Source organism: Adiantum capillus-veneris, chromosome 17 (assembly GCF_014529385.1).
Source record: "Adiantum capillus-veneris isolate H3 chromosome 17, ASM1452938v2, whole genome shotgun sequence".
In the NCBI taxonomy this organism is placed as follows: Eukaryota; Viridiplantae; Streptophyta; class Polypodiopsida; order Polypodiales; family Pteridaceae; genus Adiantum; species Adiantum capillus-veneris.
Genome location: NC_140947.1, coordinates 146415100 through 146559278, shown reverse-complemented (window position 1 = coordinate 146559278; position 144179 = coordinate 146415100). Strand labels below are relative to the sequence as shown.

Below are 144179 nucleotides of genomic sequence, written 5' to 3'. Positions count from 1 at the left end.
CTTTCTGCATCCCTACATGGGAGGGGGCGAGCCCCAAAGCTAGGGGATGAGAGAGAAAACCACACACACACACACACAGGCTCCCTTTACACAAAGGGAATGAGGGACACATGTCAGCTCCCTAGGCCAGATGCCCACAAGGTGTGCCCAATTCCTATTGGAAGACCCTTGAAGTGGACCAATGAGAATTAAGCTAGAGTAAATCTAGTTTAATTAATTTAAAAACATTTAATAAAAGAAACCAATAAGAATTAAGTGTCCTAGAAGACTATTGGGCAGTCTCCCAAGGGGTCCAATGAGCATTCAGGAGCCCCATGGCTTGCCTGATTCCTATTGGCCAGGAGGCAAAGGGGTCCAATGAGAGTTTAGTTTAATTATTTAATTACCTAAAGCTCTCACAAAAGGGGAAAGGGGGACACATGTCAGAAGGCTATCACTTATGCTGCTTAATCCCTATTGGCTTGACCTGGGGAGGTCCAATGAGGCAAAAGCCAGCCTAACTTAGCAGCTAGGGCTCGCCCAAGAGAGAGAGGGGGCTGATTTTTGCTTGGCATTGACACACACACTCTCACACTTGACCATGTGTGAAGGGAAAATACTCTATCTCCTCCCAAGCTTTAATGGAGAACTCATCACCTACTCCAAGCTTGTGAGATAGAAGCCTACATCAACACTCTCTTGGCATGTGGATGCAAATCCAACCAAGAGCCAAGCTTCAATGCATGCTCATCTTCTCTACCAAGCTAATTACTAAGCTAAGCTATGCTAATATGAGTGATTATGTGAGGAGATGTACTTCTTTCTCGTAAGATACTTCTTTTTCCTCTCAATCTACTCTCATACCCTGCTAGCTCTCACCATCTTCGAAGGTGTGTGAGGTCTTGGGTCTGAGAACGGGGATAATTCAAGTTGTGTTTGATTAAGTGTTTTGCTTGGTGTATGAAGCTTCCATCTTCATTGCACTAGCTAGTCTTGAAGGAACACAAAGAATTGTATTGTACAATGTCTCTCTTGATGGGAGAAACCATAATACAAAGCCTTTTGGAGGGGGGACCGGCTCCATGCAAATCCGGTCCTCAACTGTTGTCAATAGCTTAATTGCTCTCTCTTTTGAAAGTATTGTCGATGCTATCTAACTAGGTGTTATGCTTTTTGTTGCTCTCTCCACCCAAGCACTCTTGTAATTCTCATTAGGAATCAACTCTAATGAAATGCCCACTATGTTCATGCTAAATTCCGCTACACAAAAGATTTTAGGCGATTAAATGTTACATTGGTATCAGAGCTCAAGGTTTCTCTTTTCTTACTCAAGAAGGGAGGTCCTCAAGCTAGCTACAAATGGTTGGTATTATTAATTGCCTGTGAGTAAGTAGAATAGGGATTTTTCAGCCTTGCAGTGCGCCTGCCTTTGTGCAGTTAACGGGGCATCACCGTCGAGAGCTATGGTCTTAATAGTGGAGTCCTACGGGGCTTGCCTATGGCTTAACCACTATTGAGCTATTAGAAGCTTGACAGGAGCCGGTGCTGTTTTGGTGTCGAAAGACCCTCTCTTCTATTCCTTGCAATTAATGGTATTCGAGCCGCGGGTACAGTAGCTTGAGTGCTTTTTCTAAAGGGGTAAAGAGGAGTAGCAACTAGGGCTTGAAGTGCCAAAGTACACCTAAAAAGTTTACACCTAAAAGTTGTTAGAATGGCTGACAATATTAAAGAGAGTGAAATTAATGTTGATAACTTTGATTTTGCTCATGAGCAAGCTACTAATGATGCTTCAATGCTTGTTAATTATCTTGTTTCTAGGCTTCAACAAGCCATGGGCAATCCATCTCTCCAAAGTGAAGTGCAACGGCAGCTCCGTGCTCACGGGATTCTCCAAGCTCATCACCATGACGAGAGAACACCTAGGAAGCCTCCTTGTGAGACTACCAAAAGAGGTCTCTCTCCGATTCGGGAAGAAGAAGAGAATCCATATGAAGGGCTCAAGAACTTACTTCTTGATGATGCATCTCCTTCCCAAAGGAGAACTCAAGAGCCCCCACCGAAGGAAAGAGAAAGAAGCGAGTCTCCCGCCACCTCGGCGGAGATGGCTCCACGAAGACGGCGGGCTAAACGCTCTCCATCACCACCAAAGCGGAGAAGACCATCACACTCTTCTCCACGCCATAATTCAAAGAGGGATGATAAAAAGGCAAGAGAAGAAAAAGGCGAGAAAGAGGACACCCTCTTCTCCATCTTCTTCATCCTCTTCCTCTTATGAAAGCTATGGTGAAGACGACAAAGATCAAGACAAGAAAAAGGCGAGAAAGAGGTCACCCTCTTCTCCACCTTCTTCAAATTCTTCATCTTCTGAAGAAAGTGATGGTGGAACTTTTGAACCATCAAAAAGAAGAGGCCATAGGAAATCCTATGCCGCATGGAAGAGGTCGTCCAAGCTGAAGAAATTCAAAGAGGGAGGGAAGAGCATCTCTTTCCTTACCTATGATGGCACCTTCGGTGCTACAGACAAAGTTTTGGCCTTTATCCAGCAATTCGATGCGGCGTTTGGAGATGAGGGCTTCACGGAGTCCTCTAAGCTACGCCATGTAGCTATGCACTTTCAAAAGTCCGCCAGACAATGGTGGTCTAGCCTACGAGCCAACGGTGAAGCTCCACGAACATGGAAGGCTTTAAGAGCTTCCATTATGAAGCAGTTTTTGGCCACCGATGCCAAAGACAAAGTACTCACCGAATGGCGAAGCTTAAAGCTCTCTCCCAATGAATCCATCCACAAATATGTAGACAAGTTTTGGGACCTACAACTCAAAGCCACTGTCTTCAAAAAGTTGGATTTTGGAGAGCAAAAGCAACAATTTTGTGCGGGCTTAACCGAAGAAATGGCGGAGTATGTCAACTCCCAAAGGCCACGTACCATATCGGCGGTAATACACCATACTATGGTGGCCTCGCGAATCAATTTCCAAACGGGGGGTAAAAGAAATAATAAACCCCCGGAAAACAAAGGTTCCAATGAGCCTAAGGGGAAGGACAATGTCCAAAAGTCTCCTAAAGGCAATTCCAACAAAGCTAAAGAGAAGGGAGTTTACAAAGGAAAGAATAAACTCTCTCCTGAAGAGCTTGAGCGTTATCGTAAAGATAACCGGTGTTTCAAGTGCGGCGAACAAGGGCATGCGTACCGCGCTTGTCCCCAAAAGAACAACCGCCAAGATCCTCCTAGAGCTTCTTTGGTTGAAATCCAAGAGGAGGAGATTCCCCAAACTCACCACAAAGGATCTCCTCTATGCCATGCTTGGGGAAAGGTAAGAGAACATGATGCTTTTATTCTCTTTGACCCTGGTTCTACTCACAATTTTATATCTATGGAGTTAGCCACCAAACTAGGCATACAATCCTACGAGATGGGAGATATCCTACCCGCAGATAGTGCCTTCAAGGGGCAAGAAGCTTCAGTCACTCCCTTAATCGGGAAATTGAGGCTTCATGTCCAAGGCTATGTGGACAAAGAGGATTTCTTTATCTCTCCTCTCAAGCATGAGGATGTAATCCTAGGGGCACCATGGTTTGACCGTCTGGCTGCCCATGTTAAATTTCCTGAAAGGAGAATCTCCTTTAAGTTCAGGGAAAAGGACATGTATATAGATGCTAGGGAGATGGGTAACACCATCCCCATTGTACATACACCAGCTTTCAACAAGTCAATAAAGAGCTCTATTTCCGTGTACATGATTTTTGTTAAAGATTCTCAAAATGAACCTAATGCTTTAGCAAAAGAAAATAAAAGCAACCAAAAGGAATTAGAGTTATCCAATTTTCTCAAGGGGTTTCAAGATGTCTTTATTGACGACATCCCTTCTGAGATACCTCCTAAACGAGGTAATGACGACCATGCAATTGAACTTCTTCCAGGAAGTTCACCGCCTAACAAACCTCCTTATAGAGTTTCTCAAGCTCAACAAGAGGAGATTATGCGGCAAGTGCATGAGTTAATTGAGAAGGGCATGGTTAGGCCTAGCTCATCTCCATTTTGCTCACCTGTGCTATTAGTGCAAAAGAAAGACGGCACATATCGTATGTGTGTCGACTATAGAGCACTAAATAGGATCACTATCAAGAATAGGTTTCCCGTTCCACGGGTAGAAGACCTATTTGATAAGCTACAAGGATCGACCTACTTCAGTAGGATTGACCTAAAAAGTGGCTATCATCAAATAAGGATAGTTGATCAAGACATTGTAAAGACCGCATTTCGTACTACATTTGGTCTTTACGAATACATTGTCATGCCTTTTGGCTTGACTAATGCACCAGCCACATTTAACCGCTTGATGGAGAAGCTGTTCAGACCTCATCGAACCTTCACTGGAGTGTTCTTTGATGATATTATCATCTACTCTAATTCATTAGAGGAACATAAGCAACACCTCCAGGTAATATTTCAAGTTTTAAGAGAGAATAAACTTTATGTTAATCGAAAGAAAAGTGAATTTTTCTTGCAAGAGATTCAATATTTAGGTCACATTATCTCTCAAGATGGAATCCAAATGGATCCATCCAAGTTAGAGGTAATAAAAGGATGGCCTAAACCAAGGAATCTTCATGAACTAAGAAGCTTTATAGGTATGTGTGCATACTATAGACGCTTCATAGAAAAGTTCTCACAAATTGCGGGACCATTACATGACCTAACAAAGAAAAATGTTAGGTATACGTGGTCTGCTAAGGAGAACAATGCTTTCGAAAAGCTTAAAGAAAAGCTTATCTCTCAACCTGTGCTTACACTACCGGATCTCTCAAAACCATTTGAGGTCCAATGTGATGCTTGTGGTGATTGCCTTGGGGCTGTTTTGCTCCAAGAAGGGCACGCCATAGGCTATGAGAGTCGAAGGCTCGACTCTGTTGAGCAAGCTCTAGGCATATACGAAAAAGAACTCCTTGCAGTTCTACATGCCTTAGACTCATGGAAGCACTATTTATTGGGGACTCCTTTCATTCTGCGAACGGATCACCAAAGTCTTAAGTACTTCATGACGCAGACCAAGCTCTCCGACAAACAAATGAGGTGGGCAAATTTCCTTTCGCAATTTCATTTTCATATTGCTCACATTGCTGGCAAGCATAATCAAGTAGCCGATGCACTCTCAAGACGACCAAGAGTGAATGCGGTTTCCATAGCAACTCACAATGATCTATCTTCAATGATAGATGAGTATGCTATTGATCTCGATTTTAGAGATGTGATTTCAGCCCTTGCATTAGGGAAGAAAGAAGAACCATTTACTTTACAAGATGGTTATCTTCTCTATGGCAATAGACTATGCGTTACTAACTCACTACGTGAGAAAGTAATGTATGAATCTCATGCTCCCCCATATGCGGGGCATAGAGGGATTCAGTCTACCCTAAAGGGAATTGAAACATATTTCTATTGGCCTACCATGAAAGTGAACATACATGAGTATGTTTCCAAATGTGTGGTATGTCAAAAGAAAAAATTTGATAGAGGGAAGCAACTTGGATTGCTTCAACCCTTGCCAATCCCTAATTCACCATGGGAGAGCATATCCATGGATTTTATCTTTGGATTGCCTAAGTCTATCCATGGGAATACGGGAATATGGACGATAGTAGACAGGTTCAGTAAACAAGCTCATTTTATACCTGTCAAAAAGACTATCAAAGCCCATCAAATGGCAACCCTCTTCATTTCACAAATTTTCAAGTACCATGGCTTGCCAATGTCCATAGTGTCGGATAGAGATCCTAGAATGACCAGTAATTTCTGGAAGGGTCTCTTTGAGAATTTAGGAACAAGGCTAAACTTCTCTTCGGCCTATCATCCACAAACTGATGGCCAAAGTGAAATAGCTAACCTAACTATTCTCGATCTACTAAAAGCCTATGTAACGGAAGTAGATCAAAGATCCCAATGGGAGAAGTACTTACCCTTAGTAGAGTATGCTTACAATAACACTGTACATACTTCTACAGGAAAAGCACCTTTCGAGGTAATGGAGGGAAGATCAAAAAGTCCCTTGCTACTTAAGGTACATGGGAAGATCTTCGCTGCAGATGAGTATAGCCGAGACCTACAAGAATCTTTCCAAAAGATTAAGGATGCTATCTCTATCTCACAGCAAAGGCAAAAGGCTGCTGCTGACAAGCACAGAAGAGCCCAAGCCTTTAAAGAAAACGATTGGGTCTTGTTAAAGTTTCCCAAGGCTCGATTAAGGCACACGACGGGCAAGAATCCTACGGGCCACCAAAAGTACTATGCTAAACTAGCAAAAAGGTACTATGGTCCCTTCCAGATTCTTAGGCCAATCAATGAGATGGCCTATCAACTTAAGTTGCCCAATCATTGGCTCATACACAATGCTTTTCATGTGAGCCTTTTAAAGCCTTACAAAGGAGAGCCACCTCAAGAACCAACTATTGAAGACCCACCGGAGATCGAAGACCACGAGGAGGTGCTGCAGCCCGAGTCCATTCTCCGACATGAAGACAAGGTATTAAGAGGCGGTAAGACTATCAGACAATATCTTATTAAGTTTAAGAATTATCCTTTTGAAGATGCTAGATGGATGCAAGGCATACAATTAAAGGATAACCTAAACCTTGTCAATGCTTACAATGCTTCCCAAGAGTAAGCAAATGTACAAAATGTTAAAAATGAACAAAAATTTTTGTCTTATAAGACTCTCTTTTTCTTAATTTGTGCACAAAAATGAAGTAGTATGCATGCTTAGATCAAGTTTGTGGAGACGACGTCTCCCAAACACCAAGTAGAGCTTGTCACTCTACTATGGAAGACTGATAGGACTAATGTGCAGACATGCTTGCGGCAGCCTCACGCTCTCAAGCGCCAAATGGACTAGTCATCCATTATGGAATGATGTCGTAGGGTAACATAGGGATCCTCTACCCGCTAAGAAAAGGACTCATGCATATGCTTTATCTTCTCTACACCATAGTCGAGGACGACTATGATTTCAAGAGAGAGGTAATGTCATAATAATCAATATCTAATTCTCCTAAATGATTTTCTCATATTAAACTGATCATTTAATGTGGGGAAGTGCCAAGGGAGAAAAAGCTAGAATATTGGTTAAGTTAGCAGACCGGCCACAGTAGGGATCCAAAGGAGGGAAAATAGGGATCCAAAGGGGGGGCCATCTGCAAAAGATCCATGTGAAACAATGGGCCAAAAAGACCCTAAGGTTCAGTCCATTAAGACTTCCAAAATGCTAAGGTTCCAAAATTCAAAGGTTGTGTCCAAAGGTTGACCCTAGGGAAAATTGGATGCTTAGTGTGAGCTCAAAAAGTCTTTGCATATCCCTACATAGGAGGGGGCGAGCCCCAAAGCTAGGGGATGAGAGAGAAAGCTACACACACACACAGGCTCCCTTTACACAAAGGGAATGAGGGACACATGTCAGCTCCCTAGGCCAGATGCCCACAAGGTGTGCCCAATTCCTATTGGAAGACCCTTGAAGTGGACCAATGAGAATTAAGCTAGAGTAAATCTAGTTTAATTAATTTAAAAACATTTAATAAAAGAAACCAATAAGAATTAAGTGTCCTAGAAGACTATTGGGCAGTCTCCCAAGGGGTCCGATGAGCATTCAGGAGCCCCATGGCTTGCCTGATTCCTATTGGCCAGGAGGCAAAGGGGTCCAATGAGAGTTTAGTTTAATTATTTAATTACCTAAAGCTCTCACAAAAGGGGAAAGGGGGACACATGTCAGAAGGCTATCACTTATGCTGCTTAATCCCTATTGGCTTGACCTGGGGAGGTCCAATGAGGCAAAAGCCAGCCTAACTTAGCAGCTAGGGCTCGCCCAAGAGAGAGAGGGGGCTGATTTTTGCTTGGCATTGACACACACACTCTCACACTTGACCATGTGTGAAGGGAAAATACTCTATCTCCTCCCAAGCTTTAATGGAGAGCTCATCACCTACTCCAAGCTTGTGAGATAGAAGCCTACATCAACACTCTCTTGGCATGTGGATGCAAATCCAACCAAGAGCCAAGCTTCAATGCATGCTCATCTTCTCTACCAAGCTAATTACTAAGCTAAGCTATGCTAATATGAGTGATTATGTGAGGAGATGTACTTCTTTCTCGTAAGATACTTCTTTTTCCTCTCAATCTACTCTCATACCCTGCTAGCTCTCACCATCTTCGAAGGTGTGTGAGGTCTTGGGTCTGAGAACGGGGATAATTCAAGTTGTGTTTGATTAAGTGTTTTGCTTGGTGTATGAAGCTTCCATCTTCATTGCACTAGCTAGTCTTGAAGGAACACAAAGAATTGTATTGTACAATGTCTCTCTTGATGGGAGAAACCATAATACAAAGCCTTTTGGAGGGGGGACCGGCTCCATGCAAATCCGGTCCTCAACTGTTGTCAATAGCTTAATTGCTCTCTCTTTTGAAAGTATTGTCGATGCTATCTAACTAGGTGTTATGCTTTTTGTTGCTCTCTCCACCCAAGCACTCTTGTAATTCTCATTAGGAATCAACTCTAATGAAATGCCCACTATGTTCATGCTAAATTCCGCTACACAAAAGATTTTAGGCCATTAAATGTTACATGGGAAGATTCAAATACTCCTTTTGGCCACTGAAAGAAACCTTCTTGGGGTCAAATCATCACGTATTTTTCTTATATTGTCTCTTAAAAAATTTCATTTTAGACATTCAAAATCAATTTTTAAAATGAAGGTGTTGACCCATGGGTCAACAGTACGACATAACTTATGGTTAAAAACATTATTTGTAATGAGTAGCTACTCTAGTTGCAGAAGATGGGATGAAATGGCACTTCCAGATTGTAAATACAAAGCCCCTTGACCCCTTGAACTCTATTTTAGGTTTAACGTATGGTAGCCTTAGTATATAAGGTACCTAGGTCATTCTGTAAGAGAACTTTATCATAATCAAGGTTTTGAGTTTCCGTCGACTGTGTGAGAGAGAAAGAGAGAGAGCGTGAGCTTCATCCTGATGCAACTCCCTACTCGCTCCTCACATTGGAGATTCAATTGCACCATCGCAATAGGCTCGAAGAGAGCTATGCACAATGCCAAGCATTCCTCGCAAAATGGAGCACGTGTGTTGATGCATCTATAAGCTATTTGTGGTCGTAAGTGTATCAAACGATGTCTGTTTTTTGCATGCAAGTAGTACTTAGATGTTAGGAAATAAGACGTAGCTAAATAGATAATTGAGTAGATTACTTAATGGAGAGAGACAGATTTACATACACGAGATTATAGAGTAGAGAGAGAGAGAGAGTACACACGATATACGTGGTTCACCCAATGTGGGCTACGTCCACGGGAAAGCAGCCACTCAATGGCTTTAGTACTTCAAAACAAGAAGTAGTTTACAAAGGGATTATACCCTTAATGGAGCTCCCGCCTTGCTTCACTCTCACCACCTCACACTCACCTTGTTGCATCAACTTCACACTATGAAATGTGTGTAGAAATGGCCTCCTTTTATAGGCCAAAAGGGTTGGCCTCTCTTATGAGAGACACCCATGTGTAGCCGCCCTTGTGCGAATAAGTCCAAATCGGACCCTCCAATCCGCCCATGTGTGGCCGCCCTTGAGAAGACAAGTCCGCTTTTGAATTCGGCCACCGGCCACCGGCCATTGACTTCCGACCACCGGCCATAGGCCATTGACTACCGGCCACCGGCCAACCGACCGGTTGTTTTCCAACCACTTTCCGGCCGCCGTCCGGCCATAATATTCCAGCGAAAAGGAATATTCCGGCAAAAAAAAAAGTCTCGGGGGCCTTCGCCCCTGAGGCCTCTAAAGTTGCCCCTGATTCTTGTCCGTGAAAATTTTGGTTTTCGGTGAGTGATTTTCCTTCACGCACAATGGCTTCTCCTCATAATGGGGGCCTTACAAATGTGCGCTTTTACCACAGAAAATTACAAGGGTAAATCAGGCTCCATACTTAACAATCTCCCACTTGGAGACTGATCTCCAAACCAAACCTGTGACTGCTTTCAATTCTGGCTTCTTATCCTTGAATGCCGATTGAAGATGAGCAAAAGCTCAACTTTTCCTTGTTGACCACCTTTGTAAACATGTCTGCAGGATTTTCACTTGTATGCACCTTTCCTAGCTTGAGCTATCCCTCTTCCAAAAGAGTGCGTATGAAGTGATATCTCACCTCAATGTGCTTTGTCCTTGAATGAAAGGCTGAGTTCTTCGCAAGATGGATAGTGCTTTGGCTATAACTGTACAAGACACAATTGTCTTGTTTGAATCCAAGCTCTTCTAAGAATCTGTGAAGCCACAGAATTTCTTTGCTTGCCTCTGTCATTGCTACATGCTCTGCTTCCGTGGTAGAAAGTGAAACCACTTTCTGCAGCTTTGAAGCCCAGCTTATTGTTGTGCCTCCAACCGTGAACACATAGCCAGTAGTGCTCCTTCAAGTATCTTTGTCACCTGCCATATCTACATCAGCATACCCTTCTAGAAAAATATCAGTTCCTCCAAAATACAAAGCATTTGTTGTTGTCCCTTTTAGATACCTAAGTATCCACTTCACAGCTTGCCAATGCTCTTTACCTGGGTTGTCCATGAACCTACTCACAACTCCCACTGTATGTGCAATGTCTGGCCTTGTCTAGACATAGCATACATTAGAGAACCTACCACTGCAGCATATGGAACTTTAGACATATAGGCTATCTCCTCTTGTGTCTTTGGACACATATCCTTCGTTATTTTAAAATGACCAGCCAAAGGTGTAGAAACTAGTTTTGCATTTTGCATTGCAAACCTTTCTAGTACCTTCTTGATGTAATCTTCTTGAGATAGCTTTATTGTCTTCTTCGTCCTGTCCCTTGATATTTTCATACCAAGTATCCTCTTTGCAGCACCTAAATCTTTCATTAAAAAAGATTTGGACAGCTCCTCTTTTAGGTCTTTGATGTCCTGCATGTTAGCACTTCCAATCAACATGTCATCAGCATAAAACATTAGGATGATGAATTTCCCATCTCCCAAATTCTTCGTGTAGATGCAGTGATCCGAGTTGCATCTTGTGAATCCATGATCCAACATCCATCGATCAAACTTCAAATACCATTGTCTTGATGCTTGCTTTAAACCATACAAGCTCTTCTTTAATCTGCAAACCATTTTCTCCTTACCTTTTACTTCATACCCCTTTGGTTGAAGCATGTAGATTTCCTCCTCTAAGTCACCGTGAGGGAATGCCGTATTTACATCCATTTGCTCAAGATTTAGATCATGAGCAGACACAAGGCTTAAGACAAGCCTAATTGAGTTCATTTTTACAACAGGAAAAAATATTTTATTGAAGTCAATACCTTTCTTTTGAGAAAACCCTTTTACCACAAGCCTAGACTTGTACCTTTTCTTCCCACCTTCTTCTTCCTTCATCTTGTACACCCATTTGTTTTGAAGTGCCCGCTTACCTTTAGGCAACTAAACCAACTCCCATGTTTGGTTGCGATGTAGTGAGTCCATCTCCACTTGCATGCTCTTCGTCCATTCTTCTTTGGATTCATGTTGCATAGCTTCTTCGTATGATTCCGGCTCTCCAGAATCTGAGATCAAGAGATGGTTGAAGGAAGGAACAAACCTTTCTGGAGGTCTACTTGCTCTTGTAGATCTTCGGGGAATAGGTTGAGGCTCCTCATTTGGTGGACGTTTTTGCACATTGTCACCGTTTGCAGTCCTTGAGTCTTCACCGTCCTCAAGCTCCATGTACTCATCACCTGTTTCTTTTGTTTGTTTTCTTTCCAAGTAATCTTTGTACATATTTTGTTCGTTAAAAATTACATCCCTACTCCTTAAGATTTTACCATCTTCAGGATTCCATAGGCAATACCCAAAGTCTCCTTCTCCATAGCCAATGAAGAAACACTTTTTGGACTTTGCATCGAGCTTTGATCTTAGGCTTCTATCTATGTGCATGAAAGCCTCACACCCAAACACTTTGAGAAATTCATAATTCACCGGTTTACCTGTCCGCCTCTTCTGGAACTCCTCCATCCAAAGCCGTTGAGGGTGACCGATTGATTAAGTACACAGACGTACTTACAGCTTCCGCCCAAAGCTCAAGCGGTAGGCCTGCATGTAGCCGCATGCTTCGTGCTCGTTCCATGATTGTCATGTTCATCCTTTCCGAAATCCCATTTTGTTGAGGTGTCCTTGGGGTTTTCCTTTGCCTCCGAATACCATTGCTAGCACAAAAGCTTTCAAAAGCTTGGCTGCAATATTCGCCTCCATTGTCGGATCTGAGGCATTTAACCTTGGTACCTGTTTCATTCTCCACAAAGGCTTTCCACCTTTGAAATATGGAAAATACATCGGATTTATTCTTCATGACATAAACCCATGTTTTTCTAGTCGCATCGTCTATGAATGTTACATAGTACAATGAGCCACCAAGTGATGGTGTACTTGCAGGACCCTAAACATCAGAATGAACCAACTCAAGTTTTTTTATTTTTTCTTTCATTTCCTGATTTTTGAAATTTTACCCTCTTTTGTTTACCATAAACACAATCTTCACAGAACTCTAAGTCCACTTCTTTCAAACCTGGTAGAAGCTTCTTTGTTTGAAGGATTTGCATTCCTTTGGCACTCATATGCCCAAGTCGATAGTGCCACATGTTGGGGTATAAAGCCCAATGTGGTCGCCCAGGTAAGTGGGCGGGCTGCCAGGTATGTACACATATTCTTTTGTAAAAACCTAATAAGAACTCACAATGCTCTACACATTACAGTAGAGCGAGTTCACCATATCGTCGTGCTCTTCTTCTCGCACTCTCTCTCGCGTCGCACTTCCGCTCGTACTCCTTCAACTGGTATCAGAGCTTAGATCGAGGCTTGGGGCAGCACTGTAGGAGGCTAGAGTCACTAGCTCAGATTGGAGTGAAATTCAACAGGCGAAGACACGGCCCATCTCGGCCACCATTCGGCTTTGACAAAGGTCTGCGCAGGCCATTTTTGACTAGGTGGTCTCGGCGGGTGCAGATCCGACTGTGCAAATTTGGGGTTTTCGGCCTACGACTGTAGGTGCTAAGGATATCGACACTCCCAGAGTGTTGATTTGTAGCTGTCTACACATCGAAGGACGGCTCACAGTTCTTGGAGGCGTGTCACATACGACACGGGCGCATCTACACAGTCTGTAGGCGACATCCACTAGTTCATTAGGTAGCTTGTGTTTGCTGCTTGATATTCCAGATTTCATCCTGGCATTGCAGGTACTTCCACATGGGATGTATTTTCAGAGATTATGTATGTCTGTTGAGGGTTTGCTGGCTGTGAGTCACGTAGCAAACAACCGCCGCATCGGTTACAGCATACAGTGGGAAATTTGTGGATGTATGACTTTGTGGGAAGTCTACGTACTGTCAGATTTACTGCAACCTTTGTTGAGGGTCGAGTGAGGTTTTATTGAGCTAGGGGATTCTCGAATGTTGAGATCCTTTCGGTGATACAGGTCTTGGAGCGATCCCTCGAGCACCCTTAGATAGGCAGCTAGGATGTATTGACTGTGAGTTAGACAGTTGGGATTGCATCTTTGCTTTACTGCCGTTGAGACATTGTCGCAGTCTATGCTTACAGGACAGTGACAGGACAGTCAGAGACAATACAGGTGCATGACAGGTTTACCCGCAGCTTATAGTGTCAGAGAGACAGTGTTTTTGAGCTGTTTTTTGGTCTGTTTTTTGAGTACACCAGAGCCATTTTACAAAGGAGACTCTGCCGAAATTTATGCAGAATCTAAAGCCTTTTTGGTTCATTTGACAGGTTGATATTGGTTCAGAGGTCAGTTTACAAGGGAAACTCTGACGAATTTTTCCCAGGAAAGTAAACCACTATGAAGCGTAGCTATGGCTGGATCACAGGACACTGCTCTTTACAATATCAAGAAGCTCGATGGAACCAATTTCCCATTGTGGAAGAAGCAGATTTGGCACGTGTTGGTACAAAAGAAGCAGATAAAACCTATTAAGCTCAAAGGGATAAAACCAGAAGATATGGACGAAGATGAATGGAGCGAAATGGATGAATTGGCACTTTCTACCATTATGCTGACTTTGGCAGAAATCGTTTACTTCAATGTAGCAGACGAGATGTCGGCTTATCAAGCATGGTTAAAGCTGAGTGATCTTTATGAGAAGCAGAGTGCAGCTTCACATGTATACTGGCTTAAGAAGCTTGTTGACTTGAAGATGAAAGAAGGGACACCTATGTCCAATCATCTGAATGAATTCAACACAATCTATAGTCAGTTGTCAGCTCAAGGTGTCAAGTTTGATGAACCTGTTAGAGCTATGTTCCTGTTGATCACATTGCCGAAACGTTGGGACACTTTTCGCACAGCTTTAAGTAATTCTGCACCTCTAGATGGTTTGAACATAGCAGGTGTAGAAGGAAGTCTGCTTACTGAAGAAACCAATAGAAAGACAATGGACAAAGGCAAAGGAACAGCCTTAGTTGTCAGGGGAAGGACCAAAGAAAAGTACAAAGGTGGAAAGAGGAATCAGTCTCGTAGCAAGTCCCGCAGTGCTAAAGGCAAGAGTGACATAGAATGCTACCATTGTGGCAAGAAGGGTCACATGAAAAGAGACTGCAGAGAATGGAAAGCAGAAAAAGGCAAAGAGAAAGCTGAAGACCATGGTGAGAAGAACAAGTCCTCAGTGAAGATTCAAGAAATAAATGTGACAAACACTGTTGCAAAGGATGACAGTCTAGTGTCAGGAGACATCTACTTCTTGAAGAATACAATGGACTCAGCTCTTCTTACAGCATCTGATGGAAATGCACTGAGTAACTGGATTATAGACTCAGGAGCATCACTTCATGTGTCTCCAAACAAGGAGTGGTTTACTTCTTATGTGACCACTAAAGATCATGTTCGGCTAGGCAATGGGCAGACATGTGAGATCTTAGGTGTTGGAGATGTTCAATTGAAGTTTCAGAATGGCTCTTCTTTCACGCTGAAGAATGTGAGACATGTTCCCGCAATTACAAAGAGCTTGATCAGCACAGGTTTACTTGATGATGCTGGCTACGGCACCACTTTTGGACAGAACATGTGGAAGATATCCAAGGGTTCTATGACAGTAGCACATGGAGTAAAGTCTGGAGGACTTTACATGATTTATGTATCAAATGTCTCTAAAAATGTAATCAATGTAACCGAGCAGCCGAACGTTTCTTTGTGGCATAGCCGGTTAGGACATATGTCCAAGAAGGGAATGGAAATCTTGTCTCGTTCTGGTTATTTGCCTGGCTTTTCATTTAATGATTTTGAATTCTGTGAACATTGTCTGTATGGTAAGCAAACACAGCAGCCACATAAGCATAGAAGCAGTAGAAGAGACACACAGTTGGCACTTGTTCATAGTGATTTGTGTGGACCTATGCCTAACCTATCTCTAGGAGGAGCTTCTTACTTTATGACATTTATAGATGATTACTCGAGGAAAGTATGGGTTTACTTTCTCAAGCACAAGGATGAAGCGTTTAGTGTTTTCAAAATGTTTGTGACACTTGTGGAGAATCAGAGTGGCAAGAAGCTTAAATGCTTACGCACTGACAATGGTGGAGAGTATGTTTCAAAGGCCTTTCAGGACTTTTGTGAGTCAAAAGGTATAAAACGTGAACTTACTGCTCCTTACAATCCTCCTCAAAATGGTGTTGCTGAGAGGATTAATAGGACCATACAAGAGAAGGTCAGAAGTATGTTGTCTAATGCACAGCTGCCAAATGGGTTTTGGGTTGAAGCTGTATCAACAGTTGTTCATCTTGTAAATAGATCTCCTAGCAAGGTTTTGCAGAAGGATTCAGTGCCAGAGATGGTATGGTCAGGCAAAATGCCCTCATACAAGCATCTCAGAGTCTTTGGTTGTGAGGCATATACTCACGTTCCAAAGTAATTTAGGAACAAACTTGAGCCAAAGAGTAGAAAGTGCATCTTTCTAGGCTATGGTAATTCTGGTGAGATGGGGTACAGACTTTCGGATCCCGAATCCAGAAAGGTTGTTCGCAGCAATGATGTTCACTTTAATGAATCCAAATATCATTCTAAACCAGAGAGGGTTGAGGAAATTAGAAGAGTTGTCTTCCAAGAAGATGGACCTGCACGTGCAAGACAAAATGTCGGGGCTCAAGAGGAGCAAGGACAGGATAGAGTGGAACCACAGGTTGTGGCTGAGCCTGAGCCACCTATTGTGCGTAGATCTGGACGTTTCACGCGACCTCCTGATAGGTTTGTTCCATCTATGAACTATGTCATGTTGACTGATTGCAATGAGCCTTCATGTTACAAGGAAGCAGTGCAAATGAAGGACTCCGGGAATTGGCAATTGGCCATGCAGTCAGAGATGACAGCTCTACATAAAAACTAGACATGGAAACTAGTTAAATTACCACGGGGCAAAAAGGCTCTACCTTGTAAATGGGTTTACAGGTATAAGATCACCGCTCATGATAGTCAGCCAAAGTACAAAGCAAGGCTTGTTGCCAAGGGCTTTAAGCAAGAACAAGGCATTGACTTTGATGAAGTCTTCTCTCCAGTGGTCAAGATGACTACATTGAGATGCTTTCTTGCATTGGTTGCCATATTAGATTTGGTGTTGCACCAAATGGATGTCAAGACAGCGTTCTTGCATGGTGATTTAGATGTGGAAATTTACATGCAGCAGCCAGAAAGGTTTGTTGAGAAAGGCAAGGAAGATTGGGTATGCCAGTTGTTAAAGAGTCTTTATGGCTTAAAACAATCACCGAGGGCATGGTACCATAAATTCCACAAGTTTATGCTTTCTCAAGGCTACAAACGTAGTGAGTTCGATCACTGTCTATATACAAAGAAGGCTAAGGATGGCAGTTGGCTGATCCTTATTTTGTATGTGGATGACATGTTGAATGTTGGCAAGCAATTGGAAGAAATTTCAGCTTTGAAGTCAAAGATGGCAAAATCGTTTGACATGAAAGACATGGGTGAGGCAAGTCATATACTTGGTATGCGTATTGAGAGAGACAGATCAAAGAAGTTGATTTGGTTATCTCAAACAGAGTATATTGACAAGGTTTTGCAACATTTCAATATGGAGAAGGGAAAGGCACTGAGTGTTCCATTGCCACCATATGTGAAACTTAGCAAACAAGATTGTCCTATGTCTGAGGAAGAACAGGCTGAAATGGATAAGATTCCATATGCGTCTGCAGTGGGTAGTTTGATGTATGCAATGATTGCTACTCGTCCAGACATTGCATTTGCAGTGGGAGTAGTAAGTCGATACATGTCAAACCCAGGCAAGAAACATTGGGAGGCAGTGAAAGGAATATTGAGATACCTGAAAGCTACAAAGAGTATGCGTATATGCTATGGGAGTCAGGAGCTAAGTGTAAAGGGTTTTACAGACTCAGATTATGCAGGTGACTTAGACAACCGAAGGTCTACGTCAGGGTATGTCTTTACATTGGCTGGTGGAGCAGTATCATGGCGTTCTAGATTACAAGATTGTGTTACTCAGTCTACTACAGAGGCTGAATATGTTGCAGCATTAGAGGCATGCAAAGAATCAATTTGGCTTAATCGACTAGTAACAGATTTGGGAATCAAAGAAGAGATGCCTGTGTTATATTGTGATAGTCAAAGTGCTATACAATTGGCTCGCAATCCAGTTTATCACTCAAAGACAAAGCATGTGGATGTGAAGTATCATTTCATCAGGGAAATGGTCGAGGATAAGCAACTTCAGCTTGTCAAAGTTCACACCACAGAAAATCCTGCTGATCTACTTACAAAAGGACTTCCCTCATAGAGCTTTGCGCATTTTCGCAAGCAGATAGGTGTAGGGTAGTACATCATTTCTCTACATCTCTTGTATATTAGCTTGTATAGTAGCTTCTCTCACACTTAAAGTACCACATTGGACTTTAAGTGGGAGGTTGTTGGGGTATAAAGCCCAATGTGGTCGCCCAGGTAAGTGGGCGGGCCGCCAGGTATGTACACATATTCTTTTGTAAAAACCTAATAAGAACTCACTATGCTCTACACATTACAGTAGAGCGAGTTCACCATATCGTCGTGCTCTTCTTCTCGCACTCTCTCTCGCGTCACACTTCCGCTCGTACTCCTTCACCACACTGCACTATCAACTTCTGTAGTTGCTGCACAAGCTGAAGGTTGCGTGCTAACAGTACACAAGTAAAGTGTACCGACCTTTTCTCCCTTGGCAACCACCAAAGATCCCTTTGAGATCTTCCACCGTTTATTTCCGAATGCAATGTTGTGACCTTCATCGTCCAATTGTCCTGTAGAGATCAAATTTTTGCGAAGAGAAGGAACATGCCTAACATCTTTAAGCTTCCATTCATTTCCGTTAGCAGTTTTGAAAAAAACTGTACCTTTGCCGACAATCTCACAAGCTTCATCATCTCCCAAGTATACATACCCAAAATTACCTTTGGTGTAGTCTTGGAAATGTTGCTTGTGTGGTGTCGCATGGAATGAATCCCTGGAATCTACTATCCAGGAATTAGACACATTGTCTAATGAGAGAATTAGAGCATATTGCTCTACTTTACCTGCCACATTGGCCTCCGATGTTGGCTTGTTGTCTTGAGACTCTGTCTCCTTCTTCTTCTTGGACCAGCAATCCTTCTTGACGTGGCCCTTCTTGCCGCAGTTCCAACATTCAAGAATTGACTTTGTGCGTGACTTGCTCCATCTTGAGCGATCACGACCCTTTTGGTTTTTGAACCTCTCCTTAGGCCTTCCTCTTGTTTCCACTGACAATGCAGCACTTGATGATTCTCCTGTGCTTCTCCTTCGTATTTCCTCGCTTAGGAGAACACCCACAACATCATCAAACTTAAGAGTATTTATACCAGAGATAGAACTACTTACAGCCATCACAAGGCTGTCCCAACTATCCGGTAGAGATGATAATATAAGGAGAGCTCGCACTTCGTGATCGAAATTGATTTTCACCGATCGAAGTTGACTTATGTTTGCGTTAAAGTCATTTAGGTGTTCTAACTCTCTCTCTCTCTCTCTCTCTCTCTCTCTCTCTCTCTCTCTCTCTCTCTCTCTCTCTCTCTCTCTCTCTCTCTCTCTCTCTCTCTGTACATGGCGGCGTTGTTGCACCATCCCCCTCTTGAAGACGGGCCTACCTTACGGCTGTGAACAAAGGTGGCTACCTACTCCAAACCCTATAAAAAGGTGAGCTTTACATGCTCACTTAGCATTGGGTGTGTGTGTGTGTGTGTACTTGTGAGTGGTTGTCCATACAATAGGACTATGAGAGTTTTTCTTGCAAAGGGGCCGTGTTAAGTGTCGGATCTATGGCAAAGGGCAAGGATATGTTAGGAAATAAGACGTAGCTAAATAGATAATTGAGTAGATTACTTAATGGAGAGAGACAGATTTATATACATGAGATTATAGAGTAGAGAGAGAGAGAGAGAGAGAGAGAGAGAGTACACACGATATACGTGGTTCACCCAATGTGGGCTACGTCCACGGGAAAGCAGCCACTCAATGGCTTTAGTACTTCAAAACAAGAAGTAGTTTACAAAGGGATTATACCCTTAATGGAGCTCCCGCCTTGCTTCACTCTCACCACCTCACACTCACCTTGTTGCATCAACTTCACACTATGAAATGTGTGTAGAAATGGCCTCCTTTTATAGGCCAAAAGGGCTGGCCTCTCTTATGAGAGACACCCATGTGTAGCCGCCCTTGTGCGAATAAGTCCAAATCGGACCCTCCAATCCGCCCATGTGTGGCCTCCCTTGAGAAGACAAGTCCGCTTTTGAATTCGGCCACCGGCCACCGGCCATTGACTTCCGGCCACCAGCCACCAACCATTGACTTCCGACCACCGGCCATAGGCCATTGACTACCGGCCAACCGACCGGTTGTTTTTAAACCACTTTCCGGCCGCCGTCCGGCCATAATATTCCGGCGAAAAGGAATATTCCGGCAAAAAAAAGTCTCGGGGGCCTTCGCCCCTGAGGCCTCTAAAGTTGCCCCTGATTCTTGTCCGTGAAAATTTTGGTTTTCGGTGAGTGATTTTCCTTCACGCACAATGGCTTCTCCTCATAATGGGGGCCTTACAAATGTGCGCTTTTACCACAGAAAATTACAAGGGTAAATCAGGCTCCATACTTAACATTAGAATCATGGGCGACATAAGCTACACATAGGTACTCATAGATTTCAGTTTTGAGCACTTCCAAAATTTTGCTCTTGTCTTCATATGCGTTTTCCGCATATGGGTTTGGAGTGAGGATTTTGAGTGTAGAGGATTTGGAACAGGTGTATCCTAGTGAGGGGATGGTGTTCCTTAAGTTTCATACAATTCTTGTATGATTTGGTGGGTTTCCTTGCGTTTGTGTGTATGTGGGTTGGATGTTGTAGTTGAGAGCGGTGAAATTCTTGATTGTGTTTTAGTTAGCCTTCTAGAGTGCTACATGTGTGGGATGGTCTCAGCCTAACAAGCTACAAAGATTTCCTATGTGCACCTATCGTATCATATGTGTCCTTGATTGACATTATGTCGATCTAGGTAGAGTTGCATGCACTTTATAGGTGGTGTGATTTGCTCTCGTAATAGAAGGCTTCATAATGAGATCCCTCCCCTCATTGGTGTAGATTATTCTCTCTCTAGAGGGTTTCCCCAGAGTGTCCACTCGTAGGTGGTATTCCTTTTTCTATACAAAGTGATATCATGGGCCAACCCCAATGTATGGTATGGCCTTCTTGTAGCATTGAATATGAAAAAACATTTGCTATTGTTGATTTTGGCAAGAAGAACAACTATGACATCATTCTAGGAAGACCATTCATGAGGTAATTGAAAATGGTCCAAGATTCGGGTTATGACCATATCTACCTAAGACATATGAAAACCGCGACAAGAATAAATCTGAAGGACCATAGTTACAAGGATGTGACGAGAAACCCTGTAGAAGAATTTGATTTCACTACAATAACAAGATCAAAATTCCCAGCATGGTTGGGTAAGCCTAAAGTATTGTGGATGTGTGGAGCTTCGCGATACGGAATCGTAAAGTAAGAGGATGTATTTTGGAAAGGTTGATCAAAGATAAGGATTATATCCCAGAACCCTTTCTCAAGCAAGCTATAGAGCCACTTAAATGGGAATAAATCTTGGCACTTTGGATGTGTGCGGTATTCAAGATGGTCTCACAACGAAGTTTTGTGAATGCAAATGGCTATGATGTCGTCCCTTACTTTTCAGTGAGTGTGATCCAAGAAAACAAAGACAAAGAAGAAGACAAGTTCTATGACGCCGTAGAACACTTGGAGCTTCAAGAAGATGCGATGGAAATCCTGACAACCCAGTAGGTGACATGAATGACACTTTAACTAATGCATGGTTTTATCATTGTCCATATCAAAGACCTAGAAACCAATGTCACCGCTACAAGAATAAAGTGCATTAGAAGTGGGTTCCAAAATCCTCGATGGTGATGCAACCACAACAAGCATCCTCATATATGGCTCCTATACATGAAGAAAAAAACTCAACCAAGAAGAAGACGACCATGACAACGGGCTAGCAACGTTCTAATTAATTGTATTGAAAAGTCCTCCAAGAAACAGCAATCCAAGAGCGAACAAATAGTAACTTTCCATAACCAGCCAAAGGGAAAGTGCCAGAATTCAACCTTGATGAGGATAGTATCGACAATGATGATTTGTATGACATCCCCTACCAAGAACTCAAGTCAGCTTTCGTGACAACCATGGAAGACCAAAAGCAAAGAACCACAAGTTAGAGCCAAAAAGTTTGACAAATTTGGATACCAAAGAACCAATTAGGCCAAGAGCAGGTATGGATCAAGAAGATGAATATCTCTGATGAAAAATCACAAGGTGCAACACGAAAAGGAAAACATTCAAAGTCTGCAACAACGGCTAAGCAAATCACAATGTCACCTCATACAATGACAATACAGTTAGAAGAGAGCTCACTTCAAGCCAGAACCCACTCTGAGAAACAATGCCAAATACGACAACCAACAACAAGGCTAAAATGGATCCCAAAGAACCATCAAACGTATAAGTAACTTTCAAAAAATCTTTACAACCTTCAATCAAGCAAACGGCACAGCAGCCTCAAAGACCATCACATTGCTTAGAATAGGAAGCCTCGCCACAGCAAATGCCAATAAGAAAATTCCTTATACCCACATCTTACACAGTATAAATTTTTTCCATGCATTGACTATGTATGCATAATATGGCTACATTACAAGGCCTGCATAGGCACAATTTTTAAATTTCCAAGCAGATCACATACCCTTGACGATACCTTGTCATCAGGGAGGACTCCAAATAGAAGGGAGAAAGGCATTCTAGATGCGGACCTAATGTTATGAATATTAGAGGGCAATGCTTTGTGAGTTGTATTGAACTTTTGCATTTGATTGTGATGATTTTTTGACAAAATTCAGAGTATATGTCCTCGTAATAGCGTTACATAAGGAGTACGGGGACAAAATCCATATATGAGCCCCTAGGGACGTGTGTAGTGTGTACATAGCATTTAGAATTCTATTTGAATGGTTTTTCTTTTTGCTTTTATTTAGTTATTTTTTGCGATTTTCTTTTTTTTTAAGGGAAAAAATCCATAATCCAATTGAAGAAAAGACTAAAGAGATGTCTAAGCAGTACAAAGAGAAGAAGTTACAGGAAAATGGCAAAACTTCACGAGGCATCTCAAAAGCCATATGCACAAGGCTAGAATGTCAGAGGTAAGAAAAGAATGATGATCAGTCTTCAACAACAGTATGAGGCCAAAAATGACATAGAATGGTCATAAAACTCCAAGATGGCCTACAAGGACAAAGAAAGTTGGTGATGCATTTCAACAAAAGCATCCATCAAGTGTAAAGTTTCCTATTAGACACTTCACACGACTACAAGGCCGTATACAGGAAGTAGATCTTTATAATGGAAATTTCCTATTTTGTATGTGACTTGATGAAGCCTAACAAACAAAAGGGACTTAAAGTTTCCTAATAGACACTTCACTACAAGGCCGTATACATGAAGTAGATCTTTATAATGTAAATGTTTTATTTTGTATGTGACTTAATGAATCCTAACAAACAAAAGGGACTAACAGTACTAAAAAGAACAAAAGGGACAAAAATGACAATTCTGTTATCTATCGTGAAAGATTTATGTAGGAGCAACTAGGGGCCAAGCCAAATTCTGGTCATCATCATTGGTTCTACATGTGATGGGCAGCCGTAAGGTGCCAGAGATGTCCATCGGTCATTCTCAAGACTGAAATCAAAAAAGTTAGCTTGTAAAGCCAAATACAAGTGCAAATCAAGCCAAACTTTGTCAGGAGGCTGTGAGTAGAGAATACAAGCTAAGGGTGTTTTTTTTTTAAAGGATAGAATTTTTTCAAATCTAAAGCCATGATAGCCATCTCCATACCTTGTACATCATGTATATGAGTTTTAGGAACAAATGGACAATGATAGCTCATTAATGATCATATATCGCAAATAATGTCGGATAAGGTCCTTTTGCAGCAAGTTACTAACTTGGGAAATTAACTGGGGATAGTCGGCTTTAATTAAGTCATGTATCATGTAGAAGTAGTATGATGATTTACACAGCACACAAAAGCTAACGGTGGCAAATGCGACTTTGATCACCTTGTGCAGGAACAAAGAAGTCCCCAATGAAGAAGAGCAGACACAAAAGTAATCAGAGGATCTCTTATGTTCTTGGAGGTATCCTTAGAGATGGTTTCAAAGAACCAACATCAATCCAAGCACATGGCTGGCCAATGGCTTGGAAAGGAAGGGACCTTATTGGGCTTGCAGTGACTAGATCGGGGAAAACACTTGCCTACCTATTACCAGCCATTGTTCATGCCAATGCCTAGGTGATGGCCAGATTGTTCTCATCTTAGGACTCACTAGAGAGCTGGCTGTCCAAATACAACAACAGGCAACAAAGTTTGGAGCTTCATCGAAGATAAAGAGTACATGTGTTTATGGAGGTGCACCAAAGGGACCGCAGATAAAGGATCTTCAAAACGGTGTGGAGATAGTCATTGCCACACCCGGCCCCTTGATTGATATGCTCAATGGTAAACAAACTAACCTTTGCAGGGTTACATATATTGTCCTTGATGAGATGGATCGAATGATGGACATGGGTTTGGAACCTAAAATCAAAAAAATTATCTCCTAGAGTCGGCTCGACAGATAGACTTTGTATTGGAGTGCAATTTGTCCTAAAGGAAGTCAAAGGTTTAGCCGGACAATTTCTACGGAATCCTTACTAAGTTTTCATCGGTTCACAAGATCATTCAATTCTACAAATTGTAGAAAATGTTTCTGAGAATGAGAAATACTCAAAATTGGCGGATTTACTGGACTGAGTGATGGATGGAGCTTTATCTATCCATGGTGATAAGATTCAAGTTGAACGATATTGGGTTCTTTCTGAATTTAGATGTCTCTTTTTTGCGTGCAAGTACTCCTTGGAATCGTGGTGACATAAGCTACACATAAGTACTCGTAGATTTCAATTTCGGGCACTTCCAAAATTCTGCTCTGTCTTCATACACGTTTTTTTGCAAATGGGTTTGGAGTGAGGATTTTGAGTCTAGAGGCTTTGGGACAGGTGTATCCTAGTGAGGGGATGGTGTTCCTTAAGTTTCGTACGATTCTGGTATGATTTGGTGAGTTTCCTTCCGTTTGTGTGTATGTGGGTTTGGTGGTATAGTTGAGATCAGTGAGATTCTTGATTGTGGTTTAGTTAGCCTTCCAAAGTTTTGTATGTGTGGGATGGTCTCAGTCTGACAAGCTACAAAGATTGCCGCTGTACACCTATCGTGTCATTTGTGTCCTCGATTGACGTGATGTTGATCTAGGCATCGTTGCATGCAGTTTATAGGTGGTGTGATTCACTCCCGCAACAGAAGGCTTCATAATGAATCCCTCCCCTCATTGGTGTAGATTATCTCTCTCTAGACGGTTTTCCCAGAGTGTCCACTCGTAGGTGGTATTCCCTTTTCTTTACAAAGTGAATCCCCGGGGCCAACCCCATTGTATGGTATGGCCCTTCACATTCTATTGTATCTAGTTGTGGTACTTTGATGGAGTCCACCGATGTCTCTTACCTTGTTCATAAACATGGTAGCATCTAACGAGGTGGGTTTCCATTGATGAAAGTAGCTTATTTCTCAAGGGAATTTTTTTGAGAACTTAAGACATCACTATGGGCACACATTTAGGTTATGAAATTATAAATCTAGTGATGCCTTTTAAAAACCAGGCTTCTACCATAACAAAGGTCATATTTAGTAAAAATTTAGAGTTTTTGTTGAGTCCTAAATCACCAATGTCATGAAAAATATATTGGTAAACAATGTTGTAATTCTATTCTCATTTTATAAGGTTGTCTGGTTAATGAGACATGTAACTGTGTGATGGTATAAAATGACTTATGTGAACAAAATGCTTGGACCATTAATAACATCTTACTTGGTTTATGTAAGGATAATACGCAAAGAGCATGTAATTTTCTGCAATGGTAGTAATTACAGTATAAACAAATTTGTTATGGGAAGCCACTACATGAAAAGTGGTCATAAACTATTCTCTTGGATTACATGTTTTATTTCCCACTCATGCCAAAACAACCCACGAGTTGATTACAAAAGCATTGTTGCCTGACATGTATAGTGAAAAGAGTCTAAGGCTTACATGAAGCTTATAGATGATAGAAATAATCATTATCATTTTTCAAATGTGCACTAAATTTTATATCCAAGAGCTTATTTCTTATCAAGTTTATCATAGCAAGATATTTTAGAAGCACAAATTTATGGATTGAAATACGGGAAGTGTCAAATATTAGACATGCATATATGCTCTATGAAGTAAATGTTGCTTAGTGACTTTTCTCGATGGGATAGTCATAGTCAAGCATCACAAGCAACCAATGATCTATATATATATATATATTATATATATATATATATATATATATATATATATATATATATATATATATATATATATATATATATATATATATATATATATATATATATATATATATATATATATATATATATATATATATATATATATAGAGAGAGAGAGAGAGAGAGAGAGAGAGAGAGAGAGAGAGAGAGAATGAGTTATGTCCTTTGAATGACTATAACAGCATGACATCCTAAAGCTACAAATCAGTAACGGTGCTCACTTAGATTAACATTTATAGATTAACATTTCAAGAAGCTATGGACCATATTCTACGTATGTTCCAAAGTGGGATCAATAGGAGCACCACGGCCATTATTTATTATGAGCACATCAATAGTGCTTGATCATTTCATTGTATTTGCAAAAGAATGAATCAAAAATTGTGGGGATATGTGGATGACTTGAATGAGGCCCAAGACTTGGAAGACTTGCGGTATTTCTTGGGCATTAGAATTGTTCGCATAAAAGAGAGTGTGCGGTTGTCACAAAGACAAAATGCTTTGGAGATGCTGAAAAATATAGTATGGTTGATTGATATCCAATTGTGATGCCCTTATATCAGAATTTGAAGTTTAAAAATGATGCAAGGCAAGTATCAAGTACAGGAAGATGGTTGATACCTTGATCTACTTGACTATCTCACATCTAGACTTGAAATACACAGTTGGATTGGTGAGTCAATTTATGCAGTCTCCCAAGAAACCACACTTGGATGCAGAGAGGTGCACATTGCACTGTATGAGTGCTACCACCCAACAGATTCATCTCTTCAGTTGGGAGTGCTGCTATCACATGGAGTAGCAATAAGCAGTCTACGATTTCTTTACTGAGTACAAAGGCAGCATATACGGATGCTACAGTAGCGAAATCTGAGATAGCATGGTTAGCATTGCTACTTCATGACTTTATAGGTACATATGTCTTTTTTATCTACTCTGACAACCTTAGCAACATACAATTAGCTTGGAGCCCAGTGTTTCAAGTGAGGCAAAAGCACATTGAGGTGCATTACCACTTCATCATAGAGAGGGTCTCGGTAGGCGATATCGACCTTGAGCACGTGATGACGGATGAGCACGTTGTTGATATCTTCACGAAGACCCTTAGAGCGGCAAATTCGGTCATGGTTTCAAACAATGCTTGGCATATGAGGGATGACGTTGAGCTTGAGGGGGAGTGTTGAGATGTCAAGCTCAACATGTACTACTCTTGGATGACTATCATCGAAAGTCATCATCACTGACACGCCCGTGGATATGCACATCTTCGCCAATGATACTATAGCTGGACTACACCGACTTGGTCTACCTAATGGAGTGATGGGACACTTATCCATCCAACTCATTCACTAACAAATCACACAAAACCGTTGTACTAGTTTCCCCTTATATTGTACTTTTCCTTTCATGATTTGTAGACTTCTTATCTTGTGTAAGTGAAGAAGAAGAAATGTAAGTTTTGCCTCTATCTCTATGTATGTGTGTGTGCTTGCAAGAGCTCAAGCTCTCTCCTTCTCTATCTCTTAACACACATGATGTCACCATGTGTAGGAAAATGATGAGATGGAGTTTTTGGTATGGATCATATATTTATAGGTCATGGGGCTAGTTTGCACTTTGCAAATGACTCCATTCATTGTTTTTTGGAGCCAACTTTCATCTCAAACTCTAGAACATCTCAATGTGTCTAAACACTTAGCCAACATCATTGTTTTAAATACTTTCACATCTACCTTCGCAATAAAATTCCACAAATACAATGATGGGCATAAAAATTGATACTCTTACTCTGTTTTCTTGCAATGTTAGCCTTTTTTAAAAAATTATACTTTATGAAAGATCTTGCACATGTAGCTTTCACTTATTGTCAAGCTTGGTGGTGATCACTTCAAAACTCAAGCAATGTAGCTTTCACTTATTGTCAAGCTTGGTGGTGATCACTTCAAAAAATTATACTTTATGAAAGATCTTGCACATGTAGCTTTCACTTATTGTCAAGCTTGGTGGTGATCACTCTCCACTTCAAAACTCAAGCAATGCAAACTTGGAGGCACTTTCTCATTCTTGCATGGATTTGGTGGAGCATGGAAATGATTATGAAAGAATACTCCCTTGTTTGCAAGAGACCCATGAGTTCTCCTTTTGTCAAGCTACTCCCCAATGGAGCCATGCCAAACATCCAAAATATCAATTGACACAGTCCATTGGCTATTATTCCTCTATGCTCGAGGGATACAAGTCTGTTAGGAGCATAATAGCACAAAAAAATACAACAATCCTAGGAGCATAGCACCACAAATAAGCAAAGGCAAAGAGGAAAGAACAATCAATTATCTAGTGCAAACAAATGAATTACTTATAGTTAATGATGTACAAAGGAAGATTAGAGCTACAAGGATGGAGGTCAGGCTCCTTGTGCATAAAAACATGTTGCACTAAAAACTCCTCTACTTTCTTTTAACTCCAAAATTCCTAGAATATTCACTCTCCCTTTTCAGCATGACAAGGACCGATTTTTTGATGAGGCTTTTCTTCTCCTACTCTGTTGCATGATTATTCAGATGCCCTTGGTTAGGGATATTGGGATTCACTTGTGTGTTCATTTAGTGTGCCATAGGTGATGGTGATTTCAATAGATATGCTTGGGTGTTTTGATCAAGTGCTTTCCATTGCTTGAAGAAAATGATAAACAGAAGAAAGAGAAAAAGAGGATAGCAAGAAGAGGAGGGAGAAGAAGGTGGTGGAAAGAGGAGGAAGGTGGGAATAGGAGGGGAAAGAAGGCGGTGGGAAGATTCAAAAACTCCTTTTGGCCAATGAAAGAAACTGAAAAAGTAGATTATGTTCATTGTTCTAGAGTGTCACAATCAAAAAAGAACAAGAAATCACTATGGGCACACATATAGGTCATGAAATTATGAATCTAGTGATGCGAGGCTTATGACAGAAGTGAGTGAGACATCATATTTCAATCTCTCTTTGACATAAGCTTTGGAAGGAACTTCATTAGATTTAAAGTCTTGTTTGGTAACGCCTATGCAAAATTTTCATTTCAACTAATGGTCAACTGACAGATGTCTTCCCTTTAAGGAGATCTATCAAGAAGGGATATCCCATTGCCCCCTTGTTGTATGCCATATGCTCACTCTTTGGGCTAAGTAGTACAAGATGCAATGCCAAAGGGTAACATCAAAGGCATCCATATCCCTAGGTCTCATAAGGATTTGGTTCTACAATAGTTTGTTGATAATACTAACTCTATAATGTCTAATGACCCTTTATCAGGTGAGCATTTTTGAAACCGTCTTACCACATTCTGCTTGGCTAGTGGATCAATAAAGAATATGCCATATGCTCACTCTTTGGGCTCAAAAGGGTATACATAAGATGCAATCCTAAAGGGTAACATCAAAGGCATCCATATCCCTAGGTCTCATAAGGATTTGGTTCTACAATAGTTTGTTGATAATACTAACTCTATAATGTCTAATGACCCTTTATCAGGTGAGCATTTTTGAAACCGTCTTACCACATTCTGCTTGGCTAGTGGATCAATAAAGAATCACTCCAAGACCGGCTAAAAGGTATCTAATGGAGCAATATCCTAAATCATCTCAAATGCAGGTAGTATGCCGATGGCAAATGGACAGTTGTTCACGTTGTTAGAGATACCTACGGGCTTCAAAGTGACCTTTGGACAGAGGTGGGAATGGGTTGTCACTATATTCAGAAATAAGATTATCATCTGACAATCTTATCACTCATCAATTTCAACTAGAGTTATTCTTAATCATTACTTGCTACATTCTCTAATTTTCTTTCTTTCTTACTGGAAACCGGCCAAATACCAACTTCAGCAAATATTGTCTCTCGCAAGGAATTTCCTTTGGGGAGGTGAGATAGACCAGGCTAAAATTCCTAAGGTTGCATGGGAAACCTATTGTTTTCCTAAAGAAAAGGGTGGTCTTGGTCTGCTCAACTTGGAACTCATCAGCACTAGGATGAGTGTCAAATGGATTCTTAGAGTTGTTGGTTCAAATGACTATTGGGTATCGCTTCTTAAAAATGACATTCCTAGATATAAATTACTCAACTACAAATCTTGGTCCAACTTGCAAATTAGAGATATTCTTCTCTTTCTTGCCTCTTTCCAACCAGTGGGTTCTAAACTTGTCTGCAAGATGTGGAAGGCTTGGAAGGACGTCAAAAGCCCTTAGACACCCTCTAAGGATTTCATGTCTAATCATTTAACTTCTCTTCTCGACTCCTTTTGGTTTGGGCTTTTTTGTAGATAAATTTAAGAAGGGTTTATGCAAGAAGCGCACAAGTGCTTCAAAGCAGGGGTCAAATCATGGGGTTATCTTATTGTCCATGGAAAGATGAAGTTAGCAATCTCTCTCCAAACAAAATTCTCACACTTTCAAATGCCAACTGGTGTTTGGAAAACGCTCGATAGTGCATTGCCAAGATCAGGGTTCCAACAAGAGTTGCACACAATACTTGTCAAATTTCTTATATGGCTAGTCAAATATATATGCACTTTAAGCCTAAGGCGGGAGTTGAAGAACAGATGAAGAAGCAACTTAACAAAAAGTAGAAAGTATGTTGGAGTTCCAAACAGTGGTCTTACAAGTTTAAATGCTTGTGGGCATACCCCATTGTCAACAAGCATGGTACTCTTCTATGGTTACTGATACCCCAGGGCATATGGTGTGGAAATAAAGCTACAAGAGTTGGTAACATTGATAGGTTTTGTTTCAGATGTAAAATTCAAATACAGGTGCTCACTTATGGTTCAACTGCCAAACCAATCAGCCCATCACCAAGTTCCTTCAAGTTTTACTTTTTCAAGTTAGAGCCAGAGCTTTGGATTTTCAAGACCTTCTTCTTGGCAATTGTAAGGCTTGGATGTTCCACTTTGGAATATCTGAAGAGGAATTATTATATGGTTCATTTGGCTACAGAGGAATACTATTGTTTTCAATCAAGTCTCCTCTTTCCACTCTAGTTTCTTAAATATGACCTGCAAAAAGAAGCTCATAAGCTTTGTAATCATATATTTGAAGCACCTATGGAAGGTTTATCTATTTCCTCTATTCAAGAGGCTAATAAATGGCAACAACGGAGGAATGATGTTCCTAAATTCAACCATTCTCCCATAATATACACAGTCATCGATTGAGGTATATTTTCCAGAGCGGTAAACTCGAGTGTCATATCCCTGCACAGCCCCTTCGACGGAGGTCAAGCGAACATTCGTCTAAACTTTCTAGAACAAAAATACGTAAGTCCAAGTTCTAAAAAGAGTATGATCCATGTGTAGAGACCATGCGTGAATGGAATTTGAATGTTACCTAACGCATCATCACGCTACACATCTAAGCTGGAAGAATCCAATACAAAATCCAGTAAAAACCAAGAAATTCACACAAAAATGAGCCTTTTTTGTACCTTTTGGTCGCAAAGAGTTGATTTATGAGGTGCTCTACGCATCAACGTGAGCGTCTGAAAGCAAGCAAGCGATGCCGAAAGCACGGAAGCACGAGCAAGTGGAAAAGAGAAACGTTAGGAGAGAAGCAGAGAACTTGAAAGTGAATTCCCTACAAAAAACTCTTTGCAAGTGCTTTTAATAACCTACAAGTTTCATACCATACTTATAAAAAAACCCGAAGTGTCCATTCCGTAACAAAGCCAGCTCTAATACGAACCCACGGAGTGATCTCTCGACTACACGGACCGCCTACAGACACGCATCGAACGAACCACCCGACCATAGCCACCATCCGACAACTCCCCGTGCTAAGACCAACATCCGAGGACGTAGACGCGCACCTATACCGAGCATCCCATACCACTCGACATCATCCCCTCGACGTGACCCCGTGCACTCCTAGCCTCAGGGCTAACCACTAGGGTCGATAACTACAAATGAGACCTTGGCCTCCGTTTCACAATAATGGCCGGCCACACTGGCCAGGTTCACACTACGTCCTCCCGGACACTGGACACCCATCCCAACGGCGTCTAGGTTAGATCTCCTCTCTTGTAAGCAGGACATAACATGGTAGTCAACTACACATCTCATCAAAACAAAAGCAATGCGCTGCCGTTTTTGTTAAGGTAAGAAGCTACATGATTAGCATAAATTTAGGGGTGGACTCTCAGATAAGCATGAAAAAAGCTATGAACAGATTCGCTCAAAAGATAAACCAGAAACAATACAACAACAATGCACCAAGATCTCATCAAGCACTAGTCGCTCCCTTAGTGCGGCTGTTCAAAAACAAACCAAACTTTGGAGGACTGATAGTGGCAACTTAGTATACATTAGCAAAGAAAAAACTTCATTACAACACATGATCCTGCCAGTTAAGCAAGAAGTTGGTGGTGTTAAGGCTATTACTTGGTACGGACATACAAGAAACAATGAATTTTACCTTTGGTGGGCTCTTGCCAAGCCCATTCGCTTGGTAGGCAGTGCTCCTACAACACCTCACACCCTTTACAGAAGCAGACAATTTCCGATGTAAAAAATGCTGCTCTCGGAAGCTGCTATTAACAAAACTGTGGAAGCAATGCTTTGTTTTCGAAGGAATGCCTTCTTACAAAGCTGAAAAACAAGCCACTCTACCTCAGAAGACACATCCCCTGAAACCTCTGTAGAGGTTCCTCAATCAACGTGTAAGCCTATGAGCTTGGCATCTTGGTACAGTCTCCAGCTGATCTTTATCAAGCAGTGCCTCGGCTTTAAAAAAATGGGTGAGCTACAATAGAGCCAAGATATTAAAATACATGTCGACCAGCATAGTGTTACCATCCTTGACACCACTCGAACTCTGTCAGACGCAGCTTTGTGAAGGTATCAGTGGCGTGTATGTATAGTGGTGGAATATTTCAAAGAACATGGGATTCTGATTCTCTCATTCTGGTCCCTTGGCGAGGCAGTACAAGCTGCATTCCTGCTTTACCAGCATATTAAGTACCATACTGCTCACACCAGGTCAGCCCTTGAAAAATTAGAGATCAAGGGCACAAGAACTTGCATCAAAAGACCATTGTGATGAGAGCTACCGAAGCACCACTTGAAAAAGTGTCCTAAGCACAATGTGCCGTTGCAGGCTCCAAATGTGTAAGCACTCTTGATTCTCAAATGTTGTCTACTCGGTCAATCACATCCAGAGCTTTCGTTCTATCAGTTTCAAAATCAATGGGAGCTATGGATGCATGCCGCCTAGAGGACGCAAGGTCAACTTCTGTAGAAGTGCAGGGAGAATGACTATTGCTCTTACTCAGCCTGTTTGTGCGGTATGCAGCTTTGACTTTTGATGTGTTGAACTCCTGACTTTTGCTGATGCCTGGGGTGAACTTTTTGTGCTTCACACCTTGAAGCATAACCTGGTCTTCCGGTGACAATTCTGGGAGATCTGCAATTTGCCCATTTCCTGTCATAGCTTTTTCATTGCCTGCTGGAACTACTCTGGCTTGTTGTCCAGGAGAACGGATTGGTGACTTGATGGGCGACTTACAGCCTGGAATGTTGCTCTTAGCTAGCATTACAAGGTGATTAAGCCAAACAACAAGCTCCAAGATGTAATTCTCCGTTACTTTTTGTTCTGCATGGTGGAGTGTTTGAAGAAGTGTCAGCTCCATGTGTCCCGGCAGCCGTTGGTCCAGCGAAGACCTTCAAAACCAGAGGGCAAAGACATCAAGCAATATCAGCACAATGTGTAATACTTAATTGCCATAAGATGAGTTTATAGAATATTTTACCCGGTGTTTGCCCATTCTCCTACCCAGCCAAACCCATGATGAGCCCTGGTTTGTGCCAAAATTGAAGGTGGATGAGAACTTAAACAAGCTAAAAAAAAGTCTTGATGAAAGTATGTCTACTCACTTTGTCGTATTGGCTGCCACCGGTACTAACCAGGCTAGGGTCCTTTCCATCTCTTCCTTTATTTGAGGTATTGTTAACTGCCAAGAACCACTCTTTTCAATGCCTATTTCATAGCTTTTTAACAAACCTTACAAGCAAGCACTCAGAACCTACACTGCAATAAATAGTTCAAGTTGGTACCTCTTCACGTGTGGGGAAATTCAGCTTGCTGCGCAAAGATAACTTTATACTTGGTGGAAGCCCTTGGTAGAGGTTGTCCCTCGTGTTTGGAGGAATTGAGCTTGGTCTTGAAACCTAAAATATTTCATGACAAGATCATTGAATTCCACCGTCATAAGAAATGGTCAGTACGACAAACAGACAAGATTGTTCCTGCCTTTCAGTGTTGTGAAATTCAGTCAGCAAACCTAATCAATTAGGTGCTACAGGTTTCCAAAAAGTCAACACAGTTCTCACCAAGCTATCTATTTGGTTGATAAGATTTGCATAATGAAGAGAAAGGCCAGCAGGGCCTAAACGCTTCACACATCCACCTGAAGAAATCCCTTGTAGTGCTTGTGCCCTCTCACCTGCAAGATTCTCTCTCTCTCTCTCTCTCTCTCTCTCTCTCTCTCTCTCTCTCTCTCTCTCTCTCTCTCTCTCTCTTCAAAAGTGCAAAGAAGAAATGACCGAAACCATTTACAAGATCAACCGCAACCTCTTGGGCACAATAAAGATGCTCGAAGAACACATGTTGGTGCAAGATAACTACACTCGAAGATCGTGTGACAGCCCAAGATGAAGAAATTGCGTCACTCAAGAAGGATCTCGCCGAGGTACGATCAACTTGAAGAGGGAGAACTGCAACCCACAGTAATAGAAGAACTCAACACGATTAAAGAGCAAGTCCAGGCCATCAAAGAGGGGGAAGAGCAGCACAAAGAAGATGACAACTTCTTGGGTGGATGTTATTACAAAGACTCAACGAAGGTGGATGAGGCCGAGAAATGGATCGAGGTTGCCAAGAAAGGAAAAGGCAAGGAAACAACGTTCACACCCACCATTATTAATCTTACAGTAGAAGAGGAGCAAAGAAGGCGTGTGCGCGCTTTACATGTGAGGATTTGCGGCCTTAAAGACAAAGATAATCTTGACGAAGAGGTAAAAGAACTCATGGCTTTAATGGGGGTTAATGAGCCAATGCACACAAAAGCTTGGCGAGTAGGCAATAAAGAAGCAATCGGGAAACCTCGAAAGAAAGGGCACTCATCCTTCGTTTTCCCTCCATGAAAGAGAAGGACTTTTTGAAGAAGAAACCAACTCTTAAGAAGACGGGCATCTTTCTCGGGGATGACCTTACCCTCTCGCAGATCGCTCATATGCAGGAGGTAATGTCGGAGATTAAAGCGGCAAGGGAAAAAGGTAAGATTGCCTTTTATCGAGATGGAAGAGTGGTGATATTGGAGCGACGCTCCACATGACAGTGTGAGATCTATGGGACCACACTCAAAGTTGCTACCTGGAATTGTAATGGATCTATGTGCCTTGGTGTGGGTGCTTTTGAGGATAGTTTTACTGGGAGAGACATCATCTTCTACTCTGAGACGCATCAGGCCCCTGGGCAATCTATGCCTCACATCAGTGGATACAGATGGGAAATAGACTCAAGACAGGAGACACGATCAGAGCACAGAGGGCGGGGCTCCAAGGGAGTGCCATTATTATTCAGGGAGGAGTTGCAGCCGTTGATACATATAGTCCGCAAGGATGAGCAAGCTAGGTACATGTGGGTGAGATTGAGAGCAGAGACATGAAGGTATCTTTACATTGCTATTTGCTACTTTCCCCCGAGTACGTCAGTATATGCACCACCCAAAGGACAATCCCCCTTTTCTATTTTGGATGATGACATGTGGGAGTTCTCTAGAGATGGTGACATTATCATCCTAGGGGACTTCAATGCTAGGACTGCACATTACCATACAGTTTTTTATGATACTTCAAAGGAGATGCTGAGAGAGTTGGATGTTACATAGACAGGCCTGCCTAGACTATCACAAGATGTGGAACATCCCGAGTATGGACGACACTTGATAGACATGGGGACTGCACATGAACCGGCCATCTTGAATGGCCTACAGTGATTTCCCACTGCGGGAGGTTTTACATGCTTTCCACAAAGACATGGAGCCAGCACAGTGGATTATGTCATGGCATAGCCGAGCTTCGTCTCTAGTATCCAGGATCTCACAGTTGGACCGAGACATGTTGATGTGGCAGTGGATCATGCCCTTGTGTCGATGACCATCTCTTTCCACTTTAGTGTAGCACACAAGCCATGTGTAGCAGCCCCTACTCGCTACACCTTCACGAAGGAGACGGACTCTGTATACATAGATGGGATCTACAGACGCCTGTGCACTGAGGAGCCAATGCGACCTCTGGAGGAGCTTACTACTATATTGACACAGACAATACATGATGCAGCAGCAAAGGCATATCCACACACCCAGTCTAAGCAGAGACTGCGTTCTGGGAGCATAACCCAGAATAGCTGGTATGATGAGGAATGCCAAGAGCCAGACTCCAGAGCGAGGTGCTTTTGGGGGACATTACTCACGGACAGTCACAGATTGACTTCCGACGCCTTGTGCGGCGAAAGAAGAGGATGTTTTTGGCTCGACTAGAGCAGGATCTATACCAGCTATTCATGAGTCAAGACTCACATAAGGCATGGTGACTCTTTCATGAGCAACCCACCCCCCCACCCCCCCCCCCCCCCCGCCCCGCGGATCCATGCCCACACAAGTGCTTTTTTCCCAATGAGATGGTGAAGAAGGCCATTGACAGGATGAGGACTGGGAGAGCGGCATATGATCATGATGGCTTAATGGCTGAGCATTTCTTGCATGCCAGAGATCTACTGGCAGAGCTTCTAGCGGTTACGTTCGACTATGCCATGTCTGAGGGCTTGCCTAATACTTGGAGCTTATCTAGTATTGTACATACCTTCAAGTCAAGAGACCCTATGGAGTCTAGGAATTATTGCACTATCATGATTGGATACACATTGGCACGGTTGTACACATCCATTCTTGAGCAGCAGCTGAGTAGATGGGCAGAGAGGGAGGGGATACGCACAACCGGGCAGGTAGGGTTTAGGAGAGGTTTTTCTACTCTTGACCGTATCACGACACTCAGAGCCATTATTGAGAAGGGCACATCACATGGGAGACGGATCTATTGTAGCTCTGTGGACTTCTGCAAAGCATTTGACACAGCACCCACAGCTAGATTGATGCATAGACTATAGGAGATGGGAGTACCCACAGAGCTCATTTGGGGGATCATGGCATTATACAGGTCAGTAGTGGGTCATGTACGCACCTTAGAGGGTCTATCTACACTGGTTCACTCCACTATTGGGGTGAAGCAGGGCTGCCCGCTCTCTCCTACTCTATTTGGAATTTATGTGGATGAGGTTTCTGACTATATTGAGAGAGATGGTGATAGAGGTGCACAACTGGCAGGGACATGGATTTCACTATTGTTATATGCTGATGATATTGTGTTGATCTCCGACTCTCCGGAGGGGATGCAACGTCACTTGGATGCTTTGCATAGGTTTGCCCATGAAAGTGGTTTGTCTGTCAACCTTGGTAAAACCAAGGTTAGGGTGTTTAATACCACCCCACAGTGGATCAGGAGGTCAGCACCCGTATTCACATACGGCTAGGAGACAGTGGAGTATATAGATGCTTACACTTACCTTGGGGTGGTCTTTAGTGGACCTGCATTTTCATTGAGGAGAGCAGCAGAGACTAGAGTGACCAAAGCCCATGCACCATTGGGTAGATTGGAGAGGATGTGTTCATAGGTTCGGTTTCAAGAGCCTCGAGCGAAGCTCTGGCTCTTTGACACTTTGGTGGCTTCCGCATTGCTCTATGGAGCTGAGATTTGGGGACCCTCATTGGATCATCATGGGAGGTCGGGTCGCACTGATGGATGGGGGGACATGGAGAAGCCTCCAGTCTCTATGATCTCGCGGCTTATTAGAGCCAAGGCTTCACTACCACGTGACATTATCCGAGCAGAGCTAGCTGCCCCCCACATTAATGGTTGAGGTGCTCACCAGATCAGTCTCCTTCATACAACTTCCCAGAGACAGATATGCCCGCCTAGCACTTGAGTCCTCTCGACAGTTAGCCATGCAAGGAGATATAGCATGCTAGTATGGGGAGATGACATCATGGTTTCAGGCGCATGGGTTCAGATTGCCCCCCTTCTAGTACTCATTGGATGCACCCTCTCTGACTCTTACACAATCCGAGATCACCAGGCTCATTCGCCAAGACCTAACTTGGCTAGCTACCAAGAGGACATGGATATTGCCAGCACACGAGTTGGGCACAAAGATGGCTTTCTACAGAGAGCATCTTCTCCACCTTACGGAGGACGGCTTTGTGACGAGACCCAGATACATCGACACCCACTTGTCTCATGGGATACGATGTGCTATTGGCCAAATACGCACATCTTCACACCAGCTTCAGGTCGAGACTGGGAGATACAACGGAGTACCAACAGAGGCCAGGACATGCCCTCTGTGTCACACGGAGCCTGAGACAGAGTTGCACTACACATGCCACTGCCGAGTCTACTCTGAGATACGAGGCCGCTTCCACTACTTGTTCAGAGGGGCTTTGGACCACTCTCCGGAGTCATGGGATACGAGAACCAGAGATGCCTGCGTTTGTTTTTGCTCGAGCTGTGCAGACACAGAGAGTGCCTAATGAGAGGAGAGGCTAGCGAGTGTCAGAGATGGATCACAAATTTCATTAGAGCAGATACTAGACGATCGGAGGAGCTACTACCACAGCAGAGCCCACATTCTCCTCGCACCAGAGGCACACTGATCGACCAAGCGACCGAGCTGAGGAGATCCAAATGCCCACGACTACGGAGGACTACAGAGTATCGACAAAGGCGGCATCAGAGGATTCGAATCCCTTTGGCCCGACATGCACGACGCCTGGTCAGACTATTGGCCATGGAGGAGATTGATGAGATTCGCCAGCGACCGATGTTGGATCGACCGTGTGTGTGTGTGTGTGTGTGTGTGTGTGTGTGTGTGTGTGTGTGTGTGTGTGTGTGTGTGTGGATAGGAAATCTCTCTCTCTGTGGATAGTTTCCTACGACGTTAAAATATTCTTCTTTTCGGGTGTGTGTGCGTGTGTGCTAATAAAAGGAGGAAAATGGTATACCCTTTCTATCACCCAAGTGTGGTAGATTGGTTATGCCATTTCCCTCTTGAGTAACACGTCTTGAGTTCAACTCTCCTCGTCGGATAGATCTTTAAGGTCTCTTGGGATAGTTTCCTACGACGATAAAATACGCTCCTCCTCTCTCTCTCTCTCTCTCTCTCTCTCTCTCTCTCTCTCTCTCTCTCTCTCTCTCTCTCTCTCTCTCTCTCTCTCTCTCAAAAAGAAAGAGTTACTAGAAAAATCCCTCAAAACACCCAAATGGTACCAATTCTGAGGGCAAGTACATCACTGATTACACAGGCCCGAAGCGACAATCTGGAAATTGTAAAAACTAGATACAACTAGTCACATGGCAAACTATAGAAAACTGAAAGCCACGGTTAAAAACCTCTCCTAAGGAGAATAAAGGTGCCCTGGCAAGCTAAGTGGAGAGAGGATGACAACAGCCTCTGAGAGATGGGCAGTTCCACCGAAAGCATACTCTGCTATTGTATACTGAAAGCGCACTTCCACCGAAAGATGGGCACTTCCACTCTGCTACTGTATATCAAAAATCTGAAACACCAAAAAAGCCACCAACAGTGAGAAGGACAAGGAACATTTGCAATGGCAAGAGCTTTATAGTCGGGCGTTGCCCGCCAACTGGTATGATCTGACAGCAAAAGGCAATGGATAAACAGAAGGGAGAGAGCAGTCGATGACAAAGACGAGGGAGAAGAGGCAATTGACATCACCAAGAAACTGAAGGAGGATGCCGCAAGATGACCAACAAAGCACTGCACTAGGGCTGACAAGAAGCTATCAGCCACGATAGAAACCAATCCATTTGGTCAAGGTGGCTCCTTAGGATCAGAGCTAGGGAGGTTAACTCCAAGAAGACAGTGAAGGAGGCTTTGATGATAGTAACCTTTTGGCACCTCAGGCAAAAACTTGGTAGAGTGAGTAGAGAGCAGAGCAACAAGCCGACTGCAACAAATAACCCAATGCAGAGAACCAAAGGAAGACAAGGAACACAACGAAGAAAACAAGAAAAATCATGAAAACAATAAAATTGAACAAAAATATGCTCTTAAAACAAGCTTCACCCACACCGGGGCATCCACCCACCCACCCCCACACACACACACTCACCCCCCCGAAAGTCAATTTTAAGAGCACAAGGAAAACAAAGCATGCAAAAACCAAATCCTATACACACACACACACACACACACACACACACACACACACATACATGTGCGCACACACATAAATTAGAGCACGGAATAGAAACCAAAAACAAAGCAAGCAAAACAAAAAGACAAACAAAAAAAACAGACCCTCCCATCAGCCTTTACCGGAGATTTTCCAGGTTAAGCAACTTTTACACCGTCACAAAGACCAGCAAACACGACTCGATGTAGGGCCCTTAGCTTGCAAGGTTTGATAAGGTGGTTGGGATCGGACATGCAATGTCGTCCCCTCTCTCTCTCTCTCTCTCTCTCTCTCTCTCTCTCTCTCTCTCTCTCTCTCTCTCTCTCTCTCTCTCTCACACATTGTGTTCAATTCAATTTCTCTCAAGTGAAGTAAAGCAACCTCGTGTTTGTGCGACGTACTAGGTCCGAGTTAAAATCCTTAGTTTCTTCCACTTGCACCTGACACGCTTCACTTTCCTCTTAAATCTTGATTGTTTTGAATGGAAGAAAAAAATTCTCTACAAATTTTGTTCATCTTCATTGTAACAAACAGATTAGATCGTACTTCAAGTTATAGAGGGCAAGAAAAGTGACGTATGTTGAGTTTTGGCATCTCAAGTAAACTGCCCAAAGTGATCCCATTATTTATTTTGGCTTTTAGGTATTTATTTCACTTATTTGTCAAAGTCTGGGTAGGGCAATTTATTGAGGTGGGTATATATGTAACCCTTGCCCCCATTGTACATTGTATCAATTATTCACTGCCAAGGTTGATTGGTTCAAGAGACTCTCTCTCTCTCTCTCTCTCTCTCTCTCTCTCTCTCTCCCCCCCACCCCCCCCTTGGTCTTTAATCGACTTTGACAACATGCTCCAAACGTTTTGTGGTTTCGACCATTTCAAGGTTTTGAAATGTTTTGTTTTAGGGGATAGAAAAACTGAAACATGTTTTGTGATATATTTCAGTATAAATCTAAAAACAAATGTGTGTGTGTGTGTGTGTGTGTGTGTGTGTGTGTGTGTGTGTGTGTGTGTACACAATGCACACACATACATACATTATATATATGGCTAATAACTTGAAATGAAGGGACGCAAACCAAGTCTCCCCAAATATTTTACGGTAAGCAAATGTTTGTGTGCGCACACGTGCACGTGCGAATGCATTTTTATATATTATAACTTATAAGCAGAAATGTAGTTTTGTGTGTGCATATGTGAATAACATACACGACTCTAGACTCCCTACAAAGCGAGGTTTTTTATTCTCAAGGAGGTTGCACATTTCGTAGGTATTGCCGAAACGTTTTGCAGGTTTCGAGGTTTCAGGGTTTCATGCCCATGAAAATTTGAAATGGGTTTTTAGATAATTGAGTACATATTAGAGAGAGAGAAATCTGCTAGGAGAGAGAAAATTGTTTTAGAGAGAAAATTGAATTTAGAGAAGCAAAGAGGAGAGAAACTAGAGAGAAATTCAATGCACGGCATAGGAGGGTTTTGGCTCTACCTTGGAGTTTGGCATGGACCACCCTTATAGAGAAAAAGTAAATGTGACCCGCAAGATGGACCCAATGGCTAATTGCATCTTTGACCTAGATGCAAGGAAGGAAAACCCTGAGCGTGAAAACCCTTCAGACTGAGCAGAATCCCAAGTGAAAGAATCTCTTTGTGTTTAAAAGGAAACTAAAGATCCTACTAAGCAAGAAGAAGATCCAAAATACGGCCACCTGTCGACAATACCCTAGTAGTCGTAAAATGGACACAGAGGGACATGAAGAGTGGTCTCAGAGAGCAATCCCAAGCATCCACCATGCCATTTGATCAACAAAAGATCAACCAAGGCACTCTATGAGGTAGCCACCTTGTCAGTGGACGTCCATGAAAAATTATGAGTACTAAGAACTTGTGAGAATGAGGGTGCGTGCCATTGATCTGAACCACACAAAGAAAACAAAATTTGGTCCCTTGCATCCTGAAAGGAACGTTATAGGTGGCAACGCCTCAGCTCTTACATCTACATATATATACATGCTCCATCATGCATGCGAAGGTTACATGTGGCGCCTCCTCGACTGGACGGAGGTTAGGTATGCCAACACCTCAGCTCTCCCTTCATCCGTAGACTGAATATATGAGTCCCCTCCAATAAACCAAGCATCCATATGAGGCAACTGAAGCCACAATATTATAAATCATGATCCCTCATCTAGACATGGAGACATAAAACCCAGTAGGTCCTGAATACGCGAAAAGCAACTAGGCCCCACAGTAGTATCTATACCCTGCACTATGGCATAAAAATAGAAGTCTCGAGAAACGTGCAAGACTTTCCTGTTTCCAAAGCAAAGGTAAGCTGCACAGGATAAGAGCAGCAGGGAGAAGCAATGCAGTGTACACCCACCCAGACAGCAGCAAGGAGCACAGCTGCCAAAGGTAGCTCGAAGGGAAGGGCAGGACTTTGGAGATTCTGCACTTCTGTTAGCAAAAAACATTAGTCTCGACCAGCCATAAGAAGACTTGAGAGTGGCCAGATAAGTATCCATTGAAGACGTGTAAAGTGAGGCAATTGGTATAGGCAGGCCCACACGTGGATTTACTACAGCTTCTGAAAACTTCTCAGGATACAGCTTCACAAGTCTGAAGAGTGGCCACCAACATAAAAATGGGAAGACCTGCGATCTGGACAGCACAAGTCTCTCGTTTTTAGAGGTTTCCCTTAGGATGGTGCTAATTGCATTTCTTAAGTTCACATACTTATCTGAACACCTCTTCAGTTTGTATCAAGAAATCTGCACAGGGATTATATTGGCTTTGAAGAAAAAGGGATGGTGCATACCTGCATCATGAAAGGCATTTTGGATTTCGTGATGAAGATAATACACAATATCTACCAGCTTTTCCATGACCTGAATAGTATGTTGAACTAGATATGTCACAAAAGATACAGCAATGAGATCACAAGATTCATACTTCAAATGAGAAATACCTCTTCCAGTATTTTTGACCACAATGACTTTTTTTTCAAATTTTTTACATGTTTCTTCTGGCTCTTCAGTTCACTTCTCAAAATGGCAAGACTGTCACCTGACATACAGACCCATATAAAATTCACAAACATGAATGGCAAACAGACCTATATGTCGGTAAATTCTCATAAAGCCTCACCTCTTTGAGAGTTGTTGAACAACTCCTCCTCCTGCAGCTTTCGACGATACTCAGTTTCAAATCTGTCTAGAGCATGCAGCTCATGATATAATTCCTGGAGCATTCACATGTGAAACAGATTAGCTATACAGTCACTCTTTGTGGTCTGCAGCCAATGAAATTTTATGTTACAACTATGAGGCTATAATCAACTGAACTATTGGAACAGGATTTGAAAAGAGGGCTCCTTTGATGAAAAGATAAGCATTAATGTCTCCGTGAGGAAATCTAACGGCACCCAGTGAGGAGTAGTAGAAAGCAGCTATACAAGACAACATGAGGCAGTCTTCAAGAATAAATAAGCCTAGAAGAGAGTAATGCCACTCTAAACGCCTTGTAATAATTCTGAAGACTATAGACATCCTCCCATGATGATCTGAGCAACTGAATCTGTCATCCTCCAACAGCCACTGGAACAACCAGCAGAACAGTCCCAAAGGTGTGCAAAGTAGTGCCCATATCATCTCCTACGTGTCAACAGTAGAGGAAATTTGGCAGACCAGGTCACCATCAACGTGTCGGTTTACTTCAAGATGTTTTGGGTTCATCCTTCCATGAGCCATGCTTCTTAAATTCTTCAGCTGCTTCCTTGTCTATCCTGGCAACACGCCAGTGATCAACTTCTTGAATCGACCTCCTAGCTTGTAAGGATTTCTGATGGTATTTCTGATTAGACACATCCATGTGATCCATACATGACCCATTCGAATGATTATCCTTATGCACGATTGAGTGTCAGGAAAACAGAAGATTATTTTGAAATGATCAAGCCCCCTATCAATGACCTTACTTGGTCGGTGTCTAGGTTATTTTTTATGACTTCAGGCAAGTCACCATCAAACTTGCTTACATATGGCACTTCTTGAGAGTCGATGCTAACTTCGTCTTCAGTTTTACCAGTGTGAAAGATCTTTCACACATCAATGACCACCTTTTTGGTGTCATGTCGCAGCTACCTTCTACCCTACTAAGCACAGATCATATAAAGAGAAGGTATCAGCCATAAGCTCCGCAGTAATGCAAGTTCCACTACTTGTCCAAGCTAAGATCCACTAAAGCATTGAGAGCCACAAGGTGATGAACCAGTTAATAAAAGGTTTGAAGCACTCTCAAAAGAAGAGGAAGTCGGTGGAAGTCGACTTTCGAGGCGGCAAGCAAATCCAAGAAGCGTGTTTGTTTCGAGGATGACTCAGATTTCTCTTCGTCTTCAAAGAGTTCCAACAGTTCGTCGTCCTCTAGTTCCAGAGAGGATGAGAAAAGGCGCAAGAAGCAGAGAAAAAGCAAGAAAAGCAGATTATTGAAAAAAGTCTAGAAGGCATGGGAGGCCATCTAGCAACTCAGAGGAGAGCTCGTCCTCTTCTGACAATGAAAAGATGGGTAAGAAGACCAAGGAGTTCAAAGATGGGGGTCAAGTAGTCAGGTTTGACACGTTTTCAGGCTACCAGGATGCCCATCGAGCCCTTGAGTTCATACAACAGTTTGATGTCGCCTTCTCAGGAGGTCGTTTCGGAACGCTCCAAGGTGCGAAAGGGGGCCTCTTACTTGAAAGGAAACGCATAGACATGGTAGTCTACTCTATTGTTACGCAGAGAAGCACCTACAAAGTGGGTAAAATTCAAGAGAACTTTCGCGTCAACTTGGATATCATAAGAATATGAAGATGTCATCACAGCTTGGCATCATTTGAGAATAACTAAGAAATACATGTTGGATGACTACTACCATAGGTTTTGGGATACCTTTTTGCCAATGTCCTCGTTTCGGAGGATCAGTTTGAGGGACCAGATTGAGTGGTTTTGTTGTGGTTTGCCAAAAGAGATTCGACAACTTCTCTGCAACAGAAGTCCGACTCTATTCAGAGACTTATGCAACATGACAAGCAAGGTTTTGGAATGCATGCCAGCTCATTGACTTATCCTACGGACACGCTAGTGTCCACCTCAACAAGGCAATAGTCTTTCAGTGAAGAGAATGAATCAAAGGTACTGGATGAAAGTTCATCAAAGGATTCCATAGAAGTAAGGGAATCAGATGATAGTGCGTCCGAGGGTTCCAATGAACTAAGGAAACCAAATGCAAGTTCATCAGAGGATTTCGGAGAAGAAAGGGAATCAGATGATAGTGCATCTGAAGGTTCCGACGAAGTAGGGAAATCAGCTTATAGTTCATCGAAGAATCCGACGATTGAAATTGAAATGCCATAGACAGGGAAGGCCAGCGAGGCTAGCAACAGGTCCAAGGGACAAGAAAACTTAATAGAACATAAAGGGAATCAGCTAGTAGATCAGAGAATTCCAAAGATCTGGATTAAAGTGCCAAACAAGGGAGGCCAGTAGGGCTACCAACAAGTCACAGGGCACAAGAACAAAACAGAAAGAGAAGCTAGGTCCATCGGATAATTTGGTCAAGGGTACTTTTTCGCCATCAGGGCCTCGATGCAAAGTGGATGGAGGAGGAGAACATCTCAAATTCTCCTCAGAGAGAGTTGTACTTCGAAGCTTTTGGATCATAAGCAATGTATATGCCAAAAGTTATCGTTGAATCAGCAGGTTGAATCTGGTGTGGTGCAGACTGCACAAGAGGGGAGCCACTCCACTTCTTTGTCACAAATTGCCTACATTGAATAAAGTCACTAATTTCTCGTTGACATTTTAGGGAAATTGACGAACTGACAATATTTTGCGGAATGACTTTATGAACAGATGTGCACTGCATTGGGAATTTCCTTAATTGAACTGAAAACATGTACCCTTTCATGTGTGTATTGTTAGGGACATGTAGAGAAAGATTAAATGTCTGCAGCATTTTGTCTAATGAATGATTTGAACTTAGTATATATAGACATCTGTTAGAGATTAGGGAGATCTCGATGTGATGGGTAAGTGAATGAGAACTGAATGTGAATTGACTGAGATTCTAGTGCATCAGTATGTCTAGTTGGATGAGATGACTTAATACAGCTATGAGTGCATCAAGAGTTCCAGAAGGATGAGATGGTTGTACAATGATCTAGATGCATCAAGACTTTTCGACGGAATAAGATAGCTAGATTGGATGATTGAAATACCGTGTTCAATGGGAACTAAGTGTGATTTTGTGAATTGCATGCTATGTGGATGTACTGTCTTGTGGAATGGTCATGGGCATAGTTTGCTTGATTGAAATGTGAAAAGAAAGGATTTGCATCTGTTAGTAACAAGATTTAGTAGATCAAGATATCCGTGGAAAGATCAACGCGGTCTCAATCTGATTGCTAAATGGTTACCATGATCATGATTTGTATCTGAGACCCTCAACGAAAACATGATTGATCAGTTGACTGATGTCTTTGTACAAGTGTTGGATTGGTGGAGTCTGGTGTATAAGTATATAGAATCAGTGTCTACTGAAGAGAGTTTCTCGCCTTTGGCTGTTTTAATAAATGTAATTGAGGGCGATTAAAATTCTTTCAAGAAGGGGAAATGTCACCAAGTGATGACATGGTGTGCCCAATTGGAAAGGAATGGCAGAGAAGACAAGAGATACTAAACCAAGAAGATGGCCGATGGGGCCTAAGGGGTTAGGGTTTTAAATACCTAACCCCCTCTTAACTTAAAAGAACTTATGGAGCATCGGCTGAGGCGCATAAACCCAAAATATCAAAAGCTTGACGTCTAGACCTGATTTTTGTAAATCGCACTAACATGCTGATGTGGCAGACCATACGGATTCTTGGAAATTGTGATGTGCTGCTGACGTCATAGTTACCCGGAACGCGGAACGGGAACGGCAACGGGATCCCCGCGGAACGGGGGAACGGCTAGGGGTCCGGAACGGGAACGTCGCGGAACGGGAGGTATAAAAAACACCCAAATAGTGCAATTTTTAGCTCCTTGTGTTTAAATACAAGGAGTATTAGAGTGCTTTGACTCTAATACTCACAAAAAACTCGTTTTGAAGACCATTCAACCTTGCTATGACTAGATGATGAGAGAGAGAGAGAGAGAGAGAGAGAGAGAGAGAGAGAGATGGAGAGGGAGAGATTTGAGAGAGTGGGAGGGAGAGGAAGAGAGCTTGAAGGCTTGAAGCCTTGAGCCTTGAGAGAGTGAGTCTTGAGAGGGAGAGATCTTGAGAGTGAGAGGGGAGAGCTTGAGCCTTGAGGATTAGCTTGTGAAGAGAAAGGGGGAGGGGGGTGCATTTTATGAGTCCTTGAGGCCTTGCACACTTTCAAAAGAAGCCCAAACATTTACTTCAATTTTTTCAATTTTTGCCAAATTTGTTTGTGGCCGTTGGCCGTTCCAGGGGTATTCCGGAACGGTCCGGGGGCGTTTCGGAACGTTCCGGAACGGCCGTTCCGGTTTGCATTGGCCACCCGGAATGTCAAACATTCCGGGACGTTCCGGAACGTTCGGGAAGGGAACTGTCCCCCGGAACGCCGGAACAGGGGCTAGGGAGCGTTCCCCGGTAACTATGGCTGACGTGGCAAGTTGTTCGGAATTTTGTGATTTGTGCTAACAGTGCCATGTAGCAAGCTGGTTGTGGACAGTTTTACGTAGTGATTTTGGTCCAGATGCTTTTTGTGGTGAAATGCCTATAGATTGAATGCTTTTGGGACTGTACTTTTTGGCATCCCTTAAACTGTTTGAAAGCGCCCTTTGGGCTACTCCTCTGCAAAGCATATGGACACAATCTTAGAGAGAGTTGTACTTTGCAAGCATAATAATAAAGAAATGCCGGAAGGGCCGCCAATCTTTAGGGCTAGTGCATCTTGGCTCGAAACTCCGCCGTGCCGTGTCAATTCTCTCTGTCTACTACGAGATACGAGGCCGCTTCCACTGCTTGTTCAGAGAGGGCTTTGGACCACTGTCCAGAGTCATGAGCTACGAGGATCAAAGATGCATGGGTTTGTTCCTGCTCGAGTTGCGCAGACACAGAGAGAGTCTGATGAGAGGAGAGGCTAGCCAGTCTCAAGAGACACATCACAGACTTCTTTAGAGCAGACACTGGACACCTAGAGGAGCTATTACCACAGCAGATCTTGTCGCCTCACACCAGAGGCACATTGATCGATCGAGCGACTGAGCTGGGGAGATCCAGACGCCCGCGACTACGGAGGACTACACAGCATAGACGGAGGCTACATCAGAGGATTCAGATAACTTTGGCCCGACATGCACGACGCCCCGTCAGACTACTATCCATGCAGGAGATTGATGAGATCCGCCAGCAACCGATGCTGGATTTCTTGTGACTTGTGATATAGCTATCCCAGCTAGCTGCTTAGTTCACACCTACCAGTTTAGGATCCCACGGTACTTTTATTTTATCATTTTGTTACTCTGACTTTGTATCAGATTCACCACATTGTAACGCTTTGGTTTATAGGTCATTTTGGCCTTTTGAAGACGTTAATATAACATTTCATTTCATTTCATCTCTCTCTCTCTCTCTCTCTCTCTCTCTCTCTCTCTCTCTCTCTCTCTCTCTCTCTCTCTCTCTCTCTCTCTCTCTCTCTCTCTCTCTCTCTCTAAGTTCAGTGATTTTGCAGTTTATGTTCTTCTGTTGCTACTGATGTCTCGCTTGGGAGTGTCCAAGCATGTAACATGGAGAACTTGTGATCGAGCTAGCCACGGGGTAATAAAGTTGTACCACTCATTGGTGTTCTTTCAGTCAACATCCAAGCGTACAATGGCAAGGCAGACTTTCACATGAACTTTGGGCATTGCAACGCTCTTTTGGGCATGCCATGGCACAACAAGAACGATGCTACCATTCATATCTAAATTTGAACCATTTCTTTGGTATAGAACGACAAGGCAATCGTACTTCAAGTTCGACTAGCAGAGACAAACCCAGAATGATTATAAGTTTGCTTTGTATTTAGATACTTTTGAACTTTGTGTGAGAATAATGTTTGCAAAATTGTTTGAAATAGAATTTATCTATTTTGAACTTGGCTTGATGTCGATTGAGGTTGATTGATTCTGGTTTTCAATTGTATTATTCCTTGTTAATAACTCATGGCTCGTACATTGGTATGGGAGGAGTATTCAATGGAAAATAGTGATTGAAAGATCTGAATCAACTCATCGCTCGGGCCTTGAGGAGTATTCATGTGGATGTTGTAATTAGAAACCTCTAACCGACGCACGTTGTGGTCTAGGGAGCGTTTAGTTGTACATGGAACCTCCAAACGTCGCAGGCTGTGGTTTCGGGGATGTTTGGTTGTATATGGCCTTTGAATCTCATGGCTCAGACTTAGGTTTTCGGAGGGAGTATTCATAGGGATGTGTGGCCTTTGCATTTCTCATGGCATGGACCTTGGTTCTCAGGGGGACTATTCATTGGAGAATTTATGTCTTGATGTCTTGTGATTGCATCTGTGTTGCGTGATGTGCCACCCAAATATGTTCCCAACTGGGTGAGATGGCCTAGGTAAGCCGCATGCATGGTCCCCTTGCCGAAAGGCACGGCAACATAACTCCATCTGGGAAAACCGAAACAATCCAGCAATGCTCCACATTGTGTAACCTCCATCGACTTTCCTTGGTGAAGAGAGGTCGGGGTAATCAAGGGTAAAAGACAGGGAAGTCGTAGACGAGGATCCATAGCCTCCACATACCCAAATCAGCCCCCGACCAGAAAAAAACAGCAAGCTTCTTCACTCTCAATCAAGTCCAAAACGGCACCGGATCAGCGTATACCGAGCATCCAAGGTGGTTCCGTCACCTAGGGCTCTGATACCATGTCAGAATAGGCAGCGGAAGATGCAGTGAAGACAAGAACTGGCGTGTGATCCGATGGACACCTTGATTCCAATCTCGCTCACTCTGATAAGATCCTCTCACACAAGAGAACACCTCAAATGCCATATGAATGAACAAGGCAACTGTGGAGAAGAGAGATCATTGAGGTAAGAAGAGACGGACATCTGAAAATGAGAGAGAGAGAGAGAGAGAGAGAAAGAGAGATCTAGGAAAGGCTCTCCATGCTGATAACAAACTACTCACACAAGTGACCAAGGGTGGTCCATGACAGATCTGACATGCCCCAATGGATAGACCCGAGGTACACACAATTGTGAGTGCTACTGCCATCTGCTCATGCACAAGAGACCACTGACATGGTCTCCGCATGGGTACCACCTCTAACATGCTCTTAGAGCATAGATCTAGCGCATCTCCTCCTGGCAAACTAGATCTGAATCTGGATCTCAGATGAGAAACTCTGCCACTACAAGAACAGAAAGCCATGTAAGGCTGCCCTGAGGAGGGAAGTGCACGAGAAGCTGGGCAGAAACGCTAGGAAGATGTCCTCCAGTACCTGCCAGCCTTGCCCTCATCTGCACCCGAGAGGCTGCCCCCCTGTGAGTTCTAACTGATGTGTTTGTAGAAGTAACCCCCCCCCCCCCCCGGGCACATATATATGTACCTCAGCCAGCTGACCAACCCAGCCTCATGCCTCACGACCTCATAAAATAGGGGAAAGCATGGCACAAGGCAGCAGATGGTACCAGTGCCTGAGGAAAAAATAGGAGAGGCTGGAATAAAATATCCGAGGCCTGCAAGAGCCTACATGGCCATGGGACCAACCAAGCTAAACATGGCTGCAAAATCCCCACATGAGAACAACCTCACTCTGCCCAGGCACAGCCACAAAACAGTCCTCACTCCCTAACACCTGTCGCTGGGAGAAACTAGGAGTCTAGGACCAACTGAATGAATCCAGAGAGATGCCATAACTCTAACAGAGGAGGCAAGTGTACTGCATTTTCATTCATGGAACGCTTTTGAAGCCTGAATTTTCATCAAACAGTGGAATAGGACTAAAAGACTGCAACTTCAGCCCAAAGCGTATCGGACGAATAATTTTTGGCATCAGCAGGAGGAGTGGATGCATTGCGATTGCAGCCTTATATAAACCTAGCTTAAAGAATCCAGGATATGCCCAGATTCACATTTAAAGGAAAGTGCAAGGTATAGACTCCTGGCAGTCATCCACAAGCCATTTAACAATCAGCTCCATCATACATTGCCATTGCAGTCTTGGACAGCCCTTCATACCGTGTTTACAACTGAAGAGAGACAGCAGAATGGAGAAACCCATTTTCAAAAAGGACTGTTTGTTGCTTTCAGCCAAGCAGCATCCCGTGTACCCATGCTTGTAATCAGGATATGAGAGAGAGTCACCTTAAACTCACAATTGAAAAGGTGAAAACCATTCTGCAAAAATCCTTGAATAACACGCCAGGGATCATCAATCAATCAGCAAGATTCACAATTTCACTTTTACACCTAAACTGTCCCTTGAACTTCAAAAGACTCACAGCATGTGCAACATATTTTTGAGCCCTGGCTTTGACTCACAAACAGCAACTCTGAGAAACTTACAGCTGTATATTGTGCTGAAGTCATCAAGTTTTGCATTTCATTCTCTGCCTCTTCCCTAGTCTGCCTTTGTGTAAAACCCTCCAGATCCAGACTTTAATCCAAGAAGCATGATATCAGAAGCTTGTCATTAAACTCGTGCACAGGAAGTATAGCTTCATTGCTAGAAAAAAAGTTACCTTTTGCATGAAAAAACAACACCAAAAGAAACGCTAAAATTAAAGAGGCTCACTTTTGGAAGAGTCGATCCAATTGGTGCCATTGAGGATCTCGACAATGATTCCCAAAACGAACTACTTCTCCTGAAAATATTTTCAGCTCATTCCTGGACAAGAGAAGAAAGATCTCTCTCTCTCTCTCTCTCTCTCTCTCTCTCTCTCTCTCTCTCTCTCTCTCTCCTCACCTCACCTCACCTCACCGTCTAGGTACTATGGACACGTGCGGGGGTTTGAGAGTGCCCGGTAACGGGAGTGTCCCCCCCCACTTCATCACGTGGAGGTAATCGGGGGAGTCCGCCACGCATGGGGACTCCATGACCCAGTTTCGGGGCCGTCGGCTCGTAGCCGGCGGGTCTCTTCAGCAAACATCGGCAAGGCGCCACACGCGGACAGGTGATCCGTTTTGGACGTTCAAGTACTCCACGCGGAGGTCTTGACTTCCTCTTCAAGCTCAGCTATGTACATTCACGAACGCACGCCTGAGGCGCTCCTCGTTCGCAGACGAAGGCTGCGGCAGATTCGTAGTCGGTTCGTTTCGGCGAGCATCGGCTCGATGCTACACGCGGACGGTATGTCCGATTTGGACGTTTAGGTACTCCACGGGGAGACCTCGGCTTCCTCTTCGAGATCAGCCATGCACATTCATGAACGCACGCCCATGGCGCTCCTCGTTCTCAACTGACGGGCTGTTGGCAGGTTCAGCCCACCAGGGACTTTTCGGCATTTTTCCAAGTTAGCCCAAAGTGGCCTGAGAGAGTTCCAGGGGGACCTCTTAAATATACGCTCAAGGCACGAATGGCCCGTTTGCTCAACATTGATCCTAAAGACGCTTCCGCACTCAGCTAAACTTCAACTCCGCGCGGTGCCACCAAGGCTCCCGCGCGCGTCAAGCAAGACATGGTCTCGGGCCGTTTTCTGGACGAGCCCATCATGAGCCGCCAAAGGGACTCAAGTCAGTGGACACGAGCTTCCCAACATGCAAGCTCCAAGTTGCGGGCCCTTGGCCTCTTGGTGAAAAGAGGATGCCATTCAAAAGTGCAAAGAGGAAATGACGGAGACCATCACCAAGATGAACCGCAATCTCTTGGGCACAATAAACATGCTCGAAGGACGCGTGTTGATCCAAGAGAGCAAGATAAATACGCTGGAAGACCGAGTGACGACTCAGGATGAAGAGATTGCATCACTCAAGAAAGATCTGGCCGAAGCACAATCAAGAAACACACTGTAAGAGGGCGAACTGCAACCCTCAATAATCGAAGAAATCAACACGATCAAGGAGCAAGTACAGGCCATCAAAGAGGGAGAAGAGCAACACAAAGAAATGACGACTTCTTGGGTGGATGTTCTTACCAAAACTCAACAGAAGGCGGATGAAGCCGAGAAATGGATCAAGGTGGCCAAGAAAGGAAAAGGCAAGGAAATAACGCCCACATCCACACCCACTATCATTAATCAGACACTAGAGGAGGAGCAAAGAAGACAGGTGTGCGCTTTACATGTGAGAATTTGCGGTCTTAAAGACAAAGGCAATGTGGAAGAACAGGTAAAAGAACTCATAGCCCTGATGGGGGTTCATGAGCCGACGCACACAAGAGCATGGAGAGTGGACAACATAAAGAAAAATGGAAGCAGTGGGGAAACCTCAAAAGAAAGAGCACTCATCCTCCGTTTTCCCTCCATGGAAGCGAAGAAGTCCTTCTTGAAGAAAAGACCAGCTCTTAAAGAGACGGGCATCTTTCTCGGGGATGATCTCACCCTCTCGCACATCGCTCATATGCAGGAAGTAATGCCGGAGATTAGAGCGGCAAGGGGAAAAGGCAAGATTGCCTTTTACCGAGATGGAAGAGTGGTAATCCTAGAGCGACGCTCCACATGACGGTGCGAGACTTATGGGACCACACTCCAAGTGGCTGCCTGGAACTGTAATGGATCTATGCGTCTTGACGTGGGTGCTTTTAAGGATAGCTTTACTAGGAAGAGACATCATCTTTTACTCTGAGACACACCACGCCCCTGGGCAATCCATGCCTCACATCAATGGATACAGGTGGGAGACAACTTACAGACAGGAGACACGCTCAAAGCACATAGGACGGGGCTCGGGGGGAGTGGAAGTGTTATTTAGAGAGGATCTGCAACCATTGATACATATAGCCCGGAGGGATGAGCACGATAGGTACATGTGGGTGAGATTGAAAGCAGAGACAGGCAGATATCTATACCTTGCTATTTGCTACTTTCCCCCGAGTACATCAGTTTATGCATCACCCAGAGGACAGTCCCCTTTCTCTATTTTGGATGATGACATATGGGAGTTCTCTAGAGATGGTGACATTATCATTCTAGGGGACTTCAATGCTAGGACTACCCATCACCAGACAATGTTTTATGACACTTCAAAGGAGATGCTAAGAGAGCTAGATGTTGTAGAGACGGGCCTGTCCAAACTATCACACGATGTGGAATATACTGAGTACGGGCGACACTTGATAGACATGGGCACCGCACATGGATTGGCCATCTTGAATGGCCTACAGAGATTTCTTGTTGCGCGAGGTTTCACATGCTTCCCACACAGACATGGAGCCAGCACAGTGGACTATGTCATGGCACAGCCGAATCTCATCTCTACTATCCACAATCATACAGTTGGGCCCAGACCGGTCGAGGTGGCAGTGGACCATGCTCCGGCGTCGATGACCGTCTCCTTCCAGTTCAGTGTAACACACAGGCCACGGGTAGCAGCCCCTACTCGCTACACCTTCACACGGGAGACGGATTCTGTGTACATAGACGGAATCTACAGACGCCTATGCACTGTGGACCCGGGGCGACCTCTGGAGGAGCTAACTACTATACTAACACAGACATTACATGATGCAGCAGCAGAGGCATACCCACACACCAAGCCTGAGCAGAGACGCCGATCAGGGAGCCTGCCTCAGAAAAACTGGTACGATGAGGAGTGCCGCCAGACTAGAGCCAGACATCAGAGGAAGGTGCTTTTGGGGACGTCCCTCACAGACAGTCACAAATTGACTTCCAACGCCTGGTGCGGCGGAAGAAGAGGGCTTTTTTGGCCAGACTCGAGCAAGATCTATACCAACTAGTCTTGAGTCCGGACTCACGTGAGGCGTGGCGGCTCTTTCAGTACCCAGAGCTCTATTGATGCGCAGATTTCAGAAAATGGGAGTACCCACAGAGCTAATTTGGGGGATCATGGCATTGTACAGATTAGTAGTAGGGCATGTACGCACCCCTCAGGGACTTTCTACACCGGTTCACTCCACTATTGGGGTGAAGCAGGGCTGCTGTCACTAGCGTGTGACTACTATCTATCCTTTTTGTTGATTTCATTCTTATTATTTATTTACTTTCACTTTTTGAAAACACCCCTCGAGAAATCTAACTGCCCTGCATTACATAGCTAGTGTGGAACTGTCCAGAGGGAGTCCAGGCATGAGGGCAAGAGAGCACTAAGGTTGGACAAAGACTATGGTTAGCCAAAGTGGGGTCATTGACTAGCCAAAGTGGAATCCTTTGCTACAGAGCCTACATTTCAGTTCTAGGTGTGGCTGCAGTGTACAAAGAGGGTCATATGACCTAGAAAGATACAATGGCAGCATCTCCTAAAATTTAGGGAACTGCTATTTTGGGACCTGAAAATGTGTTTGCGTCATTACCTCCGGAATGACAAGGGGAACATTTTCTTACTCTGCCGTGAAGTCAACTGGGCAACCGATTGGGAGATTTTTAGGCGGCAACCCCGAAACGGGAAAATGCTTATAAATGTGCCAAGTGGCACCTTCTGGTGCACTTGCCTCATGCAACAAGAGTTGGCGCTGAATTTAGGAGGGGGAGAGCCTCATTTTTAGTTTTGTCACAGGTAAAGAGCTATGGAGTGCTTGCTTTCCCTCTTATGCACAGTGCGGTGCCAGGAGTGATGCCCTGCACGCTACGCATTGCCCTCTCTCCCCCCTATGGCAGTATGTTATGCCCCTCTAGTGGGCTTTTCATTTGACCAATGTACAGTTGTGTGGGTTCATGCGCGATTGCCGAGGCAAGAGCCTCTTGCACAGGTACTGTATTAGCTAGCGATTAATCCCCCGCAGGTACAGGTGAATTCGGAGAGGTTTCACGCTAGAAATCTCGTCCGATTCAAAGGGCAAGTAGCCCTACACGTGCGGGAGCTCAAGGACTTGCTACGGATGCGACCGACACGCGAAACGGAGCGGGAAACAGTAAATTACAGCCTGCTGTGTATTTTTGCAGGTTTAGGGTTTTGGCCCTAAACGGTCCCTAATACCCCTAGGAGGTTCGGGGACGCGAGGGGACCGCTGTACAGGTGATCTGGCGCATTTTCAGGGCTGAAAACAGAGGATTCAGCATGCTGCAGATTCTCGCCAGGTTTTGCAAAGTGCTCGTATGCGTCGGGAAAGTCATTCAATGCGTGGGAATACTGACTGTGAAGGATCCTAATACAGTTATGCTGCCGAAATCGGGTTGGAATAGTTGAAATTCAGCCGAGTTTGTGCGGGGCAGCTTGTAGGGAACCTCAGCATTTATTCTCTCTTTTAAACAATAAAGAAATACCGAAAGGGGCGCATAAGTTAGGGGCCAATCTGGTGTTGGTCTACTCATACAGGTGCAATCTAGCAGCCTGTATCCCTCTCCCCTCTCTTGTGTCATTATAGCACAGGTAGAATAGACGACTAATAATGGGTGAAAGCTAAATCAAGGTTTGAAGTAAAGTCTACCGCCCTTTTTGGATTGAACAGGCCGGTTTGAGCTGCCCGCTCTCTCCGACTCTTTTCGGTATGTATGTGGATGAGGTTTCTGACTACATTGAGAGCGATGGTGATAGAGGTGCACAGTTGGCAGGGACATGGATTCCACTGTTGTTATATGCTGATGATATAGTGTTGATCTCCAAATCTCCAAAGGGAATGCAACGTCAATTGCATGCTTTGCATAGGTTTGCCCACGAAAGTGGTTTGTCTATCACCCTTGGTAAAACCAAGGTTATTTAATACCACCCCACAGTGGATCACGAGGTCAGCACCTACATTCACATACGGCCAGGAGACTGTGGAGTACACAGATGCTTACACCTACCTTGGAGTGGTTTTTAGCGGACCTGCATTTACACTCAGAAGAGCAAAAGAGACCACACTGACTAGAGCCCACACAGCATTGGGTAGATTGGAGAAGATGTGTTTCCAGGTTCAATTTCAGGAGCCCCGCACGAAGCTCTGGCTCTTTGACACTTTGGTGGCTTCAGCATTGCTCTATGGAGCTGAGATATGGGGACCTTCATTGGATCACCACGGGAGGCCGGGTTGCACAGATGGATGGGAGAACATGGAGAAACCTCTCGTCCCTATGATCTCGCGGCTCATTAGAGCCAGGCATCAGTACCACGGGCCATTATCCGAGCAAAGCTAGCGGCCCCCCCACTAGTGGTGGAGGCGCTCACCAGATCAGTCTCCTTCATAAACCGCACATGGGAACTTCCTAGAGACAGATATGCTCGCATTGCACTTGAGTCCTCTCGACAGTTAGCCATGCAAGGAGATACAACATGCTGGCATGGGGAGATGGCATCATGGTTTCAGGCACATGGGGTTAGCATAGACATGCTGCCACCATTCAGTACTCATTGGATACACCATCTCTCACTCTTACACAGTCAGAGATCACCAAGCTCATCCGCCAAGACCTGACCAGCTAGACACCACGAGGACATGGATACAGCCACAAAGACGTCACTCACAGACAGTCACAGATTGACATCCGACGCCTGGTGCGGCGGCAGAAGAGGGCTTTTTTGGCCCGACTCGAGCAGGATCTATACCAGCTATTCTCGAGTCCGAACTCGCGTGAGGCGTGGCGGCTCTTTCAGTACCCAGAGCTCTATTGATGCGCAGATTACAGGAAATGGGAGTACCCACAGAGCTCATTTGGGGGTCATGGCATTATACAGATCAGTAGTAGGGCATGTACGCACCCCTCAGGGGCTTTCTACACCGGTTCACTCCACTATTAGGGTGAAGCAGGGCTGCTGTCACCAGCGTGTGACTACTATCTATCCTTTTTCTTGATTTCATTCTTATTAGTTATTTACTTTCACTTTTTGGAAACACCCTTCGAGAAATCTAACTGCCCTGCATTGCATAGCTAGTGTGGAACTGTCCAGAGGGAGTCCAGGCATGAGGGCAAGAGAGCACTAAGGTTGGACAAAGACTATGGTTAGCCAAAGTGGGGTCATTGACTAGCCAAAGTGGAATCCTTTGCTACAGAGCCTACATTTCAGTTCTGAGTGTGGCTGCAGTGTACAAAGAGGGTCAGATGACCTAGAGAGATACAATGGCAGCATCTCCTAAAATTTAGGGAACTGCTATTCTGGGACCTGAAAATGCGTTTGCGTCATTACCTCCGGAATGACAAGGGGAACATTTTCTTACTCTGCCGTGAAGTCAACTGGGCAACCGGTTGGGAGATTTTTAGGCGGCAACCCCGAAACGGGAAAATGCTTATAAATGTGTCAGATTTTGTCACAAGTTAAGAGCTATGGAGTGCTTGCTTTCCCTCCTATGTACAGTGCGGTGCCAAGAGTGATGCCCTGCACGCTACGCACTGCCCTCTCTCCCCCCTATGGCAGTATGTTATGCCCCTCTAGTGGGCTTTTCATTTGACCAATGTACAATTGTGTGGGTTCATCCGCGATTGGCGAGGCAAGAGCCTCTTGCACAGGTACTGGATTAGCTAGCGGCTAATCCCCCGCAGGTACAGGTGAATTCGGAGAGGTTTCACGCCAGAAATCTCGTCCGATTCAAAGGGCAAGTAGCCCTACACGTGCGGGAGCTCAAGGACTTGCTACGGATGCGACCGGCACACGAAGTGGAGCGGGAAACAGTAAATTACAGCCTGCTGTGTATTTTTGCAGGTTTAGGGTTTTGGCCCTAAACGGTCCCTAATACCCCTAGGAGGTTCGGGGACGCGAGGGGACCGCTGTACAGGTGATCTGGCACATTTTCAGGGCTGAAAACAGAGGATTCAGCGTGCTGCAGATTCTCGCCAGGTTTTGCAAAGTGCCCGTATGCGTCGGGAAAGTCGCTCAATGCGTGGGAATACTGACTGTGAAGGGTCCTAGTACAGTTATGTTGCCAAAATCGGGCCGGAACAATTGAAATTCAGCCAAGTTTGTGCGGGGCATCTTGTAGGGAACCTCAGCGTTTATTCCCTCTTTTAAACAATAAAGAAATACCGAAAGGGCGCCTAAGTTAAGGGCCAATCTGGTGCTGGTCTACTCATACAGGTGCAATCTAGCAGCCTGTATCCCTCTCCCCTCTCTTGTGTCATTATAGCACAGGTAGAATAGACGACTAATAATGGGTGAAAGCTAAATCAAGGTTTGAAGTAAAGTTTACCGCCCTTTTTGGATTGAACATGCCGGTTTCAGCTGCCCGCTCTCTCCTACTCTTTTCGGTATGTATGTGGATGAGGTTTCTGACTACATTGAGAGCGATGGTGATAGAGGTGCACAGTTGGCAGGGACATGGATTCCACTGTTGTTATATGCTGATGATATAGTGTTGATCTCGAAATCTCCAAAGGCAATGCAACGTCAATTGGATGCTTTGCATAGGTTTGCCCACGAAAGTGGTTTGTCTATCACCCTTGGTAAAACCAAGGTTATTTAATACCACCCCACAGTGGATCACGAGGTCAGCACCTACATTCACATACGGCCAGGAGATTGTGGAGTATACAGATGCTTACACCTACCTTGGAGTGGTTTTTAGCGGACCTGCATTCTCACTCAGAAGAGCAGAAGAGACCAGACTGACTAGAGCCCACACAGCATTGGGTAGATTGGAGAAGATGTGTTTGCAGGTTCAATTTCAGGAGCCCCGCACGAAGCTCTGGCTCTTTGACACTTTGGTGGCTTCAGCATTGCTCTATGGAGCTGAGATATGGGGACCTTCATTGGATCACCACGGGAGGCCGGGTTGCACAGATGGATGGGAGAACATGGAGAAACCTCTCGTCCCTATGATCTCGCGGCTCATTAGAGCCAAGGCATCAGTACCACGGGCCATTATCCGAGCAGAGCTAGCGGCCCCCCCACTAGTGGTGGAGGCGCTCACCAGATCAGTCTCCTTCATAAACCGCACATGGGAACTTCCTAGAGACAGATATGCTCGCATTGCACTTGAGTCCTCTCGACAGTTAGCCATGCAAGGAGATACAACATGCTTGTATGGGGAGATGGCATCATGGTTTCAGGCGCATGGGGTCGGCATAGACAGGCTGCCACCATTCAGTACTCATTGGATGCACCATCTCTCACTCTTACACAGTCAGAGATCACCAAGCTCATCCGCCAAGACCTGACCCAGCTAGACACCACGAGGACATGGATACAGCCAGCACAGGAATTTGGCACGAAGATGGCTTTCTACAGAGACGACCTTCTCCAGCTTACGGAGGATGGTTTTGTGACGAGACCCAGATACATGGACACCCGCTTGTCTCATGGGATACGATGTGCTATTGGCCAGTTACGCACATCTTCTCACCAGCTGCAGATTGAGACTGGGAGATACAGCGGAATACCAGTAGAGGCCAGGACATGCCCCTTGTGTGACATGGAGCCTGAGACAGAGTTGCATTATACATGCCGCTGCCCCACCTACTACGAGATACGAGGCCGCTTCCATTGCTTGTTGAGAGAGGGTTTTGGACCACTCTCAAGAGTCATGGGATACGAGGATCAGAGATGCCTGGGTTTGTTCTTGCTCGAGCTGCATAGACACAAAGATAGCCTGAGAGTGGCGAGGCTAGCCAGCCTCAAAGACGGATCACAGACTTCTTTAGAGCAGACACGGGACAGCCGCAATAGCCACTCCCACAGCAGAGCTCCCCCTCGTCTCACACCAGAGGCACACTGATCGACCGAGCGACTGAACTGGGGAAACCCAGGCGCCCACGACTGCGGAGGACTACACAGTATCAACGGAGGCTACGTCAGCAGATTCGGAGCACTCTGGATAGGCATACACGACGCCCGGTCAGACTACTAACCATGGAGGAGATTGATGAGATCCGCCAACGACTGATGCTAGATCTCCTGTGATTCAACTATCCCAGCAAGCCGCCCATTTTTGCTTAGTTCACAGCGACCAATCTAGGATCCCATAGTATATATCTTTGTTTTGTATTGTTGTTATTTTGTTACTCTGACTTTGTATCAGATTCACCACCTTGTAACTTTCTGGTCTCGTAGGTCACTATGGCCTTTTGAAGACGTTAATATAACATTTCTTTTCTCTCATGTGTGTGTGTGAGTGTGTGGGTGTGTGAGTGTGTGTGCTGAGCTTTCGGGGTGTTGTGTCGAGCAGCTTTGTTAGTGAGTTCGCGAGCAAGTATGAGTCAAGAAAGACAGCGCGAGCAAGTCTGAGAGAATTCGCGTTCAGCTTTTTCTGCTGCGTTCCTTTGTGCGCTGCGAGCAGGTGACCCAGGGCGTGCTGCAATTTGTGCCTGTGCCCGTCCCCTACGCCTGCTGGTTGGGCTGATTTGGGCGATGCCTGCTTTGTTGTCCAACAGTTTTTACGTATGCTGCAGAAGGGGTTTTTTTATCGTCTCTTTTTTCTCAAAGGGTGTTCTCAGCATACTCAGTGCAGGTTTCTGTATACAGTTTGGTGGAGCAGTGACAGGCTTTTGTACAACTGCTGTTTGTTTTTGTACAGAGAAATTTGATAAAACAAAAAAGTGATAAAAAAATCTGCTGGTATTTTTGGGTGCTCGTTACTTAGGTAAGGTGTTCCTGCTTTATGTTCGACTCTTTGTGTGTGTGTAAGCGTCGGAAAGCCATGGGAAGTTTCTCAGAGGCCTCGTATGAGATTAAAGCCTGTTTGTATGAAGACTTTGAGGAGGCTCGGAAAGCCTAGAATGCACAACCCCCTCTTCTCGTAGTTCGTATTCCTATGCAGGAACTCATGGACCTGGTTGCGCAATATGCAATGAATGCTGTTATTTTGTTTTTTCCGGGGAAAATGCCTACTGCGCAAGATGTTGGGCAATGGGTTGATTTTTTGCTCAAACGTCAGGTTGTCCGAGGTGTCTATTTTGGTGCTCGTGGCTTTTACGAAGTCCTTTTGGCGGATTCTGAAGCCAGAAACCTGTTATTGGAAATGACTCCATTGTTTTTTGGCACAGAGATGACCCATGTCCTGCCATGGGCTTTGACAAAGGACTATCAAAGTCTTATTCGTCATAAATGTCCTGTGTGGGTGAAAATTGTAGATTTCCCTCGAGCTTGGAGACACTTTTTTCCTCTGTTGGTTGCACAACTTGGGAAGATGATTTGTTCTCCAAAGCTGGATGCGAATACCAATAGGTTTTGTATTTTATGGGACACTGACAAACCTACGACGGAAGGCATCATGGTTCATTCGGGGGATCCGTGGGTGGGCAAGCGCCCATTCAAATTTGAATGGGGCAAGTTTGCAAATTCATGTTTCAATTGTGGTAAGTTTGGGCTCAATGACCTGAACCCGTTCTCCAACCACCCGCTTGGGTAGTTCCATCTCTTGCTCCTATTTCTACAAGCAAAACTCTCAGTGAGTCTAAGCAAAATGGAAGTTTGGTTGTTAATGTAGCTCCTAATGTGGAAAAAGGAAAAGCCAAGTCTCTAAAGTCTACAGCTCCGGGTAATGGTAATGCTGTGAAGGGGAAAAATGTGGGGTCTAGCGATTCTGGTGCTTGGGTGACGCCCAAAAAGACGGTGAAGATTCGCACACCCCTCTCCTCTCGTAACTATGTTCCATCTACAAATACGAATAAGAATGCATCGTTTAAGCAACTCCGATGTAATGATAATCGTACGTTGATTGATGCATGGGAAAAAGCAATGCATTCTTATAAAGATGTACTTGTTGGTGAGGCCTCCGCCTCGCATTTGAACCCTGCAGACAACTGTTCCGCATTGAATCAACTTGTTCTCTTGCGCAAATGTGGTGGAAGAAGACGTGCACATGAGCACGTCTATGTAGTTCCTCCTCTTCTCTTGCCTTTGTACATATGATCTCCTATGCAGGATCACATCAAATGCATCTCATATAAGGTGCGTGGGTTATGCAACCTTCATAAATGACGCTTAACCTGGCACTATGTAAATACATGTAGAGCTGATATAGTTGTATTGCAAGAACATAATCACCACGAGTTTGTTGGCCAGTACTCTTATTTTGCGGCTTATTGGATTGTGTATGCTGGTTTACATGATTACTCTGGAGTAATGATATTGGTTAGGCATGAGCTACAGCCAATTCTGGTGAGGAATGATCCGAGCGAGGGGTCGTTGGATGATTGTGCAATGCTTGTTCAATGGTCAAATTTATGAAATTTGCAGGTTTGTATGCATATGCAGCTTCTGGGCAAAGGGCTGCCTTATGGCGAGATATCTCTTCTTATCCATGGACCTCCAATGCACTTCTTTGTGGTGATTTTAATAATACTACTAATGCGGGTGATAGCACCACAAGCAATTCTCATATGTTGTTTGTGGAGAGACAAGCATGGGATCATCTCTTGGTTTCTGCACAGATGTTTGACTTGTGGCGTTCTCTTTATCCGGACAGCACGGGTTTCACCTTTCAGCATGTTGCTCATCACTCGTATCGTGCACGTCTGAATAGATGGTATATTCTCCACAGGCAGCACTATGATGATTTTACATATGATGAAAATGGACTATTCCTTGTAGATGTCCGATCATCACCCTGTGATATTGAATTTGTGCTTTGGGAAATCGCTTCGTGATCGTGATAGACCTCTTTCTCGGAAGCGTCTGCTACATATAAATAATGCTTATCTTATCCATGACGCTTTTCGAGAAATGATTGCTGGACTGGTTCCCCCCTTCATTGTTCACATGCATCTAGATCTTGATGCTGCGTGGTTTCAATTATTTGTGCGACTGCAATGTGCTATTCAAGATTATGGCAAACAATATTTGCATTGGACTCGCGGCAAAGTTATGGATGCTAAACAGGCTTGCCAACACTTGCAGGAATTGGCTAATTCGAGGCATTTATCTGACTATGAGTTATCGGAGTTGTGTGAGGCCTCTGTATGCATACAACTTGATGATAAACGGAAGCTTGAAAATGGCAACCACGGGCTTGTCAACGGGCTTTTGCGGATAAAGGATGTGCTTCGAAGCAATTTTTAAAGCATTTGCATCACAGAAGACTTTCTCAGAGCATCAAGCATGTAAAGACTCCTTCAGGTGCTTGGACATTCTCTAAACAGGAACTTATTGACACCATGGTCTTGCATTATACACAAGTTTTTGCTGCTCCGCCTCAAGAACCGTTAGCAGTGCATCAAGCTCGACGGTTGCTGCTCTCTCATGTTCACCCGATCATTTCTTATCAGGACGCACCTTCCCTTGAGGAGCCTTTCAATGATTCTGAATTGCACAGTGCGCTGCTTTCATTGGGCCGCTGGCGATCTCCTAGCTGGGATGGGCTTACTATGGAGTTTTTTCTCTTTTTGGGAGACTTTGAAAGAGCCCTTGCTTTTCATGATGAATGCAGCATGGGAAAAACAAGATTTGCCGGTTTCTTGGAAAGATGGCATTGGCGAACAGAATTAAAGATCACCTTTTTGCAGGAATACATCAAGCTCAATATGGTTTCATACCACATCGGCAAATTAATGATAACTTGGCTAATGTGATGATTGGCATGGAATACGCAAAGTATATGCAGCACGATGTGCTTGTCATGCAGGTTGGTATTGAAAAGGCTTTCGATACTGTATAGTGGGACTTCATTGCAACCACGATGTGTTGCCTTGGGTTTGGTCCTAAATTTGCCAATATCGCTTATTTCTTGTATGCTTCCAGTTCGTCTTCGGCGATTCTTGATGGTGAGCTGACAGACTCTTGGCCCCTTGGTTGCTCGATTAGACAAGGATGTCCCCTTAGTGTAAACGGCCTGTTACCTTCAAAAAGGGCGGTAGACTTTATTTCAAACCTTGATTTAGCTTTCACCCATTATTAGTCGTCTATTCTACCTGTGCTATAATAACACAAGAGAGGGGAATGGGATACAGATGCTAGAATGCATCTGTATGCGAGTCAGACACCAGATTGGTCCCTAAATAGGCGCCCCTTTCGGTATTTCTTTATTCTTTAAAAGAGGGAATAAAAGTTGTGGTTCCCTACAAGCTGCCTTGCACAATCTGGGCTGAATTTCTTCTGTTCTGGCCCGATTTCGGCACCATAACTGTACTAGGACCCTTCACAGTCAGTATCCCCACGCATTACATGACTTTCCCGACGCATACGGACACTTTGCAAAACCTGGCGAGAATCTGCAGCACGATGAATTCTCTGTTTTCTGCCGTGAAAATGTGCCAAATCACCTGTACAGCGGTCCCCTTGCGTCCCCGAACCTCCTGGGGGTATTAGGGTCCGTTTAGTGCCAAAACCCTAAGCCTGCAAAAATACACAGCAGGCTGTAATTCCCTGTTTTGGGCTCCGTTTCGCGTGCCGGTCGCATCTGTAGCAAGACCTCGAGCTCCCGCACCTGTAGGGCTACTTGCCCTTTCAATCGGACAAGATTTCGGGCGTGAACCTCTCCGAATTCACCTGTACCTGCGGGGGATTAGCCGCTAGCTAATCCAGTACCTATGCAAGAGGCTCTTGCCTCGGCAATCGCGCATGAACCCACACAACTATACATTGGTCAATCTGATGAGCCCACTAGAGGGGCATAACCATAAAGAATAGGGGAGAGAGAGAGCAGTGAGAGGTGTGTAGGTCATGACCTCCTGCACCTCACTGTACATAGAGGGTAAGCCAGCACTCCATTGAAGCTCTCCCACCTGTGACAGCACTCAAAAAACGAGCTCACAGCTGAAAATCACGTTTTTGCCTTCTCTTTAAGTAGAAAACTGGCCTCAGAGTGCCAAGTGTCACTCATTTGTGCCTTTAGACCCTCGGGTCTAAACATATCTCACCTGCAACCTCTGTTGACTTGGCCACAAAGTAACAAAATGATCCCCATGTCAAACTACACGTAATGACGCGAAGACATTTTGCCGTCCAAAAATAACAGTCCCTAAAATTTAGGAGTTTCTGCCATTACATTCTTCTAGGTCATCTGACCCTCTTTGTACACTGCAGCCACACCCAAAACTGAAATGTAGCCTATGTAGCAAAGGATTCCGCTTTGGCTGGCCAATGACCCCACTTTGGCTAACCATAGTCCTTGTCCAACCTTAGTGCTCTTTAGCCCTCAGGCCTGGACTCTCTCTGAATAGTTCCACACTGGCTATGCAATGCAGGGCAGTTAGATTTCCAGAGGGGTGTTTCCAAAAGGTAAAACAAACGAAATTCCCCAAAGAAATAGAAAATAAACAAAAATGGAATTGCCACTTGCTGGTGACACTTAGTGCATTGTTGTATGCTATTGCCACACATCCTTTGTTGATGCATTTGGACCATTTGACTTGAACTGGTTGTCTTCATGGCCTGCAATTACCGTCGGGTCGCAACTTCGTCGGGCAGGCTTATGCCGATGACTCGTTGTTTATACCTCGTAATTGTCAACCTGATGTTCGAGTGATCATGGAAGCTTGGAGATGTATGGACTTGCAGCGGGTCTTCCAGTCAATTTTCACAAATCGAAGCTTTTACCATTGACTTCTTGCGATTGGCATGATTTGCTGTAGCCAAGCGAAATTGTTCATCCGAATGTGATTGTAAGGCACTTGGGTATCCTATTGGTTGGAATGTTACCCACACTCAAAAAGTGGATTGGGTCATGCAACGTTTGAACGTCAAATTGCATTACTGGAATTTGTCCACTTGACCACTGCATGTTCGGTTGCGAATTGTTCAAAGTATCATGATGGCTTATGTTCAGTTTTATTTGCCATTGTTGTACTGGCCTCGACATTGTCTCACGTCACTTATGTCATTGATTTTATCTCATTTGTGGCGCACTCATGCTCACAAAAAAGGCTTTGCTTTTTTGTTTTGTTTTGTTTTCGGAGTCGAGTAGGGCACGCCCGGCCGCTCTCCTCATACACCAAAAAAGTGCACAAAAAGAACGACCAGGACTATGCACCCAAAATCCGAAGGCAAACGCTTTTGTGACTAGTTTCCTCTGGACTACGAGAGGCCAGAATTATCTACACTCTTAGGGCCATGACTATTCCCTTGAGAGACCATTTCGCCAACTTGATTTGGGCGTGGCAACGACCAGGTACCTCTGTTCAGAGGCCCAGGTACTACGGGACTTGCTTTGGTCTTCCCTTTGGAGTTGCCTCCTCCAGGTAACTTATCTCTCACCTCACTAAACTGCCTTTGTAACCCGACAATTTTTCCCTAGGAAATGCCATACCGGCTTGGAAGGGCGTCGGCTCACAGGTGGCGCCCGCTTAGGTTGGTGGTGTCTCCCTTTTGCACCTTCCAACCCCTTTTAGGTGAAGTTGACACGCCCCCCCCCCCCCCCCCCCCCCCCCGAGCGGAATGGCACTTGGGCGCTCTTGTAACTCATCTAGCTTCGCTTGGGAAGAATTACGTCATTTCCCCCGGAAGGGATCGGATTCAAAATAACAGCATAGGAAGGGGAGTATTATCTCCCCATCCGCCTATGCAAAGAAACCAAGTACCGGGGTACAACTTCACCGAGGAACTTCGCCACAGGCACGTGCCCTGCGGTTCCGTCCCTCGAGTGCGGATCACGAGGTACCCAGAACGGCATCCACTTCCCGCGAGCCTCCCCACCAACGAGGATAACGGTCCTTTCTTCAGAATCCAACAAAGGGTCGATTGCGTTTAAGGTGGAGTTGAATCGGTTTAACCATCCCCCCCTAGTTATCAACCGCCGAATAGTTCATCAGCACATGCGAAAGCGAACGACCCTCTAACTGGGAGCACAGCATGCAAATGCTGTGTCCGCGCATGTAACTATCAGCCAGTGTGAGCCTACCTATGTTGGGTTAAAGGCCCAAATGGCCCCCTTTAATGTATATTTTAAAGGTTACTAACCTTTGGCCAAGTTCAGATTGAACTTGGCCACTAACTTATAAATTGGTCCTATACAAATAATAAAGGGAAAGTGAGTTTTAATCAACTCACTCACTTATACCCTTGAAACTTATGAGTGCTCTCTCTCTATGCTCCATCAATCTGCTAGCGCCCCCTTCCTGCAACACAGTGCCTCCTCTGCAAAGCACACACTGTCACAAAGTGATGACGTGGTGGACAGCAAAAACCCTAATTTCTGCCAGAAACCCTAATTTCCGGAAATCACGGAGGCTAAAAAAACAATAAAAATAAAAAAAGGAAATTTTGAGCGACGCAAATCTCTGCTTTTTCCTATGATTTGGGAGAAAGAGAGAGAAAAAGAGAACTTGCTTTTTTATTGGCTCTCATTGAGAGAGAGAGAATCTGCTTTTGCTTTCAAGCTTTTGGGGCTCTGCTTTTGGGCATCCCTTGTAACCTTTAAATAAGTGGTGAGGGTCTCACTTCTCAGGGCATCTGGACGTAGAGTCTGAGAGTGAAACCCTAACCGCTCTCTTGTACTTTGATGATTGATTAATACAAAAAGAAATACCGAAAGGGGCGCCAGTCTTTGGGGCCAATATCTCTAGGCACGGAACTCCGCCGGGCCAGTGCAAATCTATTATGATCTGTGAATTGTTTTGAAGTGGTTATTTGGTGCTGTCGCGGTAGATTCTTGACTTGGAGTGTCCAAGTCTGTTACAGTGGTATCAGAGCACGGCTGATTTCTCTTCTACGGGAAATCCGATCCCCGAAATTTTTTTCCGCGGCACCTATGGCTTCAGGCAATGATCAGCCGACTCCCTCTACATCTGGACATGCGGCTTGGGATCACAACAAAGATTCAGGCAGAGAGTATGGACCGCCTCGGCCTACTCAGGCGGAGCAAAAAGAGATGGAGCGTCGTCAGTTGATCGGCGATGCAACAAAGATGATGCTCAATTTTGCCAAGGACCCAAAGATGGCAAAATATATGAACCAGACCTCTTTGGAAGAGGTACAGATGGAGTGGGAAAGAACCACAACACCACTCCCGAAACCCGCTCTCAAGAAACCTTCTGCCTCCAAGAAGTATTCGGAGAAGGAACAAGAGAACATGGTTGATGCATGGATTGCTCAGCTTTTCGACGTGCAAAAGAAAGGCAAAAAGCACGGTAAAAAAAAGCAGAAGAAAGGCACTGAGCCAGTCTTTGGGGCCAATATCTCTAGGCACGGAACTCCGCCAGGCCAGTGCAAATCTATTATGATCTGTGAATTGTTTTGAAGTGGTATTTGGTGCTGTCGCGGTTGATTCTTGACTTGGAGTATCCAAGTCTGTTACACACACCCCGCACACTCTCACGTGCTCTTTCACTTGCACACACCGCCGCGCGCTCATCAACTGGTATCAGAGCCAAGTTAGGGTTTGCCCCCAAACCTGCAAACGCTGAATTTCAGCCAAGAAGGTCAACTTTCACGCGAGATTTTGCAATTTCGTCGCCAAAGGACTAGTCCCCGAACACTGAAGAGCTCCTGGCAACCCAAATTGACCCAAAACAACATGAAATTAGGTCAAAAACAGCAAATTACAGGTTATGACAGCAAAATACAGGCTTTGCAAATGATGTATTAAGGTGTGGGAACACTTTTGCTAAGTCCTAGCTACCCGAAGACACTGAAATTGCCAAAAAACAGATCCTAAAAAAGGTGTTTGAAGAAAATTTCATATTTACGCACGTTTTTGCAAGTGTTTTTTATGGCGCGATTACATTGGGGAAAGTGCAAATTGATGCAATCTATGCACATTTGACAAATTTTGGCAAGGTATGACCATTTGTGGCTCAATTTCATGCAATTTTGATGCTACAAATTGGGGCTTTTGCTCTTACATGCTTCTAAAGCTGCGTATTAACCTTAAGTATGTTCTGTGAGGCTAAAAACAACTAAATTTGTTGTTTTTGAGCACAAATTCGCTCGCTGAAATTTCCTACGCATAAATTTCAGAAATTGTTTTTTGTGCCCAAATCGACCTATTTTGCCCCAAATTGCTCTTGTGACCATTTGGAGCTGTAGTGCACATCTCTGTGAGGCTATACTCCGATTTTTGCACATTTTGCACAAAAACTCAGCGTATTATCCCTCTTATTTCGTGCAACTATGGCCTCATCTTCTTTGGATGTGAAGAACCTCTTCGAAATTAGGAGGTTCAATGGAACAGGTTTTGATCTTTGGAAAGACAGGATTCAAGGAATCCTATTTCTTAAGGATTGCGAAAGGGCACTTAAACAAGTAAAACCACAGAATATGACGGATGAAGCATGGGTTAGCATGAACAGGAAGGCCGTTACATACATTAAAATGGCCATGACCGATGAGACCGTCATTGATGTGAAGGGTCTCATGATTGCTTTTTGATATGTGGGAGAAGTTATAGGGAATGTATGAAAATACAACGCCTGTCAACCAGGTGCACTTGATGCGAAAACTTGTTGGCGTGCAACTAGATGAGTCCAAGAGCGCGGCAGAGCACTTGTCGTTGTTCGCAGGTACTTTGTCGCAGTTACAGGATTCAGGCTTGCCCCCTTTTTATGATAAGTTGAAAGCTATCTTCTTGCTTATGACCTTACCTGAGTCATGGGAAACTTTGGTGGTTTCGTTGTCCAATAACCCCAATTCGACCTTTGATGGTGTTAGGGGTTCTATCTTGAATGAAGAAATCAGGAGGAAAGCAAGTGGAGAGGGAGGCAGCTCTGCCAACATGGTTAGAGGCAGGACAGAAAGAAAAATGCTTATGCACAAAGGAGTAAGAGTAAGAGTAAAGAAAGGGGATATGAAAGCAAAGGCAAGGGTGATGCGACTTGCAGGATTCCGGATGATATAGGCGATCTCCCTCGACGCCAAACAGTTCGGTACCAGTACCTCACTTTGAAAAGGAGGGGATGTAACAGACTTGGACACTCCAAGTCAAGAATCAATCGCGACAGCACCAAATAACCACTTCAAAACAATTCACAAATCACAATAGATTTGCACTGGCCCAACGGAGTTCCGTGCCTAGAGATATTGGCCCCAAAAAATGGCGCCCCTTTCGGTATTTCTTTTTATATAAATCAGATCAAAGTATAAGAGAGTGGCTAGGGTTTCACTCTCAGACTCTGCGTCCAGATGCTCTGAGAAGTGAAGCCCTCACCACTTATTTAAAGATACAAGGGATACCCAAAAGGCTAAAGCCCCCAAAACCTTTTAAAATAAACAGCATCAGTTCTCTCTTTCTCTCTCTCTTTGAGTCTTTTCTTCTTTTTTTTTTTTAAAGCAAAATTCGCGTCGTTCATCATTTTTTTTGATATATATATATATATATATATATATATATATCCTTCGCGATTTTCGGAAATTAGGGTTTTTGGCAAAAATTAGGGTTTGCAAGAATTTTAGGGTTTTTGGTAGAAATTAGGGTTTTTGCTGTCCGCCACGTCATCACTTTGTGACGTAACCCCCCTCTTGAAAGCATTGTAATCGACTGCGATTATGCCTGCAAAACCAACAAAAGCCGTAAACCGTCTTACAGACACTGACTGTTAGTACCTACGTACTAGGAACACACATCTAGCACATGTACAAAAATCGACAATCACATCACACGACATCACAAGACATCACATGACATTCAACATTCATTCGGATCTTAGACCATGATTTATCAGCAATGTAGCTAGCAATCACATCTAGGTCCAGTCGGGACCTCAACGATATCCGATTGACTAACCCCTATTGCAACCATGTCTATTCGAGATCAATCAGACCAAAATGCTGCAATCATTTCGGCTATCAGTTCCTGCACTCAAAAGAAGTCAAGAACAAATCAATATCATTATGAGGAATTCCATTTCATAAAGTCATACAGCAGAATACTGTCAGCTCTCAGTATCCCTGAAGCTCAAAGAGACATCAGTGACTCTAGTATCTAAATCAAGGCATATGTTGACAAAGGAGCGGAGTAACTCCCCTCTTGTGCATCCCACTGCACCATATCTTCGGCCAAGCTGAATTTCTGGGTTCCGTTTGGAGTAGACTATGCTAAACCAAAACATCGAGGTAAAGTTTCACAATCCGAGGAGTATCTGCTAGGTCCTCCTCCTCCATCCACTTCGCATCAAATGCAGGAAAGTTCTTGAACTTAACCAAGAACCGCCTTCGGACTTTACCTTTCTTCGTATCATTATGTGCCAAAATCTGTTCAGGAACAAGGGTCTCCTCGTTTTCTTCCACTGCGGGTTGCTCATCAGGCTCCCCATCATCAGGCACATCACCCTTAACAGGGTTCAAGAGACTCACATGCAATGCATTGTGAATCCTCCAAGTATCTGGCAGTTTCAATCGGAAGGAGACATCATTTATCTTTTTAGTAATCTGGAAAGGTCCGTAGTATCGCATACTAAGCTTTGAAAAAAACCTCTCCTTTCCCTTTTTCTTTCTTAGGCGTGCCTTCTCAAAACGTAAGAGAACCCAATCATTCACCTTCAGTTTCAAGTCGCGCCGATGGCGATCCACTGCCTTCTTCTGTCGTTCTTGAGACTTCTGCAAAGTCTCACGAACCTTCGCAAAAGCTGTATCCAGATCTCGCGTATATTTATCCGCTTCAAAGATCTTATCTTCCGTGCTTAGGAACGGTGGAACCTTCGCAGCACCTTCAACAATCTCAAATGGCACCTTCTCCGTCGACGAGTGTATCGTGTTATTTGTAGGCAAATTCCACCAAAGGTAAATATCTTTCCCATTGAGTCTTCTAATCTGAGATATAAGACTTCAATAAATGTAGAACCACTGAATTGGCAATCTCGGATTGCCCGTCAGTCTACGGGTAGAACGATGACGAGAACTGCACCCGCGTGCCAATGTTCTCCCAAATTGCCTTCCAAAACAAACTCGTGAATCTGGGGTCTTTGTCGCAGACAATTGTCTCAAGCATGCCATGTAATCTGAAAATCTGGGCCACAAACAGTCTCGCTAAGTGATCCGGCTTGACTGTTTTCTTCACTGGATGAAATAAGCATGTTTGCTAAATCTGTCAATAACAGTCCAGATACCATCGTGACGACTCTGTGTTGTCGGGAGATCAAAAATGAAATCCATCGCTATACTTTCCCAGGGGTGGGTGGGTATGGGTAAAGGCTGTAACAATCCTTGTGCTTTATGCCTGTCAAACTTGACCTTCTAGCATACGAGGCAACTGCACACAAACTCTTCCACATCTTTCTTGAGTCTCGGCCAAAAGAAATATCTCTCTACCCCTTTCATGGTGGTAGCAATGCCACGGTGACCCGTAAAAGGTGGACAGTGGCATTCAGTCATAACCTTCTCCCTCAACGGTTGTGTAACGCACAACATAGTCTTTTTCATCAAGTAGCCTTCCCGAAGGGAGTATCCAACTACTGTCTCCCCATCCCGTATCCGTGTGAAAATATCTGCAAAATCTGTATCAGTGGCATACTTATCGACCATATCCTCGAAGCTCCTATGATGTATCGCGAAAATAGCCAGAACAAACGGTTTCCGAGACAAAGCATCTGCCACCACATTCTTATGTCCCTGCACATGGACAATCTAGAAGTGGAACTGTGACAAGATGTTCGCCCACCGCATCTGCTTTTCCGAAAGCTGCTTCTATGACAAGAAGTAGCGCAAACTCTGATGGTCTGTAAAGACAGTTAAAACCGCTCTGAGTAGGTGATGCCGCCACTGAGTAAGAGCGTAGATAACCGCCAAAAGCTCTTTCTCATAAATCTGTGTTGTCATCTCCGGCCTAGAGAACAAACGGCTCTCGTAAGCTATGACATGGCCTTCTTGCATCAAGACCGCACCCAGACTACGACCACAAGCATCACAATATACTTCGAATGACTTCTGCAAGTCCGGCAAAGTCAAAATAGGTCCAGTAGTCAATTTCTCTTTCAATGTCCGAAAGGCAGTCACCTCTGTGGGTCCTCACGAAAAAGGTACTCCTTTCTGTGTCAAGGGATGCAAAGGGGAAGCAACCTCTGCAAACTTTCGTATGAACCGCCTGTAGTAAGAACACAGTCCCAAGAAGCTTCTAACTTCATGGACATTCCTCAAATCGGGCCAATCACAGATAGTCTCTATCTTGGCCGGGTCCATTTGCACTCCTGCTGCTGACACAATGTGTCCCAAAAAGTGTATCTCTGGTAGGAAAAATTCACTTTTCTTTGCATTAATCACTAACGTGTGATCTCGTAATGCTTGAAAGACTTGAAGCAGATGATCTCTGTGTTCTGCCTCATTCTTGGAGAAAACAATGATGTCGTCAAAGAAAGTGCCAACAAATAGCCTGTACTCTCGAAAAATGATGTCCATCATCCGGTTAAATGTCGCAAGAGCATTGGTTAAGCCAAAACACATCACCAAAAACTCAAATAACCCAAAAGTCGTCCGAAAAGTTGTCTTGTAGACATCTCTTGGCGTTATCCTAATATGATGATATCCACTCTTCAAGTCAATCCTGCTAAAGTACGAGGATCCCTCTAACCTGTCGACTATATCATCAATCCTAGGAAACGGAAATCTGTTCTTGATGGTGATTTCGTTGAGAGCGCTATAAACAATGCACATCCTCCAAGATCCGTCTTTCTTCAAAACCAACAACACTGGAGAGCAATACGGTGAAGTACTATGCTGGACAAGACCCTTTTCCAAGAGGTCTTTCATTGGGTTCATAATATTTTCATTCTGTACTCAGCTCACACGATAAGGTGGCGTGCTTCCAGGTATCAGATCAATGGTTTGATCTTCAAGCCCTTTGAAAAGCAATCGGCATGAGTGTGAAGAAAAATCTTGGCGTTCTTTTGATCAAGTCAAAACATATTCAACCTTTATCCATCGTTCAATTCTCTCCCAAAAGAATGAGTAAGAAACTGAAGTTCATCAAGTACAATCTCTAAGCTCATTTGTCGCTTTCTCGGCCCGGTAGTCAACGACAGCGTAGTTCTTGTGGTACCAAGGGATCCTGAGTAGAACGTCACTCGCGTGCCCTTAAACACCCCTGTCATTGCAAACGAAGTTTTCCAATGCTCGGTGTAATCGCAACATCCCATTCGGGTGCCAGTAGAACTACCTCCGCCTGTGGCGTCAGTCTATCGGGCGTAACTCCAAATCGAGCCACCAATTCCAAGTGAAAAGAAGTTGGCCTTGGCTCCTTCAAAAGAGCTTCCTGATCCTTCACTTTGCCCCAAAAGCAGCAAAGTTTGTACTTTCATTCATTGGATTCGGTGCAGGTCCCACGCCATGTGGTACCAGTTCTGCTTTTCTATCTGCCTTTTCTGCCACATTCCTCAGCTGCTCTCGAACTCTCAAACCTGTCGTCGTCTTTATCATTATGTTCTTTCTGTGCCTTTTTAGGGCACTTCGCGGAGATATGTCCATGTTCCCCGCATCCAAAGCAACTCCCCTCTCTAATAAAGCGAGCTCTCTCCTCAGGAGTAAGCTTCGGTCGTGCATCCTTTTTCTCTGGGTTGCTCTTTTTCTTTCTACTTTCATTCCCAGAAGTTTGTTCGACTCGTTGTGTCATGGCCTTATCTGTGGGGTAGGTCAAACTGCCAAAGTGAATGGCAAAGCCCCGCTTCGCATCAATGACCTCATTGCCACCTACTGGCTCGCTGCTGCTGCACGCTCCCCCCCTCTTGCGCCATCGCTGCCTCTCACCCCCCCTCTCTCTCTCTCGCCCTTGCGCTGCCCCCAACCCCCCCCACGCTGCTCCCCCTCGCCCTCGCGCTGCCTCCCCCTGCCCCCTCTCGCCCTCGCGTTGTTTCCCTCACCCAGCCCAGCCCGCCACCACTGCCCCTTGCTGCCCGCCGCCCTCTAGCCCGCCCGCCCGCCCCCCCCCCATTCCCTGGTTGTTTTCTCCCCCCACCCCCCCCCCCCCACCCCCCCCGTTCCTCATTGTCCCCGAAGGTTTTCTGCACCTGGCTCTGCAACATTTTCTCTTCGGACAAGTGTTCGGCGTACTTGGTTGCGGTTTTTCTTCACCGTCCGCTTCTTCGACTCAGCACTAGACACAGATGGAGGCTCCAGCTCCGCCACAGAGGGACTCGCCTGAAGCCCCCTCGCCCGACCCCGCTGAGCCCACCATTCGACTTGCTCTTTCGCCGACAGAGCAAGCGAGCCTTGCCGCAGAGGTAGAGCGCTTGCAGTCATCTACAAGGTTCTCGGCACCCGTCCTAGCAGAGGAGAGCTGCGAGACCTTCTCCAGGCCCGCCTTCTCGCAGAGGTGGGCAAGATTTTGGATGTCCAGATCCTCAGACGGGGGTACTACCAGATCGAGTTCGAGACTTCCGAGATGGCCTCCAAGGTCATAGCTATGAGTCCACTGGCCATCCAAGCATCACGCACCCACTTTCTACAGTGGTGACATGGTTTCAACCCGACTTCGGATGTGCTAGTAGAGAGCCAGACATCCCCATCTCAGTCTGCTTTCCGGGTTTACGAAGGGAGTACCTTCCACTTCTCTCCAGGATTGGCTCCACCATCGGGACTGTCCTGGAGACACCTCGTACGGCAGCATCAGTAGCTGCCAAGGCGGCTGGCATCCCTTCAGTTCGAGTTTTGGTCAGAGATACCCACACGTGCCCGAAGGTCATCCTTCTGCCTCGGGTGAGTGGGGGTTGGTTTAGACAGAGTGTGGAGTACTCAGGTCTCCCGAACCAGTGCTTCATTTGCAGACAGATGGGCCACCTAGCGAAGGCCTGTCCACAGAGGAGGCCTCGACCTGCACCTCAGCCTCAGCCCCAACCTGCCAAGGCTGGGTCGCAGTCGCAACCACAGCCAGCAGCACAGCGCACAGATTCTGAGCCACCCTCTGAGCCTTGGGCTCCAGCGGAGGAGGGGTGGCAGCAGGCCCGTGGCCGTCGACGCCAGGGGCCACAGCGACAGCCTGGCACTCAGAGTGGCCCTCAGGTGCCTACTCAGCAGCAGTGGGTTCTCACAGGGAACCGCTTTGGTCCTCTTGAGCAGGAGGAGCCCCCTATGCCAGCCTCCACTTCCGCTTCACCCTCGCCACCCACCCCACCTCCAGATTTCCCCTCTTCCTCCTCATCCCCTCCCTCGCCCTCTGCTTCCGCCCACTCCCCACCTCGCCCCCCTGTCTCTGTCGCCCCACCCCGCTTCTCTTCTCCTCCACCCCCCCCTGCTCCTCCTTCCCCTCCTCCTCCTTCAGTACCACCGTCGACTCAGGAGACTGGTCCCTCGCCGGCGGCTAGGAGATCTCTTGGCAGCGCCTTTGCCACGAGTCGCCTAGCGAGAGAGGGTCAGCCATTCTTGCGGCCCCCTGTGCAGATTCAGACATCTTCTCTTGCAGCTATCCCTCGTGGCCTGACGAGCATTGACCTCCAACGCCGCTGGGATTTCTTCGATTATGAATTCACTCGCTTTCTCGGCGATTCCGCAGCAGACCACGAGGCAGCCTGCTTCAGGGTCCACGCTCTGTTCCTCGCCGCTAGGGGGATGGAGGCCTTGGACTCAGTAGTTGGTTTCTCCTTTCCCCTCTGTGGTAGGACCAAGACAGAGTGGTCCCTCAATGGTGGGATGGTTGCATACACAGGTTCTCGAGTTCTCTCACCACATGGGAGAACTTGGAGTTACAGATTTGCTGCAGACTTTGTGGCCACTGGCCAAGTTTGCGGTGACACCCCCAGACTCAGCAGGATGTAGACACATTGTGGTGTACTTTTTTGCTGATACGCAGTGTTTGCCTTGCTATGTATACATTCATGAGGACTCCTGGTCAGAGGAGGTTGCTTTACGCACGGCTCGCTCTGCTTGGGCTTGGGCCAGGCACTCACTACAGGCTCGCCTATCTACAGGACGCTCGGATGCGGATTACTCCCCATCCAAGCCTACCTCGAAGATAGCCCATCTTGCTGCTGCGGCAGCATCTGTTCTCTCTGGCTCCCCATGAGGATCGTCTCGTGGAACGTTCAGGGATTAGGCGGGCCCCAGTTTCAGCGACAGCGGGGCCGATTGCGTCAGGAGCATCAGCGTTGCCTTGTGGGAGAAGAGATTGATCTCCTTATGCTTCAGGAGCACCATTTGTCTGAGAGCCGCATTCGGCGAAGTGGTCAGATTTTGCATGGACGTTATGATACCTTTTGGTCAGTTGCTTTTGGACCTGGAGGCATCCAGGGTGGGGTATGTATGACTATTGCGGACTCATTGCAGCAGGCCATTGTGGACAGAGGGATTATTGTGCCAGGCAGGGCTCAATGGATTACTTTGCAAGTTCAGGGTGGCCTTGTGGGCTTCCTGAACATCTATGCGCCCAATGTGGCCAGTGCTCGTGCAGAGTTTTGGTCACAGATTGTTGAGTCTTAGCCACAGGTTGACCATTGGTGTGTAGGAGGGGACTTCAACATGTTGGAGGACCCTTCTGACAGGATCGGAGGCAGCCATGCTACTGTGCATGGAGTCGAGTTAGCAGCTTGGGAGAGGTTGTGTATGACTCTGAGGGTCTCGGATACATGGCAGCATTCTGGCTTTGTGAGGCCTCCAGAGAGTCTTGCCTTCTCTAGATCGGACCGCAGAGTGAGAGGAGTGAATCTATCACGGATAGATCGCTTCTATACTAGTGACCACTTCAGTGACTTCGGGGGATCAGTGGGCATCCTCGTAGGGACATCCTTCTCGGACCATGCACCAGTGATCCTCACAGTGGCAGACAAGCAGAGGAGTGGGAGCACGATGCTTCGCATCCCAAAGCGGGTCTTGTTGGACTCAGCACTCAGAGAGAGGGTAGAGGCTCTCTGGACAGAGGGCATGGACAGCCAGGCTCTACCTACAGACAGAGTGGCCTTAGGCCTAGCTCAGCTTAGCCACTTCTTTCTCCAGGAGTCTCTGGCTCGACGGGCTGCAGCGAGAGAGGAGGAGGAGCGTCTCAGACGAGGCATTGCTTCACTACAGAGGATGCAGGAGCAGCATCCAGACAGTCCCTGGTTGGAGGAGCAGTTACAACAGGCTCGACAGGAGCTTGCTTGCACAGAGGAGAGGCGCCAAGAGTTTGCCTTTCACCGACAGGCATCTCAGTGGACTCAGGTGAGTGACAGAGTGACAAGTGCCTTTTTCGAGGCAATGGGACCTCGGCACTCGCATGCCAAGGTCAATCAACTGAGCAGACCCGATGGGTCAGTTGTTTGTGAGCCTGAGGATATGCGTGCAGTTGCTACTGACTTTTACCGTGACCTACTGTCGGCTGAGTCCCAGTCAGAGAGACAGGATGCATGCAGGGAGCAGGTTTGGGCGCAGATGCCTTGTCTTGTGACTGAGGAGATGCGCCAGAGGCTAGAGATACCTCTTCAGCTTGAGGAGCTGCACACGGCTCTTAGGGCCCTCCCGCGTGGTAGCTATCCAGGTGAGGATGGGCTGACTCCCAGCTTTTTCTTGGAGTACTGGGACCTGCTTGGCCCAGATCTGTGTAGTGCCTTTCAGTATATTCTACACACAGAAGTGATGCCGGATAGCATGAGTGAGGACCTGATTTACCTCATCCCAAAGGAGGGTGGCTCCTTGGATGAGATTCGACAGTGGCGCCCCATCACCATCCTCAACTCAGCCTAAGAAATTCTTGCCAAGGCTCTGAGTTTGAGGATTGAGCCACTTTTGGAGAGCCTTATACATGGGACTCAGACAGGTTTTGTCAAGGAACGCAGTATCCTTGACAACATCTTCACTTTCTGGGAGGCTTCTACCCTGGCACGTCTCCGTGGGGAGGACCTTGTGATTCTTCTTCTCGATTTTGAGAAGGCATACGACAGAGTTGACTGGGACTTTCTAGAGGGAACGCTTCGCAGGGTGGGCTTCTCAGATGCTTGGATCAGAGGGGTGTCAGCTTTGTACAGACAGGCTCACAGTCAGGTGCTTTTGGCAAGAGGTAGAGGTGAGCGCTTCATGCTCACACGATCGGTCAAACAGGGTTGTCCTCTTGCCCCCTTTCTCTTTCTGTTCTATGTGGAGGCGATGAGCAGATTTTTGGTTTCACAACAGGTTGGTTTGAGGGGCTTAGCACTCCCAGTACGGGGAGATGAGCTTCTGGATGCTGAGTTTGCCGACGACTCAGCCTTGTACTTAGAGGGCCAGGAGGCCAATTTACACAAATGTGGGCAAGCTTTGGAGACCTTCTGTTGTGCATCGGGCGCACTGATCAACTGGAGAAAGACAGTGGCTTTCTCGATTGGCAGTGCTCCTGTGCGAGATTGGATGCCAGGAGAGGGTTTCAGGTAGATTCCTCCAAGGACAGCAGTTCGGTACTTGGGTTGTCAGGTTGGTTTGGATTTGTCCCCCGAGCAGCAGATTGCTCCTCTTCTCCTGTCCATCAGGAGAAAGCTGTTACATTGGAGCTCAGCACGACTTTCATTGGCTGGTAGAGTAGTAGTTGCCAACCAGGTGTTGTTGGCGACCATGTGGTACATCACTTCTTGCTGGATCTTCTGGAGTTCTTGGATCAGCCAAGTAGAGAGGCTGATCAGGAACTTCCTCTGGTCAGGTCGCGACACTCAGATTGCCCGAGCCAAGGTGGCTTGGTCGGTCATCACACTTCCTTGTTCTCAGGGAGGGCTTGGGATCATTGATCCAGCACAGCAGAGCAGAGCCCTTCTTGGGAAGTTCTTCGTCAGAGGACTTCTTCCGAGCGAGGAGCCCTGGAAGGAGTTCTTGCTGCAGAGGCTTCGTGCCAGGGTGCCTCGGTCAGGAGGCCCTTGGCAACCTTCAACCAGATGGATCTTTACACAGTTGCGCCGAGTTGCCATGAGCAGGAGACTGGAGGACCGATTCGCTGTGAGTTTGCTTCGTTCTTGGGAGCTCTTACGGCGTGGCCTAGAGCAGAGACAACCGATGTGCACGGAGAAGCGTGGTCTCTGCTCTTCCGGCGTGGCCTAGAGCAGAGACCGCCGCCCCTCGTCTGGAACCCCATGGTTAGCACTCAGAGAGGCCACTTGGTTGGGAGTAGGCCTCATGTTTCTTGGGGTCCCATGGCAGCAGGTCCAGCGCGCTCTCTAGGTGACTGGCTAGAGTTCACAGGTTTGTCAGAGGAGGTGCAGGCTGTCCAGCTACAGGGCATGAGAGGGGTTCAGAGCATGTGTCAGGACATCTCAGAGTCAGTTCCAGCTGAGTGGCTCACGCCTCTCGAGCCAGTAGCACCTCGGTGGATGGGAGCCTTCACACGACTGGAGGTTCTCATTTCAGTCACGGCTTGCTCAGAGACTGTCCCAACCCTGTTCTTCGAGCCTCAGGGTGGGAGACGATTACAGCGAGTTGCAGTAAAGGCCCCGCAGGTAGCAGAGTGTTGTTTCCAGAGGATCCGAGTTGTGGACATCTGTGGGAGGACTTGCGTCATAGACCCTGACCCAGAAGCTCTTGAGACAGGACATTTGAGGCTATGGGCTTGGGAGTGCTATCCATTGGCACGAGTACAGTGGGATCCTGGTGAGTGGCTATGGAGGGACCCCTTCTCTTCTGCAGACCGCCCAGGAGTCCCTTTCTTTCAGTACACTGTTCGGCTTGGACGTCATATACTTGCAGCAAAGAGAGGCCCGCCCCGCTGCAGCACGTCATTGCCAGGAGGAGGGCCTCACAGTCGAGTTCTTGGCAGCTTTTTGGCAGAGGCTGTGGGACTCCAAACAACCGAGGCGCGCCACTTTGTTCCAGTGGTTGGTTGCACACAGAGCCACAGCAGTAGCGAGCTGGCTTGTGCATAGTGGTCTCTCGGTCGCATATACAGCCTGTGACCAGTTGGTGGAGAGTCAGCGTCACTGTCTTTGGGACTGCCCCTCGGCCCAACAGATGTGGCTACGAGTTCTTCAGCTGATGCCTGCCCTCTCCACGGCTCGACAGTACACTTGGGGGGGCAGCGGCTTGGTCCACCCTCACGGGCCCGGCACTTCAGTTTGAGCTATCTTCCACCAGCAGGATGATAGTGATAAGGGGGGACGTCCTACACTCCAGCCTGCTACAGATCTTACTCCACAGGAGTGGTGCAGTGAGAGAGAGGAGTGTTGGGAGCTCATCAGCGGCCTAGCTCTCTGGTTCATCTGGCGGGCCTGTTGTTTCCGCATCTTTGAGGCTTGCCCTGTGCCACCAGCGGAGACTGTTCGTGACTTTTGGCTAGAGCTGATCCATACTCTCAGAGGACAGCTTGAGGGACTACAGGGCAGCTCCGACCGCATGCGGGAGCGCCGCGAGGCTTTCCTTTGACTCTGGCGCCCTGGGCCTTTCTACACCATGGTCCAGGGGGTGCTCAAATGGCACTACTGTCCACATGCGTGGCTCTTCCCTCCTCCCATCTCTTGATTTAGCCCCATTGTATATATGTTGTTTTTTCATTGGGAGAGTCTCCCCACCATGCTTGTTGTAGCCCTCTCCTGCAGAGGTGGATGTAGCCCTATGGGCAGTTTTCATTAACTAATAGAAGGATCTTTTTCTCGGAAAAAAAAAAAAGCCCCGCTTCGCATGACTCATCAACTCCTACATAGAAGCTGACTTCTATTCCAAGCAGTGATCTCGGATCTCTGTAGGTAGACCCAAGGTAAACCGCTCAATCTGTTCTCTGAACGAGATCTTCTTGAATGAAGAGGCGGGTAGAAAAGAGCTCCAGAATCTTTCACAATAAGCATTGATTATATCTTTCTTAGTCATCCGAAGATGGTTCCAAGCAGCTCGTATATCTCGTTCATATTCTTGCGTCAACCAAGAAGAAATAAAAAGCTTCTTAAATTTCAGCCATTTAACTGGCGCAGTCTTGTTTAAAAGAAGCGTGGACCACCAGGTACGAGCATTCCTCTTAAAGTAAGAGGAAGCTCTCCGAATCTTGGAGTGCTCTGAATAGCGTCCTTCCGCGAAAGCGATGTCAAACTGATGTATAAAAGACAAAGCCTTCGAAGCATCTGAGTATCCTGAAAAAGTATCAAACTTGATCGAGTGGCCACCTTCCTTAAACTCTCGGACTTTCTTGCTTTTATCTTCGAGAAAGTCATACTGGTTGGCTTTGTAAAAATTCTTCTTCTTCGCATAAAAGTTTCCATTGTCAGAGTCTCAATTGTCCGTAGACGAGTCCTCTGTGGAAGTCTCACTCACTGGGCGAGACTTAGACTTCCTTGCCTTTTTCTTGCCCTTTCCGAAGCGTTGTTTCTTGCTTCGCTTTTTGCTTTTCCTGTCTTCTTCACTCGAATCCGAGGAGCTAGAAGAACTGTCAAAAGAAGAAGAAGAAGAAGAAGAAGAAGAACTGGGTACTCCTTCAAATCGAACACGCTTCTTCAGTTTCTTTGCCTTGTCAAAAGTCGACTGACGACCCAAATATCCCGGGAAGTCAGAGCTTTTCTTCTACTTTTTGCCGTGCTTTTTGCCTTTCTTTTGCACGTCAAAAAGCTAAGCAATCCGTGCATCAACCACGTCCTCCAATTCCTTCTGCGTATATTTCTTGGAGGCAGAAGGTTTCTTGAGAGCGGGTTTCGCGAGTGGTGTTGTGGTTCTTTGCCACTCCATCTATACCTCTTCCAAAGAGGTCTGGTTCATATATTTTGCCATCTTCGTGTCCTTGGCAAAATCGAGCATCATCTTTGTTGCATCACCGATCAACTGCCGACACTCCATCTCTCGCCGCTCTACCCGAGTAGGCCGAGGCGGGCCATACTCTCTGTCGGAATCTTCGTTGTGATCCCTGCCCGCATCTCCAGATGCAGAGGGAGTCGACTGATCCTTGCGTGAAGCCATAGGTGCCGCGGAAAAAAAAAAATTGGGGATCGGATTTCCCGTAGAGAGAAATCGGTCGAGCTCTGATACCACTGTAACAGACTTGGACACTCCAAGTCAAGAATCAATCGCGACAGCACCAAATAACCACTTCAAAACAATTCACAGATCACAATAGATTTGCACTGGCCCAACGGAGTTCCGTGCCTAGAGATATTGGCCCCAAAGACTGGCGCCCCTTTCGGTATTTCTTTTTATATTAATCAAATCAAAGTACAACAGAGTGGCTAGGGTTTCAGTCTCAAACTCTGCGTCCAGATGCTCTGAGAAGTGAAGCCCTCACCACTTATTTAAAGATACAAGGGATGCCCAAAAGCAGAGCCCCAAAAGCTTTTAAAATAAAAAACATCAGTTCTCTCTCTCTCTCTTTGAGAGTCTTTTCTCTTTTTTTATTAAAAAAAAAGAAAAATTCGCGTCGCTCATCATTTTTTATTTTTATTTTTATATATATTAGCCTCCGCAATTTCCGAAAATTAGGGTTTCAGATGTCCACCACGTCATCACTTTGTGACAGGGGATGTCACGTGACACATCCAACCCTATGTGTCCGAGGACAAGCTACAGCACGATCAGGGTTCAATCAGTCAAGTCAGTCTAGATTAGAAGTGATCTAGCACTTTTGTGAGTCTATTCGTAGACCGTGCATGCCCAGTCACTTAGTGTAGATGCATATCCTCCGGTTGCACACAACATGATCATAAGCATTGCCATCAGAATCTATCAGAATCCTTTAGGGAAATTTTTCAGTACATTTAGCCTATTTTCCCTATTTTTGACATTTTTCATTTATTATTTTCAAGTGACTTTTGTTGGAAAGTAGGTAGCTCAAACTGAGTAAGTTTGTATATAAGCAAACCAAAGTTAGCACTAAATGGCAAAAGAGGCAACAGGAGCCAAGCTCAGCAGGCAACTTCTCAATAGGACCCTTGGTGGATTTCCTCCAAGCAAGAAGACCATCGCCATGAAATCGCTTCCACTAGCGTTTTTGCACCAACATCATCGCCAGCAGACAAGCTAGCGTTTTTGACACATCAGCCCAGCGTTTTCAGTTTGCATCATCACCAGCATACCTAGCGTTGCAGATTTCTCTCATCGCCAACACCTCCAATTGCTAGCATTTCCGATTTCAGCCCATCAGCGTTTTTTGATTCCATCAGCAATTCCAGAGAGCCTAGCGTTTTTGCTAAGGATATAGAGCAGCCTCAGCGATTTGGTTTTCAGCCATTCCGAAGCGGTTGCAGCAGTGTTTTTCAGCAGTATACCTAGATGAATCTAGGATAAGCCCAGATTCACCCTTGAAGGTCGTGGTATTTAGTCAATACTATGCATGACGGAGCTGATGGTTATATTGTCTCGTGGGTGACTACCATGGGTCTATAGCTTGCACTTTCCTTCAAGGGTGAATCTGGGCTTACCCTGGATTCATCTAGGTATATTTTTTAGTCGTATCGCGGACATGCAGACTTCACATTGTGATGTTTTCGTCCAAGTTACGACCAATAGATATTGCGCTTATTCTTTCTATCTTTTATGGTGCGTATGCCCTATCAACTACCTCATTTTTGTGCTACTTTTTTCAATTTAATGCTTCTTTTAGTGCTAAGCTTCATCATGGCTGAGTCTGCCCTTGATCTCCGAAGTCATGACAAAAACTCGGTACGCTGAACTTTGTGTTGATGTATGCTCATGTGTGTGTGCGTGTGGTGTGTGTTGTGTTGGGGAGCATATGTTAGTACCTAGTTCTACACCCATTATTGGGCACTGACGACGTTAGTGGGGATGTCGTGGTATTTAGTCAATACTATGCATGACGGAGCTAATGGTTATATTGTCTGGTGGGTGACTACCATGGGTCTATACCTTGCACTTTCCTTCAAGGGTGAATCTGGGCTTATCCTAGATTCATCTAGGTATATTTTTTAGTCGTATTGCGGACATATAGACTTCACATTGTGAAGTTTTCGTCCGAGTTACGACCAGTTGATATTGCGCTAATTCTTTCTATCTTTTGTGGTGCGTATGCCCTATCAACTACCTCATTTTTGTGCTACTTTTTCCGATTTAATGCTTCTTTTAGTTCTAGGCTTCATCATGGCTGAGTCTGCCCTTGATCTCCGGAGTCATGACAGAAACTCAGTACGCTGAACTTTGTGTTGATGTATGCTCATGTGTGTGTGCATGTGGTGTGTGTTGTGTTGGGGAGCATATGTTAGTACCTAGTTCTTCACCCACTATTGGGCACTAACGACGTTAGTGGGGACGTCGTGGTATTTAGTCTGCTATGGAGACTGCTGAAAAACGCTGCCAAAACAATCACATGACGGAGCTGATGGATAAGCCCAGATTCACCCTTGAAGGAAAGAGATATATGGACCTTCACCAATGTAATAAGGCCATCCTCATACGAGAAGTGCTTGAGGATGGCCTTATTACATTGGTTAAGGTCCATACATCAAGTGCTTACCCAAAGCACAACATCATCTATGTATAGAGATGGTGGGAGTCACGTAGCTTAGAGGCGCCATTTATGCCTTTAAGTGGAAGGTTGTTGGGTTAAAGGCCCAAATGGCCCCCTTTAATGTATATTTTAAAGGTTACTAAACTTTGGCCAAGTTCACATTGAACTTGGCCACTAACTTATAAATTGGTCCTATACAAATAAATTGGTCCCCTTGAAACTTACAAGCGCTCTCTCTCTGCTCCACCGATCTGTTAGCGTCCCCTTCCTGCAACACAGTGCCTCCTCTGCAAAGCACACACCCCGCACACTCTCGCGTGCTCTTTCACTTGCACACACCGCCGCGCGCTCATCAACCTACTCTCGCGAGAGCCAGCATTCTCTCCTCCTTCCTATTCACTAACTATAGTGCTCCTATTGAGCTGCAGCAAGTATCCACGAGTTTGTTTATAGTCGGCCGTCTTATAGAGCTCCAACGCCAGGCACGAATGCCTCTCGTCCCACTTGTCCCATGCGTGGGTCCGGTGGCGATGAGGCGCTACAGAGAGTGAAGGACACGCCGGTCGTGGGCACCCATAATTTCCACGCCATAACAAATCACTGGATATATGCACGCCTTAAAAACAGTCAGCCGACTATATAGGGATGGCTCGGTTCGCTAGTAGGTGTTGACATGCGAATAGACTTTTCCTCCCCTTGTCCGCTCGCTCCTTGACGATGCGTTCAATGGAGAAGGTCAAGTCTACGTCGATGCCAAGGCTTGCGTTTGATGTCAATGGAGAAACTTTGCACTCCAAAGTATTATGGTGGTCTCAATATCTTGGACTTGCGTCGGCATGTTCTTGCCCGGAAAGCTATGTTGTTGCCAACTCTTGTGCAACAAACTCAGCCATGGGCCCTTATGTCGGCATGTTGTTACTTCCTTCTTTGGTCATTGAAAACCATCTTTTTGGGAGGTTGTGTTTGGTAGGATGGAAGGGCACGTTCCTGGATGTCCTATCACCTCCAGTTTGATTTCTGATTGGAAGGAGGCTACAATGCATTTATCATGGTCCGTTCGTCAACATCAGGGTGGGAATTCACTTCGACTAGAGAGTCTCCATTGGAGTCGGGTATTTTCTCCTACTTTGGTTGACCGCTCGCCCCGTCAGGCCTACTTTCTCTCCTGTCGTGGTCTGCGAGTTGTTGGTGATGTCATTGATGACACAGGGTACACTTTTCAGTTTTCCTTTGTTGCTACTCGTTTTGGGTTGGGCATGCATTACCGTCAATTCTGGAGACAGCTTCAGCTCATGCTGGTTGACTTTCTGCATGTTCCGCCTTTGGTTGTTGGGGGTCACAGCCTCCGAGACATGCCTTTCGAAGCCATGTCTGCTAGTAAGGTTTATGCTCTTCTACTGCCTCAACCCTGGATTGTTGATCATTGTAATGAATTATGGTCGATGCATAAATCTGATACTTGGTGGAAGAAAGTGCTTGTTGCCCTTTGGAAGAGCCATTTGCCTTTAAAGAAGCGATTGTTTCTCTGGCGATGCTTGGTTGGAGTCCTTCCAGTAGGTGCTTTTCTCAATGTACGTCAAATCTGCTCCTCCCGTTGTGTTCGTTGCTCGGTTGCAGAGGAGACTGTCAGTCATCTCCTTTGGGATTGCTGCGTCACTACAGAGTTTCTTCGTGGTATAGCAGCTGGCATGCGGCTTCGATTCCCCTCCATGGTTTTTCACAGAAGGTTTTGGGCTTTTGGCATTCTCCCAGCTTCTTCGCAACAATTTGCAGTTTTCTTTATGTAGGTCAGATTTTGGGCCTATTGGACCATGTGGCGTCAACACAACAGCATGTTCTCTCGTGCTGATGCAAATCATTTTCAGTTTTTCAAGCTTTCCCTTAGGTTGAGGGTTTGAGAATATACATAGAGTAAGATTATTCACAAACATGATATATGAATATGATGAAAAAAAAACACGTTAGTATATAAACAATTCGTGGAATCTAGAATATTATCAGTTATATATAAATATAAAATGCAAAAATAGAAATATAAAAAATTAGGAAGTCAATGATGGGACTCTCATTTGTTTTATTGATTTAAGACTATTTACAAGCAGTAAAGAAAAATACATGTAGAAAATGATAATTTAGTAAAAGGGAATGACTGGATAAAATGTATTTTTGTGAATTTTTCTCGGAGTGGCTTCACACCAAGACTTGGAGAGGCTTGCATGAAAATATTTATTTGTATAATAAAGAGTATGTACAATGGTAAGAGAATTATGGTAATAGTGTACATAACATACTTAGGTAAATAACGCACACCTAGGTAGAAATATTTAAATAAATATAAAAATAATTATAATAAAATGGCAACCCTCAGCAACTTTCAAAATTCAATTTCAACACTTTTTGTGCAAGTTATGGTCAATACAAGCATGAATCTTGCCCAATTTTTGTCTTTTGGCACTTTTTATCCAAATGTGATCCAAATGCAATGAAGTTTTGGCCAAGGACTTCTTCTATGCTTTAGGACACTATGGTATACTAAGATGTCTGATTTGACCCAGATTTGGACCAAAAGTCTTTATACGCGTATGATGTCTTTTGGTTCAAATTTCACTTCTGCTTCTACCCAAGGTGCTCCTTGATAAATACAGCAAGAATATGTGCTCACAAAAAAAATTGGATGTCAAAAATTCTGGATGTAAAAAATGCATAAAATCACCACTTTTTGACACAAGGAAATTCCCCGAAAGAGTAAAATCCCCTCAATTCTCAATCTGTATGTCCAAATGAAATGAAATTTGGTGTATGTGCTCAAAACAACATGCAAAATACGGGTGTAAAGTCAAAAGTTCACTTTGGCTACCAGATTTACTTCTCCGACATCATACGTGAATGATGTTTGCTGATGGATTTCTGTCTAGAATTCATTCACAGTCATCTACAAGTCTCCGTCACCGGTTTCAATCTTTTTACCAATTTTCATGCAGAGATTTACTTAGAATCACAAGTTTCTCTTTTTTTCTTTTTTTGACACTCCGTCCTTTATTTTTTAAGTACTAAGTGCTGGTCAAAACCCTAGTCTCAATGCGTAATTAGGGTAAAACACCCCTTTTAAACATTCTAGTGCAGTCAGATTTGTCAAATTTGGTTTCCAAGAGCCTCTTGAGACATCATACGTGTATAATGTCTAAGTTTACAAAATTTCAAATTTTCTTCACAGAACTCTTGCAAATGCCCTCTTATATCCACAATATCAATCAATCATGAAAAAATGTCAATGAAAACTTCTTTATTGCATTTTTACCCTTAGCATCAAACTTCTTCGTGATTTTAAATGCAAACAAACACTTAAACAACTAAATTGGTAATGAATAGATCTAGATCAAAATCAAATCACTTACCTAAAGCTACTCCTACTCATCATATGGGTTTTGCATTTATGAGTAGAAAAACGCTTCACTGCCACACACGGACTAGCAAAAACTTTTATCATCCACAAATCACTTGACTACCAACAATTACTCTAATCTACAACTAATACTATAAATCCTGACTAAATGTATCTAGTCGCAGATCCTCAACAAGACACACGCTTCCTGGCTATCCACTTGATCTTGGAATATCCTCTTTTAGATCCACTTAAGAAAAATTCTCACTTTAGTCAAAGATAAAGCAAGCAATCATCACTCAAGTGTTAGTAGGATTACCTACTTAAGTCCTTATGTCCCGGTAGTGGTGCCAATGTTGCAGGAGAGAATCACACCACCTATAAAGTGCATGCAGCACTATCTAGATCAACATAATGTCAATCAAGGACACAAATAACATGATAGGTGCACGAAGGCAATCTTTATAGCTTCTTAGGCTGATACCATCCCACACATACAATACTTTAGAAGGCCAACTAAACCAAAATCAGGAATCTCATTGCTCTCAACTACACCACAATAATAGAAGGAAACTCACTAAACCATACCAAAATCATACAGAACTTAAGGAACACCATTCCCTCACTAGGATACAGCTTCCCCAAAGTCTCTACACTCAAAATCCTCACTCCAAACCCATCTGCACAAAGACGAGGCAAAATTTTGAAAGTGTCCGAAATTGAAATATATGAGTACCTATGCGTAGCTTATGTCACCTGATTTTAATGACGACTTACACGTAGAAAACAAACATCATTTGTTACACTTACGACCACAAATATCTCGCAGATGCGTTAGTGTATGTGCTCCATTTTGTGTGGAATGCTTGGCGTTGTTGCGTAGCTCTCTCCGAGCCTATCGCAATGGTGCACTCGGATCTCCAATGCCATGAGCGAGAAATCATCAAGATGAAGCTCACGATCTCTCTCTCTCTCTCTCTCTCACACACACACACACAGTCGACGACAACACAAAACCTTGATTAAGATAAAGTTCTCTTACAAAATGACCTAGGTACCTTATATACTAAGTTTAACATAGGTTAAACCAAAAATAGAGTTCAATGGGTCAAATGGATTTGTATTTACAATCTAGAAGTGCCACCAAACCCTGGCTTCTACAGCTAGAATAGATACTCATTACAAATGATGTTTTTATCCATAATCCGCATCATTTTCTAACTCTCAAAAAGTAAGACTTTGGTACAAAAATTAAGTTATGCCGTGTTGTTAACCCATGGGTCAACACTAGTAAAAAGAAGCTCAATTTGAAGATTTCTCAATGTGGATACTTCAATACTGGGTGGTGGAAACCTCTCCTCAGGGTGTCCACTAGGAAATATGTAAGATAGCACGTGCATACAAAATAAGGGATTTATAATTAGATACATTTATAGAAAAATGTACTTACATAAAGGGTTTTTCAATTGATAACGTGAAAAGTTTCGTACATAAGGGCTAGTTTTTTTACAAATGCTTACATAAGGGGTCCATATAATACTTAAAAAAATCTACAGGTAAGAGATTATTTAAATACCTCTTGTTCGCATGTGCTATATGCAATTTTTACATAGTGGACTTCCTAGGGAAAACCTCCAATACACTCCTGGAAACCACCAATACAGTGGTGGAAACCTCCAAGACAATGGTGAAATGCATTTGGACATCAGTAGAAACAAATTAGGAAGTGGAAAAAAAAACCTTATTATTGGTACAATGTGACACACTATGAGTCATCAAATCTTTGGACAAACCGAGTAAGTCTTAATTGGACATTTTTGGATGCACTTGTTGATGCCTTTATCTTGTTGAAGTCTTCTACATACTTGTGTAGGTGGTCGTGAAGACTCTTAAGCTAGGTCATCACTCAAGAATTTTGGCACATAGCATTGCAAGGGTCCTATGAAGGATGGTACATTCAACCCAGGTATGCATGACACACCAAGCAATCTTTTTGTCCATGCGGAGCCTGAAAAGAAGAGACGAGTCACTAAAAGAGATCTCAAAGAAAGGGAGAGGCCAGATGTGGAGAGGGTTAGAAGTCATCATCGGACCACAAAAAAGGAGAACCCAAATCACAAGAGCCCTGTGCATGCAAAAACATTTCCTCAAAAGCATGAAATGCTTGTAGAAATCTTAGTACACAGGTTTGTATGTAGGTGTGCAACTCAAGGCCTTATAATCATAGTGTGCATCAGCACACTAGCATGAACTATGCGTAGTAATATTAGTATGTAGTTTTGTATGCTAGTGTGAAACTAAAATTCCTTGTAATCCCAATGTTCATTAGCACATACTACCTTTTGAAACTGAATAGAGCAACTACTTTTTGTTCATTTCCTTCATTTGACATAAGTGTTATAAAATTTCTCTTTCACACTTATTCTAAATAGCCGGGTATTTTGGTTGTTCATAACAAGTACATCATGTGCTTATTTGGATTTTCCATATCCAGTTGAAGGTGAACATCAATGCAAGGAATGATGTTGGTGAACAAGCCCTTGTAGATATTGTCAAAAAACGCACTAAAAGCTCTTTAATCCCAATTGTGAGTTATTTGTCATATTTTTTGTTCCAAAACCTCCCATATCTCACGCACAAGGTCTGTAACATGTCTAGTTCATCAATTTGAAAGAAACAATATTCAAGTTGACCAAAATGTAAATAATCGCAATTATTTACATTTTTGCCCAAATAAGCCCAAATCTCATTTTTGACATCATGGAACCAAAGTAGATGATGTGACAAGTCTACCAATCAAGTTTGATCACATTTGGATCTCAAAAACCCAAAATTCTTTCATATCTACTATTTCACAGTTTGAAGACTAAATCTGGCACCATTTTCACCCTATACACTCAAATGAGCTCACACTTCACTCAGAGTATCTAAATCACATGTTCTTCAAGCCTATGAAATCAGAAGTGCAAAAATATGGAAAAATTTCCCTGCTGTAAATAATCGCTATTATTTACTTGGCATGTAACTTTTTGCTTGGAGTGGCTGATTTTGATCTATACATGTTTTTATACATCTATGCATGCTCCAAAATTGGTTTGAAGCAAAACGGACATCATTTGCCAGCAATTCACACAAAGAGAATGTCAGAATGGAATTTGTGGAATTTCCTAACTTTGAAATTTTATTTTTTGTCATAGGTGCAATGCAAGCTACTGAGAAAGCAAAGAGAAGAAAGACACAAAAAGAAAAGCTGCAAGAACTACCACCATATCAATTGGAGCCCAATTCTATGAAAATGGCGGAAGTAACCTACTTGTCAAAAGAACAGCTTGAGGAGCACAATACCACAGTCTTCCCTGGGAAATTCAAAAGTAAAGATGGAAGTCGGGTGCAGTTGCAAATAGTATCGAAGTAAGTCTATGACATAGCAGCTCAGCCACCTACGAAAGAAGTCAACAGGAGGTTGGGACTTCAAGAGTTTTATGATCAAGAACCATGTGGAGAAGATTTTCAAAGGGCTTACAAACTACTGTCGATAATTAAAGAGGATGGATCTGCCTAGATCATAGATCACCAAGGAGAAAAAGTGGAGGGAGTCATCAACAAAGATATAGTGGTTGAAGCACTAAAACTGCAAATAAAAGGTATGACGATGAGAGCTAGAGATAGGAAAATAGCTGGAACATTCACAAAGAGTACAATTTCCACCACCTTCTCTGATTTTATGGTGAAGAAAGTAGAGGATCTCACCCGCCTATACCACCAGCACTTCCACTTCCTCGCCAAGAAAGCATCAAGGTACACTATCCCAAATCATGATGTGGCAACCACATTCATGCAAGTAATGAATTAATTAGGTTGATAATCCATAGATCATGCTCAATATGTGCTTACAACACTCAAGAGCACAAACTTAGGAGCTCTTAAATTCTTAACCTAAATTGCATACCATGCCATTGGGATGGCAGATAGCTTCACGCCAGCCCTAGATCAGAACACATGGATAACTTCAGTGAGAAAGCTCAATCCTCTCCATCACGTACAAGATAAAAAAAGAAAGGGATTTATAAGTCAAATGAAGGGTCAGCTGAAAGCACGAGGACGTTTGAGATTTCAAGAGGGGGGTATGTCACCAGTGTGTGACTACTATTTATCCTTTTTATTGATTTCTTTCTTATTATCTATTTACTTTCACTTTTTGGAAACACCCCTCGGGAAATCTAACTGCCCTGCATTGCATAGCTGGTGTGGAACTGTCCAGAGGGAGTCCAGGCCTGCTGCTGCAAAAATGCTCTTGAAGTAAATCCATGTGGACGGAGCTTGCCCTTGAAGCAATAAAGTTGTCCTGCATTCCCTGTCAAGAAAGTGGCTGCCTTGCGGACCTTTGAAGCCTCTATAAAGTTTCCCCTTGCATAGGCCTTGTCAAACTGCTGGAGGAATGAGAGAGCCTTCTTCCTGTCATCAAACCCTGTAAAGGTCGTGAAAGACACACCTTTGCCACCTTCTTTGTACGGAGTTGGCCTCTCCAGCGGCGTTAAATTGTCATGTGGAAGTGACTGAAACATGGGAACACTATTAGGGTTCATCTGTGTTCCTTGGCCGCTATTAACTTGACCTAGAAATGTCATATTTGGGTGCTGATTTGTAATTCGAGCCATACCAAAATTTGCTTGTGGCATCCCAAATTGGCCCTGAGTGCTTTTAAAACCTGGTAGCATGGCCGTGACACCATACATGGGGTTAGGCATCATCGTTTGAGCACCCCCGAACACTGTTCCTGGCGTGTAAAACTGATTTCCAGGTGCATGACCAGCCATGCTCTGGAATACCGATCCACCTCCAAAATAGCCAGGGTGTACTGAAGGTGGTGGGAAGACCTGTTGCATAGCCTGTAGGTTGCTTCCCTGCCCATTAGAACCAGCTATAGGCTGCTGAAGGGTGGCGGGCTGAACTGGTACAGCTTGAAAAACTGGCATCTCAGCCACCTATTCTTGCACCTTAGGCATAGATTGTGGAGACTGCATGTTCTCCGTCAAGTGTCCAGGTGTTTCCATTGACTGTGTGGTATGAATCACCTGTGCTCGAGCCTTAACAGGCTTTTGAATATGATCCAGTGACCCAACTTGCTGAGACGGAACAGGAGGTTGCAGAAAGGCTAAAAACCTCGGATTCTGCATTACTTGTGTGAACATAGCCACAGCAGTAGCCAACTGGGTCCTGAATATATCATCATCCGTTTGTGGTGGTCTTGAGGACTCACCCACTTCATGTGTCTGTTGACCCTATGAGGAGGAAACCTCTTCAGTCACATCATCTGGTCTGTCAGCCATAATTGCAATTCCCTGTGTCTGGTCTATGATCCCCTGTGTCTGCAAGCCCAAAACTGACCAAGGCTCACTTCTATGGGAAAAAGTGATTTAATCCCGTCGATGGAACCATGGAACCGGCCTGTTCAATCCAAAAAGGGGGGTAGACTTTACTTCAAACCTTGATTTAGCTTTCACCCATTATTAGTCGTCTACTTTACCTATACTTTCAAGACACAACAAAGGGGAAAGGGATACAGGCTGCTAGATTGCACCTGTATGAGTAGACCGACACCAAATTGGCCCCTAACTTAGGCGCCCCTTTCAGTATTTCTTTATTGCTCAGAAGAGGGAATAAACGTTGTGGATCCCTATAAGCTGCCCCGCACAACCTTGGCTGAATTTTGACTGTTCCGGCCTGATTTCGGCAACATAACTGTACTAGAACCCTTCACGGTCAGTATTCCCACGCATTAAATGACTTTCCTGACGCATACGAGCACTTTGCAAAACCTGGCGAGAATCTGCGGCACGCTGAATTCTCTGTTTTCAGCCCTGAAAATGCGCCAAATCGCCTGTACAGCGGTCCCCTTGCGTCCCCAAACCTCCTAGGGGTATTAGGGTCCGTTTAGGGCCAAAACCCTAAACCTGCAAAAATGCAGAAGCAGGCTGTAATTTACTGTTTCGGGCTCCGTTTCGCGTGCCGATCGCATCCGTAGCAAGTCCTCGAGCTCCCGCACCTGTAGGGCTACTTGCCCTTTGAATCGGACGAGATTTTTGGCATGAAACCTCTCCGAATTCACCTGTACCTGCAGGGGATTAGCCGCTAGCTAATCCAGTACCTGTGCAAGAGGCTCTTGCCTCGGCAATCGCGCATGAACCCACACAACTGTACATTGGTCAAATGAACAGCCCACTAGTGGGGCATAACATACTACCAAAGGGGAGAGAGAGGGCAGTGCGTAGCGTGCAAGGCATCACTCCTGGCACCGCACTGTGCATAAGAGGGAAAGAGAGCACTCCATAGCTCTTAACCTGTGACAAAACTGAAAATGAGGCTCTCCCCCTCCTAAATTCAGCGCCAACTCTTGTTGCATGAGGCAAGTGCACCAGAAGGTGCCACTTGGCACATTTATAAGCATTTTCCCGTTTCGGGGTTGCCGTCTAAAAATATCCCAACCGGTTGCCCAGTTGACTTCACGGCAGAGTAAGAAAATGTTCCCCTTGTCATTCCGGAGGTAATGACGCCAACACATTTTCACGTCCCAAAATAGCAGTTCCCTAAATTTTAGGAGATGCTGCCATTGTATCTTTCTAGGTCATCCGACCCTCTTTGTACACTGCGGCCACATCCAGAACTGAAATGTAGCCTCTGTAGCAAAGGATTCCAGTATGGCTAGTCAATGACCCCACTTTGGCTAACCATTGTCTTTGTTCAACCTTAGTGCTCTCTTGCCCTCAGGCCTGGACTCCCTCTGAACAGTTCCACACTAGCTATGCAATGCAAGGCAGTTAGATTTCCTGAGGGGTGTTTCCAAAAAGTGAAAGTAAATAGATAATAAGAAAGAAATCAACAAAAAGGATAAATAGTAGTCACACTGGTGACAAAGTCCCTCACGGGAAGTACGACCTTTGCGTCTAAGTCCCTCTCGGGAAGTACGGCTTCGCGCCTAAGTCCCTTACGGGAAAGTACGGCCTCGTGCCTAAGTCCCTCACGAGAAAAGAACGACTTTCGGGTCAAGATTACCGAACGGAAGGTTTCCTCGGATTCTTGTGCTTGTATATGAACTCTCCCTGAATAAAGAATACTCTCGACGGGGGGGGGGGGGGACCAGCCTATCTTCTGGTCCCCAATACTGTGTCGATCTTCTCCCTTCTCTCACATTTGCAAAGTATTTTATTTTTCAGATTTTTAAGTGCTCGTGTACGCTCCCGTTTTGTGACAGACTGAAGCCATGAAAATACAAGAGGCATTGGAAAAAATTCAAACCAAAGCCAAAGAAGAATCAACTCCTCAACAACCACAGCAACAAGAAGCAGAGATACCAACTGAGGTGATGTCTACACGACTACCCTAACCCAATTTCAAATAGTTGGACCAGTCTCTTCCTAGTCCAAGCTCTTCAATCAGATGAAATCATGGAGATAAATGGAGGAGGGTTAAAGACACAATATCTCAAGAAAAGCTACTCCCAAGTGAGGAGGTGAGTCAAAGTGTCAAGGAATTAGGGGAAAAGCCTAAAAGTCCGGAAAAAGAAGAAACTAAGCTAGTGGAAAAGTCACCAACGTTGATGATACATCCAATAGCAGCTACCAAAAACAACCAAAGATGCGGTTAGACCTTCCAAAGAGCCTCAATCAGTATCCGAAGAGTGGGACATGACAAAGCAGACGTAGCTGATGACTGAGAAAATGTGGACAGCAACTGTTAACTGCAGTGCTAGAGCTCGTGAACTTGAATAGGTTATTGATGCGCTCCAAGACGAGCTTGAAGATAGAATGTATATCATTGAAAATCTTCAAAGCCAAATCAAAGATCTCAAGAAAAAAGAAGAACATCAACACGTCAATGAAAAGCAAGAAAAGGAGATGGAGGAGCTAGGAGAACTCCTCACGAAGTTATCACATGCTTGTAAAAGCAAGGAGTAGCTATTGACTGAAGTAACAAATGAACTTATGAACACTAGTTAGTCTGTGCAAAAGCTCCAGGTACAGTTGAATGTAGAAAATGTTTCTTTGCAATACTCAGAGCAAAGAACTAATGACCAAGTGGCATTTTTAAATAAAAAAGGGGAAAACCAATCAGTCACTTCAATTAAAGGGACTGAACTTATGAACACTAGTCAGTCTGTACAAAAGCTCCACGTACAATTGAATGTAGAAAATTCTTCTTTGCAATACTCAGAGTAGCGAATCAATGACCAAGTGGAATTTTTAAATCAGACAAGGGAAAACCCATCAGTCACTTCAGTTAAGGAGACTGATGAAGTTTTAAAACTTTAGAAAGAAAAAACAAAGAATTGGAGCTTGAGTTGAAACTGGAACAAGAACAAAGAAGGGACCTCACCCTAATGTGCATACAAAGGAAAGAGCAGTTGCTTAAGAATAAAAAAGGCCAATCAGTTGCTAAGAGAAGGGAATGTGGAAACTCTAGAGGAGGCACGTACATCTGAACAGCCGACTCTAGAGAAACCATCATTATCCTTTGCTGATATAGAAACACAAACAACTGAAGAGGAGGTAGAAAGTTTTCAATTGCAGGTACCAATCACTGATGAGGAACAAGTGCCAATGGTTCAGCTCTCTAACGCTAAAGAAGATGCACTTAAAGAGCAGATTGTTCAAGAAGTGGATGTTGAATGGAAAGCGGCTATGGATTTGGAATTGAGAGTACTTCACTCTGTCAATGTAACTCAGCTCACTCCCAATCAAATCAATTCCCAATGGCATCAACAACCGCTTCCATATCCTTTGATAAAGGTGGAGCTGTTGCAAATAAAAGAAATACTTTGCAAGGATATGCAAGACCAAGGGCCACGTGCTCTCCACCCCACATGGAGGAAGTTTTTGGCTCAACAAAAATTCAAGGTACCTCATATTGTTTACAAGGGCATCGACATCAATTCAAAAGGACCCATCATTTTGTCATTGTCAAGCATATGAAGTACTCAAAAAGAAAAGGCTGACTTGGCTTAACTACCCAAAACTGCCAGCACCAGAGAAAGGACACGCAAATAAAGAATACATGGTGAAAACCCTAACAAGCGCCATGAACTTCTTCAAGAGCCTCCCTGACCTCTCTTGTGCAATGCTTTTAAAATCTGCAAAATGTTGCTCACATGTATCCTAGTTTTTCATGAGTCTGCACAAGCAGGAGCCCCATGGATGTTCTTTTTTGAAGGTAATCATGGCTTATGTTGTAACAAACTGCTGACGTGTCGACCTACTAAAGAACGGAGCTACCGGCCGAGGGGCCTAAACCCTAAGAAGAACAAGCAACAGAGGAAGTGTCACAGAGTGATGACGTGGTTGCCCGAGTGCAGAAAACCCTAACCCTAATTTCTGCCAGAAACCCTAATTGCTGCAAACCCTAATTCTGAAAACCCTAACCCTAAAACCTGCAAACCTTAATTTCTGCCAGAAACCCTAACCCTAAGGCAGCAAACAAATTCCGAAAATTGCGCTGACATGATGACGTGGCAGGCTGTACGGATTTCCGTAAATTGCGCTGGCAGCTTTTTGGCTTTGCTTTTGAACCAGAAGCTTTTGAGTTTTAAAGGCTTTTTTACTATAACTACTTTTCAGGCCAAGGGCCTTTAAATATGAGGCTGGGGCTCATTCTCTGGCATGCTTCAGTTCGAAGGTGCAGAGTCTGGAGTACCGGCTTGTACTGTGTTGATGCAATATAAAGAAATACCGAAAGGGGCGCCAAGGTTTGGGGCCAATACTCTCTGGGGTGCAATTCCGCCACTCCGTGTCGCGTGTCGTCTCTCTCTCTCCATTTCGGTTCAGTTGTTATTTGAAGTGCTTAAAGTTGTTCAGTCTGTTCTTTTCTATTGGCACGTGGTGCCCGCCTTGTGACAGTGGTATCAGAGCATCAGGCGTGTGCTTTTCTAAAAGCATACCGGTCCTACAAAAGAGCAGACAAAGCTATTGGAATTTGATTCGAGGTATCTTCGCCCTCTAACCCGGACTTATTAGCCACCCCCACCCTTACTTCATCGCGCATCGGGCGCGCTCCCGTCTTCACCGTAGTGTCTTACAGGGCATAAGCCAATTAAGATCACTTGCAAGAGAAGGATCCAGATTTGTTTCAAGTCACTGTTTTTTTTCTCAGAAGCAGTGTCATGCAGATGTGATGTCTACAGCTACCAAGCAGCATACTCCAAGTACTTGGCAAGCTTTCAAGAAAATATTTGCCCGAAGTTATATGGTTTCTGACATCTTCCTTCAGAGTGCAACTTCTAGCAGAGTGGGGTATCCTGAAATGCTTGCCATGGAAACCCTAGCAGATTATAAGTTGAAGTTTCTCGACATCTCCCAGTAGATGTCTCTTCACGAGCAGATGAACTTGGAGACCGAGTGCGATTGCTATCTTGGGACTACCATCGCCGCCAAAGAAACACTGTTTGTCCAAGAGCTGATGGACCATGCTGTGCTCGGCTACGACCTTATGGAAGAAACCTAACCCTAATTTTTGGTGCAGGTTTCACGATGGAAAGTCAGTCGACTTTTCGAGCTCGACTGATGTCGAGATTGCTTTTTAAGTTTGAGTTCTGTTTGAGCTTGTTTGGTGATCCTGTTTGGAATTTGTTTGAAATGGATGGTATCTGTTTTGAACCTGTTTTGGTGCCGATCTGAATTGTTTGACTCTGGTTTGATACTGGTTTCAATGATTGGTGATTTTACTCCCGGGTGGAGAATTGGTAAATACTGTTTTGGTATTGTTTAAACCTCCGTACGACGCAGGCCGATGCCTGGGGAGCGTTTGGTTGTATGCTTGTAAAATAATTGTTGTTGTGACTCCCGGCCCGGACCTGGATGGTTATGCGAGAGGAGTATTAAGAAGTCTGAGCAGTGGTTACTCTCAGCACCTCCAAACGACACAGGCTGTGGTCTGGGAGGCGTTTGGTTGTAAAAGGCCTCTATATCTCCCGGCCCGGACCTTTTTAGGTTATGCGGGAGGAGTGATGAGGGAGTCGTTGAATATCTCCCGGCCCGGACCTTGTTAGGTTACGCGGGAGGAGTGTTCATCAGCGGCTTTATGTTTCTATGTCTTGTAACATGCATATGTGAGCATTTGTGTTGCATTGTGATGTGCCAACCACTGAATATTCCTAATTGGATGAGATTGCCTGGGTATGTAATTTTAGTGCATCAAGACACTCGAGGAAGATCAGTACGGTATGGGTGTGATGGCTAATTTTACTACGCCGGAATATCAAGAGTTCCGATCTGGACGAAAGGAGAAGCTAACTCCTTGATCAAAACAGCCGATAGGAGCAGCTAACTCCTTGATCAAAAGAGCAAAAAGGAGAAGCTAACTCCTTAATAAAAAGAGCAAATTGATTGTCCCTCGGAATGTCCCTCGGAATGACCCTCGGAAATTTTTGAACTAACTTGAGTTGTTTTGCAGATATGCTGTAATCGCAGACGATTATTCTCTTTCAAGAAGGAGAGATGTAACAAACTGCTGACGTGTCGACCTACTAAAGAACGGAGCTACCGGCCGAGGGGCCTAAACCCTAAGAAGAACAAGCAACAGAGGAAGTGTCACAGAGTGATGACGTGGTTGCCCGAGTGCAGAAAACCCTAACCCTAATTTCTGCCAGAAACCCTAATTGCTGAAACCCTAATTCTGGAAACCCTAACCCTAAAACCTGCAAACCCTAATTTCTGCCAGAAACCCTAATTGCTGCAAACCCTAATTCTGAAAACCCTAACCCTAAAACCTGCAAACCCTAATTTCTGCCAGAAACCCTAACCCTAACCCTAAGGCAGCAAACAAATTCCGAAAATTGCGCTGACATGATGACGTGGCAGGCTGTACGGATTTTCGTAAATTGCGTTGGCAGCTTTTTGGCTTTGCTTTTGAACCAGAAGCTTTTGAGTTTTAAAGGCTTTTTTACTATAACTGCTTTTCAGGCCAAGGGTCTTTAAATATGAGGCTAGGGCTCATTCTCTGGCATGCTTCAGTACGAAGGTGCAGAGTCTGGAGTACCGGCTTGTACTATGTTGATGCAATATAAAGAAATACCGAAAGGGGCGCCAAGGTTTGGGGCCAATACTCTCTGGGGTGGAATTCCGCCACTCCGTGTCGCGTGTCGTCTCTCTCTCTCCATTTCAGTTCAGTTGTTATTTGAAGTGCTTAAAGTTGTTCAGTCTGTTCTTTCCTATTGACACGTGGTGCCCGCCTTGTGACATATGCTATAATTTAAGTGGGCAACCTTCAGAGGAAGTGCTCTACGGATTCTATGCCAAATGCATGTTCTTGCCATTGAGCAATATGTTGGAATTTGAAGAAGCCTTTTACATCGGGTTCTTCACATGGCATACAAAAATTTTTGGACCAGTGATAAACAATTTAAGTACAGGGTTCGTCAGATATTCAGCCATAGAACTAAAGAACAGAGATACTACTCAATTTTTGCAAGTCCCTTACAAAGAACAATGCAACGAGTATCAAAAAGCTCTTCAAGCACTTAAACAATGCCTTGACAGCCGTCAACTTGAAGACTACTTCATTCCATGAAACTGTGTCAAGAGACGACGCAATCGGGGGGAGGGAATGCTAGTAGCAAGCTAACCCATGTAACATTTTTCGGGAGATTCGTTGTAAAACAATTATTCTTTTGATAAATTGGGAGTATTGTGAGTCCTACTTGACGAGTGAATATTGTAATCTATGAGCCGAAGCTATAAGCTTCCAAATTGTATCAGTTAATCCTTTATTAGAGCTCCCAAATGATTAGTTTTTGACCTAACAAACCTTGGCTAAGGTATAAAAGCCAACTTTGTAATGTGTTTATTAAGTTTTGGATAATGAAATAAGTGTGAGATTATGATGCTCTCCTCTCTCTTTTTCCTGTTTCTATCTCCCTTGCCGGTTGTGACATTGCACTATCCTTTGTTGCGTTGCAACCACATGTAAGAACTCTACGCATTGATGTAAGCGTATCACAATAAATCATAGCATTTGACATTGCCAACGTGTGGCCTAAATTTTATCATAAGTAGGAGTTAAAGCTAGGGAATCACAAAGTAAGTATAGGTGGGGTATCGGGGCATCATTGCTAAGCATTTAGATACATTCGCAGAAACGACTAGGTCAAAATCTCACTACTGTTAATAATCACATTTTTTCCTTTGATTGAAAGTGATATTTGAGACCATAAGCATGTATGCTTACAACTTATATACTTGTCTTAGAAGTTTTATAGCATTTGGATGTCGTTTGATGCTGTAACGATCATGGTTTGCTTGCAAATTAGCGATTGGTTTTGATGACTTACGGTATTTGAGTGCAGCTTGAGTTAGATGCAAGTTGTCTATTGTTTTCTAAGATATTGACACCCTCTTGTAGCCTCCATGCGCTAGTTGAGTCAGCTTTGTCCCATGGATTGACAATTATATTCGTGGTTCTTGCTATGTCTGCAATAAGATAAGAGTGAGGTTTCAAAGCCCACCCACAAAATGTCTTTTCAAAATCATTTGATTAATAGGTTTTAAAAAGATGAAGATAATTTTTCTTCTTGCAAACATTTTTTCATGAGCTTCAAAAAGATTTAGCTTCACAACATTCTCCAGATCTTCTGCAATTTTCAAAGATAAACATACACTACAAGAGGTCACTTGAATTCCGGCGCCATATTACCGGCGCCACTGGCGGGCGTCGGTATATATGTGTGTATTTATGGAGGAAGCTAAGGTTTCTAAAAAAATTTGATTTTCAAATTTTCGATGCCTCTTCCGACACGTATTCCAACGGGAGCGCGAATGCGCATTCCGACGCCCCTTTCGATGACTGTACCGATAGCTGTACCGACAGTACCTGCAAAAACCAAAACCGCAAGCTTTCTCTGTGCATTTCTCTTAGTTCTTGCACGTTTTCTCAAGCTCTCCTCTTCACCATCTCTCACAGATCTGTTGCGATACACGCCGTCGGAGGTGCTAATCTTGCTTGTGGGTTAGCGCATAACACTAAGGTAAGATTGTTTTCATGTTTACTTGTAGATTTAGGGTTTTGCGTTTTTGCAGGTTCCAAGACTTTTAGAACAACTTTCATTGCTTAAATAGGACGAATGTGAGTGCTCAAACCTTTAAATGCATATTAAGTTTATTTATATTACTTTGTATATTAAGGAAAGAAAATTTCATGCTTCAAACTTTCAATGCTTTAAAAGAAGTTAGGATTTGTTATGTAAAATTTCTTTTGAAATTATGAAAAAAATTTGTTTAAGGCTATGAAAAAATCTTGTTTTGAAAAAAAAAATTATTGAATTATGTCGTTTTTCAAATTATGTAGTTGATGGGGTTTATGTTTTAGGTTACGTTTAGGTTATAAGTTAAGTTAGATTAGGTTAGGTTATGTTAAGTTAAGCTGCATTGTTATGTTAGGTTATACGTTAGGTTAGGTTAGGTTATCTTATACGTTAGGTTAGATTAAGTTAAGCTACGTTACGTTAAGTTATATTAGGTTAGGTTAGGTTAAGCTACGTTAAGTTAGGTTAGGTTATTTGATATGTTAGGTTAAGTTAAGTTAATATATGTTAGGTTTAGTTACGTTAGGTTATGTTAGGTTAGGTTAGGGTAAAGCTACATTAGGTTAAGTTAGGTTAAGCTACGTTCGACAATACGACAAGCTATAGAGCTTACCCACAGCGCATATTAAAAACAACACAATGGCGATCCGTTCGTCAATACGGCAAGCCATAAAGCTTACCCACAACACATATGCATTGTGGGCAAGCTCTATGGCTTTCAGTATTGCCAACGGCTCGCCATTGTGTTGTTTATATGTCCGCGAGCGATTTTCAAGTCCTAAAATAGCACCATGGCGAGCCGTTTTGCAATACGGCAAGCCATAGATCTTGCTTACAATGCATATGCATTGTGGGCAAGCTTTATGACTTGTCGTATTGCCAAATGGCTCGCCATGGTGTTGTCTATATGTTTGCGAACGATTTTTAAGCGCTAAAATTACCTCATGTCCATAAAAACAACACAATGGCGATCCGTTTGGAAATATGGCAAGCCATAAAGCTTGCCCACAAGGCTTATGCATTGTGGGCAAGCTCTATGGATTGCCATATTGTCAACGGCTCGCCACTGTGTTGTCTATATGTCTACGAGCGATTTTCAAGCCAGAAAATCGCTTCGTAACTCTAAAAACAACACAATGGTGAGCCGTTTGACAAATTGGCAAGCCATAGAGCTTGCCCACATTGCATATGCATTGTGGGCAAGCTGTATGGCTTGTCGTTTTGCTAAACATTTCACCATTGTGTTGTTTTTATATTAGATTTGGTTAGCTTAGGTTTAGGTCATATGTTAGGTGAGATTATAAGTTAGGTTAGAGCTATCGACGGCATAATAGTCGAAAAGATACAAACGGACTTCGAATATGACTCGTGTACTTAAAAAATGCAAACGGACTTCGATTAGGTGAGTAATGCCCTCAAAGAATGCTATGTCAAACTGCTGGATGAAGGCCAAAGCCCTTGGAGCATCTCGGAATCCAGAAAAGGATTCAAACTTTATTGATTGTCCACCTTCTTTAAATTCTTTTGCTTTCTTGCTTTCTTGCTTTTGTCTTCGAGGAAGTCATATTGGTTGGCTCTATAGTGCTTCTTTGCATAAAACATATGGTCATAACTGTCAGAGGATGACTCCTCTGTAGAGCTATTAGAAACTGAGCGGAATTGAGTTTCTTTGCCTTTTTCGTGCCCTTTCCGAAGCTTTGCTTTTTACTTCTCTTTTGGCCCTTTTTGTCCTCCTCGCTCGAGTCAAAAGAGCTAGAAGAACTGTCAAAAGAAGAGGAAGAAGAAGAACTGGGTAGTCCCTTTGTCACAAGACGGGCACCATGTGCCAATAGAAAAGAACAGACTGAACAGACTTTTAGCACTTCAATAACAACTGAACTGAAAGAGAGAGACAACACGCCACACGGAGTGGCGGAATTCCACCCCACAGAGTATTGGCCCCAAGCCTTGGCGCCCCTTTCGGTATTTCTTTATATTGCATCAACACAGTACAAGCCGAAACTCCACGCTTTGCACCTTCGCCAGGAAGCATGCCAGAGAATGAGCCCTTAGCACATATTTAAAGGCCCATGGCCTATGAAAGGCAGTTTACATGAAAAGCCTTCAAACTCAAAGCTTCTGGTCCAAAAGCAATGCCAAAAAGCTACCATCGTAAATCACGGAATTCCGTACAACAATCAACGCAAAATGCGAAAATCCGTACAATTTGCCACATCATCAAGTCAGCACAATTTTCGAAATTTTCGTACAGCTCCAACGCAAGACTTTCAATGTGTGTGTGTGGGAGTCTTGCTCTATTTTAATCCTTTATGTCACTTGGGGCCCCATCTGACGGGGTCCCCATAAGTTGATAGGACTTCTTCTTCTGTTACTTATTCTTCTTAGGGTTTAAGCCCCTCGGCCAACATCTGCAAGTTGGCTCCATTCTTTAGGGCTTTGACACGTCAATAGTATGTCTCCCCTTCTTGAAAGAGAGTAATCGTTCGCGATTACAGCAAATCTGCAAAACAACTCAAGTTAGCTCAAAAATTCCGAGGGACAATCAATTTGCTCTTTTTATTGAGGAGTTAGCTTCTCCTTTCGGCTCTTTTGATCAAGGAGTTGGCTTCTCCTTTCGTCCAGATCGGAACTCTTGATATTCTGACGTAGTAAAATTAGCCATCACATCCGGACCGCATTGATCTTCCACGGGTGTCTTGATGCACTAAAATTATATACCTAGGCAATCTCATCCAATTAGGAATATTCAATGGTTGGCACATCACAATGCAGCACAAATGCTCACATATGCATGTTACAAGACATAGAAACATAAAGCCGCCGATGAACACTCCCCCCGCAAATAACCATCCAGGTCCGAGCCATGAGCTGTTCAACGACTCCCTCATCACTCCTCCCGGCAATAACCTAAAAAGGTCCAGGCCATGAGATATAGAGGCCTTTTACAACCAAGCGCCCACCAGAGCGCAGCCTGCGTCATTTGGAGGTGCTAAGAGTAACCACTGCTTAGACTTCTTAATACTCCTCCTGCATAACCATCCAAGTCCGAGCCATGAGTATGAACAAGCATTCTCAAACATCATTTCTCACTACTACACTCGGGAGTAAAATCACCAATCATTGAAACCAGTTTTAAAACCAGAGTCAAACAATTCAAATCGGCACCAAGACAAGTTCAAAACAGATACCATCCATTTCAAACAGATTCCAAACAAGATCACCAAACCAATTCTCAAACAGATTTCAAACTTAAAAAGCAATCTCAACATCGATCGAGCTCGAAAAGTCGACTGACTTTCCATCCTGAAACCTGCACCAAAAATTAGGGTTAGATTCCTTTCATAAGGTCATAGCCGACCACAGTATGGTCCATCAGCTCTTGGACATACAGTGTTCATGTGGCGGTGAGTCATAGCAGTCACACCGAACCTTCGAGGTTATCAACAAGAGGCACCTGCTGAGAGATGTAAAGAAATTTCAAGTTAAAATCTGCTAGGGTTTTCATGGCAAGCATTTCAGGATACCCCACTTTGCCAGAAGTTGCACTCTGAAGGAAGATGTCAGAAACAATATAACTTCGGGCAAAATTTTTCTTGAAAGCTTTCCAAGTCCTTGGAAGTGTCACAAGACGGGCACCACGTGCCAATAGAAAAGAACAGACTGAACAAACTTTTAGCACTTCAATAACAACTGAACTGAAAGAGAGACGACACGAGACACGGAGTGGCGGAATTCCACCCCAGAGAGTATTGGTCCCAAACCTTGCCGTCCCTTTCGGTATTTCTTTATATTGCATCAACACAATACAAGCCGGAACTCCACGCTCTACACCTTCGCCAGGAAGCATGCCACAGAATGAGCCCTTAGCACATATTTAAAGGCCCCTGGCCTATGAAAAGCAGTTTACATGAAAAGCCTTCTAGCGTAAATCATTGAATTACGTACAACAGTCAACGCAAAACGCGAAAATCCGTACAGTTTGCCATGTCATCATGTCAGCGCAATTTTCGGAATTTTCATACAGCTGCAACGTCATTAGCTGCCACGCAAGACTTTCAGAGTGTGTGTATGGGTCCTGCTTTATTTTACTCCTTTATGTCACTTGGGGCCCCATCGGACGAGGTCCCCATAAGTTGGTAAGACTTCTTCTATTACTTGTTCTTCTTAGGGTTTAGGCCCCTCGGCCACTCTCTATGGCGAGAGCGGTCTACTATTGATTGCACAAATCTCTACAATGCTTGGACTTGCCAACGCTGTCGACGACAATGAGGACGATGATGAGACGGGCTGAAATCTGAAAAAGCTAAGGGCTAAAATCTGCAAACCTTTATCTATTGAATTCTGACTCTATGTTAATGACGATGTCGATGACGACGATGCAACGACGACGCGCTGAAAAACGCAGATGCTGAAATCTGTGTTTTCCGGGCTGAAACTATAAACTTCGATGGATCTGATCGTGCGTCGAGGATCTGCTGCGGGAAGGTGAGATCTAAGAGGTTCGGGGTTTCTACTGCGGGTACTGACTGCTGAAAACTGAAAACGCTGATGCTATCTAAGGTCTTGTCGCGAAGATCTACAAAAACATTGGACTGCCAGGCTGATGCAAAAACGCTAGGGCTGAAAATGATCTTGCGGGGAAATCTGTTGTGCGAATCTACTAACGCTAGAGATGATCTGCTGCATCTTGTTGTTGCCGGGCTGATCTGCTGTGCAAAAACACCAGGGGCCGAATTGCATGCAAAAACGTTGGGTTGTTTGTAGCAAAAACGCTAGGTCTTTGTCTTTGAGGGGCCTTGCTGAGAAGTTGCATGATGAACTGTAAGGTGCAGCGGAAGTGAATTTGCTCAAGATGAGTGCTCCAAACTGTGCTAAAGGGTTCCTTTTACTTACGGAAGGGAGAGCCTTCCGTTCCTTTAGTGAGAGAGTACAATGGACACAAACAAAGTGAATGAACACTGTGAATGAAGGTGCATGAGTCTGAGAGATAGAGAGAGAAGAGAATATGACACCAGAGATGTTGTCAAACCCTCCTCCAAGGGCCCCACTCTCTATGGCGAGAGCGGTCTACTTATGATTGCACAAATCTCTACAATGCTTTGGACTTGCCGATGATGTCGATGACCATGAGGACGACGATGAGAATCTGAAAATGCTAATGGCTGAAATCTGCAAATCTTTATCTGCTGAATTTTGACTCTATGCCGATGACAATGTCGATGGCGACGATACGACGACGATGCGCTGAAAACGCAGATGCTGAACTCTGCGTTTTCCGGGCTGAAATTGCAAACTTCGGGATCTGACTGTGCGCCGAGGATCTGCTGCGGCAAGGTGAGATCTGCGAGGTTGGGGACTTCTTCTGCGGATACTGACTGCTGAAAACTGAAAACGCTGGTGCTTGTGTTGGTTCCGTCGCGGTAGATCTGCAAAATGCTGAAATGCCTGGCAGATGCAAAACGCTAGGGCTGAAAATGGTCTGGCTGTGGGTAATCTGCTAACGCTGGGAGTCTTCTGCTTCTTGCTGTCGCCAAGCTGTTGCCAATGCAAAAACGTTGGCTGGTCTGGTCCAAAAACGCAAGCCTTCTGCTGTGATACAAAAACGCTAGGCCTCTTGGGGTTCTGCTGAGAAGTTGCCTGTTGAGCGTGTGCTCCTGCTGCCTCTTCTGCCAGAAAGTGCTAGCGCTAGGTTTGCTTATATCCAAACTTAGCAAAATTGCCCTACCTACTTTCCAACAAAAGTCACTTAAAAATAATAAGTCAAAAATGTCAAAAATAGGGAAAATAGGTTTAATTGTCACAAAGTGATGACGTGGCGGACAGCAGAAACCCTAATTTCTGCCAGAAACCCTAAAATTCCTGCAAACCCTAATTTTTGCCAAAAAACCCTAAATTCCGGAAATCGCGGAGGCGGATTATTTTTTTTTTTTTTTTTAAATTTGGAAAATGATGAGCGACGCGAATTTTGCTTTTGCTTTTTTTTTATAAAAAAAAGAGAAAAGACTCTCTAAGAGAGAGAGAGAACTGATGCTTTTGATTTTAAAAGCTTTTGGGGCTCTGCTTTTGGGCATCCCTTGTAACCTTTAAATTAGTGGTGAGGGCCTCACTTCTCAGAGCATCTGGACGCAGAGTCTGAGAGTGAAACCCTAACCGCTCTCTTGTACTTTGATGATTGATTAATACAAAAAGAAATACCGAAAGGGGCGCCAGTCTTTGGGGCCAATATCTCTAGGCACGGAACTCCGCCGGGCCAGTGCAAATCTATTGTGATCTGTGAATTGTTTTGAAGTGGTTATTTGGTGCTGTCGCGGTTGATTCTTGACTTGGAGTGTCCAAGTTTGTTACAGTGGTATCAGAGCACGGCCGATTTCTCTTCTACGGGAAATCCGATCCCCGAAATTTTTTTCCGCGGCACCTATGGCTTCAGGCAATGATCAGTCGACTCCCTCTGCATCTGGAGAGCGGGCTGGGATCACAACGAAGATTCAGGCAGAGAGTATGGCCCGCCTTGGCCTACTTAGGCGGAGCGGTGAGAGATAGAGCGTCGTCAATTGATTGGTGATGCAACAAAGATGATGCTCAATTTTGCCAAGGACCCGAAGATGGCAAAATATATGAACCAGACCTCTTTGAAAGAGGTACAGATGGAGTGGCAGAGAACCACAACACCACTCCCGAAACCCGCTCTCAAGAAACCTTCTACCTCCAAGAAATATACGGAGAAGGAACTGGAGAACGTGATTGATGCACGGATTGCTCAGCTTTTTGACGTGCAAAAGAAAGACAAAAAGCACGGCAAAAAGCAGAACAAAGGTACTGACTTCCCGGGATATTTGGGTCGTCAGTCGACATTCGACAAAGCAAAGAAACGGAAGAAGCGTGTTCGATTTGAAGGAGTACCCAGTTCTTCTTCTTCTTCTTCTGACAGTTCTTCTAGCTCCTCGGATTAGAGCGAAGAAGACAGAAAAAAAGCAAAAAGCGAAGCAAGACACAAAGCTTCGGAACGGGCAAGAAAAAGGCAAAGAAGGCTACATCTCGCCCAGAGACTGACAGTTCTACTGAGGACTCGTCTACAGATAGCTCAGATTCCGATGACGGAAAGTTTTATGCGAACAAGAAGAATTTTTACAAAGCCAACCAGTATGACTTTCTCGAAGATAACAGCAAGAAAGTCCGAGAGTTTAAGGAAGGTGGCCACTCGATCAAGTTTGATACATTTCAGGATACTCAGATGCTTCGAAGGCTTTGTCTCTTATACAGCAGTTTGACATCGCTTTCGCGGGAGGACGCTATTCAGAGCACTCCAAGATTCGGAGAGCTGCCTCTTACTCTGAGGGGAATGCTCGTACTTGGTGATCCACGCTTCTATTAAGCAAGACTGTGCCAGTTACATGGCTAAAATTCAAGAGGCTTTTTATTTCTTCTTGGTTGACTCAAGAGTTTGAGCGAGATATACGAGCTGCTTGGAACCATCTCCGGATGACCAAGAGCGATACAGTGAATTCTTATTGTGAAAGATTCTGGAGCTCTTTTCTACCCGCCTCTTCATTCAAGAAGATCTCGTTCAGAGAACAAATTGAGCGGTTTACCTTGGGTCTACCTACAGAGATCCGAGATCACTGCTTGGAACAGAAGTCAGCTTCTATTCAGGAGTTGATGAGTCATGCGAAGCAGGGCTTTGCCATTCACTCTGGCAGTCTGACCTACCCCACAGATGAGGCCATGACACAACGAGCCAAACAGACTTCTGGGAATGAAAGTAGAATGAAAAAGAGCAACCCAGAGAAAAAAAAAGGATGCACGACCCAAGCTTACTCCTGAGGAGAGAGCTCGCTTCATCAAAGAGGGGAAGTGCTTTGGATGCGGGAAACATGGACATATTTCCGCAAAGTGCCCTGATAAGGCACAGAAAGAACAGAATGATAAAGACGACGACAGGTCTGAGAGTTCGAGAGCAGCTGAGGAATGTGACAGAAAAGGCAGATAGAAAAGCAGAACTGGTACCACATGGCGTGGGACTTGCACCGAATCAAATGAATGAAAGTACAAACTTTGCCGTTTTTTTTTTGGGGCAAAGTGAAGGATCAAGAAGCTCTTTTGAAGGAGCCAAGGCCAACTTCTTTTCACTTGGAATTGGCGGCTCGATTTGGAACTGCGCCCGACAGACTGACGCCACTGGCGGAGGTAGTTCGACTGGCACCCGGATGGGATGTTGCCATTACACCGAGCATTGGCAAACTTCGTTTGCAATGACAGGGGTGTTCACGGCACGTGAGTGACGTTCTACTCGGGATCCCTTGGTAGCACAAGAACTACGCCGTGGTTGACTACCGGGCCGAGAAAGCGACTTTGATAAATGAAGGGCTTAGAGATTGTACTTGATGAACTTCAGTTTTCTTACTCATTCTTTTGGGAGAACTGAACCATGGATAAAAGTTGAATATGTTTTGACCTGAAGAAAAGAACGCCAAGATTTTTTTCTCCACGCTCATGCCGATTGCTTTTGAGAGGGCCTGAAGATCATACCATTGATCTGATATCTAGAAGCACACCACGGAATCGGCCACCTTATTGTGTGAGCCGAGTACAGAATGAAAAGATTATGAACTCAGTGAAAGACCTCTTGGAACAGGGTCTTGTCCAGCTTAGTACTTCACCGTATTGCTCTCCAGTGTTGTTGATTTTGAAGAAAGACAGATCTTGGAGAATGTGCATCGATTATAGCACTCTCAACGAAATCTCCATCAAGAACAGATTTCCGATTCCTAGGATCGATGATATACTCGACAGGTTACAGGGATCCTCGTGCTTTAGCAGCATTGACTTGAAGAGTGGATATCATCAGATCAGGATAGCGCCAGGAGATGTCTACAAGACAGCTTTTCGGACGACTTTTGGGTTATTTGAGTTTTTGGTGATGCCTTTTGGCTTAACCAATGCTCCTGCGACATTTAACCGGATGATGGACAGGATTTTTCGAGAGTACAGGCTATTTGTTGGCACTTTCTTTGACGACATCATTGTTTTTCTCGAAGAATGAGGCAGAACACAGAGATCATCTGCTTCAAGTCTTTTAGGCATTACGAGATCACACGCTAGTGATTAATGCAAAGAAAAGTGAATTTTTTTCCTACCATGGATACACTTTTTGGGACACATTGTGTCAGCAACACAACAGGAGTGCAAATGGACCCGGCCAAGATAGAGACTATCCGTGATTGGCCCGATTTGAGGAATGTCCATGAAGTTAGAAGCTTCTTGGGACTATGTTCATACTACAGGCGGTTCATACGAAAGTTTGCAGAGGTTGCTTCCCCTTTGCATATCTTGACACAGAAAGGAGTACCTTTTTCGTGGGGACCCACAGAGGTGACTGCCTTTCAGACATTGAAAGAGAAATTGACTACGGGACCTATTTTGACTTTGCCGGACTTGCAGAAGTCATTCGAAGTATATTGTGATGCTTGTGGTCGTAGTCTGGGTGCGGTCTTGATGCAAGAAGGCCATGTCATAGCTTACGAGAGCCGTTTGTTCTCTAGGCCGGAGATGACAGCACAGATTTATGAGAAAGAGCTTTTGGCGGTTATCCATGCTCTTACTCAGTGGCGGCATTACCTACTCGGAGCGGATTTTATTGTCTTTACAGACCATCAGAGTTTGCGCTACTTCTTGTCACAGAAGCAGCTTTCGGAAAAGCAGATGCGGTGGGCGAACATCTTGTCACAGTTTCACTTCCAGATTGTCCATGTGCAGGGACAGAAGAATGTGGTGGCAGATGCTTTGTCTCGGAAACCGTTGGTTCTGGCTATTTCCGCGATACATCATAGGAGCTTCGAGGATATGGTCGATCAGTGTGCCACAGATACAGATTTTGCAGATATTTTCACACGGATACGGGATGGGGAGACAGTAGCTGGATACTCCCTTCGAGAAGGCTACTTGATGAAAAAGACTATGTTGTGCGTTACACAGCCGTTGAGGGAAAAGGTTATGACTGATTGCCACTGTCCACCTTTTACGGGTCACCGCAGCATTGCTACCACCATGAAAGGGGTAGAGAGAGATTTCTTTTGGCGGAGACTGAAGAAGGATGTGGAAGAGTTTGTGCGCAGTTGCTTGGTATGCTAGAAGGTCAAGTTTGACAGGCATAAGGCACAGGGATTGTTACAGCCTTTACCCATACCCACCCACCCGCCCCTGGGAAAATATTGAAATGGATTTCATTTTAATTTTTTTTATCTCTCGAGAATACAGAATGATCACGATGATTTTCCGATTACATGGCACGCCTGAGACGATTGTCTCCGACAGAGACCCCAGATTTATGAGTTTGTTTTGGAAGGCAGTTTGGGAGAACATTGGGACGCGGTTGCAGTTCTCGTCATCGTTCCACTTGCAGACTGACGGGCAATTTGAGATTGCCAATTCAGTGATTTTAGATTTATTGAAGTCTTGTATCTCGCATCAGAAGACTCAATGGGAAAAGAACTTACCTTTGGTGGAATTTGCCTACAATAACACGATACACTCTTCGACGGGGAAGACGCCATGAGAGATTGTTGAAACTGCTCCGAAGGTTCCATCCTTCCTGAGCACGAAAGATTAGAAATTTGAAGCGGATGAATATTCGCGAGATTTGGATACGGCTTTTGCCAAGGTTCACGAGACTTTACAGAAGTCTCAAGAACGACAGAAAAAGGCAGCGGATCGCCATCGTCGCGACTGGAAACTGAAGGAGGATGATTGGGTGCTCTTACTTTAGAGAAGGCACGCCTAAGAAAAAAAAAAGGGGGAAAGGAGAGGCTTTTTCCAAAACTTAGTATGTGATACTACGGACCTTTCCAGATTACTGACAAGATAAATGATGTCTCCTTCCGATTGGACCTGCCAGATACTTGGAGGATTCATAATGCATTGCATGTGAGTCTCTTGAACCCTGTTAAGGGTGATGTGCCTGATGATGGGGAGCCTGATGAGCAACCCGAAGTGGAAGAAAACGAGGAGATCCTTGTTCCTGAACAGATTTTGGCACATAATGATACGAAGAAAGGTAAAGTCCGAAGGCGGTTCTTGGTTTAGTTCAAGAACTTTCCTGCATTTGATGCGAAGTGGATGGAGGAGGAGGACCTAGCAGATACTCCTCGGATTGTGAAACTTTACCTCGATGTTTTGGTTTAGCATAGTCTACTCCAAACGGAACCCAGAAACTCAGCTTGGCCGAAGATCTGGTGCAGTGGGATGCACAAGAGGGGAGTCGCTCCACTCCTTTGTCAACAGATGCCTCGATTTTGATACTAAAGTCACTGATGTCTCTTTGAGCTTCAGGGATACTGAGAGCTGACAGTATTCTGCTGGATGACTTTATGAAATGGAATTCCTGATTATGATACTGATTTGTTCTTGACTTCTTGTGAGTGCAGGAACTGATAGCCGAAATGACTGCAGCATTTTGGTCTGATTGATCTCGAATAGACATGGTTGCAATAGGGGTTAGTCAATCGGACATCGATGAGGTCCCGATTGGACCTAGATGTGATTGCTAGCTACATTGCCGATAAATCATGGTCTAAGATCCGAATGAATGTTGAATGTCATGTGATGTCCTGTGATGTCTGGTGATGTCCTGTGATGTCGTGTGATGTGACTGTCGATTTTGTACATGTGCTAGATGTGTGTTCCTAGTACGTAGGTACTAACAGTCAGTGTCTGCTAAGACGGTTTATGGCTTTTGTCGGTTTTGCAGGCGTAATCGCGGTCGATTACAATGCTTTCAAGAGGGGGGTATGTCACAAAGTGATGACGTGGCGGACAGCAAAAACCCTAATTTCTGCCAGAAACCCTAAAATTCCTGCAAACCCTAATTTTTGCCAAAAAAACCCTAAATTCCGGAAATCGTGGAGGCGGATTATTTTTTTTATTTTATTTTTTTTAAAAAAATTTTGGAAAATGATGAGCGACGCAAATTTTGCTTTTGCTTTTTTTTTAAAAAAAAAAGAGAAAAGACTCTCTAAGAGAGAGAGAGAACTAATGCTTTTGATTTTAAAAGCTTTTGGGGCTCTGCTTTTGGGCATCCCTTGTAACCTTTAAATTAGTGGTGAGGGCCTCACTTCTCAGAGCATCTGGACGCAGAGTCTGAGAGTGAAACCCTAACCGCTCTCTTATACTTTGATGATTGATTAATACAAAAAGACCGACTAGACCGACTTGACTGAATTGAACCCTGGTCATGCTGTAGCTTATCCACGTACACATAGGGTTAGATGTGTCCATGACATTGTAATTGACTTTTCTTTAAAAGATGAAAATTAAATAAGCATTCTACGTCATACGGGGCGCTTACAACACCTACGGGCCCGTCTCGAACCAAGGTTTGACACGTTCAAGAGACCGATGCTAGTATAGTCCGAAGTTAATACAATATGAAATGGACTTAGACAAAGCTGGTACGACACGTTCCATAAAAGAAAGAGTGACTCTAGAATTGAGCTTACGATACCAAAGTTGAAACCCAAATGGCATCTTAGCAACACATGAGGCTTAAACTTTGGCCCCACGACCTTGAGCCTTGGGCCTTTGTCCATGGGTCATGCGAGAATAGTAGCCTCACAAGGATCCAAATTTACCCAAAACAATTGGAAAACAATCAAACTAACCATACACCTAACATGCTAGTTTGAAAGTCCATATGAGTCTTGACAAGTCGGGTACAAGGGTCCGTCCGTCATACGTAGACAACCTTGGTCTACATTGAGGTTGATATCTAGTAGAAGGGAGAAGAGCCTTCAAAATAACACCAATCCGACCGCAAGAGAGTGCATCCAACCACCCTTGACAGCAATCAACAGGGCTATAGAAGTTGCAACCTTCAAAAACAAGATGGCAAGGCAATATTTGCAAATGAGGTGAAGACACCCTACACCACCATCGAACCACCCACCTAAGAAGTTAAGAACCCACCTGCCAAAGTCCAACCCAACAATGGGAAAACGTAAGGCAAGCAATGAACCGTGCACACACACAAAAACCCCCCACACCATTCAATAAAACATCCAAACACGCAAAGGAAGTGAAAAGAAAAACATGAAAAACAAGAAAACGAAAAAAAGAGCAACTCACAAGCAAGCATACAAAACAACAAAGGGCAAAAACGAAAGGAAAACACACTACAATGAAACTATTACAGGCTTGGACACTCCAAGCGAGAAACAAGTAGCAACACATTGAACTTGAAGCGAGAGAAGAGGAAAGTTGACACGGAATGGCGGAATTATGTCGCCAAATGCACTGGCCCCAGAGACTCGCACCCTTTCGTTCCTCATTATTGCTTCGCAAAATTACAACTCCCGAAAGTCCTCTTCTCCGAGAATCTGCGTCTAGATACTCTCCACAATGAGGCCCCAAGGGTCCTTATAAACAGTACAAGGGATGCCCCAAAAGCATCAGCTCTAAAAGCTCTCCAAAAGCATTTGTTATCAAGAGTCAAAAGCCCACGCAAAAAGCTACAGAAACCAGCCAACGCAATTTGCAAAAATCCGTACAGCCCACCACATTAGCATGTCAACGCAAAGTGCTGAAATTTCAGTCAGTCCCTGTACTTTGTCTTAGGCTGTTGCAGACTTGGGCACCCCAAGTCGGTAATCTAGCACGACACACGAGAGAATCGCTTAAAACACTTCACAACTTTTTCACACTTCAAAAATAGAATCGACACAGCCCGACGTAGTTCCGTGCCCAAAGGTATTGGCCCCAAAATCTAGTGCCCCTTTCGGTATTTATTTTATATTAATGCTTGAGCAAAGTTACAATTCTCGCAAGCCCTCTCTGCTCAGAACCTCGTCAGCTAACTGAGGGAAAGAGTAGCCTTGGGTTCATATTTCAAGGCCCTTGGCCATTGAAAAGCAATTACATGAAAAGCTTCAAACTCAAAAGCTCCTTGGCCCAAAAGGAGCCAGCGTGAATCGCGGAAATCCTTGCTGCTACAACGCCAGTGTCTGCCAGTGCTTTTTACGAAAATCCGTACGGCAATTCACGTCAGCATGAAAGCGCAGTTTGCAGGTATGTCCGTACTACCACATCATCAGTTTGTGACCCCCCTCTTGAAAGAATTCTAATTATCCTCCATTACGCCTGCAAAATCAGACATAAGCCATAAACAAGTTCAGTAGACACTGACTTGTAAGTACCGACGCACTAGACGACACAAATCCAGCACCTGCACAAAGACGACAATCACTGAACATTCACATCACATTCAGATCATATCACATAAAAATCCATCCAGATCTAGGACCAGGATTCTTGGCAATGTATTTAGCAATCGTATCTCGATCCACATCGGACCTCACTGATGTCGGATTAACTAATTCTTATTGCGATTATGTCCATATATTTCTCAAGATCGAAATGCTGCAGTCATTTCGCCTTTCAATCCTGCACTCAAACACAATCACATGACTGTTCAAAAATCAAATTCATTTTCAAAATTCCAATTCACAAATCACACACTTAATTCATACTAAACAAAGTGTTTCAATCATTCAGTCTAGTCATCTCATCGGTTCAAAAATCTTGATGCACTTAGATCCCTGTGTGGCCATCTCATCCCTTGGGGACTCTTGATACACTCACCACAGTATCCGGTGATCTCATTCAATCATTCACCATCAATCATCATCATCATTCAAAATAAATGATTCTTGTCTTGAATCGTGATCGGGTTCATTCTTGAACCGTCATTGCTCCCAATTGCTTTCATATGCAAATTCCTCACCATCTCATCCTCGATTTCACATGCAAAACAGGTAAAATTTCAAGGAGATGGCTCAACTCATTGCTGGATGTCTAGCTCCATGCTTCCCAAATCCCAATGCTTACAGATGTGAGTTCCTTGCTCCTATTACCTGTTATTTGTGTAGTTATTTATCCACAAATAACATAACAAGATCTTCTAAAAACATTAAATTCCACACGAGGAAATTTTCTACAAAAACCCTAATTTTCCAAAGTTGTTGGATATGAAATTTATTTGTGTCAACTTGTTGAGAGGATCAACTTTGCCTTCTGTCGCATATCCAAATCCTCAACGGTCGAAGAGATTTTTAAAAGTCTCTACAACACAAAAATGCGTTAAAAAAAACAATTTTAGGGCAAAAACGAACTCCTTTTTCTCTTGCAAGTGATCTAGAATTCCTTATGGCTTATGCCCTGTAAGACCGAGCGATGAAGACGAGAGCGCGTCCGATGCACGATGAAGTAAGGGTGGGAGTGGCTAATAAGTCCGAGGTCGGGACACGAAGATTCTTTAATAGAATTTCCAATAAACTTTGGAAGCGCCAATGTGCTTTGTCTGTTCTTTGGTAGGACCGGTATGCTTTGAGAAAAGCACACGCCTGAGGCTTTGATACCACTGTTACAGACTTGGACCCCCCAAGAAGGGGAACATTTTCTTACTCTGCAGTGAAGTCAACTGGGCAACCGGTTGGGAGATTTTTAGGCGGCAACCCCGAAACGGGAAAATGCTTGTAAATGTGCCAAGTGGCACATTCTGGTGCAGTTTCTAATGCAAGAGAGTTGGCGCTGAATTTGAAGAGAGGAGGGGCTGTTTTGCAGAAATTGTCACAGGTTAAGAGCTATGGAGTGCTTGCTTTCCCTCTTATGCACAGTGCGGTGCCAGGAGTGATGCCCTGCATGCTACGCATTGCCCTCTCTCTCCCCTTTTGCAGTATGTTATGCCCCACTAGTGGGCTCTTCATTTGACCAATGTACAGTTGTGTGGGTTCATGCGCAATTGCCGAGGCAAGAGCGTCTTGCACAGGTGCACAGGTACTGAATTAGCTAGCGGCTAATCCCCCCGCAGGTAAGGTGAATTCGGAGAGGTTTCACGCCAGAAATCTCGTCCGATTCAAAGGGCAAGTAGCCCTACACGTGGGGGAGCTCGAGGACTTGCTACGGATGCGACCGGCACGCGAAACGGAGCCCGAAACAGTAAATTACAGCCTGCTGTGTATTTTTGCAGGTTTAGGGTTTTGGCCCTAAACGGACCCTAATACCCCCAGGAGGTTCGGGGACGCAAGGGGACCGCTGTACAGGCGATCTGGCGCATTTTCAGGGCTGAAAACAGAGAATTCAGCGTGCTGCAGATCCTCGCCAGGTCTTGCAAAGTGCCCGTATGCGTCGAGAAAGTCGCTCAATGCGTGGGAATACTGACTATGAAGGGTCCTAGTACAGTTATGCTGCCAAAATCGGGCCGGAACAATTGAAATTCAGCCAAGTTTGTGCGGGGCAGCTTGTAGGGATCCACAGCGTTTATTCCCTCTTTGGAAGAATAAAGAAATACCGAAAGGGGCGCCTAAGTTAGGGGCCAATCTGGTGGCGGTCTTCTCATACAGGTGCATTCTAGCATTTGTATCCCATTCCCCTCTCTTGTGTCTTGAAAGTACAGGTAAAATAGACGACTAATAATGGGTGAAAGCTAAATCAAGGTTTGAAGTAAAGTCTACCGCCCTTTTTGGATTGAACAGGTCGGTTTCAATCGGCATCGTCAAGATCTGCGTTTTCAGCCCTTCATTCCTCTCACATCAGGAGTGCAAATCAGCCCCTCGGTGGCCATCCACAGTCCCACACCGAGAAGGATCCAAAGATGCATTAAAACAGCCCCGGAGGTTGTCATAATAATCAATATCTAATTCTCCTAAATGATTTTTTCATATTAAACTGATCATTTAATGTGGGGAAGTGCCAGGGGAGAAAAAGCTAAAATATTGGTTAAGCTAGCAGACCGGCCACAGTAGGGATCCAAAGGAGGGAAAATAGGGATCCAAAGGGGGGGCCATCTGCAAAAGAGCCATGTGCAACAATGGGCTAAAAAGACCCTAAGGTTCAGCCCATTAAGACTTCCAAAATGCTAAGGTTCCAAAATTCAAAGGTTGTGTCCAAAGGGTTAAAGCATAGGGGGAATTGGATGCTTTGTGTGCTCTCCAAAGTCAATGCACATCCCTACATGGGAGGGGGCGAGCCCTTCTTCTAGGGGATGAGAGAGAAAGCCACACACACACACACAGGCTCCCTTTACACAAAGGGAATGAGGGACACATGTCAGCTCCCTAGGCCAAATGCCCACAAGGTGTGCCCAGTTTCTATTGGATGACCCTTGAAGTGGACCAATGAGAATTAAGCTAGAGTAAATCTAGTTTAATTAATTTAAAAACATTTAATAAAAGAAACCAATGAGAATTAAGTCTCTTAGAAGACTATTGGGCAGTCTCCCAAGGGGTCCAATGAGCATTCAGGAGCCCAATGGCTTGCCTGATTCCTATTGGCCAGGAGGCAAAGGGGTCCAATGAGAGTTTAGTTCAATTATTTAATTACCTAAAGCTCTTCTTCTCATACAGGTGCATTCTAGCATCTGTATCCCATTCCCCTCTCTTGTGTCACTATAGCGCAGGTATAATAGACGACTAATAATGGGTGAAAGCTAAATCAAGGTTTGAAGTAAAGTCTACCGTCCTTTTTGGATTGAACAAGCCGGTTACATGGTTCCATCGACGGGATTAAATCACTTTTTCCCATAGAAGTGAGCCTTGGTCAGTTTTGGGCTTGCAGATACAGGGGATCATAGACCAGACACAGGGAATGGCAATTATGGCTGACAGACCATATGATGTGACTGAAGAGGTTTCCTCCTCACATGGTCAACAGACACATGAAGTGGGTGAGTCCTCAAGACCACCACAGACAGATGACGATATATTCAGGAGCCAGTTGGCTACTGCTGTGGCTATGTTCACACAAGTAATGCAGAACCCGAGGTTTTTAGCCTTTCTGCAACCTCCTGTTCCGTCTCAGCAAGTTGGGTCACTGGATCATATTCAAAAGCCTGTTAAGGCTCGAGCACAGGTGATTCATACCACACAGTCAATGGAAACACCTGGACACTTGACGGAGAACATGCAGTCTCCACAATCTATGCCTAAGGTGCAAGAATAGGTGGCTGAGATGCCAGTTTTTCAAGCTGTACCAGTTCAGCCCGCCACCCTTCAGCAGCCTATAGCTGGTTCTAATGGGCAGGGAAGCAACCTACAGGCTATGCAACAGGTCTTCCCACCACCTTCAGTACACCCTGGCTATTTTGGAGGTGGATCGGTATTCCAGAGCATGGCTGGTCATGCACCTGGAAATCAGTTTTATACGCCAGGAACAGTATTTGGGGGTGCTCAAACGATGATGCCTAACCCCATGTAAAGTGTCATGGGTATGCAACCAGGGTTTCAGAGCACTCAGGGCCAATTTGGGATGCCACAGGCAAATTTTGGTATGGCTGGAATTACAAATCAGCAGCCAAATATGGCATTTCCAGGTCAAGTTAATAGCAACCAAGGAACACAGATGAACCCTAATAGTGTTCCCATGTTTCAGTCACTTCCATATGACAATTTAACGCCGCTGGAGAGGCCAACTCCGTACAAAGAAGGTGGCAAAGGTGTGACATTCACGACCTTTATAGGGTTTGATGACAGGAAGAAGGCTCTCTCATTCCTCCAACAGTTTGACAAGGCCTATGCAGGGGGAAACTTTACAGAGGCTTCAAAGGTCCGCAAGGCAGCCACTTTCTTGACAGGGAATGCGGGACAATGGTGGACAACTTTATTGCTTCAAGGGCAAGCTCCGTCCACATGGATTTACTTTAAGCAGATTTTTGCAACAGCATGGTTATCTGATGACTTCGAAGCAGATGTCATGACAGAATGGCACCAACTAAATGCTGCCACTTGCAGAAATCTGGATGATTACAATCGGAAGTTTTGGAAAGCTCTACTTCCAGTAACTTCCTATAGGTTTGTGCCATTGACAGAACAGATTGAAAAATACTGTTGTGGCCTACCCAAAGGATTGAGAAAGTAGTGCACGAAGACAAAAGTCACTACATTGACGCAGCTCATCAAGGTAGCAAACACTGGCAATGGTTTGCTCAAGGGAGAAGATTGTGAATTTAACATTGGCGTCAAGGCAGGATCAGGCAAGAAAAATTCAGCCAAGAAGCACGTTCCCAATGAGGCTCCTAAAGGGACTCAGGAGTCAGCAAACGCAGGGAAAGATAAAGCTACGGCTGAATCAGAAAAGGGACCAGCGAAGAAATGGAAAAGACGTTTTCCTCGCAAGTCAGAAGAGCAAAAGAAGGTCATGTGGACAGAAAACAAATGCTTTATGTGTGAGCAGCCTGGCCACATTGCTTACAATTGTCCTACAAAGAAAAGGCCAGCTGATTCTGATGACAAGGAAGACAAGAAAGGAAAGAAGCCCATGGCTGGTCTAGTGCCAGATATGGTGGGCGACAAGTCAAATTCAGATGCAAGTGAGCTTTGCAGAGCATGGGGAAAGGTCACGGATCAAACAGTGCTTATCTTCTTTGATCCAGGTGCCAAAGCCAACTTTATTTCCCCAGAATTGGCTTCAAAGTTGGGAATCAGACCTGAAGAGATGGGGTATACAGCAGAGGCAGGTTTGGCATGTCCTGGTCATACAGAGGCTGTGACACCCATCATTGGAAAGTTGCGTCTACATATCCAGTCCTATGTAGATGCTGAAGAATTTTATATCATGCCACTGGACGGATGTGATGTGTTGCTAGGTATTCCTTGGTTGTTTCGTGTACAGGGAATCATGGATGCCTACAACAAAAAGATCACTGTACAAAGCAGGGGAAAGACTCACATTCTGGATGTAAAGCTTAAAGGGGAGTCTATTTCTACTGTATCAGCTTCTACTATTACTTCTGTAATGAAAAAGCATCTTTCTGCGTACTTGGTTTTTGCACGTGAAGTGTCAGATTGTGATGAATCAAATTTATCTGTGCTAGATAAAGAAAGGCCAATGTTTTTACAACAGTATAGTGTCTGTTTTTCCGATTCATTACCGTCTCAATTACCGCCAGAGAGACCCGAGGACCATGCGATAGATTTGGTGCCAGGCAGTAGCCCACCAAATAAGCCTCCGTACAGGGTTAGTGCGGCTCAGCAGAAAGAGATAATGGGCCAAGTACAGGAGTTGTTAGAAAAGGGGCTGATTCAGCCCAGTTCATCTCCATTCTGTTCTCCAGTGTTGTTGGTGCAGAAAAAGGATGGCTCATGGCGTATGTGCATAGACTACCGTGCACTGAACAAGAATACCATCAAGAATAGGTTCCCTATACCTAGAATTGATGATATTATGGACAAATTAGAAGGAGCGGCTATGTTTAGCAGGATAGATCTAAAGAGTGGGTACCATCAGATCCGCATTAGATCAGAGGATGTGCACAAGACTGCTTTTAGAACGACGTTTGGCCTTTACGAATTTTTAGTGATGCCCTTTGGTCTCACAAATGCTCCTGCTACGTTCAATAGGATGATGGACAGAATTTTCCGTCCACACCAGCAGTTTGTTGGTACATTCTTAGCAGTTTGTTGGTACATTCTTTGATGACATGATAGTCTACTCAAAGAATGAAGAGGAGCATAGGCATCACTTGGCCATTGTGTTCAGAGAGCTACGCAGTCATAGGTTGCTCATCAATGCAAAGAAAAGTGAGTTTTTTCTGGAAGAGATTCACTTTCTGGGACACATTGTCTCAAAGGATGGTGTCAGAATGGATCCTGCAAAAGTTGAAGCGATCAAGTCATGGCCAAATTTGAAGACGGTGCATGATGTCCGAAGCTTTTTGGAACTATGCTCCTATTACAGAAGGTTTATCCGAAATTTCGTTGAGATTGCTTCACCTTTACATGCTCTTCAAAAGAAGGCAGTCACCTTTAGATGGACACAAAAAGAGATTTCAGCTTTTAATCTCTTAAAGGAAAAGATGACTTCAGATCCAGTCATTGTGTTGCCAGATCTTAGGAAGTCATTTGTGGTCCAGTGTGATGCCTGCGGTAGTAGCATTGGTGCAATGCTAATGCAAGATGGCAGGGTAGTAGCCTATGAGAGCAGAATTTTGCAAGGGCCAGAGATGACCATGCAGGTCTATGAGAAAGAGTTACTGGCTGTGATTCATGCGCTCTTAAGTTGGAAACACTGCCTGCTAGGTGCAGATTTTGTTGTCCAAACGGACCATCAGACCTTGCGGTACTTCTTGACACAGACAAAGTTATCTGAGAAGCGTATGCGATGGGCAAATATCTTGTCCATGTTTCATTTTCAGATTGTGCATGTGGAAGGCAAGAAGAACGTTGTGGCTGATGCCTTGTCAAGGAAGCCACAAATTTCAGCTGTGTCAATTCCTTATCATCATGAACTTGATGATATGAGAGAACAGCATGCAAATGATGAAGATTTTGCAAGGGTCTTCGAGCAACTAATGGATGGACAACGTCATGAACACCATCTTCTTAAAGACGGGTTCATGATGATGCATGGCAGATCAAAGCCATTGCGACGCAAAGTGATGGAAGAGAGTCATGTCCCACCGTATGCAGGGCATCATGGTATCGATGCTACAGTTAAAGCGGTTGAGACATTCTTCTATTGGCCTACATTGAGAAGGGATGTGGATGCCTTTGTGCGAGAATGCCTAATATGCCAAAAGGTCAAGTTTGACAGGCAAAAGGCACCAGGGTTATTGCAACCACTACCTATTCCAGATAAACCATGGGAAAGTATTGCTATGGATTTTATCTTTGATCTTTCGAGAACGCAGACAGGAAACGATGGTATTTGGACCATTATTTGCAGATTCAGCAAATAGGCTCATTTTATTCCTATCAGGAAGAAGATAAAGCCAGATCAGATGGCACGCTTGTTTATGAGCAATATTTTCAAGTATCATGGCATGCCACAGTCGATTGTTAGCGACCGTGATCCACGCATGACAAGTTTGTTCTGGAGAGGTTTGTTTGAGAATATGGGCACCACGCTCAAATTCTCTTCGTCATTTCATCCTCAAACAGATGGGCAGTCAGAAGAGGCAAATTCTACTGTCCTAGATCTGTTGAAGTGCTATGTGTCAGAGCATAAAGGAAAGTGGGAGCAGTATTTGCCATTGGTGGAGTATGCATACAATAATACAGTGCATTCATCAACTGGCAAGGCACCCTTTGAGATAGTTGAAGGTGGCAAGAAAGTGCCTCCCATACTGCATACAAAGGACAAGATATTTGAAGCAGATAAGTATGTTCAGGACATGGATGAAATGTACAAGAAGGTCAAAGTGGCCTTAGAAAGGACTCAGGCAAAACAAAAGAAAGTAGCTGATCGTCACCGTCGTGAAGTGGTATATTCACTTGGTGATTGGGTGCTTTTACGCTTTGAAAAGGCAAGGTTAAAGAAGATGAAGGGCAAGGAAAGACTGTTTCCAAAGCTCAGCATGCGTTACTATGGGCCTTTTCAAGTATGCGACATAATCAGTGATGTTGCATATAGGCTGAAATTGCATGACAGTTGGAAGATTCACAATGCGTTTCATGTGAGTCTTCTCAGACCCTATGTGGGTGATGTGCCAGAAGATATGCCAGTTGAAGATCAGCCGGAAGTCGAGGAACTTGACGAGATCTTGGTCCCGGAACAGATTTTGGCACACAAAGAAAGGAAAGTGAAAGGCAAGGTTGCTAGGCGTTACTTGGTAAAGTTCAGAAACTATCCACCAATGGATGCTAAGTGGATGGAAGAAGGTGAACTTGCAGAGTCACCAACTGTGTTATCACTTTACCTGGAAGCCTTCGATTTGCAACCTACTTTGACCCCTTGAGTTTCAAAGCTACATGGATTGTCAGTGTGACAATGGCTTCTGAAACAAATGATGTACATGGTATTTAAAGTGAGCTGAAATCAAATACCTGTTACATGAATGTTAGAGCTGTACAGATTGTCAGTTTGGCAATTGCTCTTATGGAATGTCAAAAATTTGGTTAGTGCTATAGAAGTGAGTATTTCTTGTCAGTTTGTCAAGGATACAGTGATTGCTTCTATTGAAGAGTACATGTGTAACTGCATTCTTAAACTGTCGGTTTGGGTATGCTCGAAAGTGTTACGGGATCCAACGTGTACTATAAGACAGTGGCAAAATGTGCAGCTACCATTTTGTCATTGGAAAGTTAGTGACTCAAAGCAATGGCACAGTGCGAAGCTACCACTATGTCATTGGGACAGGGTTCACACGTAGGCAATACATGAGTCGACGAGGTGTTGAATACACCAGGGTTGACAATGAGCATGTATGTGTCGTATATGTGTCGACAGGTGTTGAATACATCAGTGTTGACAGTAAGCATGTACGACATAGATGCAAATGAGGACGTTCGAGATTTCAAGAGGGGGGTATGTCACCAGCGTGTGACTACTATCTATCCTTTTTGTTGATTTCTTTCTTATTATCTATTTACTTTCACTTTTTGGAAACACCCCTCGGGAAATCTAACTGCCCTGCATTGCATAGCTAGTGTGGAACTGTCCAGAGGGAGTCCAAGCCTGAGGGCAAGAGAGCACTAAGGTTGGATAAGGACTATGGTTAGCCAAGTGGGGTCATTGACTAGCCAAAGTGGAATCCTTTGCTACAGAGGCTACATTTCAGTTTTGGATGTGGCCGCAGTGTACAAAGAAGGTCGGATGACCTAGAAAGATACAATGGCAGCATCTCCTAAAATTTAGGGAACTGCTATTTTGGGACCTGAAAATGTGTTGACGTCATTACCTCCGGAATGACAAAGGGAACATTTTCTTACTCTGCCGTGAAGTCAACTGGGCAGCCGGTTGGGAGATTTTTAGGCGGCAACCCCGAAACGGGAAAATGCTTATAAATGTGCCAAGTGGCACCTTCTGGTGCACTTGCCTCATGCAACAAGAAGTGGCGCTGAATTTTAAGCTGGGAGAGCCTCATTTTCAGTTTTGTCACAGGTTAAGAGCTATGGAGTGCTTGCTTTCCCTCTTATGCACAGTGCGGTGCCAGGAGTGATGCCCTGCACGCTACGCACTGCCCTCTCTCTCCCCTTTGGCAGTATGTTATGCCCCTCTAGTGGGCTCTTCATTTGACCAATGTACAGTTGTGTGGGTTCATGCGCGATTGCCGAGGCAAGAGCCTCTTGCACAGGTACTGGATTAGCTAGCGGCTAATCCCCCCGCAGGTACAGGTGAATTCGGAGAGGTTTCACGCTAGAAATCTCGTCCGATTCAAAGGGCAAGTAGCCCTACAAGTGCGGGAGCTCGAGGACTTGCTACGGATGCGACCGGCACGCGAAACGGAGCCCGAAACAGTGAATTACAGCCTGCTGTGTATTTTTGCAGGTTTAGGGTTTTGGCCCTAAACGGACCCTAATACCCCCAGGAGGTTCGGGGACGCAAGGGGACCGCTGTACAGGTGATCTGGCGCATTTTCAGGGCTGAAAACAGAGAATTCAGCGTGCTGCAGATTCTCGCCAGGTTTTGCATAGTGCCCGTATGCGTCGGGAAAGTCAGTCAATGCGTGGGAATACTGACTGTGAAGGGTCCTAGTACAGTTATGCTGCCGAAATCAGGCCGGAACAGTTGAAATTCAGCCAAGTTTGTGCGGGGCAGCTTGTAGGGATCCATAGCATTTATTCCCTCTTTTAAAGAATAAAGAAATACCGAAAGGGGCACCTAAGTTAGGGGCCAATCTGGTGTCGGTCTTCTCATACAGGTGCATTCTAGCATCTGTATCCCATTCCCCTCTCTTGTGTCACTATAGCGCAGGTATAATAGACGACTAATAATGGGTGAAAGCTAAATCAAGGTTTGAAGTAAAGTCTACCGCCCTTTTTGGATTGAACAGGCCGGTTACATTGGCCATTGACATTTTGCATCGTAAGTGCCATATATGGCTGCTGCCTAGAAAAACCAGCCATGCCAAAATTGCCCTGTGGCACCCCAAACTGACCCTGATTGCTCGGAAAGCCTTTCTACATGCCGATATTACCATACATGGGGTTTGGCATCATGGTTTGCATACCCCCAAACACTATTCCTGGCATATATTACTGGTTTACAGGTGCATAATCAGCCATACTTTGGAACTCAGATCCACCCCCGAAATACCTAGGATGTACCGTGGGTGGTCGAAAAACCTGATGCATTGCCTAGAAATTGGTTCCCTGTCCATTTAATGCAACATGTGGATTTTGAAAGGTGGCGGGCTGAACTGACAAAACCTGTGGAATTGGCGTCCTAACCACCTGTATTGGTGATAAAGCCCTGCATTGGTGGAGCATTCACATACACAAAAGGTATAGACAGGCATGGCCGTGAACTCTCGCCAACCTCAAACACTGTTGGAATTGCTTGCCTTGCCTTTGAAGAGGAACCCTCTTCCATGATGCCTTTCCCTTTGTCCGCTATAGTGTAATCCCGCGTACCTGACTGAGTGTCTCCGCCGCAAACCAACTGAGGCTCACTTCTTGAGAAAAAAGTGATTCTGTCTTGGCGATGGAACCATGAAACCGGCCCGTAGGGCGGTAGACTTTGGCTTTCACCTGAAATTTTACTTTAGACTTTAGGACACAGAAACTTTGCAAATAAAAATGTGTAACGGGAATTGACACTTCAAACACACACGGCTTGGAAGCTAGAGCGCTACCACAAGTAGACGTTGACACCTGTTGGTCTTAAAGGCTGGCGCCCCTTTCGGTATTTCTTTATTCTTATCAAACTTGAGAAATACCTGTAAACTTCTACAAGCTGTCCCACTTTTATTGTGCTGAAATTCCTCTACTCTAACCTGATTTCGGCAACATAACCACAGTAGAAGTCTCCATGGACAAAGTCCCACGTACACAATGACTTTCCACGCATTTCAGTGCACTTTTTAAAACCTAGTGAGAAATTACAGCACCATGAATTCTCTGTTTTGTGCTCCAGTTTGCGTGCCAATCACTTCTATGGATAGCCCCCGAGCTCTCGCACGTGTAGGGTCACTTGCCCCTTGAATTAGACGAGATTCCTCGCGGGCAATCTCTCTAAATTGTCCTCTACAAGCACCCAATGCTTTCCCGAGGCTCCCCTGGCAAAAAAACGATGCAAAAGCTCTCGCCTAACCCTCGCCAAGCTGTCCAAACCTATCCATGGCTGTAATTGCTGGTTTTTGACCCAATTTCGCCAACATAACGGCGCAAAAATTCTAGTAGGTCAAAAGTACACGTCAAGGACACTTTCCCTTGCGGTATGGAAGCTTTCCAATGACAAGTCAATTTCAGTATGCTGTAATTCCGTGTTTTGTCACTGTCAGGTGCCCAAAGCCTTGTTTAAGCATCCCACGGCTTTCCCGAGGCTCCCTTGGCAATGTCTTGCAGTTTAGGTGCGAAACCCTAAACCTGCAGAAAAACACAGCAGGCTGTAATTTTCTGTTTTGGATTGTTTTGGGCGGAGTGAATACGTCTACGCGTGTGTCAGACGCTCCTGCACGCAATGGGACAGTTCCCCTGTAAATCGGACGAGTTTTCACGCGGGAAAACTTTGTTTTCGCATTCCTTCACGATGGAAGTGTGTGTAGTTAAAGGAGATTAACAATTAGCTAATCCTGTTTTTTGTACAAAAGGCTCTTGCCTTGGCAAACGCGCATAAAACCCCCCGAACTGTACATGGTCATCTGAGAAGCCCAACTTGTGGGGCATTAACATATGTGCAAAGGGGAGAGAGAGATGCGCGAGAGCAAATTGTGGCGCTACATAGAGTAAGGGAGAAGGCAAGCTTTCCATTAAAGCTGTGATCACCTGCACCCTTTACTCTCACACACAATGTAGCACACTTATGGGTAAAAATCAACCCCCTCTCTTGAAATGGGCGGCCCCTCTTATTGATGCTTTTGGCAAATGCATCTAGAGCCGCAATGTGACCCTTATGCCTCTTTTGAGTTAATTTCCTAGTACCCACCAACTTATAAGTGTAGCGAGGGGCCTAAATGACTTTGAACTGAGCCTAGACACCCTTCTATTGTTCAGATTGTAGTGCTGATTGGCCCGATTGCAGGTGAAACTCTCGATCCTCGGCCGTTTTACACTGGCCACACAATGTTCGGGTAGTTGTGACTTCAAAAAGAGGGTCTCAAAAATTAAATAAAAATCATCGAAAAGAAACCAACAACTAAGGTTAGCAACTGCCACGTCCTCGTGACAAAAAAGCCCAATTTGCTGCTGAAAACCCTAATTTTTCGGAATCAAATTCTCTCAGCAAGACATAGGGCTCGTTGAGAGGGTCAACTTCACTTCTAGTTGATATCCAAATTCTCGTCCGTCGATGAGATTTTTAGAGGCCTCTACAATATAGAAAAGCAGTAAAAAAGAAACAGTCTTTTAGAGCTTTTTAGGGCAAAAACGAACTCTTGTTTCTTCTTCTATGCCTTTACTCGTCGTTTCTTCTTCATCCAACGCCATAGCTTCCATTTGTAGGTTGACGTAGGATTGGTTTCTCTTTTGAAAAATGAATTTTTGTTTGTAGAATCTGGAAGTGCCATCTTGCTCTGTTTGCTCTTGAAGGACCGGTATGGTGTCAAAAAAGCACACGCTTGAAGCATTGATACCACTGTAACGGGACATCCCCACATGCCAAGTGTAAAGAACAGTCTGGAACAAACTTTTAGCACTTCAAAATAATTGAACCGGAAGAGAGAGAATCCACACGACACACGGAGTGGTGGAGTTCCACTCTTAGTGTTGTGTGCAAAAGAAGTGATTGATCGTGAATGTTGAGGATGAGTGCTCAATGCATACTCAAGGTTCCTTTTACTTCATGAGAGAGGTGCAAAGACTAGAGAGAAAAGGGAGTGATACTGTGAATGAAGGTTCACACATAGAGAGAGAGAGAGAGAGAGAGAGAGAGATGTGCAAAGACTAGAGAGAAAAGGGAGTGATATTGTGAATGAAGGTTCAGAGAGAGAGAGAGAGAGAGAGAGAGAGAGAGAGAGAGAAGACTAACACTAGATGGGGTCCCAAACCCCCAACGTCCCCCTCTCTATCGCTAGAGAGGTATTTGCTTTAGATTGCACAAATGCTGATACAATGGTTCTAGATGCTCATGGGATCATGCATTGAATGCGGGAGATTGACGGTACGGAAGAGACTACATGCTAAAACTGAAAATGCTAGTGGAACTCTGCTTGGATCCGCAACTTGGGGCTGATCCAAAGAGGGGATCCTAGAATCTGAAAACGCTAGTACCTCAGGACTGAATTCTGCATTTTGCTGGTGATAAAGGCTAATGTCACGTGACACATCCAACCCTATGTGTCCGTGGACAAGCTACAGCATGACCAAGGTTCAGTTCAGTCAAGTCAGTCTAGAATAGGAAGTGATCTGGCACTTTTGTGAGTCTGTTCGCAGACCGTGCATGTCCAGATACTTAGATTAGATGCATATCCTTTGGTTGCACACAACATGACCATCAGATTCCAGTCAGATCCCATCAGTAGCATTTTTACAGTGCACAGACCTATTTTTCCTATTTTTGATATTTTTCACTTACTATTTTTAAGTGACTTTTGTTGGTAAGTAGGTAGGGCAATTTTGCTAAGTTTATATATAAGCAAACCTAGCGCTAGCACTTTCTGGCAGAAGAGGCAGCAGGAGCACCTTGCTCAATAGGCAACCTCTCATCAAGACCTACCAACGCAACAACTCTAGCGTTTTCAGCATTGCAGAAGGCCTAGCGTTTTTGCATCAGATCAGCCAGCGTTTTTGCATTTGCAGATTCACGGCGACAGTAGACAGCAGATCAGCCCTAGCGTTAGCAGATTCCCCCACAACAATAGATCAGCCCTAGCGTTAGCAGAATTCAGCCCTAACGTTTTTGGAGCAGCAGGCGACCTAGCGTTTTGCAATTCCTTCGCGATGGAATCGACAGTAGCACCAACGTTTTCAGTTTTCAGCAGTCAGATCCCGCAGTAGAGGTCCCAAACCTCGCAGATCTCACCTTCCCGCAGCAGATCCGCACGGTCAAATTCACCGCAGTTTGCAGTTTCAGCCCGGAAAACGCAGATTTCAGCATCTGCGTTTTCAGCGCGTCGTCGTCGCATCGTCGTCATCGACATCGTCACCGACATAGAGTCAGAATTCAGCAGATAAAGATTTGTAGATTAGCCATTAGCATTTCAGGATTTCAGCCCCCCTCGTCGTCGTCCTCATCGTCGTCGAGTCCAAGCATTGTAGAGATTTGTGCAATCATAAGTAGAGCGCTCTCACCATAGAGAGTGGGGCCCTTAGAGGAGGGGTTTACAACTCCCTGGTGTCGTCTTCTTCTCTCTCTATCTCTCAGTCTCATGTACCTTCATTCACAGTGTTCATCCACTTTGTTTTTGTCCATTGCACTCTCTCACTAAAGGAACGGAAGGCTCTCCCTTCCGTAAGTAAAAGGAACCCTTGAGCACACTTCCGAGCACTCATCTTGAGCGAAGTTCAACATTCCTTTCCGTTGTAGCTTACTTTGGTATCAGAGCTTTGACAGTGTTCTGTATCAGTCAAGGAAAGAACCACAAGAACCACATAATTTTTTTTTGCTTGTTGCGGTTGCACGTAACCCAAGTCCTCTTGGGTGTGTCGATTCCTAATCGTGTTTTTGAAGAGTGACACGAAACCCAAGAAAGAAGGGCTTGTCCAGCCTCCCCTTGTGTCTCTTTTCACTCATTGAGAGCGGACCGTGCACTTAAACGGCCGGCCAATCGATGTGAGGTGGGAAAAAGCAACCTTGGTGTGAGCGCAAGGCTGCCAAGGGATGCGTCCGCGAAAAAGAGCAGAACTCGGGTGAAGAGACGTTCCTTCTCTAACACAGATTGCAAGCGAAAGAAGAACCCAAGAACCTCAAGACCCTCAAGAACCTCAAGAACCAAGACGCGCAAGAACCCAAGTTCCTCGTGAACTTAAGAACCCAAGACCCACAAGAACCCAAGTTCCTTGTGAACTTAAGAACCCAAGACCACAAGAACCCACGACTTCAGTGGATGGTCATCACTCGAAGCGGAATGGATACTTCGCTTGGAAATGATGAGCGTGAGGGAGGCGAAGAAGAATTTTCCCCACCAAGAGGTTTTTTCGACCCTCTTCCTTCCCATCTACGCAAAGGATTGCACTAACTCCTATGGAGGCTTTCGACATGATGATGATGGACAGGAAGTTAGAACATGAAGCAAGAAGATCAGAAAGAATGGCAGAATTTGATTGTGATAGCGCAGAAAGAAAAGCAGAAATGGATCGCGAGAACAAAGTAAGAAAAGCCATCAACGATCGACACATGAAAGAGATGTTGTGATTCTTTTCTCAAGTGCAGCACATATGCAAGAGATTCGGGAAAAGGACACTCTCTCCGTCTCTTCGTCTCCAAAGCATGACCCACAGGAATTGCATGATTATGATAAGCATGATGAATTGAATGATAATGATAAGCATGATGATTTGGATGACAATGACAAGCATGATGATGTGCATGAGCAAGATGTGATTTCTCACAAGCATGATGATTTGTATGATCAAGACGTGATTGTTCACAAGGATGATGGTTTAGTTGATACTGTTTCTAGTGAAGCTAACCTCATTGCAGATTCGATCAATCACGAAGAACCGATCTTGGCTCTCGAGTCAAGGTCCAAAGAACCCCCTCAAGAAGAACCGATCTTGGCTCTCGAGCCTAGGTCCAAAGAACCCCCTCAGAAAGAACCGATCTTGGCTCTCGAGCCTAGGTCCAAAGAATCCTCACAGGAAGTACTATGTGTTCGCACGATTTGTCAGCACGCATTGTTCAAGTGTTTCATTCGTGACCGTTTCCTGTATTTTAGTCAGCGTCTTTATGTGATCCCTTTTCCTAGGCATGACATATTGTACGTTGAGCACGTTTCACTCATGAATGAGCACGGATGTATGCGGATTGTTCATGAAAAGCTGAAAAGTATATTTAAGGAAGTCACATTTCATGTCTCTTCCTTGGCACGACATAGTTGTAGAAAGAGCACATGAAAGTATGAGCACCAAGCATGGGCATTTGCGTTGTGAATTTCCACAGTTGATTGATTTAGATCAGCAAGACAAGAGTCGATCTCATTGTTTGCGTGTGTGTGGTGAACGGTTTGACACTCCGTCTATTTGTTCATCTACATTGCATGCACAGTCTTTTAGGAAGACAAGATTTTTTCCAGTCACTTTACATGGAATAGGTATGTTCATGTTTTTGTGCTGGAAGTGGTTTCAGGAATTTTCAGCCATGACGATTCTTGAAGAAGGAAGAAGCATGACTCTAAACGAAGTTGAAGCATTGAAGGAGCCACATATGTCTTTGTGTCGCTTTCGGCGCGGCCCAAAGAAGCAAGCGTTGCAGACCTTTATGAAGTTCAAGTACCGCACAATCCACACATCAGAGTGGATCGGCGAAGAGTCCCTTCCATGATTCCGGATGCTATTGGTGATCTCCCTCGATGCCATACAGTTCAGTACCAGTACCTCACTTTAAAAAGGAGGGGATGTCACGTGACACATCCAACTATATGTGTCCGTGGACAAGCTACATCATGACCAGGGTTCAGTTTAGTCAAGTCAGTCTAGAATAGGAAGTGATCTGGCACTTTTGTGAGTCTATTCGCAGACCGTGCATGTCCGGACACTTAGATTAGATGCATATCCTCTGGTTGCACACAACATTCCAGTCAGATCCCATTAGTAGCATTTTTACATTGCATAGACCTATTTTTCCTATTTTTGACTTTTTTCACTTATTATTTTTAAGTGACTTTTGTTGGAAAGTAGGTAGGGCAATTTTGCTAAGTTTGTATATAAGCAAACCTAGCGCTAGCACTTTTTGGCAGAAGAGGCAGCGGGAACTTCACGTTCAATAGACACCTTCTCAACAAGACCAACCCGCGTGACAACTCTAGCGTTTTCAAAATTGCAGAAGGCATAGCGTTTTTGCATCAGATCAGCCAACGTTTTTGCATTTGCAGATTCACGACGACAGTAGACAACAGATCAGCCCTAGCGTTAGTAGATTCCCCCACAACAGCAGATCAGCCCTAGCGTTAGCAAAATTCAGCCCTAGCATTTTTGGAGCAGCAGGCGACCTAGCGTTTTGTAGTTCCTTCGCGACGGTATCCACAATAGCACCAGCGTTTTCAGTTTTCAGCAGTCAGATCCCGCAGTAGAAGTCCTGAACCTTGCAGATCTCACCTTCCCGCAGCAGATCCTCGCCACACGGTCAGATCCAGCACAGTTTGCAATTTCAGCTCGGAAAATGCAGATTTCAACATCTGCGTTTTCAGCGCGTCATCGTCGCATCGTCGTCATCGACATCGTCACCGACATAGAGTCAGAAATCAGTAGATAAAGATTTGTAGATTAGCCATTAGCATTTCCAGATTTCAGCCCGTCTCGTCGTCGTCCTCATCGTCGTCGACATCGTCGGCAAGTCCAAGCATTGTAGAGATTTGTGTAATCATAAGTAGAGCGCTCTCACCATAGAGAGTGAGGCCCTTGGAGGAGGGTTTTACAACTCCCCTGTGTCGTATTCTTCTCTCTCTATCTCTCAGTCTCATGTACCTTCATTCACAGTGTTCATCCACTTTGTTTGTGTCCATTGCACTCTCTCATTTAAGGACCGGAAGGCTCTCCCTTCCGTAAGTAAAAGGAACCCTTGAGCACAGTTCGGAGCACTCATCTTGAGCAAAGTTCAACATTCACTTCTGCTGCACCTTACAGCTGAAATTTGCTATGGCTGGAAACGCTAGGGCTGGTCTTGATCTGCAAGTGTTTGTGCTGCTGAAAAGGCTTGTAAATGCTGATTCTGAGGGCTGAAAAACGTTGGCTGCTGATGGCAGAAAATGTTGATGATGAGGGCTGAAAAACGCTGATTTGATTTGCTGTCTTGGGCTGAAAACTGAGAACCCTAATGCTGATGGTTGGATCTGCGATGGTGCGGCGAGGTTATGGCTGAAAATTGAAAACTATGGTGCTGATGGGCTGATCTGGTGCAAAAAACGCCTGAGGTGCTGAGATACTACAGGAATTTGGTGATGTAATGCTAATGGTTGGATCCACGATGGTGCGGCGAGGTTATGGCTGAAAATTGAAAACGATGGTGCTGATGGGCTGATCTGGTGCAAAAAACGCTTGAGGTGCTGAGATACTACGGGAATTTGGTGATGTATTGACTTATGGTTGAGAAGTGACCCCTAGGGTCACTTATATATGAATTTCAAGCTGGGTTGGGCAATGCAACTTAAAATCCCACGATTTCCAAAATGATGCAAAAATGTCATTTATTGATAAGTTGATAACTACTAATAAGAGGTGATTCACATGTAGATAAATACCTAGGCTGGGTACTAATGCAACTGTATGGAAACACTCCCCAGTGCCTACACGTAGCAGACATTGGCTATGCTCATGTGCAACCAGAGGGTATGCAACTAATCTAAACTGCTTCGATAGGCCCACAAGGGTGCCATAACACTTTCTAGGCTGTCCTAAACCCTAGAAATATTGAAATGGTGAAGTCTAAAGATCTAGGTTTTACACCTCCACAAATCCTTTTTCCTTTCTTTCCTTGCGTTAGTGATTCCTCTTAGCATGAATAATGATTCCTTTTATTTTTCCCTGAGAGAGGGAATGAGAGAGTGCGGTAGAGATGTGGAGAGAGAGAGAGAGAGAGAGAGAGAGAGAGGAGAATGACACCCGATGGGGTCCCAACCAACCTTTGGAAGGCCCCCCACACCGTTGCTGATGTGGTATTTGCTTTAGATTGCGTAAATGGAATGTACACACAATGAAATACCTCAAGTGCAGACTCTACTGACTCGAATGATGATTGTCACCGCAGTAACTCCTCAAGACGAGGCACCTTTGTAACATTTAATGGCCTAATAACTTGTGTGTAGCGGAAATGAGCATGAACATAGTGGGCATTTCATTAGAATAGATTCCTAATGAGAATTACAAGAGTGCTTGGGTGGAGAGAGCAACAAAAAGCATAACACCTAGTTAGATAGCATCGACAATACTTTCAAAAGAGAGAGAAATTAAGCTAATGACAACAGTTGAGGACCGGATTTGCATGGAGGGAGGCCATCAAGGCACCCTAATACTCTTCAATGTCCGAGCACCAAACAAGCGAGGGCAACAACCAGCTATATTAGAGACAAGGGCACCATAGCATGCGTTGCAGGGTAAAAGCCACCCAAGCTGACCAAAAACTTTAAAAAAACAAAGTATGGTAGTATTGATACAGTGAATGCTGCTAAGATATCTGGTTGCTTCTCTACTTCAACCAAAGCGAGCATGAGGAGTGCCGACACAGAGTTGGATCCCTACAAGCTGCCCCGCACAAACTTGGCTGAATTTCAACTGTTCCGGCCTGATTTCGGCAACATAACTGTACTAGGACCCTTCACAATCAGTATTCCCACGCATTGACTGACTTTCCCGACGCATACGGGCACTTTGCAAAACCTGGCGAGAATCTGCAGCACGCTGAATTCTCTGTTTTCAGCCCTGAAAATGCGCCAGATCACCTGTACAGCGGTCCCCTTGCGTCCCCGAACCTCCTGGGGGTATTAGGGTCCGTTTAGGGCCAAAACCCTAAACCTGCAAAAATACACAGCAGGCTGTAATTCACTGTTTCGGGCTCCGTTTCGCGTGCCGGTCGCATCCGTAGCAAGTCCTCGAGCTCCCGCACTTGTAGGGCTACTTGCCCTTTGAATCGGACGAGATTTCTAGCGTGAAACCTCTCCGAATTCACCTGTACCTGCGGGGGGATTAGCCGCTAGCTAATCCAGTACCTGTGCAAGAGGCTCTTGCCTCGGCAATCGCGCATGAACCCACACAACTGTACATTGGTCAAATGAAGAGCCCACTAGAGGGGCATAACATACTGCCAAAGGGGAGAGAGAGGGCAGTGCGTAGCGTGCAGGGCATCACTCCTGGCACCGCACTGTGCATAAGAGGGAAAGCAAGCACTCCATAGCTCTTAACCTGTGACAAAACTGAAAATGAGGCTCTCCCAGCTTAAAATTCAGCGCCACTTCTTGTTGCATGAGGCAAGTGCACCAGAAGGTGCCACTTGGCACATTTATAAGCATTTTCCCGTTTCGGGGTTGCCGCCTAAAAATCTCCCAACCGGCTGCCCAGTTGACTTCACGGCAGAGTAAGAAAATGTTCCCTTTGTCATTCCGGAGGTAATGACGTCAACACATTTTCAGGTCCCAAAATAGCAGTTCCCTAAATTTTAGGAGATGCTACCATTGTATCTTTCTAGGTCATCCGACCTTCTTTGTACACTGCGGCCACATCCAGAACTGAAATGTAGCCTCTGTAGCAAAGGATTCCACTTTGGCTAGTCAATGACCCCACTTGGCTAACCATAGTCCTTGTCCAACCTTAGTGCTCTCTTGCCCTCAGGCCTGGACTCCCTCTGGACAATTCCACACTAGCTATGCAATGCAGGGCAGTTAGATTTTCCGAGGGGTGTTTCCAAAAAGTGAAAGTAAATAGATAATAAGAAAGAAATCAACAAAAAGGATAGATAGTAGTCACACGTTGGTGACAGCCAAGGAATGTCGATGATCCCTACTACAGTGCCCATGTTGCAGACAATTCCTTATGACAATTTGGGGGCATTGGAAAAGTCAAAAGCTTACAAAGAAGGTGGTACAGCTGTAAAGATTAGCACTTTCAGCGGCTTGAGGATAATGCAAAGGCTCTTACTTTCCTCCAACAGTTTGATACAGATTATGCAGGAGGGAATTTTACAGAGACCTCTAAGGTTAGGAAAGCTGCCACTTTCTTGAAAGACAATACGCTTACATGGTGGACGACATTGTTGATGCAAGGACAAGCACCCGCCACATGGGTATACTTCAAGAAAATATTTGCATCTGCCTGGCTGTCAAATGAATTTGAAGCCGATCTCATGACAGATTGGCACCAACTTACTGCCACTACTTGTTGCAAGAGCTTAGAGGAGTACAATCGGAGGTTCTGTGAAGCGTTGCTCTCAGTGACACTGACATAGCAGATTGAGAAGTATTGTTGTGGGCTGCGTAAAGGGCTGAGAAATTATTGTACAAAGAACAAAGTGGCTACCCTTACTCAGCTTATGGAAGTTGCCAACACAGGTCATACCTTGTTGAAGGGAGAAGACATTGGATTTCAGGGCAACGTGAAAGGGGGTATGTCAAAGAAAAGAGTAGCAAAGAGGTCTTTTGCAAAAGCGGCTCCTAAAGCTTCACAGGAATCTGAAAAAGAAGAGAAATCTGAAGATTCAGCCGAGACTTTTGGAGCACAAGCCAAAAGAAACAAAAGTTAAGGGACAAGTTGCAAGACAGTATTTGGTGGAGTTCATGAACCATCCACATATGGAAGTAAAGTATTTGGAAGAGTGTGAACTTTTGGAGTCATCAAATGTATTGCAGATTTACCTTCAGGCCTTTGGATTACAGCCCACGTATGCCCCAACCCAACGTGTGCAAAGGAGGGGTAATGATGGAGCTAGCACATCAAATGTACATACAGATTCAATGCAATAGAAGTGTGCATCGCTCTTCAAGTAAAGGTATTATGCTCACTCTATCATAGATGAAAATGACAAAAGTATGAAGGTCTTGCTTCCTAAACACCCCCCCCCCCCCCGCAAAAAGGATATACCATGGCAGTAGCAGCTCCGCCCAGAGGATGACCAGAGAGGTGACAAATTCTAATTGTATCATGCTTCTCCCAACCCAGGTCTCGTCACATTTTGAGATGTTTGTATATTTAAGAAAGCCCACAAGGAGACGTATTTATTGCTCTTATGCTCTACTGAAATCTGATGCTCGCGAAGGATAGGCAAATCGGTAACATTGTCCACACTCTTGTAGTAGAGGCCCCACGGTGCATGTATTTAATAGGAGATATTGCCTCTTACACCTCCCTGTATCGCCAATGCTATTATAAAGGAGTATGGCACGTACTGTTTCTTCAGTCATTGTGTCTGCTAATACTGTACGAATTTTCAAATGCCATGTGCCTTTTGATCATCAACTTTTTGTTTCTACAAAATAGGATCGACAAAACCCTACTCTGAGTGTCCTGCTGCTGCAAAGACCTTTTGTCGATGCATGTCCCTTTTTGTTTCTACCAAATAGGATCGACAAAACCCTACTCTGAGTGTCCTGCTGCTGCAAAGACCTTTTGTCGATGCATGTCCCTGCCGAAGATTATCCAATTCCTTGTAGACTCTTGCAACTGATAAGATATTTAAAAAGCATGTGCAAACACACTTGCTGCAATCACATGAATCGAGTGCACACTCTGGGCATGCCTAAACTTAAGTAAACATCACAGCACAAAAGTTGTGAAGCCAAAAGGTTTGACTTTAGTTCTAAACTTAAGTAAGCATCCCACCGCAGACGACGTTAAGCCAAAAAGTTTGACTGCCAAATACTTATAACTTAAGTCTTTTGTGATTCGTGAAGTATCTTCCTAGCAACAAAAGGATTGCCAAGTCACCTTTTATCATCAGCAGCAATTCTGAGAAGCTCTGCTGTGTCTGTTGAAACTAAGCGATGCACTCCTTCCGAGCGAAATATTTCCTCTTTCAGTATTTTCATGCTCTCCAGAGACAAGGAATGCTTCAGGTTGAAACCCTTAACGACTGTGTTGGCCACTTCAAATGCGAGGATGCCTATCTTATTTCCCTTTGGAGGAGCACCAGAAGTAAAGCCACTGCCAAAGTTTAAATTTGTCATACTGCTGCCGAGAGTATCCAATGCTTCAACAGCCTTTCCCAAACCAACGTTACCAGCTCTTCCAAGAAGGGCTCCAACTTCATTGACCTGTCTCACATGGAACAGAACATTCAGACACAAATTGCATGCGGCAACGATAAGAGTAATATAAACTGGTAAGCATTAAGTCAAGTGGCAAAACCATTTGAAGAGCAAGCAGCCATTGAAATTTTGGATTTTTTGGTCCGCTAAGTTAAGTGGCAAAACTTATATTTCACTTGACTTACCATTTGATGTAAAAGTCGAAAGGCTTCACTTAGCGGACCAAAAAATCCAAAACTTGATAGAAGATGATTCAAAAAATGCCTAGATTAACCTTGACTGAGAGTATAAGATATAGACTCATGGTAATCATCCACAAGACAATATCCCCATCAACTACAGCATCCACACAATCAACTAAACGTGTGTCTATATATAGTCAGTGTGTGTGTGTGTGTGTGTGTGTGCGCACGCGCACACACACAAACTATATATAGACACGCGCACACACACACACACGCAAGCATACAATACAAACACACAAAAGTGTGAGCAGGTATGCATGTCCCTATGTATTTTTCATACATAAGTAAAAAATGTATAATCTAGCACCTACCTATCGTTATCTTTATATATTTACCTCACACACACACGCAAGCATACAATACAAACACACAAAAGTGTGAGCAGGTATGCATGTCCCTATGTATTTTTCATACATAAGTAAAAAATGTATAATCTAGCATCTACCTATTGTTATATTTATCTATTTACCTATATAACTATATAACCGCACAACTGTATCTATCAGATGTACAAACTTTACCAATAATATGAAGATATCCAAGTATGTTCAAGTGAATGCAATAATAATACACATACATATGTACACAAGAAAAATTGAAAATGCCTAGTCGTTGACAATCTAAAGCACCAATGCTGCATAAACATTTCATGAGACAGCACTAGTTCAGAAAACTTTAAAAATACACTTTCTTGAAGGATATTCAGCCCAGACCGCAGCAGAATATAGATAATAGTGATCACAACCAAGAGCATTCCATGTGAGTTCATCCCACCCTCCCCAGAAAAAAAACTACCTTTGCTGCACCTTTCTTAGCGACTGTGGTAGTCCTTGATCTTGCAGATCTAGCCTTGGCAGAGAGGGCACGGGCCAACTTGTTCTTATCCCCACTATCACCTGTCTCACTGAAATCCTCACTGAAGTCTTCAGTGTCAATTGAACCGCTGTACATCCTGAAAGGAGGCCCATTAGGAAACATTCTGTGAAAGCCATCTTGGGAGCCCAAAGCTTTGAGAGGCAACTGGCTTGTTAAGTTGTCAGCATGCTGGCCTTCATAGGCTTGATTGTCATGACTCTCATTTTCAGTATTTCCGCTCCTGCGTCTTGCTAGAAGAAACATCTTCCTTTTCTCAAAAGACTCAGACTGATTCATCGAGGGCAATGGTCCAGAGTGATTATATGCAGGCAATGGTCCAGAATGATTGGACACCACTATGTGCCCTTGATGAACACCACCTGAAGGAGGGATTGAGAGGCTGTCAACGGTGGCTCGCCTTGAACAAAGGCCACCCATACTGACGGCCTCGAAAACACCACTTGCGCTAAACCTGTACTAATCTGAGCTCCACTGAAGGACCTGCCGTAAATCCATTCCTATCTGATATCCATGATTGAAGCGACTAATGCTGGCCAATCCAGCGCAAAGGCTCTAAGGTTCACATGACCTGCCACATGCACAGTCCTCTTCAAAAAACCAGGGAACCCTCCGATGCATGCAGTCGGAGCGGAGCCCCAACAGAATTACGCGAAGCACCCAGTCTAAATGAATCTGCTGGGCTAGGAGTAGTAACCTGAGCTCGCTAAGGAAATGGGCCGCAGCCAAAAGGCGAAGTGAGAGTTCAGCACGTATAGATCGAAGCAGAGCTTGCTTGCGTGGACGGAGACTCAAGTAGCACGTCGAAGAAATGAAGGACAGCAAAAGGAACAGGGGAGAGAGGGGAGCGGTCGATGAAGACGGAGGCTCAGGAAAAAAAGGGCTTCTTCCCGAGCACTTGTTTTGACCGCCCTGCTTTGACCCAAACTTCAAGGTTCCAACTTCCTTGAACACTGTCTCTGCATATTCTTTAATTTACAAGATTCCAATAGGAGAGCCACCGATTTGAAAGACACCAGCCGGCCCCTCATTTCACGAGGGATCAATTGACAATTACCGATGATCATTGGACGATGTGGGCCATCCATTTCATCGATGGCAAACAAAAAAGCCACGTCAAATCCCCCTCCCCGAGACCCGAATGCGACTTGAACTCAAAACCATTGGTATATACCCCAATACATTGTCTCATGTTGACACAACTCACATCCATCTCACACAAGATTCACAAAAGAACATAAGAGCTCACATTGTTCACACACGCTTCACAATTAATTCACCTTAGCTTACAATCATTGCGACGCTTGATGCTTCTTGATAAGAGGGCTATCATTTAGTCATGAGAGAGAAGGAAAGGGTTTGCTCAGGACACTGATATG

At 44.5% G+C, this 144179-nt stretch overlaps 1 protein-coding gene and 1 pseudogene across 2 annotated transcripts; one reads left to right on the top strand and one right to left on the bottom strand.

Moving 5' to 3' along the window:
• Window positions 1-23737: 23737 nt before the first annotated feature.
• Window positions 23738-24562, top strand: LOC147438281 (DEAD-box ATP-dependent RNA helicase 20 pseudogene; annotated as a pseudogene).
• A 7801-nt stretch (window positions 24563-32363) lies between these two features.
• Window positions 32364-143360, bottom strand: LOC147438280 (protein PSK SIMULATOR 1-like). 2 transcript variants are annotated; one of them, XM_086487579.1, is made up of 13 exons: window positions 142723-143360; window positions 141363-141688; window positions 52169-52261; window positions 51940-52030; window positions 43532-43625; window positions 43353-43450; window positions 43203-43272; window positions 34407-34519; window positions 34131-34244; window positions 33951-34027; window positions 33827-33871; window positions 33662-33737; window positions 33397-33585 (listed from the first exon to the last, which is right to left on the bottom strand). In XM_086487579.1, the coding sequence occupies exons 1-13, from the start codon at window positions 143218-143220 to the stop codon at window positions 33529-33531; spliced, it is 1752 nt and encodes a 583-aa protein (XP_086343705.1). In that variant the 5' UTR covers window positions 143221-143360; the 3' UTR covers window positions 33397-33528. The 2 variants fall into 2 exon arrangements, with proteins under 2 accessions (XP_086343704.1, XP_086343705.1); XM_086487578.1 differs by having other exon boundaries at window positions 32364-33737.
• Window positions 143361-144179: the final 819 nt, after the last annotated feature.

Coding starts and splice junctions, on each gene's coding strand:
- LOC147438280 (XM_086487578.1), bottom strand. CDS start 143,220: ATGGGTGGCCTTTGTTCAAGGCGAGCCACCGTTGACAGCCTCTCAATC. Junction 33,872..33,950: donor GTGGCAGCCAATACGACAAA/GTGAGTAGACAT, acceptor GGCACAAACCAG/GGCTCATCATGGGTTTGGCT. Junction 33,738..33,826: donor GGAGAATGGGCAAACACCGG/GTAAAATATTCT, acceptor CTGGTTTTGAAG/GTCTTCGCTGGACCAACGGC.